Source organism: Ursus arctos, unplaced genomic scaffold (assembly GCF_023065955.2).
Source record: "Ursus arctos isolate Adak ecotype North America unplaced genomic scaffold, UrsArc2.0 scaffold_27, whole genome shotgun sequence".
NCBI lineage: Eukaryota > Metazoa > Chordata > Mammalia > Carnivora > Ursidae > Ursus > Ursus arctos.
Genome location: NW_026622952.1, coordinates 2531862 through 2653453, shown reverse-complemented (window position 1 = coordinate 2653453; position 121592 = coordinate 2531862). Strand labels below are relative to the sequence as shown.

General features: G+C 38.0%; 1 protein-coding gene and 1 pseudogene across 2 annotated transcripts; one reads left to right on the top strand and one right to left on the bottom strand.

The window, feature by feature from the left end:
• Positions 1–9066: 9066 nt before the first annotated feature.
• Positions 9067–121271, bottom strand: KAT6A (lysine acetyltransferase 6A). 2 transcript variants are annotated; one of them, XM_048226232.2, is made up of 18 exons: positions 120992–121250; positions 118733–118820; positions 117444–118360; positions 64877–64985; positions 61081–61196; positions 60187–60268; positions 57770–57905; positions 56123–56439; positions 50263–50381; positions 34069–34184; positions 27073–27214; positions 25418–25579; positions 24252–24345; positions 22292–22523; positions 21366–21573; positions 19573–20175; positions 16632–16944; positions 9067–14494 (listed from the first exon to the last, which is right to left on the bottom strand). In XM_048226232.2, exons 3-18 carry the CDS (start codon positions 118041–118043, stop codon positions 11799–11801), a joined length of 6045 nt encoding a protein of 2014 aa, XP_048082189.2. In that variant the 5' UTR covers positions 118044–118360; positions 118733–118820; positions 120992–121250; the 3' UTR covers positions 9067–11798. The 2 variants fall into 2 exon arrangements, with proteins under 2 accessions (XP_048082189.2, XP_048082188.2); XM_048226231.2 differs by lacking the exon at positions 118733–118820 and having other exon boundaries at positions 120992–121271.
• Positions 113476–113544, top strand: LOC113245587 (U4 spliceosomal RNA; annotated as a pseudogene).
• Positions 121272–121592: the final 321 nt, after the last annotated feature.

Below are 121592 nucleotides of genomic sequence, written 5' to 3'. Positions count from 1 at the left end.
ATCCAAGGATACAGTATTGAAAGCGGCCAGGGCAAAGAAATTTCTCATGTACCAAGGCAAAAGTATCAGAATTACGTCAGACCTGTCTACACAGACCTGTCTACACAGACCTGGAAATTTCTCACGTACCAAGGCAAAGGTATCAGAATTATGTCAGACCTGTCTACACAGACCTGTCTACACAGAACTGTCTACACAGAACTGGAAATTTCTCACGTACCAAGGCAAAGGTATCAGAATTACGTCAGACCTGTCTACACAGACCTGGAATGAGAAAAAGGGTTGGGGGGGCATTTTTAAAGCTCTTTCAGAAAAAAAACATGCAGCCAAGGATCCTCCATCCAGCAAGGCCGTCATTCAGAATTGATGGAGGAATAAAGGCCTTCCAGAATCGCCAGTCATTGACCAATTTCATAACCACGAAACCAGCCCTACAGGAGATATTAAGGGGGGTTCTATAAAAGTAAAAAGGCCCCAAGAGTGATACAGAACAGAAAGTCACAATCTATAGAAACAAAGACTTTACTGGCAACATGGCATCATTAAAATCATATCTCTCAATAATCAGTCTCAATGTAAATGGCCTAAATGCTCCCATAAAACGCCACAGGGTTGCAGATTGGATAAAAAGACATGACCCATCCATTTGCTGTCTACAAGAGACTCATTTTGAACCCAAAGATGCATTCAGACTGAAAGTAAAGGGATGAAATATCATCTTTCACGCAAATGGACCTCAAAAGAAAGCTGGGGTAGCAATTCTCATATCAGACAGATTGGATTTTAAACTAAAGACTACAGTTAGAGACACAGAAGGGCACTATATTATTCTTAAAGTATGTATCCAACAAGTGGATATGACAATTATAAATATATATGCACCCACCAGGGGAGCAGCAAGATACATAAGCCAACTCTTAACCAGGATAAAGAGACATATAGATAAAAATACATTAATAGTAGGGGACCTCAACACTCCACTATCAGCAATAGACAGATCACCTAAGCAAGAAATCAGCGAAGAAACAAGAGCTTTGAATGCCAAACTCGACGAGTTGGACCTCATAGATATATATAGAACACTACACCCCAGAACCAAAGAATACTCCTTCTATTCTAATGCCCATGGAACATTCTCAAGAATAGACCATGTTCTGGGACACAAAACAGGTCTCAACTGATACCAAAAGACTGAAAGTATTCCCTGCATATTCTCAGACCACAACGCTTTGAAACTGGAACTCAACCACAAGGAAAAATTTGGAAGAAACTCAAACACTTGGAGACTAAGAACCATCCTGCTCAGGAATGACTTGATAAACCAGGAAATCAAAAATCAATTTAAACAATTTATGGAGACCAACGAGAATGAAAACACAATGGTCCAAAACCTATGGGATCCTGCAAAGGGAGTCCTAAGGGGGAAATACATAGCCATCCAAGCCTCACTCAAAAGAATAGAAAAATCTAAAATGCAGTTTTTATATTCTCACCTCAAGAAGCTGGAACAGCAACAGAGGGACAGGCCTAATCCACGCACGAGGAAGCAGCTGACCAAGATTAGAGCAGAAATCAATGAATTAGAAACCAGGAGTACAGTAGAGCAGATCAACAGAACTAGAAGCTGGTTCTTTGAGAGAATCAATAAAATTGACAGACCGCTGGCAAGACTTATCCAAAAGAATAGAGAAAGGACCCAAATTAATAAAATTATGAATGAAAAGGGAGAGGTCACAACCAACACCAATGAAATTGGAAGGATTATTAGAAACTTTTATCAACAGCTATATGCCAATAAATTAAGCAATCTGGGGGCGCCTGGGTAGCGCAGTCGTTAAAGCGTCTGCCTTCGGCTCAGGGCGTGATCCTGGCGTACCGGGATCGAGTCCCACATCGGGCTCCTCCGCTGGGAGCCTGCTTCTTCCTCTCCCACTCCCCCTGCTGTGTTCCCTCTCTCGCTGACTGTCTCTGTCAAATAAATAAATAAATAAATCTTTAAAAAAAAAAAAAAAATTAAGCAATCTGGACAAGATGGAGGCCTTCCTGGAAACCTATAAACTACCAAGACTGAAACAGGAAGAAATTGATTTTTTAAACAGGCCATTTAATTATGAAGAGATTGAGTCAGTGATAAACAACCTTCCAAATAACAAAACTCCAGGCCCGGACGGTTTTCCTGGGGAATTCTACCAAACATTCAAAGAAGAAATAATTCCTATTCTCCTAAAACTATTTCAAAAATAGAAACAGAAGGAAAGCTACCAAACTCATTCTATGAGGCCAATATTACCTTGATCCCCAAACCAGGCAAAGACCCCATCAAAAAAGGGGAATTACAGACTGATTTCCCTAATGAATATGGATGCCAAAATCCTCAACAAGATACTTGCTAATAGAATCCAACAGTACATTAAAAGGATTATCCATCATGACCAAGTGGGATTCATCCCTGGGATGCAAGGGTGGTTCAACATTCGCAAATCGATCAGCGTGATACATCATATCAACAGGAAAAGACTCAGGAACCATATGATCCTCTCAATTGATGCAGAAAAAGCATTTGACAAAATACAGCATCCTTTCCTGATTAAAACCCTTCAGACTGTAGGGATAGAGGGTACATTCCTCAATCTCATAAAAACCATCTATGAAAAGCCTACAGCAAATATCATTCTAAATGGGGAAAAGCTGGAAGCCTTTCCCTTAAGATCAGGAACACGACAAGGATGCCCACTCTCGCCACTATTATTCAACATAGTACTAGAAGGCCTTGCAACAGCAATCAGACAACAAAAAGGGATAAAAGTATCTAAATCGGCAAAGAAGAAGTCAAACTGTCTCTCTTCGCAGATGACATGATACTCTATATGGAAAACCCAAAAGAATCCACTCCCAAACTATTAGAAGTTATAGAGCAATTCAGTAATGTGGCGGGATACAAAATCAATGCTCAGAAATCAGTTGCATTTCTATACACGAACAATGAGACTGAAGAAAGAGAAATTAGGGAATCCATCCCATTTACAATAGCACCAAAAACCATACGTTACCTTGGAATTAACTTAACCAGAGATGTAAAGGATCTATACTCTAGAAACTACAAATCACTCTTGAAAGACATTGAAGAAGACACAAAAAGATGGAAAAATATTCCATGCTCATGGATCGGAAGAATTAACATAGTTAAAATGTCCATGCTACCCAGAGCACTCTACACTTTCAATGCTATCCCGATCAAAATACCGAGGACATTTTTTCAAAGAACTGGAACAAATAGTCCTTAAATTTGTATGGAACCAGAAAAGGCCCCGAATCGCTAAGGAACTGTTGAAAAAGAAAAACAACGCTGGGGGCATCACAATGCCGGATTTCGAGCTGTACTACAAAGCTGTGATCACAAAGGCAGCATGGTACTGGCACAAAAACAGACACATAGACCAATGGAACAGAATAGAGAACCCAGAAATGGACCCTCGGCTCTTTGGGCAACTAATCTTTGACAAAGCAGGAAAAAACATCCAGTGGGAAAAAGACAGTCTCTTCAATAAATGGTTCTGGGAAAATTGGTCAGCTACATGCAAAAGAATGAAACTTGACCACTCTCTCACACCATACACAAAGGAAAACTCCAAATGGTTGAAAGACCTCCATGTGAGACAGGAATCCATCAAAATCCTAGAGAAGAACATAGGCAGCAACCTCTACGACATCGGCCAAAGCAACCTTTTTCATGATACATCTCCAAAGGCAAGAGAAACAAAAGATAAAATGAACTTGTGGGACTTCATCAAGATAAAAAGCTTCTGCACAGCCAAGGAAACAGTCAAAAAAACTAAGAGGCAGCCCACGGAATGGGAGAATATATTTGCAAATGATGCTACAGATAAAAGACTGGTATCCAAGATCTACAAAGAACTTCTCAAACTCAATACGTGAGAAACAAATAAACAAATCATAAAACAGGCAGAAGATATGAACAGACACTTTTCCAATGATGACATACAAATGGCTAACAGACACCTGAAAAATGTTCAAAATCATTAGCCATCAGGGAAATTCAAATCAAAACCACACTAAGATACCACCTTACGCCAGTTAGAATGGCAAAAATTGACAAGGCAAGAAACAACAACTGCTGGAGAGGATGTGGAGAAAGGGGATCCCTCCTACATTGTTGGTGGGAATGCAAGTTGGTACAGCCACTCTGGAAAACAGTGTGGAGGTCCCTTAAAAAGTTAAAAATTGAGCTACCCTATGACCCAGCCATTGCACTACTGGGTATTTACCCCAAAGATACAGACATAGTGAAGAGAAGGGCCATATGCACCCCAATGTTCATAGCAGCATTGTCCACGATAGCCAAATCGTGGAAAGAGCCGAGATGCCCTTCAACAGATGCCTGGATTAAGAAGTTGTGGTCCATATATACAATGGAATATTACTCAGCTATCAGAAAGAAAGAGTTCTCAACATTTGCTGCAACATGGACGGCACTGGAGGAGATAATGCTAAGTGAAATAAGTCAAGCAGAGAAAGACAATTATCATATGGTTTCTCTCATCTATGGAACATAAGAAGTAGGAAGATTGGTAGGGGAAGAAAGGGATAAAGAAAGGGCGGGTAATCAGAAGGGGGAATGAAGTATGAGAGACTATGGACTCTGAGAAACAAACTGAGGGCTACAGAGGGGAGGGGGGTGGGGAAATGGGATAGGCTGGTGATGGGTAGTGAGGAGGGCACGTATTGCATGGTGCACTGTCTGTTATACGCAACTAATGAAGCATCGAGCTTTACATCGGAAACCAGGGATGTACTGTATGGTGACTAACATAATAAAAAAAATTTAAAAAATGATCAATGATTTAAAATGATTTAAATGATTTTACGTGATTTTTAAAATGTCAATAGGATCTTTTTAAGATCTGGTAAGCTGATTCTAACAAAATATGGACATACAAAAGGCCTGGAAGGGTTAATCACTCCTAAAGAAGAAAAGCAACTTAGGAGGACTTGCTTCATTTAATAGCAAGACTTCTCATAAAGCTACAGTAATTAAGACAGGATAGATACACAGGCCAGTGCGTAAATAGTCCAGGAGAGATATACAGACCAGAATAGCCCACAGATTGATCTATGCATCTAAACGCCTGATGTCGAGCAGGGGTGGAGGAATAAACGGTGCCGAAATTGTATATTTATATGGGAAGAAAATGAAACTGTTCCCCTGACTCATGCTAGAAATGAAAATCATTCCAGGTATAATAAAGAATTAGCTATGTAAGCAAAACAATAAAGCTGTTAAAAATTACTCTACAGAGAATACTATCGTAATCTCAGGGTAGGAAAAGACTTCTTAAGCCAGGCAGAAAAAGCACTCCCCATAGAAGGAATATTACTGAACTGGATCACATTCAGAGCTCTGTTCATCAAAAGACACTATTAAGAAAGTGAAAGGGCAAGTTACGGAATGGGAGAAGATGGGTGTACTGCATGTAACTGACAGAAGACGCATCCAGAATGCATAAAGTACTCCTCCAAGTCAGTAAGAAAAAAGACAACTCAGTAGTTATACAGGGAAAAGGCTTGAACAGACACTTCGCAAAAGCAGAATTTCAGATAGCCAATAAACACATGAAAAGGTGTTTAACATAATTAAGAATTCAGCACAATGCAAAATATAACCACAAAGAGATTCCACTACACATTCACTGGGCTGACAAAAATTAAAATTGAAAATACCGGAGAAGAGAATGTGTATAACAGGAGCTCCCATATACTGCTGATGGGAGAAAAAAAAATAGTGTGGTTATTTTTGAAAACTCTTTGGCAGTATCTAGTACGGTCGAAGTTGCATCCTATCATGTAGCAATTCCCCTTCTAGGGGTATACTACGAGGAACGTCTGTGGAGACCTACACGGGATTAAATACAGCCACATTGTCTAATAAGCCCAGCTAGAAACAACCTCCATCTATGTCAACATTGGAAGGTATAAACACAGTCGGTGCGGTCCCATAATCGAATATTACACAGCCATGAAAACAAGTGAATCACAGTGACACGCGACATCAGGAACAAACCTCACCAACACGTTGAGGGAAACCAGATGCAAAATGCGTAATTCCCTTTATTGGAAGATTTAGTACATGTATTTTTAGGTTTATAAAATTATCAAGTATTTTTAGACCATCTCAACTTCTAGAAAATTATTCCATTTGTGTTACGGGCTTTTTTAAAATTCATGATCCAATTTTATTCCTGAAAGAGATTTTTAAACTTCAGGAGATAGCTATGAGGTCTTAATTAAGATTTTACGTACCGTAAACTTGGTGAAAATGTGTTCTTTTAAAAATTTTTATTATTGAAATAGAGTTGACTATTTATGATCCCAGAACGCCGGGATCACGCCCTGAGCCGAAGGCAGACGCCCAACCGCTGTGCCACCCAGGCGCCCCTCTAACTTTCTTTTAAAGAGAAAATTACACCAATCAACTCTATTAAACGTAATACATCAATTAAACAGCTAGAACTTGTACGCGGGGCCAAGCCTTAGTCCCAGCAAAGTTTTTCCTATGAATGTCTTTCTTTACTTCGTTCATAAGAAACTTTAAACTTAGGATACCAATTAAAGGGTTTTATACAAAGTTTCCAAAAATATGAGATTCTGGGGCTCAAAAAGCTAAGGCCAACTTAAATAACTTGAGAAGTGATCCGAATGGGGTGTGTCTCCCAACAATCTTTGTTTGCTCACCTTTGTACATGGATGAACTAAAAATGGTTGGTTGGTTAAAAAGAAACATGTCATCTCAGAGAATGTTTAATTTTTTTTTTGAATGTCGCTTAAATGTGGCTTTCAGAGATGTCTGTGTTTGTAGAGTTAAATGCTAGAACATTTTTTTCTTGATGACAAGAATATACTCTCACACTTGAAGTTTATTCACAGAAATCACCAAAACAATTCGCCGAGACGATCTCTGCCTAGTGTTTTAAAGAATCTCAAAAGCCAAAGCGCATCATACCCCAGGGGTTTTCCTCATTTCAGGCAGAAATCACACCTGCCACCTTTTTGAGGCTTTCTGTAATCGGCATGCTGATACTTAGGCTCCTCACTAATATAGCAAGAATCTCATTAAGCCCAATTTGTAGCTGTCATTTTGGAAAGAAAATCCATGGGCCTGTGCTGCGTTAGGTGACCACACCAGGTTCCGTAACAAACGCATCCTGCCCCTTAACAGAAATGTATTAACAAATGAGTTGAGTTTTGTTGCGGGGATTATCAGCTTTCAATTGGATGACCACACTCAAGAATTCCAGATATTTGCCGACGTTAGCTATGATACTCTGTGTGATCCTCTGAGTTCACTGACAGATATGCGTCACTTGAATTTTCAGTTTTCTTGAAAGTCACATCAAGAATATGGAGTTTGCTTCCCCACGACCTGTCATAACCTTGCTTCCTCTGTTCTGCCAAGCAGTTTTTTCTTTTCACCATGCCTTTCCATTTTCATCATCGTTGACCTGTATCTTGCACATTAAGACAAGAGGAAGGACAAAAACCGCTATGCCCTGCCCCAGCCACTACAGGGAGAACCTGAACAGCAACGGTCATCCGAAGAGCTACAATTGTCTACCTGACGGACCTCGGCGCGCAGGGGATACACGTTGTCACCATGCTACAGAGGAAGCTGGGCACCACCTGAGATGCTGAGAGAGGCACAATGGGTGCAGATGTCCTGGAACCCTAATTACTGAGTGCAGGGCAACAGATTCTGACACTAAAGCTGAGGCCAAGGCTCTTAGCAACATACATGAATTAAGTGTATTATCATTTTCCACCCACATCTACCTTCTGATATAGAGTGAAAAGGTCAGAAGGTGGACAATAGGAAATGAGAGCACCTCCCCTACTGAGATCATTCATGAGTTGGCTATACATGGTATTTCATTATTCAAATTATATTTTAAATGTAATTTAAATATAGTGGGGGTGTTAACACTTTAAAAAGTCTATCATATATTCTTTGGGTCACATGTCCTTTGTAGAAAAATCGGAATTGGGGGCGCCTGGGTAGCTCGGTCAGTTAAGCGTCTGCCTTCAGCTCAGGTCATAATCTCGAAGTCTTGGGATCGAGCCCCACATCGGGCTCCCTGCTCAGCGGGCAGCCTGCTTCTCCCTCGGCCTCTGCCTCTCCCCCTGGCTTGTGCTCTAATTAATGTAAAAAATCTTTTAAAAAAATCAGAATTGCTTTATGTTGAACTCACTTAAAGCAGGTAGTGTGCAGTAACAAAGACAAGAAGCTTGTTTTGGAGACAGTCCACTAATGATTGCATAGTACAAGTGACAGTCTTGGGTCCAAATCATGGTTACTTAAGCAAGCCAAAGACATCAAGGGAAACAAATCATTTTTTTTTTCTGGAGGTGACCCGACTGTATGGCCTAAAACCTGAATGGCATGAGACGAGAACAAATGTCTGCTGTCAGTATATTCACGGACACTTCGTAAATTCTTAACTCGGGAGAGAGTGGCAGCTAAAACTTGTACCTGCCTTACCTCCCCACCCCCAGCTGTCAGTTTCCCAAAGCTAAATCTAATTTTCTGGAGCCTGCGTCATATCCAAAATTCTAAATGAAGAGAGGCCAAGTACAACAACTCAGAAAACATCAAAAAAGATCATTAATGTTCAGGACCTTGATTTCTGGCAAATCTTCCTCGAGGACATAATCAGGTAAGCTGAGATGAGCAAACTGCTTTGTTCCAGTTCTAGGAGCTATTTGTTAACGCAACTGCATTTCCATTCTTTGGTTGAGTGAGTTACAGTCCCTTTAGGTTTTTCAAATGGACTTCCCTCAAAAATCCAAAATGAGGTTATGATACCATTTTCACTGGAAGAGGAAAAACTATACTGTCAGCATTTAAACACACATATGAGCAAAGACTGGCATTTCAAAGTAAAGGCCATGAACTGATACTTGCTGTATAAAGAGGAATGTGAAAAAGGCTAATATTTATCAAGAACTGGAGAGTTTGAAATATTTGGGAGAAAAATTTCACATGCAAGACAGACATCCAAAATGGCTCAACATAATTTATTTTTTTATGTTAAAATGTACAGAGTTCTTTTGAAAGTACTTGCTAGAAAGGGGAAAAAAAAGTGATATTACATACAAGGAGAGGAAGGGAGACCAACTGGCCCAGGAGCGCATGACATGGAGAAATACAAAGGCATCTAGGCACCCCTTCCCCGTAGCTTACAAGTCACCATGAACAAAGTACAAAGAGGTTACAAAACAGGAAAAGCAAATATAAACAGACAGGAATAGACTTAGCTTCATTTGTACATGCGGCTTTTAGAGGCATCTGGAGCTCTATTCACACACTCTAGAGATCTCTTTAAAGAGAATTTTTATCTTTCTTAAAATAGTTTTTAATATTCTACAACAAAGATAAAAAATTTTAAAGATGGAATGAAATGAAAAAGCTCTTATTTTAAAAGGCATCAAAGTCACTAACAGTGAGTTTTTAAATTTCTTTTTTAGAAGATTACCCAAGTTATCTTGCTAAAAATACATTTTTTTTTAAACAGAAGTGAAAAAATGACAGGTACCAATATTACTGTGTTGGATAATTTCTTTTATAATATAGAAAAGAACGTTTTCTCTACAATAGTTCTACAGTCACAAAAAGGCTTGTGGAAAAGGGAGCTGCCCGATTGAAATTTTTTTTTTTTTAAAGAAACAAATGAAACCAAACACAACCGCAAACCAACAGAAACTGAATTCACGGCCCTCATTTCAACAGCTTCTCCTTCTGCCTTGACCCACCCTCCACCCAAGATACCTCCCTCCCGACCCACCCCATCCCCACCCCAACCAGGAAGCAATGACATCGCTGAAGATGTAGGGAGAGGGCAGCACAGTGCACTTTCTACATAGATGATTGGGAACTGGAAGAGTATATACAGAGAAACTGGGTCCTACACAGCCTTGCACATGCTCAGAATTGATAGCGGTAAGATGTGGAATTCTGCCGTTTTCTACCTAACACATTTAATTGAGAAAGTCAATTAAAGTGTATAAAAAAAACAACAAACCTGTGCATTTGAAAAAATTTAATGCCTAATTAGTACTTCAAAAATTTATCTATATAAAATGTACAAATAAAGGAGAGAATTTAATGCTTACAGGTATTTCTTTAAGCAGTACTTCCCCCTTTTGGATATTTGACTGCACATACCAAGTGGTATAATAGTTTCCATCTTCTAATGATGGAACATATATATAGATATATATATATTTTTTACCTATCCCTGGAGCAAGTAATAGGAAGAGAATGGGCGAACTGGCTGCACGAGAGAAAAGATAATGGGAGTTGGGAGCAACATAGGAACCTGCTAAAACCCTGCTGTCCAGATTTGCCCTACTATGCTGGTGGTTGGTTTATCCCTCTTCTCTTTTAACCACTCACAGGAGAGGGGCTGGTGCACTCTGATTCACAGGGAATGAACTCAGGATCTCAAGACAAATGAAAACTAGAGGTATGTATCATTTAAGTAGCTATAAAACTCACACCATGATCTCCCTTATGTCATCTCTTCCAACATAAAATAAACAGTGTCAAATGTTTGTCAGGTATTTTTCAAATCACTGAAATGTACAGTCATCCATCAACACTTTATGTAAGAATGTAAGAGGCTAATCACTGGGGACTGCTGTTTGAGTTTAGTCAGAGTCAAAGGCTCAAGAATCAAGACCCTTAGCATCTCAAAGTACATACTAAAAACAAGAGGCTGCGTGGAGTATGTGCGTTATGGCTGATTCACCAGGTGGTAAAAAACAAGAGGTAAAATTCCTCTTTTTGATTGTTAATTGACCATCTTTATTCCTCCAAGGCTGGATTAGGATTGCAAACAGCTTTCCTCTGAGATTCTGCTGTTAATTGAGACTTACAGTATTTTTGTGTCTCTGAGTGCTGAGTGGGAATAGTAAACAAAAAAACAGAAAAAACAGATAAAAACAAAAAAAGAAAAAAATTATATTATACTTGATTTAAGAAAAACAAACATTTTAATGAAGTCCATCTATAAAGAAACATTCTTGGGGAAAGGTTTCAAGAGGTGTGTGTGTGTGTGTGTGTGTGCGCGCGTGTGTGTGTCTGTGTGTGTATAGGGAGTGGAGGGGATTTTAAAAGGAGAAGCATTTTCCTGCCTCGCTTTATTAATAATAATAATAATAATAATATTAACAATAATAATAAGTTTAAGGAGCTTGGGTTGTTCTCCATGTCCCCGTCCGAGTCTCCCGGAAGTGCCTCCTGCTGGAATGAAGTAGGAAATGAAAGGCTGGGTTTGGAGGAAAGGGTCTGGCTAACCCCCGAGATGTATATATAACATTTAAAAGTGACAACATTGGGAGCTGCAAACAGTGAGGGGAAACGTACATCTTAAAATAAAATAAATTCACTTTTACACAAATTCTGTCCATGTGGTGTGTAAAGAAAGTAAGGCTCTTTTTAATTATGAAAAGATTTTTGTGCATGTTTCCCCTATCCCCAAATCCATTTTTAGATGAGTTCTATTGTAAAATGTTCAAGATTGTGAAGAAAACCAAAACCCAGAACAAAATGAACCCAAAAAAAGAGAAGACCAGGTTTTCTAAAAAATAAAATAAACCAAAGAAAAATTCCTCTAAATCTACAGCAATATTTTAACTGGAAAAAGGTCCATTTTTCTCTGGTTTGTCAGTATAAAAGGTTCCTTTATTTATATATATTTAAGTTTTTAATTGCAAGTTCATCTTGCTCATCTTCTCATGTAAGGTCCATTGAGTGACTGCTTGGGCACGCCAGCAGCATTCATGTAGCTGTGATGGGAGGGGCCAGTGTACATCATGTTTCCATGAGGGTTTGGCTGCATAGGCTGCTGGGTATAGGCCTGGCTCCCCATCATCCCCATCTGCATCTGCATAGGATACTGTGCTGTCTGGTTCATGTAGGCAGGGTTACTATGGTAACTGCTGTTCATCATGGGCTGTGTCATTCGATAGCTGTTCATGGCATTCAAGGTGTTCATATTCATGGAATTGACATTATAGGCGGGGGTCGGCATCAAATTAACCCCCATGTTCATGCCACGCTGCACAGCCAGGGCACGAGGGCCGGCCTGCATGGCCACCGCCGGGGGGCTGCGGCCGTACAGCTGCTGCTGATGGGCAGCCGCAGAGGGCAGCGGCGCGGACTTGGAGCGGATGGAAATGTGCCCCTTGACCGGCATTTGCCCTTGCAACCTCTGAGTGTGAGGAATGCCAATGTTGGTGGCAGACATGTTGCACTGGAGCAGAGGGGACGTGAGGTTCATGGTGGTGGAGGCCAAGTTCGGGGGCGGCGTCATGGTGGCTTGTGCTTGAGGGGTCCCAGCTAATGGGTGAGATGGAGCCAGCTGGGCCAGCCCTGTGTTAGACAGAGAAACACTGGTTGCATAGGAAGTCACGGCAGGAGAATGGCTATAAGGCATGGCATGAGGGTCCATAATGGTGTTCGTCAGCTGCTGCAACTTGGCTAGACTGAAGGTGGCTGACGGCTGCGAGTAGCCGCCGGCACCGAAGTCCCCCGGAATCCTCTCATAAATACTTATGTTCCCAGTGCTTCCCGACTCCGGGATCTCCATGATCATGGGCGCTGGGGTGAAGCTGTTGTTCATGCTGCACTGCGACAGCGGCGGCTGCTGCTGCGGCGGCGGCGGCGGGGGCTGCGGCTGCTGCGGCGGCGGCGGCGGGGGCGGCGCGGGCGGCGGCGGCTGCTGCGGCGGCTGCGGCGGCGGCGGCTGCGGGGCGGCTTGCGGCGGCGGCTGCGGGGCTGCTTGCGGCGGCGGCGGCGGCGGCTGCTGCGGCGGCTGCGGCGGCGGCGGCTGCTGGTTGCTGGGAGGCCTCTCCACCACGCAGCTCTGAGGTGACTTGATGCCGCAGTTGGCCGCGGCGGGCGGCACGCTGCTCTGCTGCATCATGCTGCAGCTGCTGCCCATGCTGGCCATTTGCTGAGTGACGACACAGCTGTTCTGGGTGAGGCTGCTGGAGGACGACAAGCCGCCGTAGGAGCAGCTGCTCTGCGAGGAGTTATTCCCGCAGATGCTGCCGCCCATCGTAGAATCGTAACTGCTGGGGTTCTCATAGTTCTCGGTGGTGCTCTCGATGCTGCCCAGGTCACTGAAGCCGCTGTCCACCACCTGCTGAGAGTGGTCCGATACGGAAGGCACATCCATCATGGGGCTGGTCTCCATGTTCTGCATAGAGGGTGCGGACAGGGATCCTTGCTCCGGGCTGATCTGGGTGTAACCACTTTCGAGGGCAGGCACGTTGGGACTACTGACGGAACGGACGGACTGGCTGGGATGAGACTGAACAGAAGATATTGGACTATTATGTTCCGAGGCATGGCAGTCTTCGACCATCGACATCTGAGGGTCTTCGTCCGCCTGGGTGTAACTCTGCAGGGTCTGACACGCTGCCAGAGTTTCTTCACAGTCCTGGTAGGCTCCCTCGTGCTCGTTGCTTTCTTCTTGAGTCAGAGACTGCACTGCCTGCACGGTTTCCAGATCCAGTTCACTATGAGGAATCTCTTCTTCCTCTTTCAGCTCAATCAATTCTTCCTTAGAGTTCGAATCTTCCTCATGGTCGTCCTCAGACCCTGGCATATGCTCTGATACCATGGATGTCTCATGGGAAGTCTGTTCCTCTTCCGAATCTGGTTCTGTTTCATCTTTATCCTTTATATTCTCCCTACTGCTCTGCATGTTAGTATCTAAAAAAGACTCCTGACCACCGGGCTCCTCCTTGACATCTTCTCTAACAGGCTGCTCCTCCAGCTCTTTTTTCTTGCTAGATGCCAGGTGGCCATCATCTTCATCATCTGCATCATGGTCTTCATTCTGGTTTGTCTCTATAGCCACTTCATCCTCTTCCTCCTGCTCCTGTTCTTCCAGTTCTGGTTGCTCCTCTTCTGACTGCCTCTGCTCTTCTAAGACACGGGGCTTCTCTTCCTCCTCTTCTATCTCGGGTTCTTTTGTTTCTGTCTCAGGACTGTTGCTATCCACTGGAGAAGCTGCTCTAACTTCACTGCTGGTTGTATCTTCTTCTTCTCCCTCTTCAACCTCTTCTGCTTCTACGTGCATTTCCTCTTCTTCCTTCCTGTCTTCAGTTAAAGGCAAGTCTTCTTTTGGTTCGACAGCTTCCTCATTCTCTTGAAGTCTGGGTTTACGTCCCGGTTTAGGAATGGGGACAATGGGCTCAACAATGCATTCTTGAGTAGAAACAGGTATAATTTCCCGATTCATCTTGAATCCTGGTTTGCGACCAGGTCTTTTCTTCCAGTGGATTGGTTTGCGGCTTTTGCCTTTGGGCCATCCCTTTTTCTTTTTCATAGGTGTGGATGTATCTGGCTCAAGCTGAGAATCCTTCACATCACATTTTCTCAAGAGAGATACTGGCTTTAGGATAGGAGTGTCTATACAGGAGGGATAAAAAACAAAACAAAACATTAAAAAAAAGTTACAAGATTTTTTATTTGTACCAGTGCCTTTTTCTGAGACCACATGTGCAAAAGAAATGATTTTATTAATCATCACAAACTCCTGATTACCTTCACTTTCAAGTTACGAATCTATAGGAGAAACCTAATAATGACCTCTTCTAAAGTCACACAGTGAGCTGACAGAATAAGGAAAGAACCCTGGTCAACACTCTGTTGCCCCCACTACTTAAAACCAGTCCGGGTTTATCATCACCAACCGCACGGCTTTAGGAAGTTGGTCTACAGGTCAGTTTTCTCCTCTAGAAAATGGAGATAAGCTGTGTAAAGATGCATATGCTCAGCAGTGATTACAACTACTTCAGACAGGCGGTCTTTACTGTGTAATCACAAAGCAGCTCATTTCTTCTTCTTTTTTCCTGTTTGCAATTTATATTCTCTCTCTGGTTTTCCTGGTTTCCATAAAATCATTACTTCAGGTAATATCATGAGTTAATTACCCCAGGCCAGGACTGAGCAATCCTACATGAGTAACTGCTCAATCGATGTGTTTGTACAGGAACAGCCACAAGGCATTTAGTCCTAGACAAATACCGACCTGAAGAAAAAGTGAAAGCACCAATGACAATGATTTGTTAGAAATATATTTGACATTAGCACTATTTTGTCCCCATTACTTTTTTCTATTTTTAAAGATTGTAGTAAACTACGCATAGCAGAAAATGTACCATTTCAACCACATTTAGGTGTCCAGTGTGGTGCACCATTAAGTACATTCACATTTCCCATTAATTTTTAAAGGGAAGAACACCAAGGCAGAACAGGATTTCGAGGGGTAAGCTAAAAAGGCACAGCTGGCAACAGTAATGTGAAAATAAAGGAAGGAAATGGCCGCATCAGAGAAAATTTGTCCAAGTCGACAAGAATAAAACCAGGGGATATTATTTTAGTCTACAATGATCCAAGAGAGAATTTTACTGAAGGGTCAAATTTACACACTACATCTTTGGTTTCCTAGTTATATACCTCAAAGCGTAACACAATAAAACTGCGGAAAGTCATTCACAGCAAAGCAAAGCACTCAGTCATCTTATCACTATATTAAAAGTATTTCTTATATAAAAATATGACAATGGAGAGAATGCAAGTTTCTACTGGATATGACATTGAGCAAATTTATGTTTTAAAGAATAAAAAGCTCAATTAATAGATGCTATAATTCCACCAAGAGTAGACAGCTAGATTCCTTCAAATTCACCCAGCAAAGTGAAAAAAAGCTTAGTCTTACCCCCCCCCCCCCCATTAAGGCAAACACTGCAGGTGCAGGCGGCATGAGATACTGGCAGAAACTTTGTGGGCAGGGTGTAAATGACTAGTCTGTGACCCAGCACATATGTAGCCCCAGTTTCTTTATTTCTAAACAACAAGGCTATTTTAAAAGTACATCACTGGATTTTGCACTATGCCATAAAATTTAACCTACCCTGAGGCACTGTTACCACTTTTATTAGAAATTTACTACTCACAGAGAAAGGCACATTAGAGATATGATTGGGAAGGATTCCTGAACAGATGTGAAGCAAGTCCAATTTACATGAATCTGGTCTTATTTAAGAGCCATCTTTCTAGTATGTATCCATTTAGCAATATTTACCAAGTGCCTGTTTTAAGCACTCAGCATACAACAATTAGCAACACGGGTTAAGTCCACAGAGTGTACTTTCTAGTAAAGGGTTATTATTTCAATGTCTTCTTGATGCTAAGTCCAATCCACCCATTAACTAAAGATTCAGATGATGGCTGAGAAAGGGTTAGGCAAAAAAGAACAATTTCCTAACAGCAAGATATTTTCTGCAGAGGCAAAAATAGGTCCCGTGTTAAAAGGGAAACTAGAAAAAAACTTTTTAAAAGAACAGAGAAGGCTCGATGAGAAAATGGGGATGCATATACTTGACACAAATTTTGAGAGGTTATCAAGTCAGCCGTCCTTTACTTGCTTAGTGGGGAGTGTCACTTTTTCAGCCTTTTGATGGAAGGGTTTGCAGCTATCAGTTGCAGCCTGTTTCTTTAAAAACAATAAAACTATCATAAGCAACAGTTCTCTAAAACATACCATCGCCATCATCTGACTCTTCATCGTCATCTTCATCTTTAGATTTCCTCTTAGAAGAGGATCGACACCTGAGCACATCCTGTGAGGAGAGACGATGGAAGTACCCTCTAGAGAAGAGTTCACTTTCATCCTCTTCCTCTTCCTCTTCCTCAATCTCAAACGTGGGTTCTAATCTTGGCATCGGCCTCTCGGAGTCCGAGTCTTCAAAAGGTTCATCTAACACCTCTGTAGTCTCAGAAATGGTTTCTGTGACCACACTGCTATTGTGGTGTTTGCGCTTTCGGACCCTCCTCCTTCGGTGAAGAATTGGTTTCTATTTAAAAGAGGAAGAAAGTATTTTATTTACAGGGATGAATACTATCATTTCTATTAATAACATAATAGTTTTTGAACCTAATAGGATTAGCACATATAAAATGGGTATACTGTTTGCTAAGAGACATTTTAAGTATTATTTCAAAATACTACAGTAAGAAACTACATAATCACAGAAAGATGTTGGATAATTGAATACAACTGTATAAAAGGCATGCCCAAAGAGCAGATTTTGTAATTCCCTTATTAATAGCTCAGTTACACTTAACACTCTAGGAAAATGCCTATTTCAATACTGCAATGACACAGAAGTTAGTCCTTTAACATCTCTTTACCTCAAAAAATAAATACATAAAACACTTTCTGTTTGTCTCATAGCGCATAGTAGATACAACGAAATGATAAAGGCAATGCACCAGAAATGATCTAACCCAATCCCCTCATTCTGTAGAGGCGAGAAAGATAACAGGGCTTGCTTAAGGTCACATATTCAGTCAGTATAGAAACGGTTGTAAAATATAGTCTCTGACTCCCAGTCAAGAGAATTTCTTTTAAGAACTTCAAGTATCTTGTGCATGATCTCACTGCCTGTTACAACATTCTCTTGTTTACACAGGGAATTAGCATAATTTTACCTTATAAATAGGCAATAAAAGCCTGGAATGGCAAAGATATATTCTTCATGCTCATGTAATGAATGGCAGAGTTAGCCAGTATTGAGTTTTTCTCCACTTCAAATTTAAATTTACTAGTCCTTTAAGTTGAGAGTATAATTTTCAAACCAGGTTAAACATGTTTGGCTCCGCTCTTTGGAAAAATGGCTGATGCTAGGACTGGGACATGAAATATACAAGATGAACCTAGAATATCCTGTAGTACTAGAAGTAAGGAAGTGCTCCAAACAAAACAAGACCTTACAATGATGAGCGTATGTATTAAGTTAAAGAGACTTGGGAGCAAAACTTAAAGACTCCTAATCACCAAAGCTGGAACAATTTGAGTAACAAATTAAATCAAGTGGTACTGCTGGGTTATAACTCAAAGTATAAAGTAAATATCCGAGTCTATGCTGGTATAAATAAACGCTTGAATAAATAAACAGATGGGTGGGAATGAAGAGATCTCCAAGCAGAATTCCAACTAATTAACACAGATATCCTGCTCCTAAAGAACAGAGTATTAACTCTCCATATCTTAAGTATGGGCTCCTGAGAGTGACTACCTTCCAAAGCGTATAGTATGAGAAAGGGGAAAAAAAGAGTAACTAATTTACAGTGGAGAAACCTGACAAACACAACCTCACACCTGGTGATCCAGACTGATATCAATAGTGAATAGTCATACTGACAGTAATACTCTCGTGTTTGGTATATACATACATATATATCAGACACCCTTTATATGATGTGGTAAGAATCTGACACTTTACCTCTGTGGTCTTCTTCCCAAAAACATATGACCCTGTTCTAGTACCATGAGGGACATTCTAAAATACCTAGCCAGTACTCATCAAACTGTCAAGGTCATCAAAAACAAGGAGTCTTAGAAACTGTCACAACCAAGAGGGGCCAAAGAGGCATGACTACTAAGTGTAATGTGTGCTGGATGAGGTCCTGGAAAAGAAAAAGAACATACGGGAAAATTGAGGAGATCTAAATAAAGTATGGACTCTAGTTAATAAAATACTAGTTTACTATTTGTGACAAATGTACTATACCAATGCAACGGTTAACAATAGGAGAAACTGCCTGTAAGGAATACAGGAACTCTCCGTACTTTCTCTGCAATTATTGCAAATATCTAAAACTGTTCTAAAATTAAAAAATTGTTTTTTTATATATAGCCCTGCTTTGTTTTCCCCCCCTGTAAGGTTCTGCTAAGGAAAGGAACAATCTCACTGCTTTGGATGAAAGCTGTCACCCCTCTACTACAGGATGGCTCATCCAGGGGGCTGAGCTCAGTCTGGCTGGCTTGTGGCAATGCTTAAAATTCACTCCACAGTCTGGGACAGTTCTGGTATACAGTTTGCCAGAACTCATTATCATCACAATGCGTTTATAAACTGGTTATCATTCAGACTTTGCAAGAAAACAAGATAAAGTTGAGAAAATATTTTTAAAACCAGGTTAAGTCAAACCACTGAAAGCAAGAAGGGAGAGATGGAGACAGGAGAAGAGAGCACAGGGAAAAAGTCCCACCCCCACCTAAGAGGAAGGGCCTCTCCGAGCACCCCGACAAAGGGCACCACTGTCCATCAAGCTGTCAGATACTTTTAGTCAGTAACATAAACATCTCTCATCTATACATATTTTTTAAATACTTGACAAATCCCTAAAGTCATGATTACAACATCAAACCAGCAAGCTGAAAAACAGTTTGTCAGCCCTTAAAATAAGCTTATGACGTCTATTCCCATGAACCACAGAAGCCATATCCACATTTCAAACATTCACTGGGAAGATCATAAGCTACAATATACTGAGGCATAAAGTCTAAAAAAAATAACACACTAACAATTTCTATATTTAGTTTTTCAGAACTCTAGGATAGACACATGTATATAATAGGCTGCAGTTGGGGAAAGAACAGACAAGTCAAAAGAAACAAGTCATAAGAAAAGCCTTACTTTTCTCTTCAATGTGGGCTTTGTAAGAATTGGTGGGGAGCTGGACCGAGGACTTTCTGGCTCTTCTTCCTCCTCACTACTCTCACTGAAGCCTCTGAGGAGAGCCCTGTCACCATCACTATAGCGACGGGGCAGCCTATCATTGCCTTCTGGTAATCTACACTTCAGTGTCTCGGGGGTCTTCTTCAGCTGTCCTCGCCAGAGCTCAACCCCCTCACTTAGTCTTCTTTTGGGAATGTCTGGCTTTCCATCCTGGCTTGGCTGCTCCTGAGAGGCTGCCAACTGCTCCTCACTTTCAGTGTATTGTTCTTGGGAGGTTTCTGATTTTTCCTCACATTCTCCATACTGTTCCTGAGGAGTTGATGTCTCTTCCAAGAGCAGTTTAGAATCTTTATCATCAAAACGTTCCTGGGTTTTCCTGTTCTTCCTCCCCCAGCGGCCTCTCCGGGATGGCTGATTATTTGCAGGAAGACTATCACGGGGAAGGACTTGTTTGTTCAGACGTGTAGAACTGGCTGGTGCCGTAACTTCTGGTTTCTTTTCACTTTCTACTGAAGAATAAGAATCTTGTTCTTTGTTCTCCCGAGATGCAGACTTTCCCACCTGATTTTAGAAATAAAACCACGCTGATTAATTTTTCAGTCTTATTTGATTATACCTCCTCTTTGACCTTTTAAATACAGAAATAAGAAAACAGAGCTTTAAGAAAGAAAAGTATTATTTAATAGCTATCATGAGTATTTCTCATGTGTTAGGCACTGCTTTAAATGCTTTGAAAGAGTCATTTAATCCTTACAACAATTGTATGAAGTGTTATTATTATATCCTCATTTTACGAACGAGGTAACTGAGACACAAAAAATACAAGTAACTCGCCCTAGGATATGCAATAGCAAATGTGGAAGCTGGGATCGAAACCCAGGCAGTCTGACCCAAGAGCTAGTGCTCTTAGCCACTATGCAATCCCACCTTCAATAAACATAGTGAACAGCAATTGTTCTTACAAATGTTAAGTGATATAATTTACCAAATTTCTTAGCAACAAAATTTATAAACAGAGAGGAGATGGGCTCTGGGGCATGGGCAAGAGAAAGGGGGTGTTTGAAAAAAAATGAAAGAAAATGTCTGTAATTATTTTGATTTATTTTTATTCTGAATATTTAACTTCATTCTGAAAATTAAATTACATTAAACGGGCGTGAAACTGTGTTTGTCAAAGGAGGACATAGATTTTTAAAGGATGAAAGCACAGCTTTAAAAAAAGAACAGAGAAAGATACGCATCACATGAAGAAAAATACTGAACACTATACAATGTTGTACAGTCCCTCATTAACCCTTTAATGGCTTAAAGACATCTGTGTACCCACTGAATTATTTAGTGCTCTATTAGAAAACATACACATGTTTACATTATTTCCTTAATGTTTTATTTTAAGGAAAAGGGATCTTCATTTCATGTTTAACAGTGGTCAGAATTAAATTCAGATTCCTCAATTACTACTACACAGCTTAAAATTTAGCTGTTTATCAGCACTTTGCTAAGGAATTCTTAGTTCTAAGTAACACACTGCAACAAATTTGAAGGTCTCCTAATGATCCAAGGCTTAAAAGTATACAAATAAGTAAACAAAACCCAGTCTTTCTGAAATCTCTATCACTGAAATCAACTCTGAAATTCTAATGTGAATTGACTGCGCTGGTTTAAGATATTGTAACACATATCACAAATACTCATGAAAACCAAAAACAGAGCCTTCTGTCATCAAAAATAGAGACTACTCATGCCCTTACACTTGTCTCTAATTCTCTTTCCTGGCACGGCGGCTCTTCATTTTCTCCTTCCTCAGCCTCCTCTTCCTCCTCCTCTGAGACAACAGAATTGGAGACTATGACAGGAGTCCAGCGCAAACATTCCGGATCTACATCCACAGGTCGCAAATTCAGCTGAAGCTTTGCCATGTGATCCTGGATAAGTTTTTCCCGGCGGATTATCACAAATCTGGAACCAGAGCAAAGTTTATAGCAATCAACGGTGTACAAGGAGTACCTAACAATGAATACGGAGCTATAACCCCCAGAAAACGCTGGAGATGATGACAAATGCTTTAAAAAATAGCCATCTTGGGAGCATGAAATCCAGAAATATGCCACCATATGAGATAGTTAAGAACTACGAAGTCGGGACAGCCACTTCACACTCAACAAGAACAACGGATGAAGTGATTTTAACCATTCACTGTCTCACACTTCCACCTCTGGGACTGCTGCTACTCTCCTGTACCCTATCTCCTATCCTCCATCTTTCTAGCCCAATGCCTACTTCCTTTCTCTGTGATCTTTTCCCAACCCCTCTAGATAAGGGTAAGCTGACCTTCCTTTGACCTGTATTTTATTTTGTACTACATTATATGGAAATAAATCATGGGTACGTTTTATTAGACATTATTTCTAGAGCTGTTACTTCTCGTATTGTGAAGGAGCTCCCAACATTAGAAAAGATTCAACAGCTTAGGTCCAAAAGTTAGAAGGAAGACCAGAAAAAACAGTTAAAAAAAAAAATACGGTATCAAATATCACAGAAATGAAAATGGTGTCTCAGGATCACCAAATGTACCACTTATATTAGTTTATGTCCTTTCACTGATAATCTGGCTGCCTGACCCAAACACTTACACCTAATTATCTTTTGAAAGCATAACAAGGGGTGTGATACTCACTGGTCACTACGAAAGTCCAGCATTCGTAGGTGGTGGAGCGTGGAAGTAATGTCTTGAGGGCAGATTCCAGTCAACTTGCTTAACTTCTTAATGCTGATTTGCTTGTCATTTTGGTGATAAAGGCACTCCAATATTACACTTTTCCAGTAAGCCATGTAGGAAAGACGACCTAGATCGGATAATGGTTTCTCTGGAGACCCTGCTTGGCCTTCGCGCTTTGATAACAAATAACCTAAAGAAACCCCCGAATCACAAATATGTCAGTGAGCCTAAAATAGGTTAATTCACCAAAATAACAATTCCCTCTTCCACCACCAATCTAAGTAGAACAGGCAATAATAATTTCAAAGGTAAATTCCTTCAAGAAAAGGAACAAAATTGAAAAATTACTTCAACACAAATTCGCACAAGATTATGTAATTTGTATATATTGAACATTAGGTTAGTGTTACTTTGTCTATACTTAATATAAATTACATTGTTAAAATATTCAAATTGTTAAAAAAAATCAAAGGACTTCATATTAAGAGGCTGCATTAAAAAGAGAAGGCAATAATGCTTTTATTTTATGGGGGAAACCTCCCTTGCATGTTTTATTTGGACCACCAGATGGCAACAGCCATACCTGAATTGCTGAACAATACAAAAGAATGCCTTCCTTTTTACGTACGTAATCCTATCTGTTGAGATTGTGGTTCTTCTGCAAGTGAATCAGATGACAATTTCTTACTTCAGCCAAAGCTCTCCTCACAATGACCTCTCACCCTAACTCTTAGAGAGCAAGGATGTCAGCGTGAGGGTGTCCCTGTGAGTGTATCTGTCCTCCTGTCTAGAGCACGACTCTCAAGAACAGGAAGAGAAAGGGATAAATTCTAAGAGAGAGCTTCAACAATGGAGATGGCAGAAGAAATGCAGATTTTGTCATCAAAGGAAACTACTAAAAGCAGTCTGTGAATGGTAATGTGGGAAAAATAGATGACATTAGGAAAAGCAAATGAAAACAAATACTGTAATCATAGACTGCTGTTTGTGTATCTCAAAAGTATAACTAATTAGTATAGTAAAATATTTTCCCCTAACTTGCTACTTAATGGCATAACACAGCCAAACATGAGTCCTATTTCAAAACAATATATTAAGAGAAATAATCTGAGTTGTACTCTCTACTACCAATCTAAGGCCGCCAAGAAAATGTACAAAATAATCAACGGCATGTATTTCCAATAAAATTTGGTCAGGAGTACAGTTTAAGGCCAACCAGAACAGGCTGAACTGGTTCATCTGAGAATTAACTTCTTAACACTGGTGATAAAATCATCTGATATTCAGAAGAACTGCCAGTATCAAAACATTCGCTCAAAAATCACTGTTATAATCAATATAAAATTTACTGTAAACATATATTTACTTTCTAAGCAAGACTATCAACACGTAAAACAAAATTCAAATTCTACAATGACTTTTTAGAGCTGTTTAGCTTTCAATTTTTAAGTCAGATTAAATTATTTCCTATGCCATTTAAGATTTTTTTAAGGTGCACTGCATATTTTAACCACTAGGTAGAGCCCGTAACTAAAAAATGATATACACATTTTCTCAGATAATTAGGTAACAAAAATAAAGCAAGTGCTGTACTTCTTTACTGTACTAACTTTTATGTAGTTATACAATGTACTGAGTATTGCTGTGAGTTAGAATTATAAAACTAAGTTCCACCTGTAAATTAAGAGTTGAAAATTCAAAGTATTTGCAAGAGATCAAAGTTGGTATTCAATATAAGCTATTTTAAAATATTTCATATCCAATCAAAGAAAAAAAATTCATGACTTAAGGTTTTAAAGTCCCATACTGCAGTATGACGAAACATACTAGCAGCCGATAAATCTTCTAATCTCTAAAAATATATATATACAGAAGGTCCACAAGAAGAGATAACGAAAAATTATATTATAATCCTTACTGAAATCGATGAGAAACCTGCCATAGCCCTTACGCTGGTATTGGGGAAGAATCATTATGCAGGAAACGTTGTACTTCTGTTGGCAGTGCTTTTCCTGGTAAAGAAAGTTTTAAAATAACATGTGAGTAAGACTGAATAGTAATGCTAATTATTAAGAAACAAAGACTAACAGTCAAAACCACAGCCCTGGTCCTTTGAGAATAGCATGTGCATCAAGAAAAAAATACCCCACTGGGAGGAGACAGGACTACGTTAAGTCATTGCCATTACCCTCAAAGCAACCATCCCAGGAGAACAAAAATGTAAAATAAAATTATGCCATCTAACACCATCTGCAACACAAAAACAGTATGCCATTGCCTAAGATAAGCAGGGGAATTTGAGTCCCAATCAATCCGCAAAGCTATAAATGATGAGTCAGTATGGCACTCCAGAAATGGGAAAATTCCTCCACCATTTCAAAGATTCTCTTGTTTCCTGCTCTGGTGCTACACAGGACAGCCCCATCTCCCCATCGGCTATACCTAACTTCACAGAAAACAATCTCAAAATATTGGGTATAGACGCTTCTAGAAATCAGGCAATATATATAAAATTATACTTCTGAAACAGCCGACTAACAGAAAGCTGGTACTTCCACTTAACTATTTCACACAGTTAGATTGTATCATAGGCTAGCTTAAATAAAAGTACATCTTTAATGTTGTCTGACTATCAAAAAAACACCTTTTGTTCTCCCCAAGAGAATGGAAGATTATAGGAAGGAGAGAAAATATCCATGAATAAAAATGGCTTCTTATTCTTAGTTCTAGTCTTCAAATTTAAACTAGGAAGAGAAGATTTAAACTGAGAAAGAGCTCAGAGAGGTAATGACTGTGTTTATTTCACAAGTTCTATCTATTATTACCATGGGAATAGAGGTCATTTAAAAACTTCTCTAGAGTATAAACGGCAGCTCATGTTCCTAGGAGAGTATAGTCTGTTGAATGTTACTAAGCACCTTCGAGCACTTGGTATGTTTCTGAATGTTCCTTCTATTTTTCTTTCCAAAAAGCTAGATGGTACCCGGAAAGTGCTGCATTGTGCACTGTCTCCTTGTGAGAACTGACAAAGGTTGTTTCAGATTTCCATATGAATTCAAACAAATTTTAAGGTGATATACTTACTTTAGAAAAGTAGCCAACAAGGTGGCAGCCCTTGACATCGTTCTGTGTTAGTACATAAAAAAGAAATGGCTCCACGTCATAATAGAGTGTTTTGTGGTCAAGAAACAACTTTGCCAAGAGACACAGGTTCTGACAATAAATGGTACTCACATTCCCATCAACCTAGAGGAAGATAATAGAATAAAATGATCAGGAAAGTGGCTCTTTAGTTCTAGAATAATAATACACATCACTTACAAATACCTGTGAGTATCCACAGTCCACCCTAAGAGAAGCGGTCAGTGATCAGAACCTGGAAGCTACCCTTTCAACAGCAGAATTAGGGTACCTGCTGTTGTAAGACAACTAAACATATAAAAATACTGTACTTCAACAAAGTACGATTAGCTAGACAAGGAAATGATGACCCTTTTAAAAATAGCACTTTTTGCTTTTATAACAAGATTGGCTGCAGTAAACCCTCAGATGGCAAACTGATCTGATTCATTTTTTAAAGTAATTCAACAAAAGATCTAAAAGTAACCTCTTCTAAAATACATTTGTTAAGTAAAACAAGGTGTAACAATAGTCCAGTCCATGCCAGCAGCCAGAAGCAATGCAGTCTGACCACCACGATCAGATTTACCTCAGACAAAGCTATTTTCAGGAGGAGTAACTAGTGCCAGAGGCAGCAAGCAGGTTCCCTAGGTAGGAACCTGGCAAATGAGGTATTTCTTGGAATTGGGTTGGTCAAGATCAGGAGCACTAAAGTGCATTTCTCCTGACACACACCCGTGCTGTTGGAGTTGCCAGGGCTTGCTCTTCTATGTAAATGCCAATGGATGCCCACATTAAACCCTGAGACACTGATATTTCAGGACAGAAACCTCCTCAACAATTTCAGTAACTTAGTATTACTTCTTTTAAAATACATACCAATATATGCTTAAGGTGAGAAGCAGTTTGCTCTTGGGTGTTCTGAAACAGTATTGTAAACCACACCCTCCCTCCTCCCCCCAAGGTGAAGAGCTCCACTATTGCTCACCTAAAATGAAGGTGTAGGGAAAATCAAGGAAGTTAAAGACTGAGCAGATCTCGACAATCTGAAATTCTATCAACACAGTCATCAACAGAACTGAATACATGGCAGGTAACCAATTAACACCTGGCAATGACACCACAGAACTGAGGATCAAGAAGCTAAAAACCCATGACTAACAACACAGAATCATAGACATAGCCTACATCATATCATCATGATGAAGTGAAAAAAATATATTTTTATATCTTTACAAAATAAGGTTTACTACAGCTATTAAATATACCTCTACAAAATATTCCTTTACATAGAGCAAGAGAAATTTTTTCATTAAATACCATTTCATAGATTCTAAGACACAATTTTATCACATCTAAACATAAACAATCAGTTGGCATTTTATAATCAAATGGAATCCTGAAATACAGAATAACTTATTCTGAGATCAAGCTTGTGTGACCTTGGTATCATTCAGACTGGCCTAATTCTGCTTCTCATAACAGCTGAATTACTGGACTCAATCGTGAGTACAACAGTAAAATAACATTTCAAAAAAAAAAACGAGTACAATTAGACACAGTATAGGTGGCACTACATTCGAAATGATAGGAAGACAACTATAAAACATCTACTTTACCTCAAAGACAGAAATATTATTTTTTCTGTAAATCTCATTGGCAGGAGGATGGAACCAACCACATTTCTTCATGTGCTGCTGGAGAATAGTTCTACTTTTCATATATTTTAAACAGAATTCACAAAGATACAATTTAGGCAACCTGTAAATAATAATTAAACAAAAAAAGACAGGGCTTTTTAGAAGACTGTAAACTTCCATAACTATCCTTTTTGACTCTCATTACTACTCAAGTAAAAAAGGTGGAGAATGTATTGTCATCCCCATTAATCAAATGAAAGAGAGAAAACAAACTACAGATAAAACTAATTTGGTTAATGGCATCCAACTAATTAACAAGGAAGGCAAGGGTGAGAAGTAAAAATAACCAATGCAGTGATCTTCCTATTAGACTAATACTTCCCAGGCTTTTTAAAAGTTACCCACTTGGCAGACAATGAAAATCTCATATCCTTCCCTCCTTGATAATCTTTACTAAGTAGAAAATAAAGCCTACCTTCAGAACACCCCAATAAGTGAAGAAGATTTTGTCAAGATATACTTTCTTCCTTTATTTGATCATTCATCCATTTTTTTTGGAACAACATGGGTTTGGACTGTGTGGATCCACTCATACATGGATTTTTCTTGGTAAATACAGTACACAGTAGTATAAATGTATTTTCTCTTCTTTATGATTTTCTTAACATTTTTTCTCTCTAGCTTACTTTATTCTAAGAATATAATATATAGTAACACAAAGTATTCTTAGAATACTTTATTCTAAGAATATATAGTAACACAAAATATCTAAGAATATAATATATATGTAACCCAAAATATCTATCACTTGACTGTTTATGCTATTGGTAAGGCTTCTGGTCAACAGTAGACTATTAGTTAAGTTTTGGGGGAGTCAACAGTTATACATGGATTTCTGACTGCGTGGGGAGTTGGTGCCCCCAGCCGCAGTGTAACTCAAGGGTCAACTGTACTACTGTGTGTCAGACCTTGTGCTAGGTGCACTAGGTATAGAGTGCTGAGTAAAATGGATATAAAGTGGGTATTATAAAAGCAGACTTTACACATCTTTTTAAGTATAAAACTATAATAATATGTCTTTTCAAGTTAGGACACACTATACTACCTCCTTCCTCCTACCCCTGAAATTCTAGCTTTCCCTCTAGTTAAATATCCCATTAAATCCTGCAACTTAAAAGTCTATTATTCAACAAGTGAAATGAAAGTTCAAATTATTCTTTCAGATGTTGTTATTAATTTATATATAATAGTCATGCTATTTTAGCAGTAATTTAATAGGACTTCTTTACAATGTCCCTTTTATGAGGAGCTAGGCAATAAAGTGATTGGATCAGTTCATAAAGTAATGGAAAAATATAACCTAAGTTAAAAGTCAGTGACTTTTATACCTATTTTAGTCTAATCCAGAAGACCATGTGGCTCTCTACTATAAAATACACACCTCATTTATCCTCAGCACAGAGACTTCCCTGCACCCGAACTGGGCCCAGAATCGGTCATGCCTTGGTAATCTGAGATCTGAAACTATCATTAAAAACTACATATACAAAAATACTAAATATAACAAAAATTATAATCCAAACAAATTACTGCATTTTCTCTCAAATAATACGTACTGAAACTGAAGGAAATTTTAGTAAACCTCATTAACTTAGTTATCGGTTTGGTTAGCTATGCTTTAAAAAAATTACACTGGAATTAAAGAAAAAGTTGATTAACACGCAAAAACGTCTAATTTGTTAAAGTGTGAAGACCACACTATTTTTTCAAGTACTACTTTGGAAGCCACTTTTAAAACATAATTATACTTTATCTGAAAACATTTAACGTTCAACTAAGGCCTTTGCCAAGGTGTATTCATGGAGCGCTAGTCCTGTATGCAGTTAAGTGTTTCGTGCTCAAATAAGGATGGAAAAAGGCATGTATGTGACTTTTTTCCCTTCTCCCTTGGAGATTTACAATTCATTCTTCCTATACAATCTCACAGCTTACTTTTAAAACTGTCATTCACAGCACACTAAAAGTTTCCAGGGAACTGCTGAGGTATAATATTTCTAAGCATCTACAATATCTAATACTGGTTTTCAAAATTTCTCATATTAGACAAACCAATACAACCTGAAATTACGTCATTAGTACAAAAGTCATTCCAAAATAAAGTACTGAGTAAAACAAATAACAACTGACATTACAAAACTGAAGTCAAGAAACAGGAGCCAAGAGCACTGAAAAGAAAGGTTTCCTAGGTGACTCTGCTTATTTCCTTTGCATGCTGCCTCAAGTTCCACTACTCAGAGAAGGAACGGCAGTAAGATAGATAGCTTTTTTCTTCTTTACCACCAGAATTAAAAAATCTCGAAACAAAATGGCCCCAATTATAAACTTCATCATCTAATGTAGGCACTAGAAATAATAACCGAGTCTCAGAGCCGACCCACAACTGCCAGACTATTTTCCTGAATATGTGGATTTGGCATAATTTCTTCTTCTGCGAGAAAAGGTAGAAAGAGGTTCTCCCTGGGTGATAAATGCCATCCCCTTCTTCCTTACCTTTATTACCTTACCTTTATTTACCTGTGCTAAGTTCTCAATGAGCAATTCTAACTTGTTGCAACATAAAGATATAAAAGAATCTATGAATACAGTTTCGCTTTGAGGGCTAAATATTACAACTAAATATTCCCTACAATGTGAATCTGAGAAACGTTAAACAAAATCCTGGGAAAAAAGGAAGGGAGGGAAGAGTGACAGACCACTAAACTTTCCAGATTATGCTAAAGATAAATGCCAAAATTAAAAGCATCCAATTCAACTTTTAGGTCTTGGGACAGAGACATGAAAATAAAGTACAACTTATTTTGTAAGGTCTATGAAAGAAGGTCTAATTTTTAAAGCTCCTGCAGTAAGCAAGTTGTTCAAGAAAACCTAAAAAGAAATGAGATCTATAAAAAAATTACTGCCAAGTCTTATCAGGTAAATTTTAAGTTCATGCTATTTCCTTGGAATAGCAAGCTGTATGATATTTTCTTGATTAAAAAAAAGAAACCCAGCAAATCTTAGTATCTGAAAAATAACAAAGTAAAAGCAAGCATCATAATCTACTTGATTCCAATTCAGTTCTCACTGAAAACATTTTAAAATAAAGCCTCTTACTTTATTATAACCAAGCCCACTGGGATGACACTGTTAGTCTAAAGGGAATCATCTGATAAAACTCCTAGAAAAAACAAAATGTTTTAGTAACAGTACCTAATGGCTGAAGTTCTTTCATTGAAAAAACACATTATATAGAAAGAACACCAGATCACACGCAAAGAAGTGCAGTTATAGAGAGTATGAACACTCTCAGCCCTAAAGAATACTGCTGGGTGCTGCTTTTTGTCACTGCCTTCCTGACAGAGCATCTAGGCCTTGACTATCAAATAGGCGTATGGTCGCTTTGATCAGCTGCATCATGGGCTGTAGCTTCCATACCTGAAATTGATTCTAGAGTCAGCCACTTTGCTGATACCCTAGGATGTGAAGTCAGGACTGGGCCACAACTAAATGCGCTTTAGAAGTACTGCTTCCCTTACTTCTAGGATGATGCAAATATACTCTTCCCAGGAACTCCTACAGTATCTTCTTGGCTTCTGAACATTGCCCAAGACAAAACCAATTTGTGTAGTCTTTAAAACACGTCTACTTGTGGTAAAAATTTAATACAACAACAAAAATTCTATCAAATATTACTTAAATCAAAGATTATGGTCAAAGCCATGCGAGATCAATGTAGATACAGATGCTACATGGAGTAGTGCAAGCTTGGTGGTTAAAGGTTATGGCTATGTGGTAAGAGAAAAGTGAGATTAAATCTTGGTCCTTCCACTTATAAACTGCATGGTCTTGAATATGTTTGCTGGACCTGGTCTGGAAAATGAAGACAGTAGTATTTACCTCTCACAGAATTATTCCAGAGATGTTTAGTCCAGTACCAACCTCAATGATGGTAACCAAAGCTACTATTAATTTATGATTAATACTATGAAGAGTTTTATTCTTTCATTCATTTTATTTCACCATTTAATGGTCACCCAAAGACGTTAAGGATGCTGGTCTTTAGTAACTGGGGCTGTACATAATCTATGCATCAAATCAAGTCAGGAGCAGGATCAAAAGGGAGAGGAAACTCCCCAAGCTACTCAATTACATGGAACCCGTCCTTTAGAATTTCAGTATGCTCTCCTTGCAAAAAGGTTATTATGAAATAAGTTCTAAACAGCTCAGGAGTAGGATATCCCACGATCACAGGTACTCTTGCCTTCAGCCCCTCTATGTCATGTTTTAGGAGGTCCTCTCTGAACCTGTCTGCCATATATGAGCATCACACGGCCCTGCTGGAGAATCTTAGGCTTCAAACTCTGGCTTATACTATTCAGTGCCCACGACTTAATCGTACTGCTCCAAATGAAGCAGCATTATTGGCTTCGTTGTTGTTGTTTCATTTTGTTTTGTTTTTTTACGTCAGAGATGCAAGATTACTTACTATACAATGCACACACAAGTATCTGGATATTATGGGAAATAATGCACAATCCCACTTCCCAAAAGATTTTCTGTTTGGGATCTTTTCTTTTTTATTTGCTGTAATTGTTCTGTTCTTGCATGCTTTGGGATTTTTAATTTTTTAAAAAGTGTTCAAAACCTTTAATATTAAGAACATAACTTAGAAGTAATTTAGCGCAGAACAATAAATAGTCATTAACAAAGTAAGGCCATAGGTTTTTTATTTGGTAAACGTAAGGTCTCTAAGCATTTTAGCCAATTCAAGTTTAATAGAACAAGCCTAAACTCATTTAAAAGTAGACATATGTATTTTTTAAATGTAACTAAGAGAATTATGAATAGACAAAAAGTCAAAACAAAAAGAATCTATTAAACTATAGAATATTTTTTGATGGAAAATTCAGGGAACACACAATGGATAAAGAAATGTACAGAAAATGTTTAAAATTTTATTTAAGAAAGTTAATAAATTGTACAGTTCCTATCCCATTGCTGCTTTCTACTATGACTCCTATTTATTGATTATTTTTCCGCAGGCAATGTTTAAGAATAAACTGATAACCAATTCCCTCAAACCTGATTAAGAGATCAGGTTCTAGTGACAATCTTATCAGAATAAAAAACATTTTTAATGAAGCCTTTTCAGATGTTAAAAGGCAACAGCCTCATGGTTCCATTCTCATCATTCTCTTGAAAAGCAGGTGCTAAGGCTGGCTCTCTAATATCACCTCTGAGTCAATTTCCTCTCCTCCCCTTCAGTGCAAGAGTCAAGGTGCCTATGGTTTCAATCTCTCTGTACCACAATCCCTGCACCAGCTGATATACATGCACACTGAACAAGCTCTGTTGTCTAAGTTGAGCACCCTTTTTTGATTTGGACAGCTTGGAAAGAGCTCACTAAATAAATGATAATAATAATTTATTTTAAACCTAATGAAGAAATTAATTCCTCAGCATATTTCTTCTTGATCCCGTAATTCTCCGAATATCCAGAACTCTTGAGGAATTGCCTTGAGTACCTGAGTTCTGTAAGTAGTTGAGGAATTCCCTGCCCTCCTTCAACATAAATATATCATCACATATAATGTAATCTTCTTTTAACAAACTCACATTAATTGTTGTTCTCCCATGATATAAACAGAATGCTGCCTTACAGATTTAACAGTGTTTAGGGCTAACTAACCCTACAATAATTGGTTCTCAATTGCTGTTTCATGAGCTTGTGTGTTAGCTTCCTGAAGTTTTGCTTTCTCTTCTTTTTTTTTGGTCACTGAGGTCTGTGTCCATAATAACATTCTCACTCCTTTTTTTTCTACTTCTACTTACATTTGGAAACCAGACAGTTACCAAATTATGTGGAAAGAAAAAGTAAAAACAACACTGAGTTTTAGTTTTTTTTTAACAAATATACTAGCTTATTCCCAGCTCCTCAAAATAAATCATGTTAAAGCACTCTGTATACTGTAAAGCACTAAATAAATTAATGTTATAATTGCCAGTGCTAATATTTTGGACTAGCAATGTCACTAGATAGGTAAAAAGCCACATAACGAGCACTCTGAACATGTTTAACTCACAGAGCACTTATTACTCCTTACAACACTCTGCTAAATGGGAAACCCGAGGCATAAATAATTTACAAATTAAAGAGAACATTAATGTGACTGCTATACTTCAAAGTTTAATTTTTTGACCAAAACTTATTTTTCAACTCTTTTAATTTCAACCCTAAAGGAAAAAAATAATATCTGACATTACTGAGCACTTATCATCTTCTAACTGATTTACATGTTTTAACTCAATTTAATGTTCACAATAAACCCTATGAGGTGAATACTATATTTACCTCCATTTTGTATATAAGGAAACTGAGGTACAGGGTAGCTGGGTAACTTCTAAGGTTATACAGCTTATAAATGTCAGAATTGAGTCATGAAACCAATTTGGCTTTACTAAAAATGTTGCCTCATCCCAAAAAGCTGGTGACTGATTACTTTTTATGTCTGGAAAACCCAAGCTATTTACATGTACTGTTATCGCATACCTTTTGTTCAATTATTCCTGGGAAAACAAACTATTCACCAAGTTCATTAAATTATAAAAATTTAGATAAAAGGCTACTCAGTGAAGCTCTATTTATACTTAAGCAGTGTGAAATATGAAGGCAAATTTCTCCTATCCCTTTGTTTCTCTGACCATGTGTCAGGTCTCCGATTTTAAATAACAGCTTTTGGACAGGTTACAGAAGAGAAAATCTAGAAATTTTCAGGGATTAAGTGGCTGCCAAAATAAGCTGCTACACTATAGACATTTAAAAGCCAGCAGTTTCCTCAAATGTGTAAAAATGAGCAGAGTAAAACGTCCCCAAGATCTAGTGTTGGGAGTTCTATGAATCTAAAAACAGAAGGTAAAGGGTCTCTCAAAACATACCTTGAGTATTCTTGAGGATATGGGGAGGAGTACCAGGTGTGAATTTCATACTTCCCAAACTCAATGACAGAGGGACAGCGGACTTGTGGATCAGGCGGACCAGTTACTCCAACTTTCTGTGCAGTCAAAAAATATATCACAAAAGTTAGCTAAATTAAATCTACTGAGATAGGTATTTTAAAAAGCTGAAATTAAATGTCTTCTCAGGATTCTACAGAAGAACAAAAAAAGTCAGGAACAAACTAACAAGTTTTTTTTTTTTTTTTAAAGATTTTTTTATTTATTTATTCAACAGAGATAGAGACAGCCAGCGCGAGAGAGAACACAAGCAGGGGGAGTGGGAGAGGAAGAAGCAGGCTCACAGCGGAGGAGCCTGATGTGGGGCTCGATCCCACAACGCCGGGATCACGCCCTGAGCCGAAGGCAGACGCCCAACCGCTGTGCCATCCAGGCGCCCCCAAACTAACAAGTTTTGAAATAAGCTGTATTATTTTTTATAAACAGGGTACTTCAATGGAGAATAAAAATGCTAATAAATCTTTTAGAACCAAATGCACTGGTTCATTGCATTTTCCGTATTTAATAAGACTGCGAATATTTTCCGCAATTAAACTCACTCCCTTAATGACTTAGTTGTTAAAGAGAAGCTGCTGGCATTTGGGGATATAAGACAAAGAATAATTTTTAACAAGGAGGGAGAAGGAGCTCTGAACGCTTGCCAATGTCATACACACAGTGCCTCACCAGACAACAGAAACAACCCATTGAACATGTGAGCACATAGAGAAAAGAGTGACTTTTTGTTTGGGAAGGTAGGTAATATTAAAAGAATATGACAAAACAAGTATCAAAAGAGTCTTCATTTTACACTGCCTTTAAAATTCCCTTCATTAGTAGCTCTTCAGAGATTTAACCAACAACAAAAAAATACTGTTACACACATACTGTTACCCCTTTTATCTACTTTCTGTTTATAATGAAAACAATCTCTGTGCCCCCATTTCTACAATAACCTGAACTACATTATCTAAAAGAAGAGTAATTTGTAAAGCCTTTATGACTTCCACATCCACAATTTAAATATAAGCCACCGCTGATGACTATAAAGATCAGGTTTTAAAACCTTAAATTCTAGAGCAATTTGATTTGCTCTGTAACAATAGAGGAATAGATTCATACATATATACGTGTATATGGGTGAGTATATTATGTACACAATATACTGTATATTTATCATGGATACTCTATAAAAATTCATTTAAGACTTAGCATTGGGGTGCCTGGGTGGCTCAGTTGGTCAAGCATCTACTCTTGGTTTCGGCTCAGGTCAGGATCTCTGAGTTGTGGGACTGAGCCCCACCCTAGGGTTCTGTGCTTAGCTCAGAGTCTGCTTGTCCCACTCCCTCCCCCCGCCTCCTCCCCCACTCACTTCTGTCTCTTTCTAAAATAAATACATACATACATACTTTAAAAAAAGACTTAACATTAACACCGACTTAAGAAAAAGAGTTAGAATTTAGCCTAATCAAACACAGTATTAATAACCCTTCATCAAAAGAAAAACCAACATTATCCTTCAACTTTATGCTTTAAAAACCAGAGAAATTTATTAAAAGTCTCTTGTTGGAGCCCACAAACAGACACCCCCCCCACACACACCCCTACACACTTTCTAACAAAACAGGAAAGATCAGATATTTTTATTCACTGTTCTATGTAAATTCATTTAAGGAAGAAGCCTCTTCACTACAACTAATAGGAGAACTCTCCCTGGCCTTTCTAACCATTCTCTTTTATAAAAAGGCCAAGGGACTTCTCTCAGGTTTCATACAGCCAGGTGAAACCTCAACCTCTTCTTTAGACATCTCAAAACAAAAGAGAAACACCTATTAGTTGAATCAATTGTGTTATGATACCAAGGAGTACTGGGGCTCTTCCAAATGCAAAAATCATTAAAAACAACCACACAAGATTAGGGTTAAAATAAGATTTTTTCATTTCTCAAAACCAAAATAAAACTTTGTAAAAAGGCTTTAAAAACGCTGTTCTTTAAACTTCATTCCAGAATCAACTACTCTAATTCATAAAGTAGCATCTTTTAACCTACCTTCACAGCTCAAAATAACAATAGTATAGACAGTAACAGAATAACCAAATATCAGAAAACTTCCTGAGCCAAGGATCAAATACAAAGCACAGAAGACGAAAAGATGCACCTGCCGAGGTACCACCTCTTGTCTGAGAGCTTTCCCATCAGCTGCCCGTCGCTCTTCCAGGCGGATGCCCGATGTAAAAGTGGATATCCAGTTCCAGTATAACTGTTTGCACATCACCGCAACTAAGACAGTCTGTGTAAAGCCAGGTTCACGGCAGACTTCCCCACTGCCTTTACCTATCCTCACCTTTTTGCACTGTGAAATGGCTGGCACATACGCTCATCCACCTCTGTCCTCCACCACCATCTCCAACTCCCTTATGAAAGCCTCAAGAGCCTGTGTATTTCCGTTTACTAAGGTTTACAAGTTAACAAAGGCCCTCTGCAATGAGGAAGCAACAGCTGCCTCCAAACCACTCATTAACTCAGTCCTTGCCAAAATCAAACTGTCAAATATGAATGACGGGGGCACCAGGGTGGCTCAGTTAAGCATCTGCCTTTGGCTCAGGTGGTAATCTCAAGGTCCTAGGATCAATCCCCACAGCAGGCTCCTTGCTCGGTGGGAAGTCTGCTTCTCCCTCTGCCTCTGTCGCCTCCCCACCTCCCACTTGTGTGTGCACGTGTGCGTGCTCTCTCTCTCTCTAAGTAAATAAAAATTTTTAAAAAAATCTGAATGACAAGGTTAGTTTGGGCTAGGTTTTATTTTTAAATTTTAACCAATATACTCTCTCATTAAACATGCAGCTTTCTAAAGCAGCAGCTACCTAATATAATCAAAAACACAGGAGCACCTGGGTAGCTCAGTGGGTTAAGCACCTGCCTTCAGCTTAGGTCATGGTCCCAGGGTCCTGGGATCAAGCCCCACAGTGGGCTACCTGCTCAGTGGGGAGTCTGCTTCTCCCTCTCCCTCTGCCCCTCTCCCTCCCCCTGCTTGTTCTCTCTCCCTCAAATAAATAAAATCTTCAAAAAAAAAACCACCATAATTTTTTTTTAACTAGAATTCTGCCACTTTCTACCTCCTTTTCATTTGAATATGCCAACATCCTGAAAAGATGACATATATTCCAAGTCAGAACAGACCTTTCAATCTAAGAAAGTAAGGGTGGGGGGCAAAATGCACTAGTAATTGGGCTAAACCAAAAGGTAACTTTAAATATGCCTATTCTAGATAATAAAACTTTTTTTACTAGCAGTTTATGAGAAAAGATTATTACTCTTCTGCAAAAACTCCACCTCCACCAAATGATTCTAATTCTAATTTCCAACATACAGAACCAACTCCTGAAGTACCCTCCAAGTTCAGATCCGGTACAAACATGAAAATTACAACTGCTCTACAACTGATATAGATACAGTTCTGCTCCCTTCCTCTTGCCTTCCATCAAACAGCTCCCCCCCAAACCTTCCCTTTCCATTCCTCCTGGGGGAATGGCATTCTGAAGTGGGAGTGGAGGGCAGGAGTATACCCTTATTATTAGTATGAGAATGTGAAGTGCAGGGAAAAAGAGAGGTTTTTCTGGTATTTGAACATTTTCCTACAGAAACACTAATAAAAAATAATTCTGTTCATTAGGGATTAGAAGTTGCATGATGAAAGAGAGATGTAAGCATGAGTTCACATGCCCCAAAATGAAGGGAGCATGAACTTAAAGAATAAAAAGAATCAGCATTTGTGGAGCCTTATACTGGTATCTCATTTAATCTCCACAGTCCCTTCCTCAAAGTAGAAAACAATATGCCCACTTCATAGATGGGGAAAAGGCTCAGAGAAGTTAAGAGGCAAAAAACTTCAGGAAAGGAACATCAACAGTGAAGAATAAAGAGAGAAAAGAACAAAATGGGAGAAATGAGATACAAAGTACACACTGCCCTCGATTAATTAATATTCTGAATTCCAAAGTTTTGAGTTTTTTTGAACTGGAACTTAGTTTCCCAAGAAGTGAAGCTACAAGTTCACAGACTCTTATCCAAAACCCTTCAAATAGAATGTGCCTTGGAATCTTGAATTTTTCTGTTGTTAGCGAAGTATTATATATGTATCTGAAATCGACAGTCCCGGTAGGATTTGGGGCAACACTCCATAATCAGACACACTAATATTTCTTTAGCAGAGCATATGAATATTCATATTAAATGGGATAAGTAAAGAATATGTAGTCTCATGTCAGTTCCCACCATGTTTTGTCAACAATTCTGTTTAGGTAAGTGAGATCTTGCTGTAAAATGAATTATATATATTGTTTCATTCTCCAAAGAAGATAAACAGAAGGCCAATAAGCAAATGAAAAAAAATCACTAATCATTAGGGAAATGCAATTGCAAACCACAATGAGATATCCCACTTCACACCTATTAGGATGATACTATGAAAAAACAGAGGATAACAAGCATTGGAGGGGAAGTACAAAAACTGGAATCCCTGAGCAGTGCTGGTGAAAATGTAAAATGGTGCAGGGACTGTGGAAAACAGTTTGGCAGTTCCTCAAAAAATTAAACAGAATTTCCATATGAAACAGCAATAGAAGAATAAAAGAAATGAAAGCAGGGACTCAAAACAGGTATTTGCCCATCCATTTTCATAACAGCATTATTCACAACAGCCAAAAGGTAAAATCAACTCAACCGTCCATCGGATGAATGGATAAACATTCATGGTATATTTACCAAGTGATAAATATACATATAAACTCCGGTAAGGGAATTCTGAATGAACCTGGCTGAACCTTGAAGAAGTTATGCTAAGTAAAGTAAGCCAGACCAAAAGGGCAAATATTTTATGATTCCACTGAGGCTTACCTATAGGAATTAAATTCAAAGACAAAAAGTAGAATAGTGATTGCCAGGCGCTAGGGGAAGGAGAAAAGGGAAATTATGGTATAATGGGTACAGTTTCAGTCGAGGAAGACAAAAAAAATTGTGGAGATGGATGGTGGTGATAGCTGCACAACAATGTGTACCCATATAGCCGCTGGACTGTATTCTTAAAAATACATAAGATAGTAAATTTTATGTTATTTTTATTTTACCACAGTAATTTTTTGTTAAGTTTTCAGGAGTCTGGATTTCAGAATTGTAGATGTCTCTTTCTTCCCCAATGCTTTTTTTGTTCATCTACACTCAAGATATTTCCCTTGCTTTACCATTACATACTGATAAAGTCTAGGAGTTTATCTTCAGCCCTATTATCCCTTCTCTCCATAGGACCTCTAATCCAGTGACCCTACCAGTTTTTCACACTCCGTATGCCCTCTTTTCTCCTTATCCAGCTTAGATTCCAAGGTCTTTTACTCTACCTCATCTTTGCATATATACTTAGCTTCCCTGCTTTTCTCCCGATGCAATGACAAAATCCCAACTCTGGTTAAATTCACGTCTCCATATAATCCAACATCTGAATATGGTTAGAGAAAAACACAGCATCACGCTGTTCTCAATTTATAATTCTTAACTACTAACCTCAAATGGGCCCTTTGATGCTTCTCTAACTCCATTCACTCTCCCATTTTCCTTAAAAATTACTTCATACTTTCTCCTATCTCCTCAAGTCCCAACACCTCTTAGCTCATCTTCACTTCCAATCAATGCCTTTGCTTCCTACTACACTGGAAAACTAAGAAGCAGTCAAAAGAGAACTTCCACAGCTTTCCAAGCCACATCTACACGTCTACCCTCCATGCCCACAGAACCTGTCGTTCCTTAATACTATAGCTCAACTGTCTGTGCTCCCATCTAAAGTCAGTGCCTTCTCTTGCCCACTGGACAATCTTCCCTTCCCTCTTTGGCATCATCAGGTTTCTCTCCACCAGATCATTCCTATCAGCATATAAACCACTATTATTTCTTCCACGTTTAAAAAAATGGGTATGTTCTTTTGCCCTCACATCTTCATCCAACTATTCTCTTTCTCTGTTCCTCTTAATTGCAAACTACCTCAAAAGAGTAGCCCCGTATTACCTCTATAACCCATTTCTCTTTTTCTATTTCTTTCTGAATGAGCTCCAATTATATTTTCATCTTCGCCTTCCCTCATGGAAACTGCTTCACAAGTTCACCTCCATGTTACTAAATCTGATGGTCAATTTTCAGTCCTCAATTTATCTGACATATCCACAAAATTTTCCATTCCTTCCTTCTTGAAATATTTTCACTTCGTTCGTAAGGAACCAATAGCTCCAATATTTTCCTCCTCCACTGGCCATTCCTTCTCCTTTCTCCAATCTTTTTTTTTTTAAAGATTTTATTTATTTATTCGACAGAGATAGAGACAGCCAGCGAGAGAGGGAACACAAGCAGGGGGAGTGGGAGAGGAAGAAGCAGGCTCACAGCAGAGGAGCCTGATGTGGGGCTCGATCCCAGAACGCCGGGATCACGCCCTGAGCCGAAGGCAGACGCTTAACCGCTGTGCCACCCAGGCGCCCCTCCTTTCTCCAATCTCTAAAAGTTGGGAGTACCTCAGGACTCCTCAGAGCTCTGCCCTTTCCTTTGGTGACCTCATCTAGTCTCCTTCCTCTTAGTACCACCAACTCACTGACACGTTCTACATTTACGTTTTCACCCCAGACCTACGCTTTGAATTCCAGACACATATATCCCACTGTCTACTTGGTATCTCCTCTCCTGAATGCCTTACAGGAATCTTAAGTTTAACGTGTTCAAAATCAAACTCCTGATCTTTTTTCCTCAAACCTGCTCCTCCTTAATTCCTTGTTTCACTATCTAATCCATCAGCATATCCTAATGGTCTACCACCTTCAAAACATAATGAGAATTCCAATTCTACCCCTAGCACTATGATCCAAACCACTGTTATCTCCTACTTGGATAATTCTAATAGCCTCTTAAGTTTCCTTCTTGTTTTTGTATTTCTGCCTCAATCTACAAGGAAGCCAGAGTAATTCTGTTCAAACTTAAGTCACTCTTCTACTCAAAATCCTCCAAGGGATCCTCACTCAGAATAAAAGCCATACTCCTTATAATGACCTAGAAAACCCTATCATATCTGACCTCCCAATACCTTTCTGTCCTCTCATCACCTAATTTCTATTCTACCTCATACTTACTCGGCTCCAACTACACTGGCCTTCTTTGTGTTTCCTTGACCATGCAAAGTACAAATCCCAATTCAGGGCCTTTGCATTTCTGCTCCCCTGTCTGGAATGTTACTCCCCCTGATACTCACATGGTTCATTCTCTTACCTCCTTCAGGTTTCTGTTAAATGTCAGACAGTCCCTAACCCAACAATTTAAAACTGCACAAAACGATCCTTTGCCTCTGAATTTTGTCTCCCTCCCTTGCTTTTTCTCCATAACACTACCACATGGTATACCATTTACTTTAACCTAGCCCCGTCCCAACGAAACTGTAAGCTCCTAATGAGGATTTTTTTTAAAAATCTTTTTTGTTCACTGTTGTATCTTCAGCACCTGGCAGATGGTAACCTGTACTCAGTAATATTTATTGTTAGATGTTATCTATGATAACAACCTCAGCTATTACCTACTTAGTTTCATCTATCACCCGTCTGCTGATATCTCCTACGGGAAACCCTCCTGACCTGCATATACATATATATACTAGGCTATAGAAATCCTCCATTTTAGATTTCATACAAGCCCCTAATTTACGTAAGGAAGGTCTCTTCTTCTATCAAAAAAGCTCCTCTTTCCACATTTAGTATCACCTACTCAAAACAGAAGAACACTGGGAGATTTATCTGGTTCTGCCCTCTCCTTCAACCCCAACTCCAAAAACCCTATCTTTCCCATTCAATCCTCAATCTTTCTCAAAATCTCTGCCTACTGTATCTCTTCCACCTTCGTTTGGGTCCCAGTCACTTTTTATTCTAATTATTGTAATCATTGGACTGGTAGATGTCCTTGTTCAGGTCTTATTCAATCCACGACTCACTGTATCACCAAAGCTGAGTTTCTAAGCACAAATACAACTATGTCACTCTTTTTAAAGTCTTCAATAGCTCCTCAAGAGCTATTTAACTACTTGAAAGAACTCCTGTAACTAAAAAATGAAGTACAAACTTCTTAACATGAACCATGGGACCTGTGTGATCTGGTCCATACTTAATTTCAATCTCATCTCTTACCTGAACTCCAGCCAAACAAGCTGCATGCAGCTCCAAGGGTTCAATAAGCTTTCTCAAACCCAAACCGGTCTTCTTGAAATGCCCTCCTCCTCTTGCCCAATAGTAAGTTTTTACTCATTCCCTCAACGGCCTGCTCAAGTATCACCTCTTCCATGAAGACTCCCCTAACATCCCTAGACAGATGCCTTCCTGTTCATTCTCATTTCATCTTATATATATCTCTATGGTAGCATGATACCATGAACTAGAAATTAAGAGTTAAGGAAGGATCTGGAGTCGGACTGGATGGGTTCAAATACTGATTCTGATAATAACAACTATATGACTCTAGGTAAGACAATCTTTCTAAGGCTTCATTTCTTCATCTGTAGAACAGGAATAAGTAATAAGGTTGTACTAAATGAAAAAAATTGATATATAATGCTATATGTAGTACCCGGCACACAGTAAAAGGGTATCTATTACTAACCACATGGCTTTGTTTATAAATATCTCTTCAACTGGAGAACAGGGACACATTTTCTATTTACCTAAGTATTTCTAGCACCTAGCACCAAGATAACTAGCAGAAACTCACATTTATCTAGTGCTCATTATATGAATGACACACTAAGCACTTTGCAAATATCAACTCATTGAATCCTTTCAACAAATCTATTAAGTAAGGTCACTCAGCAGAGGTAGGATTTGGACCTGTGCAGGCTGTTTCTAATACCTAGGCTCTTAACCACTATCTTAATAAATACTCAATAAAATCGTGCTAACCTGTCAAACAAATGAACTCAAAATACATTTAACTAGCCTTTAATATGTGACTTGTAATTAATGGGTAAATGCCTAAGACACTAAAACAACCTCCCATTCCCCATCTCTAATTTTACCAGTACCAAAGAGAAATCATTCCAACAACAAAAAAGCAGTCATGGGGATACTTCTAAATCCTGGCATGCCAAGACTCATGTCCTCTTACTAGCCTTTTTTTTTTTTTTTTTTTTTTTTAAAGAGAGAGAGAGAGAGAGAGAGAGAGAAGAGGGGTAGTATGGAAAGGAAGAAAGTATTTTAAACAGGCTCTACACCCAGCGAAGAGCCTGATGTGGGGCTCAGTCTCACAACCCTGAGACCATGACATGAGCTGAAATCAAGAGGCAGATGCCTAACCAACTGAGCCACCCAGGTGCCTGCCCCCCACTACTAGCTTTTAAAGCCCTCCAAGATTCAGCCCTATACTGGTTATTCAATGTACTTCTTACCATTGCCCAACAAAAATTCATTGTTTTATCTATCAAACTAAATACAAGCAGTTCTTGCTTTATATGATGCCATGTTAACACAAACATGACTATCTAAACGGAGATCAAATCTCAGTCACCACAGAAATGTATAAAGAATGGACACGATTCCACTAGGCAGGTTTCCATTAACACAGTACCATGCAAAGCAAGGACTATCTGTACTATGACATCTTTATGAGCAACTACGGTGTCCTCCACATCATCTCCACAATGTGACTTGCATATATTAGGCCCTCAAGTATTTGTTGCTCTCATGGACCAATAATCACAATGTCTCTCATATTTATAGTTGTCATTCATTCCTCAAAGCTCAACTTAATGTTGTTTATCCTACCCTGGTAAGCCCTCATTCTCTCCATTTACCTAAATCTGAATCATCCTCTTAAGCCTGCTTCTTCTGTAATCATCTCAGATCGTAACAACTCCTACTAATCTTAGTATACTCTGAACATATGGAACAATCTGTATCATTTAATATAGCAATGAGTTACATTAATTCGTATTCTTATGTCACTGTTTGCTGTTTATCTTCTATATACTTTTCCCTACTTGGATTTAGTGCATGCCTTACGATTTTGATGCCTCTATAACTTTTTTTTTTTTAACAGCGTAATGCAGGACATTATTGTGATTAAGGGCATAAGATGTGAAGCCACACAGGCCTGAGTTCAAACTCTACTTCTGCCATTACTAGTTATATAACTTCAGGAAAGTCACTTAACTAAAAGTCTTGGTTTCCTCCTATGTAAAATGGTAATAACAATCCTTACCTCACAGGATTAGGAGAGTTGCTGAATATAGTTTATTCCATTTCTAATAACTGTTCAATTCTTTATGCAAAGAAAAAGATTAACAGCCCAGATTTCAAAAATGCTCTGTTAACTTTCCACAACCATACAAAAAGCCCCCACAAAAACCAATCAAATTCTTCAAAATTAGAAAGCATTAAAATTAGTATGGAAATATAACATGCTATTTGGTGATATTTTATGTAAAAATCACTGTATATATTTCAAAAAGGCTATTATGTTCCAATGGGATGAGCTGAATATAAATGCTTCTTTCTGGTGATGGAACTTTTAAGAAAAACCATTTCTTCCAGGCCCATAAGTTAACTGTTGAAAAAAAAATCCAGAACAAAAGCCTATAACTACTAATTTCTCATACTTCTGTTTTTCTTTTCAGAGGTGGCTCTTTTATGAACATATTCACTGCATAGCTAATGAAGAAACATAGTACCAGATAAATGATATTCTTACTTCTTCTGAAGTAAAAAAAGAAAAAAAAAAAGAAAAATCAAAATGAATAAATAGATGGCCCTTTCTTATAAACAATTCACTAATTCTTGACTCAATCTGATAATGCATCATACAAAACTTAATTACTCAATAAAATCACTATGAGCAAATATTGGATTTGCTTTTCTGGGCACATTTCTTACTACATGGTAAGTCGTATTCTCGGTGAGAATAAAAACTGTATCTTACTCATAGCCTCTACACCTAGCACAGTTCCTAGAACCAAGACGGCATGCAATAAATGATAAGTTGTTGGCTGGATGAATTCCAAAATTAATTCCTGTATCACTTATCTTTTACTAGTGCAGCTGTAAGATCACCTAAGGCCCTGTAATCTTCCTGCAATGTTTTTGAAACAAACTTTGAACAAGCTTCTGCTATGCCATGTCCAGTCTTTCAAAAATTACTTCATGCATTATCTTTGTAAATGTTTTCAAAACATCATATAATTTAACTAATGGTAACTTTCCCAATTGGTTTCAACCCACTTTCTCTATTCCATGAAGTCAGAGAACCAGGGAGTCAACCCTGATGTCCTCTTGCTCCCTTAAACAACACATCAAATCTATCACCAAGTTCTGCTGATTCCATCTCTAGAATATATTCTAAATCCATCCACTTCTCTCCCATTTCCACTGCCACCTCTCTCGTCTAAGCCACTTCTTTCATTTGAATCACTGCAAAAGCCTCTAAATAGGGTTTCCGTATTCCACTCTTGCCTAATTCTAACCCATTCTTCATATAGTGGCGAGGAAAAAAAATTAATGCAAATCTGATCCTATTTCCTTACTAAAATTATTCAATGGTTTCCTACTACAATTACAGTAAAAACCCAAATCCTAACTTTTTCCTCAGCCTCTCTCTCCAGCTTCATCTTGTGTGACTCTTTTATTCATTGTACTCAAGTTATACTGGTGTTCTTACAGTTCCTCAAATTTACAGAGTTCTTATATATGCCTCAAAACATTTACACAGGCAGTTCTCCTATGTCTGGAACATTCTTCTCTCTAGCTCTTTGACTTGCTGACCTTCTACTCATCTTTTACATCTCTGAGTAAATTATTACTTCCTTAAAAGAGGAATCCCAACCTCCAGCAATCTAGATCAGGAAGCCCCTGTTATAATCTCTTGCTGCATTCTTATTTTCTTCCTATTACTTACTGGTTTGTAATTCATGATTTATTTATATGACTGTTTATATATATGACCATTTACTGCTTTATTGCCTCGCTAATGAAACTGAAAGCTTCATGAAAATAGAGTCTATGTCTTTTTGTTCACCCTTCAGCTCTCATACCATGCCAAGCACATGAATACTAAATGAAAAAAACTCATGGAGAAATACCACCTTCATAACAATTTTAGTTCACTGCCAATGAAAATAAACACAAATCAAGAATTCAAAAATCTAGTTGTTTATCTCCTTGGTGCCAGATACACACATGGACAATCACAAGTTTAATAAAATGCTGGGAGAAACACACAGTTAGCTAGATTACTGTTGATACAAATTTATATTGTCTCCACTGGGCCTCAGCAAGGTTCAGCATCCCTTTTAACTCCTTCTAGTCGACCTTTCTCTTCACACCACTATTATTCCAACTCCTGCCAACCAGACATCTAGACTAAAGGAGAAGCAATCCAGACAGAGGGAGTAGTAAGTACAAAAGCTCCGAGGCAGGAGGGTGCTTGGTGTGTCTGAGAAAGAGGAGTCCTGTGGCTGGAGTCAAGCGAACAAGGGCCAGAACAAGGGGGAGTAGCCAAAGAAAAAGGCAGCCAGGAGATGCTAGTGGGTCTAAAGATAAAGACAAAGACTTTGGTTGTTAAAAATTCTAAGCAAGTGCTTGCTTCAGCAGCACGTATACTAAAAATTCTAAACAAGACTGAAAGACATTAAAGGTTTTCTGTGCAGAAGAGTGGATGATCCAACTTAAGTTTGAAAATATTTACTCTGGCCCGTGTATAAAGAATACAGACTAGAGACTGGGGTGAAGGAGAAAAGCAGAAGCAAGGAGATTAGTCCAGGGGTATTACAACAGCCCAATCAAGAGACAGTGGTGGCTCAGACTAAGATAGTAAAGGTATAAATAGTAAGAAGTAGTCCTATTCTGGATATATTTTGAAGTTGGAACCATTAGGATTTGCTGATGGATTAAATACGGAGTATGAAATAGAGAAAGAGAGACCCGATCCAGTAAAAGGACCAAACTGCCATTTACTCCCACTCTCCACTAAAAGAAAGCAAGGATTCTTAGAGAAATGGCTGAATCTATAGCTAGAACGGTAAGAGCCGAGAACATATTGCTGTGGTCAAAAGTAAGGATGATATATACAAACAATGAATCATTATGTTGTACACCTGAACTAACAGAATGTTATACGTCAATTACACCTCAATTTTAAAAAAGAGTTGAATACATTGGACAAAGTAAAAAAAAAAAAAAAAAAAAAGACGGGGAGACATGTCAAAAGGACACAGTAGCTGGCTTGAAGAGGTTCCCCTGCCCAAATCTGTAACAATGTAAGCATCAAAATAAATACTGATAGCAATAAAATTATAATTCATAAAATAAGAATTTTCAAGTCTCAATAAAATGAGTAAATAAATGAGAAGAAAAAAAGGCTTTCCTTACAGTAGGATGCCAATTAGTAAACACCATAAAAGAAATGATGGAATTAGAAAATCATCTGTTTAGCAACCAACAAGTAATAGTTTCAGGCAAGAATCACCACTGGATGCTAAATCCAGTGGGTAAAAGTTTGATGAGAAACAGGATATTTACATGGCTTCAAAGTGTACTGCCAGAAGATACTTACAGAAAGAAAATAATTTTACAGAGAAGAAATTCCCCCTTAACGACGTGTTCAGAGTTAACATCACTTGTAACAGGACACATAGATACTACATACCTCCCGATACCATGCGCAGATGACATATCATCTCTATAGTGTTTCTGCCAAAAGTGGATCACCTGAATCTAATCATGATGAAACATAAAACAAGCTCAAAGGGATGGACAGTCTATGAAATAAATGACCTATGCACTTCAAAAATGTCAAAATCATGGAAGATAAAGACTGAAGAATTGTTCCAGATTAAAGGAAACTAAGGAGACATGACAATTATATGAAACACGTGATCCTACACTGAGTAACAACCCAGGGCAAGTTGTTTTTTCCTTTTGCTATAAAAGAGCATTAGTGGTACAACTGGCAAAATTTGAATAAAATCTTCCGATTGGATAATATACTTTATCTCTGTTAAATTCTCGATTTGATGATCAAACTATGATCATGTGCAAGAACATCCTTATTTTTAGGAAATATACACAAATGAGCAGGAGTAAAAGGACATTACCATTATGTCTATAACTTAGGAAAAAAAAGTTCCTCAAAAAAGGAACTACCTCCTCCTCTGAATTTCCACTGAACACTATGTAAATTTCTATTACAGCATCTATAGTACTTTTTCTTATTGGTAGGAAACGAAATGTGCCTTGAGATGTTAAACAACCCTCCCAAAGTAGAAGTCAGTAAATGACAAACCACAAATTGAACCAAGATCTAGCTGACTCAAACCCAATATTTTGGTAGATGGTAGAATGCTCATCAAATGTTTGACTAGTTATACTGTTGTTTTTATTTTTCAAAAATACTCGCATAATGACCTACACAAACAATCTATTCACAAATGGGTTTCTTAACCCAAAGAGTGTCACCTATACAACAGGAATCCCCAGCACCAGCCTTATAAACTCTTACTTTCAAGACAAAAGATAGAACTCAACTTGGCTAACATAGTGAGAGTTGGTGGCAAAGAAAGAAAAGACACAAGAAAAATGAACATAATCTAGAAGAGCCTTTATGATCTAGCCCTTGCACTTTTCCAATCTCATCTCTTATCATTATCTACACCTAATATTCTTTATCCTATGTGAAAATTTATTTATTCCCACAATTAAGCATGTTTTCCCCCATTTTCAAGTCTTGCATTTCTTTTCCTTCTGATTATATGGGACCCCATTCCTTGTTATCCTGATAAACTCATACATATTCTTTAAGATGAGCTCATATAGCATTTTCCCTCAATGAATCCTCCTTTGACCTCCCCAGGCATAGGTAGATGCTTGTTCCCTATTCTCCCAAAACACCATGTACCCTACAATTAAACCTTCCACATGAATGAAATTATTTATTTACAAGTCTCTCCTAGACTATACTTGCGAGAAGGAATCCTGTCATTCACTATGGCATCTTCGGCATCTGAAGCATAAGTAGGTTCTCTGTCTATATGTTTGTATCTTGCTACATGTCCCAAAGGATTAAGGCAAAAGCATTTAATAAATATTTCTAGCAGTAATGAATATGGGTGTTTTATCACTTGAAAAAAGCTTGGTTTTTGTTTTTTGGCTGGTCAAATCCCAAACTCTTCTTCATACATGAGACAGAAAATAAATAAAGCAAACTCATTTAATACTGGTAGTAAAGGGGCGCCTGGGTGGCTCAGTCGTTAAGCGTGTGCCTTCGGCTCAGGGCGTGATCCTGGCGTTATAGGATCGAGCCCCGCATCAGGCTCCTCCGCTGGGAGCCTGCTTCTTCCTCTCCCACTCCCCTGCTTGCGTTCCCTCTCTCTCTGGCTGTCTCTATCTCTGTCGAATAAATAAATAAAATCTTAAAAAAAAAAAAAATACTGGTAGTAAAGGGGCACCTGGGTGACTCAGTGGGTTAACCATCTGCCTTCAGCTCAGTTCATGACCCTGGGGTCCTGGGACCAAGCCCCACATCGGGCTCCCTGCTCAGGGGGGTCTGCTTCTCCCTCTCCCTCTTGCCCCACTCGTGCTCATGCGCACGTGTGCTCTCTCTCTCTCTCAAATAAAGAAATAAAATCTTTATTCAAAAAAGCACTGGTAGCCAAAAGAAACCTGTTTATCTGCAAAACCAAAGCAGTCATAATGGGTTTAAAAGGGACATGTTGGGGCGCCTGAGTGATGCAGTCGTTAAGCATCTGCCTTCGGCTCAGGGCGTGATCCCGGCGTTCTGGGATCGAGCCCCACATCAGGCTCCTCCGCTAGGAGCCTGCTTCTTCCTCTCCCACTCCCCCTGCTTGTGTTCCCTCTCTCACTGGCTGTCTCTGTCAAATAAGTAAATAAAATCTTAATAAATAAATAAATGAATAAATAAATAAATGGAATATGTTAACCAGCAGAACTATGTACATACACAAACCACATCTATTTGCAGATCAGATAGATAAATGAATAGCTGTTACTTCTTTACCCCAGGACAATTAATTCCCTGTTTCTCGTCCATGACCAAATTATTTGTCCAATCTGACTATCCAACTTTACCTGCAGTGCTTGTTCTTGGATATCACGAAATAATTCCATATCTTTCTCAGTCATGATTTCCTGGCTCCCAAAAAGCCGTTCCTCACTTTCTTGTTTGCCATCCCAGCCATCCTGATTGTCTGCACAGAAAAAAAAAAGGGCTCACATGTTATTAATATTATCCTTAGTTTAATATATGAACTAGGAAAAATTTCAAAAGCCTTTATTTCAGTTTGAACACCTTAATATTATTTTCGTAAGAGAAGAGGATAGCAATAAACTGACACCTAGAAAGATGGGATAATAAATAGCATGTACATATTATATCTGCTTATAATGAAAACCTGACCTGTCCTAAAACTTCTTAAAATTATTACATAACTAAATTTCAACTTCATTGATACATATTTTAGTATATTATGATATATACATGAATATATACATACATATATATGAATATATAATATACACAATTACATATTATAATATATACAGAAGTATGATAAGCACCAGGTGACATATAGAAGTGTTGAAACACTGTACTGTACACCTGAAACTAATATTACACAATATTATACTGTGTATGTTAACTAATTTAAATAAAAACTTAAATAATAATAATATATACAAAAGCAGAACAGAAAAAAGGTCTAAGGAATATGAAACTTTGAAATAATATGAATACCAAATTTTTAGTATGAATTTAATATATCAACATTCAAATATCGCTTTTTCATTTTTTGGTAGTATGGAAGTTTATGTTACAGCAGGACATGATTTTCATCACATGGAACCAAAACACGTGAAATTTGTTCCTTTTATAAATCTTAATAATCCTGTGATCTTCGTAAGGCCAGTACATTTTCAGCTCAGCAAGAAGATAACCTTTGAAATAACTACCACACTCCCCTCCCCTATTAAATAAGCAAAACTCCACAAATCTGAGACTCACAGATGATAATCCTCTGGGTAAGTATGAGAAATTATAATAATCATTCAGTAAATGATGTATCTTCCTCACATGGACAAGGAAATTCATGAAAGGAGTATTGGGGGAATATGTAGATCATTATCTTCTGCACTTGAAGATGACACTGCTGATGGACTAATTTCCTGTTTGTATAAGTATGGCAGAAAAGACCAATTTGTGACAGTTCTTTTCAAATTAAATAGACATATAGGCTGTCTGTTATTCCCTAGTATAAGAATAATAAGGACAAGGACTCACTGTTGAAAATATTCCCAAATTGAAAAACATGTATCTGAAGATACTACGTGACTTTAATGCCCCCTAGTGCATGTCAAAGATGGATGCAGGCACAGATTTAGTACAGCATTCAACAGCATTCTATCAGATGGTGCAGACTGTTCCTTAAACTCTACAATTCATAAACTTACAAAGCCAATTACAGCAAAAACTCACACCAATGCAAAAAGTCAATATTGATTCTCCATATACTTTACACATTTTCTCTAATAATTTCTATTTCTAAAACCTTCCAGGAAGCTCTTGTAATAATCCATCTCCAGTGAAATAGTTAATTCAAAAATGCCTTTCACTAGGATCTGTTTTAGATTCTTTCCTCCTAAGTCCAACCTAAATGGCTTGCATATTTTCTCAGATAAACATACTCAGAGTGGAATTACAGTGTACATTGCTGATAAAGACATGAAAAGTATTCAAACGCTTACAGAGTAATTAGTTGATTGCCAGTCTGGTGATAGCCAATCAATATAGCATAAAAAGGGGGACCTGTCAATGATGAGGATTCCCTCTCCTGTGCTGGACCAATCAACCATTTATATAAGCACGAATGAAGAAGCAGTGAATACAATCACCAATGAGATACCCGGGGGAAGGAAATCAACATTAAGAAATTCTCTTACAGTATATGAGATACTACATTTTTGGCCCTTGTGATCCAAAAGAGTCCATTCTCATTCTTCTACTTTCCTCAGACACTTTTATACTTCCTTCACAGGGTTAAGTCTGTAAACTCAAGCCACTAAATAGCAATGAGACTAGTTTAAGCTTTAGCAAGACAGTTAATCAAAATTTCTCATCTCTTACTTGAATTAACTGCTACACTATTAAGTCTTCACTACAGATCTCTTCTACTTTGAAAACTAGGGAACTTAGCCTGATACACAAGTATGAAATGAATAAAAAGAGGGGATGTTACAACTGATAACACAGAAATACAAAAATCACAGAGACTACTACAAACAATTATACCAAAAAAAACTGGACTATCTAGAAGAAATGGATAAATTTCTAGAAACATACAACCTACCAAGACTGAATCATGATAAAATAGAAAATCTGAAAACACCCATTACTATTAAGGAGACTGAATCAATAATCTAAAACTTCCCAACAAACAAAAGCTTCACTGGTGAATTCCACCAAATATTCAAAAAACACTTAATGCCAATCCTTCTCAAACTCTTCCAAAAAATAGAAGAGGAAATGCTTTCAAGCTCATTTTATGAGGCCAGCATTACCTCAGCCAGTCAAAGATACCACAAGAAAAGAAAATTACAGGTCAATATCCCCAATGAACATAGATGCAAAAATCCTCAACAAAATATTAGCCAATTGATTTCAACAATACAGTAAAAGGGTCATACACCATGATCAAACAGGATTTATTCCAGAGATTCAAGGATGGTTCAATATCTACAAATCAGTCGGTACACCACAATAACAAAATGAAAGATAAAAATCAGATGATCATTTCAAGATATGCAGAAAAAGCATTTGAAAAATTCAACATCCATTTATGATAAAAACTCTCAACAAATCAAGTACAGAGAGAATGTACCTCAACATAATAAAGGTCATATATGACAAGCCCACAGCTAACATTATACTCAATGGTAAAAAGCTGAAAGCTTTTCCTCTAAGATCAGAAACAAGACAAGGCTACCTATTCTCACTACTTTTATTCAACATAGGATTGGAAGTCCTAACTAGAGCTACTAGGCAAGGAAAAAAAAAAAAAGGGTATCCAAGTTGGAAAAGAAGAAGTAAAACCATCACTATTTGCAGATGACATAATATATAGAAAAAACCCTAAAGACTCCACCAAAAAACTGTTAGAATAAATGAATTTAGTAAACTTGAAGGATAAAAAACCAATACACAAAAATCTGAATTGTTTCTATACACACTATTAATGAACTACCAGAAAAAGAAATTAAGAAAACAACCCCATTTACAATTGCACCAAAAAGAGTAAAATACCTAGGAATAAATTAAACCAAGCAAGTGAAAGACCTGTACATTGAAGACAAAACACTGTGTGTGTGTGTGTGTGTGTATGTGTGTGTACACACATATAAATGACATTAATGAAAGAAATTAAAGACACAAATAAATGGACAGATATTCCACACTCATGGATTGGAAGAATATTGTTAAGATGTCCACAGTACCTAAAGCCATCTACAGATTCAATGCAATTCCCCCAAAAATTCTAACGGCATTATTCCCAAAAATGGGGGGGGGGGTCTAAATTTGTATGCAACCACAAAAAAACCCAAATAACAAAAGCAATCTTGAGAAAAAAGGACAAAGCACTAAAGCTCCCTGATTTCAAACTACATTACAAATCTACAGTTATTAAAACAGTATGGTATTGGTATAAAAACAGATAAAGAGATCAATGCAACAGAACAGAGCACCTATAAATAAACCCATGCATATATGGTCAATTAATTACAACAACGGAGCCAAGAATATACAATGGGGGGAAAAATGTTTTTTCAATAAATAGTGTTGGGAAAACTGGACAGTCACATGTGAAAGAATGAAACTACACAACTCTCTTATACCACACACAAAAACTAACTCAAAATAGATTAAAGACTTGAATTTAAGACCTGAAACTGTAAAACTCCTAGAAGAAAACACAGGCAGTAATCCCCTACTTTTTGATGATCATTTTTAAATCTCATACCGAAACCAAAAGCAACAAAAGCAAAACCAAACAAGCAGGACTACATCAAACTAAAAAGCTTCTGCAGAGATGAAACCATCAACAAAATAAAAAGGCAACCTACCAAATGTAAGAAGATATTCGCAAATCATATATCCAATAGGGGGTCAACATCCAAAATATACAAAGAACTCATTCAACTCAATAGCAAAAAACAAACAACCCACGGGGCACGTGGGTGGCTCAGTTGGTTAAGCGTCTGACTCTTGATTTTGGCTCAGGTCAAGATCTCACGGTCTTGAGATCGAATCCTGTGTTAGGCTCTGTGTTGAGCTCTGTGTTGGGCATGCAGCCTGCTTAAGATTCTCTCCCCCCTCGGCCTCCCCCACCTCCACGACTCTCTCTCCCCGCCCACCCCAAAAAAACCCCAAAAAAACCAGAAACAAAAACACCCCACAAAAAACAATCCATTTTAAAATGGGCAGAAGATCTGAAAGGACATTTTCCCAACAAAGACATAAAAATGGGCCAAAGGTACACGAAAAGATGCTCTACATCATTAATCAACAGTGAAATGCAAATCAAAAATACAAGGAGGGGGGCGCCTGTGTGGCCCAGCGGTTAAGCGTCTGCCTTCGGCTCAGGGCGTGATCCCGGCGTTCTGGGATCCAGCCCCACATCAGGCTCCTCCGCTATGAGCCTGCTTCTTCCTCTCCCACTCCCCCTGCTTGTGTTCCCTCTCTTTGCTGGATGTCTCTATCTCTGTTGAATAAATAAATAAAAATCTTAAAAAAAAAAAAAACACACACACAAGGAGGTATCACCTCACACCTGTCAGGATGGCTATTATCAAAAAGACTAGAAATTACAAATGTTGGTGAGAAAGCAGAGACGAGGGAACCTCTGCGCACTGTTGATGGGAATTTATACTGGTGTAGCCACTATGGAAAACAGTATAGTGGTTCCTCAAAAAATTAAAAACAGAACTGCCATACAATCCAGCAATTCCACTTCTGGGTATGTATCCAAAGAAAGCGAAAACATTCATTTGAAAAGATATATTCACCCCATGTTCACCGTAGCATTATCTACAATAGTCAAGATATGTAAATAACCTAATCCATCAATGGATTAAAGAAACTGTGGTGTATGTGTATAATATTATTCAGCATAAATAAATAACATACATACATACATACATACCTACATACATACCAAACTCATAGATACAGAGAACAGATTGGTGGTTTGCCAGAAGAAAGGTGGGAGGTAGAGGGTAAGAGAAATGGGTGAATTATTTTTCTTTTTGTTTTTTAGTTTCAATAAACAGAATTTTAAATAAATAAATGAAAACTAGGAGAGTTATCCTGATATATAAGTAAATGGTCTGAAGTTGTAGTTCTCTCTCTTTCTCTCTTTTAAAGTATAATTCATGAAATATTACAACTATATTTGCCAAGATTTAAAGTAGAAAAATCAGTGACCTTATCATACGTATATTTTGGTCTTTTCTCTATGTTTAGATCAATAGCATTTTATCTACCCACACTCTTTTCTAATTTCCTTATGGAAATAAAGTAAGCATCATGTCGCTCATCACATGATTTGTTTTGTAATTTATGAAATGTAAAGATATCCCTGATTTAAGGTCAGACCTTAAATTTCTAAGATTCTTTGTGGTTCTACCAAACAACAAACAAAAAAAAAAAAACACCAGCTTTTGCCTAAGAGCTCCTATTTTACCCATTCTTGCAATTTCATCTCCAGCCTCTCAATCCCTGCCATAGTCACCACCTTACTTTAATCTAGATATGTATCTTTAATATGTTCTTCTAGTCCATAACCACAGATAATAATCAAATATAAATCTATTCTAGATAACTAGGTTATTCCAAATAATACACTTTGGGAATACATTTTGCTTCTAAGTGAATTTTTACCTGTGGGCCAATCTGAAGTGCTTGATTTTCTGTTGCCCTTTTTCCTGATTCTATATTGCTCAGAGTAGTCTACCACTTCCCCTCGAGGTTTCCGCCCATCGGGGGAAGGGGTGAAGAATTTGGTAAGGCCATCAATGAGCCCTTTGGTTTTCTTGTTGAACTTCAAGGGGACACTGCTATCTCTGCAGAAGTCCAAACCATCTATTCGCTCTAAATATCCTTCTTCTGATGACGATGCTGACTGACCGGAAAGAGTGATTTTACGTTTCCGGCCCCTTCCTGGACCAGTTCGAACTTTGCTGAAGGGGCCTTTTGATCTAAAAAAAAATCAAACAGGGAAAAGGGTAACTATTAAAAAAGAAATATTTATTTAATATATAACATGTAATTAGTAAATAACCTATAGCTTTATTTAAAAACTATATTGTTAAGAATATTCCATAAACCATAAATATTATAGGAATGAGAAGTAATACTGTTATTAGAAATAATATTTCTGGAAAGTCTAGTATTTTATAGCAAAAAGAATCCTAAGGTTGGGAGTCAGAAGGCATGTTTAAGTCATAATTCTGCTACTTTCTAGCTATACATCTTAGAGAAATCAAATTGTCTAAAAACCAGTGTCTTCATCTATAAAATGAGAGTTGGACCAGAGAACAATTAAGACCCTTCAGGTATTAGGTCCTATGATCTCTGTACCAACTCAGAGTTACACTTTTACCTCTAAACACAAGGATGGAATACTCTCTGAAAGTCAGGAATCAAAAGATCATCTTACAGGAAAATTAAAGCCTGATTTAAGATTTAAAATATGCACTACAATACTGGTGCTGTGTATTTCAAGCTGCTAATGCCCATTCCTTTCAGTTATTATCTTCAAAACAGTCTAAAGTGTAGAAAAAATAGGTAAAATTTTTAAGAATACAGGTTTAAAGATATCTTACATATCATCAAAAGGAAATTACTATAGACACTCAAAAAAAAAAAAAAAAGAATTAGCTACTGAATCTTGTCCCGCATCCTCCAGACATAGCCCAGTTTCCTAGTCCACAAAAGATAATTATACCCCTGATTTCTGCTAACAGATGAAAACACATTATTTTATTTTACATCAGGACATAGAAATGGGACTTGGCTATGACCTCAACAGTAAAAGTTATCCAGTGATTTTTACATGAAATATAGATAAACTACTGAGACCACATCAGGAGAGGAATCTGCGAAATGCTGTGACATCATTTTTTCTTTCTTGTTTACATAAGAGCAGCAATATAAGGCAGTGTTTAAGAGTTAGACTTTGGTGCCAAACTAGTTGTGGGTTTTAATCCCAGTTCAACACTTACTATGAACTGTGCAAGTTAATCTTTCTGTGTTGTAGTTTCCTCCTTTGAAAAATAAGAGTAATAACAACAATACTACTTCATTTGATTGTTGGGAAAATTAAATGATTAACACATCGTAAGGCACTTAGGACTTATTCTAACTTGGCACTTTTTATTAAGAGTTCAGTAAGTATAGCCATTATTATTACATAAAAGTGCCAGTTGTAACAACTGGAATTTTTTTCATAAAGCAAACAAGTGACTCCTACACTAGAGAGAAGACCCTATCCTTTTCTCCCCTCACCTTGCCACAAGTACAACTTACACCGTGTTTTGTTTCTTTAACCTGTTTTTCGGACGTCCTATTGGGTTAGCATAGCGCCGTTTTATCTGTGCTGCCTTCTTCTGTAGAAGTTTCCGTCCTTTTTTCCTAGGTCGACATATTTGACATATCCACATGCCTATAAAAAAATAAAATTCCACATAAAGTACAATAGACATAGATACACGGAAAGAGTTCAGATACTCTAGGAGTTCTTAACCTCTCTCAGGTCAAGGACTCCCATTTAAAAATCTGATGAAAGCCCCTTAGAAAAACAAACATGAAAACATATACACACAAAATTCTACAACAACTAAAAAAGACTCACAAGTATCCTGAAGCCCACATACGGTTGAATTCCACTGATCCTCAGTTAAAAAGCCCTGCTCTACCCCTGACAGATATTAGTTTCCAATTACCATTCTATAAGAAAAGAAGCCAGGTTTCCATAGAGTAAGAACTAATTCCAGGACTGAAGCAAGGAAAATACTTGATAACCTGGAACATCTTATGGTGCCAGAAAATGGAGAAGTGCTCAAAAGTGAGGAAGGCATGTCAAAAGGACTTAGAAGCCAACTTGAAAGAGCTCCCAATAGCCAAATCTGGGTCATTCTGAGCAAAAAAAGAAATAATCACATCAATGGATTATAACCCACTGAGTAAAATAAATATCCATGAGTCCATTAATAACTGAACAAATAAATGGGAAAAGGGGTACCTCTTCCTTCTAGAATTCCAATTAATAAATGTAGAAGGGATGACGGAAGCAAAAAAACCATCATCACGTAAACACCAAACTAAATTAGTGCAAACAACAATCACACTGATGGATGCTAAAATTAGCACAAGGAGGAAAAAGAGTAACTTTGAAGTCAGGTTTCTACTGTAATCAAGTGATCACAGTTAACATTACCAGTAATAAGACGTATTTGTATTATACACCCACACTACAACGCACTAAGAAGGATACAATATCACTTCTGTGGTGTTCTTATCAAATTTCATAATCTTAATTTAATCAATGATAAAGAAAGAGACAAACCCAAATTTAAGGACTTGCTACAAAATAGCTGACCAGTTTCTTCAAAAGTGTCAAGGTCAAGAAAGGCAGTCTGAAGAATTAACACAGACAGGAAGAAACTAAGGAAATATGACAATTAAATGCAATCTGAAATCCAGGACTGGATTCTGGACCACAAATTCAAATAAGGTCTACAGATTAGTTAACTGTATCATATCAATGTTAGTTTCCTGGTTTCAGTAATTGTACTATGGTTTTATACGATGTTAATATTAGAAGAAGCTGGTGATGGGGGCAATAAGAAGTCTCTGTACTATTTTTGCCACTTTTCTGGAAGTCTGCAATTACTTGAAAATAAAATGATTCCTGCTTTAAACTGCAATGAAACTTCTTTGTAGGCACTACACACAGGAATGAAGTCCTAAGAAAACCTTTCTTATCTTGAAGGATTCTCAGAAGGCCTTTTGCCCAGACTTCAAGTAAATGGAAGAGGTAGGAAAGGGGGTATTTATTCTTCCAATACATATAAATCTAAGACTTTTCAAAAGGTAACAACCAACAGAATGACATAAGAGGGACTCAAGTAGGATCCTAAGTAGAATAACTTGCCTATACCTAAGGTTCAGTCCCTTTCCATCCACAGGAAAATTTTTTCCAAGAAGAAATTATCAGATATCCTATAAGCATTTTACTTAAGATACCTATTAAGTCACAAAATCAGAGCTAAAAATGGAATTTGTGATAAGGCAAAAGCAGGAGAGACTAACTGGCTTTTTTTTTTTTTTTTTTTAAGGAACTGTAAGCATATAAGATGGAAGCTCAACCAACAGGCAATTATATTCCAACCAAATACCTTTCAAGGAACAGGAGTCAAAAGAACAGAGTAACATTAAGCTGTACTCTTATGAGTTAGGGCACAAAAATTATTTGTTTGCAAATTATTTTATTAAAACATTTTTTAAAGTTTTGAATAAACCAGAGACTAATAGCTCTAGGCCTTTCAAAAGTGATGAACAGTGATCAATACTGATATAATCAACATGATCTAATACAATTTCATTTCTTCCTTTACAGAAAGAGATATTACAAAATATTACGTAAGGCAAGTATTTTGTCCTCTAGCTATAGGACTGGCAAATATTCATTCATAAATGAACTACTTCACTCTCCATGGATACTCAAACATTGAAAATAGAGGAAAATAATAAATCCATACACATAAGAATGTTAGGATGCCTCAACAGACTGTCCCCACCTTTAAGGTGACAGCTCTCTTCCTACTTATACAATCCTAAATAGAAAGATGCAAATTATTCTTTCATTTAGCAAAGTACATAAAAGGTACTTTCATTAACATGCCCTTTATATTGCCAGTCTGATTTCAGAAAGTATTTCTCACCTTTTGGCATCCGGGTGAGTGGCGGATCACAACACTCCATGTGAAAGCCTCGGTCACAGGAATCACAAAAGAGCATGTTATCCTAAAAAAGAGAAAGGACAGTTTTGCTTAACCTTATGAAACAAAAACATATGAGGATCACAACTTCATAAAACCTAGGAATCTTCAATGATCTCATAAAGGAGATGAGCTACCATAACAGTAAAAGTTTCTTCAATTTGTATTAACTGAGTAAATGGACAGTCTGAGTTAGCACAAGTTTTGCTTCAACCAAAATTGAATAAAGAACTACAGTTTCATAACTTTCAAGTTTATCCAGTAATCAGATATAAGGTAACTTTAGTTTTCTAATGGAAAAGAAAAAAGGATGATTTGTGTTAATAAACTAACTGATCATTCCTAAGTGAATGCCTCCACGCTACCCAAAAAAAATTCAGGAGTATTTCTTTAGGGGCACCTAGGTGGCTCAGTCGTTAAGCATCCACTTTTGGCTCAGGTCATGATCCCAGGGTCCTGAGATAGAGCCCGGCATCCCACTGGGCTCCCTGCTCAGCGGGAGGCCTGCTTTTCCCTCTCCCACTCCCCTGCTTGTGTTCCCCCTCTCACTGTCTCTGTCAAATAAATAAACAAAATCTTAAAAAAGAAAAAGGACTATTTCTTTAAAGTAGCTTAGTCTGTCTGCAAACATTAATTAAGGTGCTTTAGAAACCATCTAGAAAGAAGCCAAATCTCAAAGAGTATTCTAAACTAATGGTGTGTAATTTAAAGAGACTCCTGTTTCAAATTCTGCTGGACCAAGTGACTGAAAAATAGCCAATACTACTTAGAGGAAAATACCAGTTGCACATTCTACTTCTAAGTGAAATATTCACATGAGAAGGCAAAGATACTCACTGCATTTTTGCCTTGATCTCGACAGGAGCTGCACGTTTTACACTCAATGCACTGCCACCGTAAGGCCTTCACTCTAACCGTTAGTTCAGGGGAAAACTTTAAACAGGATGGATGACCTAGTAAGAGGAGAAAATTCTCAAATGAAACAATCAAGGATCATTTTGTAATTGTATTAAAGGAATGATGCAGAAAAAGGCAATTACCTTAAATCAAGATATATATCAAGAAGAGATGCCCTTGGAAGCTTGCCAATCATCAGGACTTGGCATTCCTATTCAGTTTTATTGATGCTAAACTGTACTTAGTACGCCACCACCCCCCAATGTGATTATGAAAAACCTGACAAACTCCTAACTTTTATCAAGCCTGCATTAAATTATTATGTGAGTATACATGCTTATATGTATACCAATACATAGCATTCCTAGGCCATTTCTGGAAGGATACACAAAAACTGTTTGCAACTGTAATATCCTAGGATATGAAGCTATAAACACTTTCAAGGAGAAGGATTTTACCTTCCATTTCACACCCTTCTGTGCTCTCAATTTTTAAACAATAACATATTACTTTTATAACCAAAAATATATTCTTATTAAATCCCATCATTTAAAGTAAGTTACTTTAGCTAAAAACTAAAACCTAAGCAATATTTCTATTGTGATTAGAATTAACAGGGAAAAAAGTTTCCTTTTCCAAGAGTTAGTATCCGTTTGATTGCCAAAATTTTAAGAAAGCAAATCTTCCCTCACTCTGAAAAGATTTGTCCCTTTCCTCTAAAAGTTGGTTACGTTTATTTTTCTTTGGTGAGAGAAAGGGCTGGTTGAATTATTTTCTCTCCTCTCCTTTCTATTCCTAAATAAATTTCTCTCTTATGAGATCTATGAAGCTTATTATCAAAACATCACTGACATTAAAGGAAAATGAGAAAATGTAAAAATCTCATTCATAATCTCTTCTTCCTAGATAGCCATTCCCTGTTCTATTTTTCCTATTTAGACTTGCTAAAAGCTCTTGCACAGTTTTAATTGTAGAGTACGTACAGTTTTATTTTGCTTTTCTTCATCCTTTTACTCAAGTAAACATTATATTTATATTCCTTAAATGGAATAATTCCACTGAGTTGATACCCTATAACCTACCTGGCCATTTCCCTACTGTTAACTATTTAAACTATTACCCATAATAGAATACTACAATGAATTATTTTATGTCTACAGATTCTTTCCTTCTTTTAGATTAATTCCTTAAAATAAATTCCTGAAAGTGGGGTTGGTAAGTGAAATGAAAGAAACATTTCTGTAGCTTGAAAAGTAGATATGCATTGCCAAACCATGTTTCCAAATCCTCTGATATAATATCTAGTGCTACCAGCAAAGTACAAATGTTTTACCACAATTTCATCAGCTCTAGGTTTGGGTTCTCTTATGGTTCAAATTTTATTATTATAAAAGCTATAAAATCACACCTCGCTGCTGCGCTGGAGTGCATGCTTATTATTACCTGGGTAAAATGTTTTCTTAGTATGTCCAACAGTTAACTTTCTCTCATATAAACTACCTGTTCACAGGCTCTGACCTTTGCACTTTATGCTAGAAATATAAACATGCTCTTTACACTTTATAGCTTTTGGCCCTTTACCATATTTAATGCAATTATTTTCCCCAAACAATCCTTTAAAAAAAATTTTTTTTTAATTTTGGGTATTTTAGTTCTCAGTTTGGAAAGTATCAACTGTCATATATTTGACTATGTCCGTAATTTCCTTCCTTGGCTACTGTAATAGCCAGCCTCCGAGCTGCCCTCCAAACATTCTTGCCTTTTGGCAAGAATACCAACTGACACTTTGTGTAGTTCCCTGATGAAATGACAGGCTACGGCTAGGTAATAAAAGATACTGCAGATGCCACTTGCTCTCTGTCTCTCTCAGATACCTGCTCAGGGGAATCCAGCTGCCATGGTGTGGCACACATGCAGCCCTATGAAGAAGTCCACATGGCAAAGAACTGAGGCTCTCTGTCAACAGGCAGCATTAACTTGCCAGCCAGGTCAGTCAGTCATCATGGAATGGAAGCCTTCAGATGACTGAGTATCAGTTAAAATCCTGATTGCAACCTCATGAAAGATCCCAAGTCAAAACCACTCAGGTAAGCCACTCCCAAATTCCTGACCAACAGGCATATGAAATTAAAAAATGTTGTTGCTTTTAGCTGCTACATTTTGGAATAGTTTATTTCTACAGCAATAGGTAACCAATAGTTATTTATTCTAATAGTTATTTAAAAGTTCCCTCTATTGTTTTCAAATTGTAAAGAACTTAAGAGACCACCTCAAATATAATGCGTCTTACAAGGCAGGGTTATCACACAACTCTCCCCCCCACCCCAACACCACCATTTTATTCCCACCTCACCTGAGCAGATCTCTTTTCATCTGTTTTATATATTTGGGTTCCACATGATTTTTTAAGGGTTCTACTACGAAAATAGTTTGGAAATCACTGCAATGTACGATATGTCACTATGGTTTTGTCTAATATTTTATGATTTTATGGTTTATATTTAACTGTAAAATCCATCCAGAGCTCATTTTGGTTTGTGATATTATGCTGGATATGGTTACCTACCACCCAAGATCTCTTGCGGCCGCCTTCAAAAACCTTCTGTAAATAAAAACAAAAAAGCTGAAAGCTATCCTTCCTAGACTCCTTTGCAGCTAGGCTCTAGATGTGAATTAAATTCTACCAACTGGACATGTTTGAGTGATTTTTTGAAAGGGAGAAATGAAACAAAGACTACTTTTCTCCTGGTACTGACAGTCATGAAAATGCCAGTACCTATCCACTCTTCACCTTCACGGCTATCCAGAGGTAACTGTGGTGATGGCCAAATTCAGCCTTTCAAGATCCAAATTCAGCTACCGTCCTGTAGCAGCCTCCTGCTTCCACCTCTTCCAAATGGAACAGATATAAGTGACTCCCTTGGTGGGTCAGTTCTGTGATATTCCAGCATCAGTCCTTAAAGCCCAGCTTAGAGCTTTCCTCTGCAGCCCTTCTAACAATTTCACAAACATCTGGTCCTGGTATTAAATTTCTTCCCTCTTGAACTACCTAGGGTGGTTTCTGGTTTCTCAACTAAATCATGATTGTTACAGATATAAAACACTAAAAATTAAGCCAATGATCAAAGGTAATGTATAATGTTGGTTTACTAATATGGCCTTCCTACAAAAACTTGTAAGTTCTGAAAATATAGACCAAGAATATCTCTGGAATTGACAAACGAGGAGAGTCTTTGCAAATCATTTTTAGAGCCCAGGATTTCACACAGCTCACTAAACTGCAGTGTCAACATTCCATTTCCCAATGTGAATATGTAAGTTTCTATCAAGAAAAACAAATCTGTTATCATCCTGGTTCTATTCATACAGCCTGATGCTTAAATCAAGAAAGATAAGTAGTGATTATTAAAGAAATGAGCAATAATTTCCAACTGATTGCTGTTCATTTGAACAGATGTTTGATCATCAAATATAAAGATAACAGGAAAAAATAAATCTATGGAAAGATTTTTATAAAAAACAAAAAACAAAACTAAGACCTGATTTAAATTAACTGAATAAAACATTTCAACTATACATTTAAATCCCTCCCTTGTCTAGAAGCGCGTCTCAGTTACCTTAAACCAGAATCAAATAAAAATATTAGTTTTATAAGGATCAAGGATACCATCTCAGTTAAATACACCTCCCTATTGCCTGACAACATATGTCAGAAGGAATCCAGGGGATTACATACCACTGTTGCCACAGTCGGCACAGGAGATGAGTTCCTCTGGCTTCTTTTCTCGGTTTTGTTCTTTTGTACCAAGACAGAAACTACAGATGGGGATTGGTTCAGCAACAGGCTATAAAGGAAAAAACAATTCACTCAGGTATGAGTACTTTTTTTTAGTATTAATACAAAGACATTAAAATTACAGTTTTAAATTCCTATGAGAGTTACATGCAACTGTAAGATAACTGTATCACTCTCCTAAATCTTCAACTAAGTAAGGGAATTTTTACAAAGCCTGCTTTGGCTGGACCTTTACCACCAGTCCTTGAAGTGACAACTTTGGTCCAAAAAATCGTATCTCAACCATAGTGGTCACTCAGAAACTAAATGACACAGTATGGATTAAATGAAGCAAATTCTTCACCTAAGATTGAAGAAATTCAACTGAATTAAGCATAAGAAATCACAGTCTCAATCCTTAAAAAGTTGTATGTCATGTAGGAGAAGTGACAAATGTGCAGAAATAAGCACCACATAAGGCAGAAGAAATTAAGTGCTAGGAGAGACAAACAGTAAGTGCTCTGTACAAATGAGAAAGATAAATTCCAGTTGTAGTTTGGAGGAGAAGGGTTGAAAGAAGATAACATGTATTAAGTACTAGTACTATGCTAAGGGATCCTAAGACATTTGTCCAAGGACAATTGATAATAATTGTTGAAACTGGGTTTAAACCTAGGTTTCTATGTTCCTCTACAGCAACGCCCCTGCTCCTCCAGCCCACAGGATGCCGAGAAAGGCAGTACAAGTAGTATGAACAAGTTAGGTGTGCAGTCTGCTAAAGCCGGTACTTAAAGGACATGGTTTCTGTGATAGGTGTGGGGGCACCGGTACATCAGTTTGTGAAGATTACCACTGAATGTCTTATAAAGAAGTTGGACTTTATCCCGCAGGAAGAGAAGAACAATAGAAGGCTACTGAATCAAGAGATAATCACCTGTATTTGAGGGGGAAAAATCCAGTAGCAATATCAAAGACAAATGGGGGAGAACCTAAAGATAAGTAGAACATTTAAACAATGACTACAATAGTCTGGTGAAGACAAGAACCTGAACCAAAGATTTAAAAAAGAAAAAAAAAAAGGAACAGAAAAAAATAGCTATGGACTTAGAAATCAACTAGTTACGGAATTTGACAGAAAAGGAAATGAGTTAAAGATGACTGACTTAATGAAAAGATGGCATCAAGGGTTAAGCCATTTCAAGCACAAAATCAGGAGAAAAAGAGATGCTGAGTCTGACGTTAGATGTGTTTAGTTGGAGGCACTCTCAGTCAACTCTCAATCATTTATATGGGACAGAGATACAAACCCTCAAGATTCTTTTACTCTACTGGAGAGAACAGATACAATGTCTTGTCAGTATTGTGACAGAAGTGTTACAATGAGAAAAAACGGAGGAAGGGAATCAAGTAGGAGGAAGGGTTGTCAGGGGAAGGCTTCCCAGACTTAAGTTCTTCTGGAGGTATTTGACAGGGAGGCCCCCTGATGGGGGTATTCAAACAAAATACAGAACCAGGCTTGGGAGGAGGGGGACGCACTTAGTTTGGGACTTACTGAGCTTCAAATGCCTATGAAGTATCCATGTAGCAATGCCCATGGACTTTATGATACAGGGACCTGAAGTTCAAGAGAAAGGCTAGTCTGGAGATAAAAATCTAGAAATCATATACCTACAAAATGGCATTAAGACCTTCAAAGTTGATGCGTTCTCCCACAGAGAACAGGTAGAGAGAAGAGACCTAAGGTCAGAATACCAACATTAAAGTGGCTCTTAGAGGAAACAGCCTGGGAAGGAAATTGGATTACTGACAGAGTTGGATGGTACGTCAATAATGTCCAACACAAGCAAATCAACAGTATTCCTCAGACAAGAGATTAAATGAGAGATGAACAACGGAAGTTGTCTTAATTGTGACTCCGGTAAAGACAGCCACATCCTTTCCTAACCGGAATTTAAATAAAAACTTCGGGGAAAAAAATGGAATATGAAAAAGAACAGGGGAGTAAAGTCAGGTAAGACTTCACTGAGGAGTAGAAACTGCAAGTAAGTAAGCTCTCAGTGAACAGGCAAGCCACTGAATGGAAGCTATTAACAGCATATTTAACTAACAAATGGCTTATATCCAGAATATACACAGAACTCTTACATGTCAGTATGGAGAAGACAGACAATTCAATAGAAAGCTAGGCCAAAAACTTCAACAGGTACTTCAAAACAGCAAATACATGAATAATATATAAATGGCCAATGAAAATAAGAAAAGACACTCAACCTCATTAACCATCAAAGAAGCAGATCTCCAAGAACGGCTAAAATTCTAAAGACTGGCAATAGTTGATAAGAAAGCAGAACAACAGAACTCATACACTGCTGACAAGAATATAAATTGACAAAACTACTCTGAAAACTATTAGACAGTATCTACTAAAATTAAACACAAGCATATCATGAACCAGCACTTCCCACTCCTCGCTATATACCCACCAAATGAAGTACACACACATATGTACAATAAAACATACACAAACATAATCAGAACAGCATTATTCATAAAATTTACTCAAACAAAACTTACCCCAATAACCAGCAATGGGTGCACAGATAAACTATGCTATATCCATACAGTAGAGTATTACACAAATTATAGTCAACAACTTGTATTACTATCACAAACAATCCTGAATGAGAGAATAGACATGGAAGAACACATACTGTATCATTTTGTTTATATAAAGTTCAAAAACAGTTCTACATTGTTTTAAGTCGAGACAGCAGTTACCTTTAGAGAGAAAAGAAGAGGAAGCGAATTGGAAAGGGACTTCTGAGGTGCTGGTAATATTCTTTTTCTTGACCTGGACGGTGGTTTCATGGATGTTAATAATATTTAAGGCACATACTTACAACCTGTACACTTTTAATCAGTTTATTTTAATCAGAGAGTTATCAAACTTAAACTAATGAATATCTATAGAGTAGGACAATGTTACCTTTGGAATATTCTGAAAGAAATACCAACGGTGATTTGGACATTGGAGTTTGGAACTTAGAAGAAGAATAAGCTAGAGAGATTTAAAAGACAGCAACATGCTAACTGACAGCACCCAGTGAGAAGGAGGAGTAAAGTTGTAGCAAAGGACAGAGAACAAGGGGAGAAGAGTGGAGAAGTGAGATAAAATCGAAGACAGAAGATTATCAACGTTTAGAAGCATGGGGGGGGGGAGGTACAAGAAAGGACCAGTCTGAGGGAAAACAGAACCAAGAGGAAGTGATGACACAAGAATTACAAGAACCAGAGAGCAACCAACAATCAATACTGGGAAAATAAAATATCCACTGTATTGTATGACTAAGAAATAGTCAGAACTGTCACTAATAGTGAGGCTTTTTCAGTGACAGGATAAGAACTAAACTCACAGGAACCAACAAACTGCCATGAAGGGACAGAGAGCAGACAGGAGATAGCTTAAAAAAATGGTAATGGGTTTTGATGTGTTCTAGGTATTTAAGATGAGAAAGACTAAACCTATTTAAAATGTGGAAGAGAAGATACATGTGGTAAGAGAGATTCAAGAAATAAGAAATAACAGGAACATATTATATAGTAAGATTTAAAGCTGCACTGTTGAATATGGTGAACACTAAAACATGTGGCTATGTAAATTTGAAATAAAACAAATGTAATTCCTTGGTCGTACTAGCTACATTTCAAGTACTCAACATTCACATGTGGCTAGTGATTATGGTACTGGACAGCACAAATATAGAACAATTCCATCATTACAGAAAGTTCTACTGGATAACATCAGTTTTGGAAAAAAGGATGAATTTTAAAGCAAGGATAAAGTGACCTTATATAGTACAGGATGGTGTAGATGCGTACTGTTTGTAGGTGAGATGGTGGGAAAAGGGAAATGTTGAGGGTGCTCATTTTTGACAGCCTCATTATTTCTGGAAAATAGCAAATAAAAACTGCCTGCCAGAAGTGGGGCAGAAATTGGATAGATACAGCATGAGAAAGTGAAAGCTGACTGAGAAAACTGACAGGGTCCAAGAACAAAAATGAAAACACCCTCCTATCAAAATGGAAGGTGGACACACATTTTTCAGACAAGAAAGAATCAGAAAAATATGTATTAACAGAGAATAAATTCAAAATAGAAGAGAGAAAAATCAGTGCAGTCCCAGCAAAAAGGCCTCCACCTCTTCACTGAAATAGAAGACAATATCACTCGCTTAAACAGAAGTAGGTAGGTGGTATGGGTTTGGGCATTTACAGAGGGCAAAAAAGGTCTAGAAGTCTCTGTGCGGAAGATGAAAGAGAACCAATTAGCAATGGAAAATAAAACTGTCACTCAGCCCTAACCACAGAGCTAAGATCAGAAAGTTCAATTTGTAGTATTTCCAACCAAAATGGTTATACAATTTTCCTTAACAGCCCTGAAGCCTTGGACTGGCAAAATCAGAAAGCTGTAGATTGAGGAGACAAACCAAAGGGCAAAGTCAACTAGAATGCAAATGCAAACACAGTTGACCTTTGAACAACACAGATTTGAACAACCCGGGTCCACTTATAAGCAGATTTTTTACACTATACTACTGCAAGTGTATTTTATCTTCTCTATGATTTTCTTAATAAGATTTCTGTTTCTCTAGCTTACTTTATTTTAAGAATACAGTAGTATATAAGACATATAACATACAAACTATGTATTAATTGACTGTTTATGTTATTGGTAAGGCTTCAGGTCAGAGTGCCGCGTTGTTCAAGAAGGGTCAACTAAAATGGTGGGCCACAAAGTTGAGGCTGGACATCATAAGCAGAAGGGGGCTTACAAAAAGTATCAAGTTAAGGTACCAAGGGAATCCTGATGAACTGAAAATAAAGGTCCAGTAGGAAGTAAAAAGACTGAAGACTGGGGTCCACAGGGAAACTTTAGAATTTGTGATTTACTAAGTATAAAGTCCTAGCTAATAGAGAAAACCTCAAATCGCAAATGTGCATGAATTCTTTAATATTTAGTAAGCACTATTATAGACATTTGAGGGAAGAGTGGTGAAAAAAGCAGCTAAAGCCCCAACTTTCATAGAGTTTACACCAGAAAAAAGTAAAATTAAAGACAATAAAATTAGGAAGTCAAGAAGCTGGGAAAGCATGAGTTTAGAAGAATCATATAAATGTGTTCAAGTCAGTAAAAATGATGATTGAGCCCCAAAATAGGAAAGTTTTACAAAAACTTTTCTGAAGTTTTAGAGAAAACACTGGTAAATGACAGATATGGCCCTCTCCCCAGCACGTACTTTTAAAAAAAAGCAGAGGTCATGGTATTAGTAGATGGGAAGAACTTCATGTCAGAAAAATTTGTTCAGTAAAGGAACAAAAATCATCTCAGAGGCAGGGAAGACCAAGGAATGTGTTAACTCTTCTTCTCAGGTCTCTCCCTACCCCACCCTCTCTTTAAAATAGGGTATGAAAATGGAAAAGTAGCTCTACTAGTAGAATATGGACAGAATTCAGAGTAACGACCTACTAGTGCTAAACTAGTGGTACCACTTTCACACATAAAGTACATTACATTACTTCAGTCTGGTTAAAAAAGGAACAAGCTGGGGGGCGCCTTGATGGCGCAGTCAGTTAAGCATCTGGTCATGGTCTCAGATTCATGAGATACAGCCCAACACTGGGCTCTGCACTCAGCCGGGAGTCTGCTTAAGATTCTCTCTCTCCTTCTCCCTCTGCCCCTCTCCCCAGCTCTCTCAAATAAATAAATCTTAGAAAAAAAAAAAAAGGAGTAAGTTGTATTCAGTTAAAGAATCCTGTGTAACCTGCAGTTATGGTGGAGATGGAGAAGCCTACATTATAATAAGAAGCTAAAGGGCAGGGGCGCCTGGGTGGCTCAGTTGGTTAAGCGTCTACCTTCGGCTTAGGCTCAGGTCATGATCCCAGAATTCCAGGATCCAGCCAGGAGCCTGCTTTTCCCTCAGCCCCTGCCTGCCACTCCCCTTACTTGTGCTCTCTCTCTGTCAAGTAAATAAAATCCTAAAAAACAAAAACAAAAAGAAACAAAAAAACCCTAGCATCTTAAAAAAAAAAAAAAAAAAAAAAAGATGCCGCTAAATGGCAGAGCAGGAACAGCATTATAATTCAAACTCAGTTACCACAAATAACATGCATTAGTAATAGCAAAGTACTTGCTTAATCGGCTGCTACTTTCAGGGTTAGATTAGACCACACTAAAGGGAGCAAACATATAAGATGAAGAAAACAGAAAGTCTGAAAAACAAATTATTCTCCAGCATAGGAAATGCAGTCTTCAAAAATTAAAACTATGTAGCAATCTGTCTTCAAACATGTGTCTTTATCACCTAGAACTAAAATAAAGTTCCCAATGGCAGAAAATGTTACTTAAAATCATTACCTAAGAAATCCTTGGCAAACATGTCCCTATATGTTCCTGTATATTCCCTGTAACATTACTGCTGTTAATATTTTTACATACGATCAATGCTTCATACTACTAGATTTTTTCTACCCCAAAACAAAATAACTAAGACCATTTAAATCTGTTCATTAAAGTTGGTGAGGGGAGGAGGGTAGCAATTAAGACAAACTGGCTGCCTCATTACCTTAGAGCTGCGTAGATAGTCTAACTCAATTATTCTGATACTTATCAAATGACCACAGTCCTAGCCTACTCACTACAAAACAATTTGCTGACTGTCCTCAGTAATGACAACCTTACCCTAAGTTTCAACAGTACTGATATTTTTTAAAGTTTTTATTTAAGTTTCAGATACTTAACATACAATGTAATATTAGTTTCAGGTGTACAATTTAGTGATTCAGGATTGACAGTTACAGTGTGAAAATCAGACAGGCTGAAAAGATATTTGTTAAGTCAAATACAGACTTTGGTCCAAACAGACTCAAATTACATAGAAAGTTTTCAGTAACACAGAGCAGTGCAGCTTTAATTTCCTTAACCTAAACATTTCACATTGAAGATGTTCACTCTCTGGCATCATAGAACCAACCACAAAAATGAATCCACAGAGAAATACTACTACTGGCAATGATTATATCTTGACAATTTCAGAGTATTTTTTAAAGTACAATTTGGGAAAGAAAAATAATACTTTGAGGATTAGTCATTTTAGCTGATAAGATTACAAGCCAAAAAAAAGTGACTTAAATAAATCATCTAGCTTACAATATAAATCTGAGTTTTTCTTTCATCGAACAGCACCACTTATCAGTAATCGTGTGATTTGTTTTAGAATATGCCTAAGTATTGTTAAGTGCATAAAAAATTACAAGTCCAGATCATTCTCATTCCCAAAATACTAATGAGCAGGAAAGTAAGTCAGAAAGGGCTAAAACTACATTGGGTTCACTATAAGATTTGAACCTGAAATGTACTGGGGTGCTTTTAGGACAGTGAAGAGACATTCATAACATTTTCCAAGTGAAACTCTACAAGCTGGTTTCAGTTTTTCTGTATCACAAAGATACAACAACAACTGATAACTTATGAATACAGTTTTTAAAAACCTGTGTAGAGATATGCAACATGCCATATAACCACTGTTCCCGGACCTGTTCAAGCATAGTCCTTTAGCTTACTACTTTCCTATCTATCTAAAACAAACCTGTTCCTACAGCTAATAAAACAAGAAAAAAAGTTTGTAGCAAATGACTTTACACAGCATTAAACACAGGAGCCAGAGTGAAACTGTTAAAAGGTACATCAGAGCACAGCCAAATCCTCCATCCAGTCCAGTGGCTTTCACTCTAGATTAAATGCCAAATGAATTACAAGGCCCCCTGTGATCTGCACCCCTACAGATAAATACACAAGTACCTCTCTGACCCATCTTCTATTGCTCTCTCCCTCTTACATTCTATTCTAGCTTTCTTGCTTGCTTTTTCTTTAAAAGTAAGACGTTCCAATCACAGGGCCTTTGCATTTGCTTTCCTTCTCTCTGCAATGCTCTTCCCTAGATCCTTCCAATCTTTAATCAAAAGTCCCCTTCTCAGTAAGGTTGTCCTTAACCACTGCATCAAACATTTCAAAACAACTCACCAACGACAATAATTTCTATCCCCCTTCCTTGCTTTATTTCTTTCCCTTAACCCTTTTCACTAATTAACATATTGTGTGTGTGTATGTGTGTATATCTATATATATATATCTATATATATCTATATATCTACATCTATATCTATATATATATCTTATATATCTATATATATAGATAGATAGATAGATATATCTTACTTATCCCCCACTAAATATAAACTCTATGAAGGTTCTGATTTCCATCTGTTTATTCAGGATTGTATTCCTAGTACTGTGAACAGTACTAGGACCTAGTAAGAATAGTGCCTAACATATAGTATGGATCCAATAAGTGTTCAATACCTTAATTAAATTACCTTGTAGAACTAGAAATAATAAAAATACTACCTTAGAACAATTAGTCACAGGAGCCTGATAAAGATATGCGCATCTTAATAATATATAAATGCTCTACTGTTTACAAAGCAATCTCACAAAATAATTTCATAGACTCAATAACTAAATTAAGATTTCTGCCACCGCAACCCACTTCCATTCAATTTCTCCAAAGTAGCGGGGCGACAGTTGCAGGCACTTAGACTGCACCTTGCGTCATCTGTTGCATTAGGGTGCCTCAAGCACCATGCTGAGATCTCCATAATAATCACCAGATGGCAGCATTGAGGCAAATACGAAGCAGATGCTCTGATAAGTAAATAGCCAGTTGAGTAGCATTTGACTTGAGCTTTTGGAAATAACTTTTAAAAACAAAAACAGCAAAAATTTTACCCAATGAGCTCTGCTGTGATATTTATACTATGAAAGGAAAGAATTTTTAGACACAATTGTTTAGAATGTCAAATATTTCTGTATCATCTTAGACATTACAATCTGAAAGTTCAATTTTTATTTCCCCCCAAAGACTTGTGTTTAATTTTTTTGAAACCATTATCCACTTGTCATTGTCTCCATTTTCTAATATCTTCTGAGGAACTCAAATCCATCTTTTTGTCTCTGTTCTTAAACACTGACATAAAGAATAATCAAGAATCCGGTTAAAAAAAAAATGTTTTGTTCTATGTAATTATTTCTAGTTCTCTCAAGACTGAACTAAATGTTAAGTTCTAGAATTTATGATCACCAGAATTTTCAAGGGAAAAAACTGCACATGTAAACTTAGACTTATGACTTCAGGATAACCTCTAAGAAATCATTTCATAAGCTATTAGGCAATAAAGATGTGTGATTTCTTAAAAGCTACAAATTTTCTCGTTTTATGGCCACTGGAAATTACTGGGACAAATTAACATAGCTAATATTAAGAGTATGAAAGCACATAACTCATATAAGACTCCCTATAATACCCAAAGATTCACTAAGCAGTAATGGTCACATCATTCTTCCTCAGACTTAAATACAAAGCATCTATAAAGAATTATAAAAACATTATTAAAAACTTATGTTCATCTATAATTACTGCAACTCATTTTTTTAAAAATCAAGTAGTATTAACACAAAGGACAAACACTATATAATTTCACTCATATGAGGAACCTAGAGGAGTTAAAATGCATACAGGCTGAATGTAGAATAGAGGTTACCAGAAGCTGGAAGAAAGGCAAGAACGGAGAAAAAGTTATTGCTTAATGAGTACAGACTTGGTTTGAGATGATGAAAAAGTTCTGGAAATGGGTAGTGGTAATGGTTTCAAAGCACTGTGAATATACGCAATGCAACTGAATTACACACTAAAAAATGTTGAGAATGGTAAATTGTTGTTATAATAAAAAATTGAACTAAAAAATTACGTTGTATAAAAAATTAAGTTTCAGTCTCACAGATCACATGATTTAAGTAATAGGTCAAAACTTACACAGTGAGAAGCAACTACTTCTAATCTGTCTTTACCTTAAAAACCTTTATCTTTTAACTGTTCCTGTGGAACCCTTTATTATGTTAACCTTGACTGTAGTAATCAATTAGACTTAGAAATACAGTTTCAGGGACGCCTGGGTGGCGCAGTCGTTAGGCGTCTGCCTTTGGCTCAGGGTGTGATCCCAGCGTTCCGGGATCGAGCCCCACATCGGGCTCCTCCGCTGGGAGCCTGCTTCTTCCTCTCCCACTCCCCCTGCTTGTGTTCCCTCTCTCGCTGGCTGTCTCTCTGTCACATAAATAAATAAATAAATAAATAAATAAATAAATAAATAAAATCTTTAAAAAAAAAAAAAAGAAATACAGTTTCATTCCCCTTAAATGAAAAAAGTTTTAATTATTAATCACAAATTCTGGCTACTGAATTTAAATGTTAGCAGTCTTATCCTCACTGTACCCACAAAGTTGCGTTCATCTTTATCTCATTACATAAAAATAGCTCACCCTTATACCTTAGTATTTTTCTTGTAAGACAAGTCTAACAATTAAAACCTGTATCTACCAAGCACTGCTCAGTCGCAAACGAAAACCTCTTTGTGACTGCTATCTATCTGATCCAGCCAGGTTACCCCTCATGAAACACCAGAAGTTCCTCTCGAATCTACCCACCTACCTTATTTCCTTACTTTTCTTCAAGCTACTGCCTTGCCTACCTTTGAATTCTTCTAGTGGTTCCAAAGTATTGATTTATCCTCTGCCTTTCTTCTCACACCATTACAATCAAGTAAAGTAAATTTAACGGCAAATTCATTTTCTTCAATGGATATTTATTTCATAGAACTTGTAACTTAAATAATTTTCAGCTGAGATATCACTTATTAGTTGATAATACCTACTGCTGAAATACTCTATTATGTATAATAAAGCTAAAATAATGGCTCTATTGTACATAATAAATACCCAAAGGATAAAGAGGAGGTAAGTCTCAGCTCAGAAAGGAGAAAATTATTCTTAGGCATGATATAGTGAAAGAAATCAACCTGATGCTCAATGGCTGAGCACAAGGAAAACAAATATTAGGAGGCTATCAAAATACCATCCAAAGCATAAGGAGCCTGGTGGATATTACTAGTTTGGTAAGCGCTGTAACAGAACATAAAAATGTGGTAAGATAAAAAAGCAGCAGTACTGACATTTTCAAAGCACTTATAAATGTCAGTAAATACAAAACAAAATCCACACAAAATAATTAGAAAACAATTAAACACTATTGACCTTATCCACTTACACACCAAAAAATTCAAAAGTAAGTCTTTTGAGAGAATATCTGCACAATTAGTTATTTCTGATATAATAAGGGAAACAAACAGGAGCATAGAATTCATTTAAGGAAACTAATGGTTTGCTGGAAGGTCCTTGTACTTTGATGAGAAAGCTGAACATTCAAATAGTGTTCTCTTCTCCTCAGGCAAGCCCTCCTCTCGGTTTTTACCCAGTTCTTCATGCCTTCACTATTAACGGCCTTGGGTGAACTCCTGCTCCTCCCAAATCCTGACAGTTTAGAATTTAGTTTTTCTTGATCTTTTCCAAAAGACAGCGCTAGGTAAGCAGAAATCACCCTAGGCCTCTTATTTCACCTCTTAAGTGTGCCTTGCACACTGTATATGCTAAAGAAGCATTTATTGAAACTAAAATACAACAAAATCATGCTTAGCTCTAAAAAGGTTTATCAATTGTTACTCAAAACTTCTCCAAGATTCAATAATCTTCAGAGGCACTGTCCTTGGGTAGGATTTAATCTCTTTAAATTTGTAAGCACCCCATACACAATCAAGCACACCATGGCTGCTTATTAAACATTTTTTAGATCATCTTTTCCTCAAAAGTATATAGTTGCAAATATATATAATAATAAAACAATACGAATGGCCTGGAAAAGTGTCTATTTTCTGTTATTAATAGTCTACAATAAGGTAAACTTGTATAATTTTAATCAGTTCCAACATAACCCATTAGCCATTACAAAGTTTTAACAGATGTACTAAATTGAATCTTTATTTTGATGAGTTCATTCATTGACTTGTACAATTAGACACAACAACAAGATTACTGGTGAAGTAAGCTGATTCAATTAGATCAGTAATGATCAATTTCAGCTTACACTTTTACCATGTATATATAGACTACTGTAAATTTAAATGAGAAAGCAATCACCTGTCAAGATACTATAACAATTTTCTCTTTCCTAATCAGAGGTGACATCAAAAATAACAATGCGCACACTGGCTGAGCGTAAATTCTATGCTAAGAAACTGTAGCGTTATCTTTCTTTCACATATTTATCAGTTCCTGAAAGCTCCACTTTCTGTTTGTCAGTGATGCATCATTCTCTTCATTCATCCAAATAAGATACTGCCAAGTTATTACTGCCTCTCCTTTCCTTTGTGGTCCTTTACTTTCTATTTTAGTTTGTTTTATATCCTATGGCTCTTCCCTAATTCAGAGTCACATCACCATATGCAATCTTCTACAAGGACTGACTCTCTCTAGTCTTTGATTTTTTTTTTCCTGCACATTGCTTCCAGACTAATCCCCATAAAATACTGTTTTTAAAATCTAGTTACTATCCTGGCTCAAAACTTAAAGAACACCCCAAACGCCAACTCCCATAGCTGGGTATTCAATTTCTTCCACCATATATATCAAACTACTATTCTCACACTTTCTTCCTCTACTCCTAATCTGTTCACTTGTCTTCAGAGATCACACTTTATGCTTTTTCTCCAGGTTATTTTACCCTGTCCCTCAAAGTCCTTTGTGTCCCTGCCACTAGGAATCAGTCAGCAGAGCTCAGAGACAGAGTTCTACCACTTAATGGCATCACTTTGCCCAAATCAGATAGCCTCTTTGGTGTAGAATGGTACAACATACCTACCTTTCACGTTACCATAAAGATTAAAAAGGATAGAGTTATGGGAGTGTACCTCAAACGTAAGAGGCATCTAATAAATGCAGATTTCTTATATCCCCTTTCAAAATTGTATCTATCCTGCAAAGCTTATCTTTGTTAAGGAACCACTGCCACTTTTCAAGGCAGGACAAGATTTTGTTTTTAACATCCCAAAAAAGGCAACGTGATGAAAATTTTGTGTGGACTAACATATTTTCTATATATGGTATTTATCTATGTGATTGTTGACACATTTACCACACTGCACATTACCCACTTATATAAAAGTCTTTAGTAGTACCTGAATTGAGGAGTATTAGCCTGGGAATATTTTTAATGCTAAAAATACATAAAAGTGATGGTTCAGGGGCACCTGGGTGGCTCAGTCGTTAAGCGTCTGCCTTCGGCTCAGGGCGTGATCCCGGTGTTATGGGATCGAGCCCCACATCAGGCTCCTCCGCTGGGAGCCTGCTTCTTCCTCTCCCACTCCCCCTGCTTGTGTTCCCTCTCTCGCTGGCTGTCTCTATCTCTGTCAAATAAATAAATAAAATCTTTAAAAAAAATTTAAAAATTAAAAAATTAAAAAAATTAAAAAAGTGATGGTTCAGAAGGAGCAAGATGCTCCACAAGACTTTCCTGTTCACTGCATTTTTAAGAAACTGCAACTGCAGACATTTATTTTGGCCAAACTATGGTCTAAAATAAGTACTCTTTGAACAAATTGGCAAATAGCATTATTTTCTTCAAGACCTACCAAAAATAATAACTGATACATATCTGATAGTATGTGCAGTGTTCTGCTACTATCAGAATCATGGTGTTTGGAACTAGAAGGGATCTTCAAAAAACATTATACATTTGACCCTTGAATGCAGGGGTTGGGGCACCGACCCCCCTCATAGTCAAAAATCTGTGTGTAACTTTTGATTGCCCAAAACCTTAATTACAAATAGCCCACTGCTGACTGGAAGCCTCACAAATAAGATGAACAATTAACACATATTTAGTGTATATATATATATATATATATATATATATATATATATATACACACACACTATATACACACACACATATATATATATATATATATTATATACTGTATCCTTACAATAAAATAAGCCAAAGAAAAGAAAATCTTATTAAGGGGGGACGCCTGGCTGGTGCAGTCAGTGGAGTACGCGACTCTTGATCTCAGGGTTGTGAGTTCGAGCCCCATGCTAGGTGTAAAGATGACTTAAAAATAAAGTATTTAAAAAAAAAAGGAAATCAAAATCATAAGGAAGAGAAAATATGCTTATACTACCATACTGGATTTATCAAAAAAATTCACATATAAGTAGACCTGCACAGTTCAAACCTGTGTTGTTCAATGGTCAACTGTATACTCATTTTACCAAAGATAAAAATCATTGTCAAAAGCTATAATGAGGGGCACCTAGGTGGCTCAGTCGGTTAAGTGTCTGCCTTCAGCTCAGGTCATAATCCTAGAGTCCTAGGATGAAGCCCCACACTGGGGCTTCTTGCTCAGCAGGGAGCCTGCTTCTTCCTCTCCCTCTGCCAGCCGCTCCCCCTGCCTGGGCTCTCTCTCTGTCAAATAAATAAATAAAACCTTAAAAAAAAAAAAAGCTATAATGACTAGTAAAAGTGACTGAAGTTATTCAAAGTCAGGTACTCTAAGTCCAACACACTAGTTTCAACTCAGTCACTCAAGTAAACAGCCTACAGATAAATTCATTTTTTGAAAGAAAGAAAAACTTTATAGATGGAAAGTGTTGAGTTTCCATTACTGGTAAATAGGGATACTATTTATTAACAATACAGTGTGGCAGGATTTAAACTTACATATACAAAACTGACCAGAGTTTCTCCTGCCTTCTTCAAAGAGCAGCATTTTTCACAGCAAAAGTCTGGTTCTAAGCAGAGCAGAGGGAACCTACCAAAGGAACCAAGGCAAAAGATGGAGCCCTCCGGAACCTAGTCAGAAGCACCGTAATAATGCAAGTCCCTGAGCATTTGTAGGGACCTGAGAAAGAATGAAGTTACCCACAAGAAATAAGGAGCCTGTCAAAAGACAAGCCTCAGTTGTCAGCTGCATCTAGGCTGCAGGGGGAAGTGCTATTCTACCTATAAAGCATCCTGAAATTAGTTCTAGGACTTCCAGAAGTAAGAGAAGAATACTTAATACATCTTTGCCAGCTTCATCATTTTCAATTACGACAGAAAAGCTCTACTGGTTACCCTAATTATAAAATCATGACAGTCTCTCTTTAAAAATTAGATAATTACGGGTGCCTGAGTGGCTCAGTCGGTTGAGTTCCAACTCCTGATCTCAGCTCTTGATCTCAGGATCATGAGTTGAAGCCCCACATTGGGCTCCATGATGGGTGTGGAGCCCACTTAAAAAAAAAAAAAAGATAATAAAGGGGAAAAAAGACAGTAAACTTCGGGGCGCCTGGGTGGCACAGCAGTTGAGCGTCTGCCTTCGGCTCAGGGCGTGATCCCGGCATTATGGGATCGAGCCCCACATCAGGCTCCTCCGCTATGAGCCTGCTTCTTCCTCTCCCACTCCCCCTGCTTGTGTTCCCTCTCTCGCTGGCTGTCTCTATCTCTGTCAAATAAATAAATAAAATCTTTAAAAAAAAAAAAAAGACAGTAAACTTCTCTCCTAAGCTTTCTCTTCCTCCCCTATAATACACCTAACATTAATGAGCACTTGAAGCAGTTATACATGCTTTACAAATATTAACACTTTACAACCTAACAACTGCCCTATGGGGTTTGTACTATTATCACCATTTTCCAGATGAAGAAACAGATGCCCAGAAAGACTAAGTTACCCAAGATCATAAAAAGTGTTAGAGCCACATAGGTCCTTCCACATACAGACCCCAGGCTGTCTGACTCCAGAGCCTGCACTCTTCAACCTGGCACTGGGCTCTCTTTTTATGTATATTGTTCTCAGCTTTTCTTACATACAGTTTTTAAAAGAACAAAACACATAAATAGGTCCATACTACATATAGTGTATAATCTGGTTTGTTAAATTTATTTCCACATCAATAAATCCAAATCAGCAACATCTTTCTAATGGCCATATAACATCTCACTACATGTTGTAAGATATTTAGCCAGTCCCGTATTGATAAACATTCAATACTTCTAATTTTTTTATCACATTCAATATTGTAATCAAACATCCCTGTACATAACATCTTTGCTCACTTTTTGGATTATTTCCTTAGGATATATTTTTTGAACTGGAATTGCTGAGTCAAAAGATTTGCACATTTCTAAGATTTTTGACACATATTGCCAAACGGGATTTTAGAGAGGCTGTACTTCCACCAATAATATCTGTTCCAGCTATGAAATTGTTGTCTCTCAATTTCAAGCCCGCCCTTACTCTGCTTTGTGGTGCTAGGCTCAGAATGCATACGTCATTTCTTCTGTCAGCCACCTTCCCATTAGGCTCCACCAATAGGGAACACTAGAAGGATACGAGAAAGTAAAGATGACAGAAGAGTGGGCTTGCTCCTTCCAGACCCTTCCGCTCTTCCTGCCAGAGCCACCCTAGCATGGGTCCTTTTTCCCAGCAACAGCAGTTGTTGGCAGTGTTCAGCTTCCTACAGAAGACTGATTTCTCTCAGAACCAGCCTCATCAGGCTCCCTCAGAAGTACCAGCAGCAGTGGAACAACATATCCTCTTGGAGGCCTACATCCCAACTTGTGGGGCCCCTCTCTAAGGATTTAAAAGCAACCAAGCAATGAGACCTCCTCAAAGATGTCAATCCAAGTTCCATGGGGCCTGTCCTCTAAGCCCCTAGGTTCTAATGACCCCAATCTCCTCCTTTTTTCCTCCAGCTCTAGGGATGGCAGCTGCTTAAGGAAATTATTACCTCTGTGTCACTTCAATGTTCCCATTTTGCTTGTCACTTCTCCCAACATCTGCTTTATCAATTCCCTGGACTACCCTCTCACAGTTTCTGTTTTCCTTACTATAACACAACTGATATGTTATCTGATAGCTCAGTAACTTGGCATCTCTGTCTATCTTCAGGCCAGTGTTATGGACTGAACTGTATCCCCCCCAGAATTCATATGTTGAAACCCTAAACCTAAATGTGACTGTATTTGGAGATAGAGCTTTTAAGGAATAATTAAGTGAGGTCACAAGGATGGGGGCCCTAATCCTACAGGCCTGGTGTATTACAAGAGGAGGAAGAGACACAGGGCGGGGGGGGGGGGGGGGGGGCATGCACTTGTGTGCCCAGAGAAAAGCTCATATGAAACACAGCAAGAAGGTAGCCATTTCCAAAACAAGGAGAGATGGCTCAGGAGAAATCAATCATGCCAGCACCCTAATCTTGGACTTCTAGACTCTAGAACTGAGAGAAGAAAAAAATTCTTATTTTTAAGCCGTCCAATCTATGGTATTCTGTTCTGAGAACCCTAGATGACTAAATCAGCTAGTGAAATCACCTCACCCTATTCTCATCCTCATTATTATCTCTACATACCATTATCCATACTATCTCTTACATATAAGGACATGAGTTAGATGCTAGAGAAACAAGATGCAACAAAACTGGTTCCCTGCTGCTGGGTGTTGTAAAAATAAAACATATGCATTAAAAATACACTGCAATACAGATAGCACATAAGGAACAAATGCAATGAGAATACTATAGTTAAAGGTGCCCAAATGAACCTATTCAAATTTATGCTTTCCTAAACTTTAATAAGTCTAAAGGATTCAGAAAAAAAGAAGTAGGACCCCATCTTATTTTTTTAAGGGCTATATAAAGCTTTAATTAATGGCAAAAACCTTTTCTTTAGACATGGACTCAAGCAGACTCACCAAATCTAAGAATAAAAAGTAATTTTTTTCTCTGAAATCACTGACACTGTTTAGATACTCAACTTTATCAGCAGTCTTGAAAATAAAAACCCCAAATTTAAAGATCTCATATTATTTTCTTTAATTCAACATACATTAAATAAATGAAATCACATTTGTTCTGGAAATGTCTATTTGCAATGCTGATCAACAGTTAAAAATCAATACCTCTCTAAGCTGTCTTCAAAGTCCTTTGAGAAAATGTCTCTTCCTGAAGAACAGAAAGATTTTTTAAAAGCAATGTAATAATTTCAGGGAGTTAACCAGTACCTTACCTTTTCCACACTATCCTAATAATCCCCAGAAACACATGTGCGCACATGTATACACACATACCCTTAGTCAATATTACATCAAATTAAAATTTCTCTTTCAGACTTAAATATATTTCATCTTTAATACTATCACCATCACAGTATATATAAAGCTTTAAGTGTTTAACAAGTTTGAAGCCTGAGGACAGTAGCTTTTCAAAAGAAAAGACAGTATAATGAGGGTGGAGAACACAGTGACGTAACGCTCAACAAGGAAAGCCCTGACAAGTGTAGACTGCACACACACAATAAGAGATCAGGAAAGCGAAGATGAAGCAGCCAGTTTGGTTTCATGCTGCAAATTTTTGGCAGACATTCAATTCCTTCTGCTGTTTTCCTAGCCAGCACATTTATCTATGTAATGTCACCAGATCTAGGGAGGGAGTGAGGTTGAGGAGGGGGAAGAGGAGAAAAAACTGTTTTACAGGCTGCCAGCCCCTCCGCACATGCTGTTACTATACAAAGGATGTCTAGAAAGCCAACGTGCTGCACAGATCCAAATGCTACAAGCAGACACACGCACACACATACACACACGCGCGAGCGTGCGCAGATGCACTCCACCCAAAGAACAACTGCAGAAAAAGGAAACTGCCTTTCGAAAGAAGAAAGCCTATAATTAAAGTCTTGATTCACAAGCAAAGACTCCCTTCTGAAATTGTTTTCAGTTCTTGGGGGAAGGAAGGAGGCAGGAAAGTATTCTAACCCAGTGGGGAAACCAGTATTCTGCAAAAAAGCCTGAGTTGGTCTGGTTCACATATGCTACCACAGAAACAAACCAATAATATTCCTGAGAAGAAAAAGTGTCCTGTCAAATAACAATTACCTTATGAATACGTGATGACACTTTGCCAATGGCTATAAGGAACGAAAATGAATTTTAAGAAACAGTTCAGGTACCTCAGAAATGTAAATCTTGTCTGTAGTAGGATAGTTTGCTATTCTTAGCACTCCTGTGAGTGTGTACGTACACAATAGTAATACTGAAACTGAAACTGGAACTGGAATATAAAAATAGAGATAAAAATTCATAGCTCATAGAAAGTTAAAACGAGTAGTTTCTATAAATGGACACTCCACCCCATGACATATTATGTAAGTTACTCTTACCAAATGCAATACATGAAAATACAGACCCTGAGCATTTATTTAACCTGAGAAACCACTCAATCTATTCCTCAACTTATTCTAGTCTAAAAACCAAAAATGCTGTTTCAAGATCAAAATGCTGCATATCCAAAAATAGCATACAATGTGCCCCTAAGAATGTGTCATAAGAAACAAACAGGAAATATCGTGTGTTGAAATCAGGAGTTATAAATAACTTTGTTCTATAATGACATAGTTTATACACACAAAATATAGTCTTCAACCAACAGTAGTGCTTAGGACTTCCTTGAAATTAAATTTAACAATCAACAAATTAAGGAGGTGGCCTGACAGAAGGTTATCCAGATCCTCTAGTCCTAGTTCCCCAACAATGGGCAAGTAACTTAACCTGTCATGGTTCTTCATTGGTAAAATGAAAATTTTTGACATGATTATCTCTAAAGTCTCTTTTTTTCTTAATTTCTACAACTACAGGTATTTTAAATTTAAAATAAAAAGGGTTTCCTACTTTCAAGGAGTTCATAATCTATTTAAGGGTAGTCATAAATGAATTGGCAAACAACGTTAACATGTGACCGGGCCCAGAGTAGCTACTTAGCAAGTGTGTAGACTGCTCCATGAGGCACTAAACTCAGAGTCCTGACTTTAAGGACTTAGAGTCTACAGAAGAGTTGAAGTTGAGATAACTTCAAACAGAGTGAAGAGTTCTGCTGGGACTAGAAGGTTCATAAGGATTCAACTTTTTAACTTCATAAACCCCAATCAATTAATCCAAATTCCAAGTAGTCATTATCTCATTATCCTCATTCTATTGATAAGGAAAATGATATTAAGCATTAAGGCTTAAAAGATATTAAGCACTAACAACCTAAAACACATATTTGCAAATTTTGTATTACTTAGTCCAAATTAACCCTCAGCCCAGTATGACTGATTTATGCAGAGCCAGAAAGACTAATAAAAGATTAGGCTGAGTTTGAACATGACAAGCTTGATCCGCAGAGAATAAATCACAAACTCCTCTCATTAGGATACATAATGAAAAGCTAACATTTTTAACTACAAAAATCCTAAAGCCTAATAAAAATAAAACCTGTCCTCAAGCGGTATTTTCTTTAATATTGTCCTGAAGAACAGTGCTATTTTAACAGAACTTTCTGTGGGGATAAAAATGTTCTGTATCTGTGCTGTCCAATATGGTAACCACTGGTCACATGTGAGCTACTGGGTACTTGAAAGGTAGCTATCATTAATTTTTCTTAAATTGTAATTGATTTAAACAGCTACATGTTGCTAATGGCAACAGTATTGATACAGTTAGTTGTAGAACATAAACTCTATAGTGTATGACTCTGCATGCATACTACCCTGTGCATGACTAGTGTTTATACGAAGTGTCTCAAATCATTTATCACCCCTCACCTTTAATATAATGCTCTCAGGGTTGACTTTAATTGGTTGCTGAACATATAACAATTACCTATACTGGTTCTCTTTCCTCCTCCATAAAACAGAGATAACAGTAACTAGATCTGTCTGTTTTGATTAAATGAAAGAAAATGGAAACCATAATTAAAACATAAAAAAGCACTATTACTTTATATAGGAATAAAATTTTTAAATATTATATTTAATGCTATTACCTCAGTAAACTTCACAGTAACTGTGATTCTTACTGAACAGCCATATATAGCACTATTCTAGGTGTATATAACCTAGCAAGGGAGTTTAAAAAATAAAATAAAATACAGAAAAGGCATAATGAAAGTGTGTTCATAGAAAACGTAACATGAGGCTAAGATGACTAACATGCATGTATGTGTTTTATATTCTTTGTAAAATCGTTAAGGTTTTTTTCTGGTTTTTCTCAAAACATTTGGAATTAGCATCCTTGCAAAAAGCGCAGAAGTCTCATTAAAGAAAAAGAACGCATTTACCTAACAAAAAAAATAATAAAATCAATTCTGCAGTGATAAGTTTATCTTTATGGAATTAGTCTTGCTACATACTGTCACAGCTATTAATCTCAATCACAACGCTATTAACAATCCCAGACTGGAATTTAAAAAACGAGAACAAAATTCTGTGATGTGTACCTAACTATAAAATTCTGCTGTCTCCCTAATGTAAGAGTTCAAGTGTGTGTGCTTTACATAAATAAGACTTAAAAACTAATCTTAAAGCCCATCTTTCCAACCTATTTTCAAATGTGTACTACAACTATCTATGGGGCAAATGGCAAGACAGTACAAATTAATCCAGGAAACTTTTTCCACACTAGCACAAAACAACACTCAAATAAACCTTCTATTGACAGTAGGCCAGAAGCTTGCAGACCAGACAACCCACATATTCTTTGAGTGAACATGACAGCTAAACACAATACTAGTTTCCTGTGGGAAAGCAAAAGAGAATTAGGTTCTGATTCTAGGATTTTAACCTTATCCATAAGGCAATTACATTTACTAATTAGGATAGATCTACAGAACCCTTGGCTCTGTTTGCATTCAGTTCCCAAAAGGATTTACAAGTGTAGAGCTGTACCTGGCTTCCTCCTACACACTTTTAGGCAAGTCTCTTCCAATTCAAAAGCCCTCAGACTCAGAGCACCCTATCCTGCAACAACTTATTATCACCTCCCCCTCAAAGGGATTCGTGGGGGAAGTCCAGGTTTACGCCTGTTCCTGGCACACTCTTTCGAAAATGACCTGGTTTGGATGACAAATTTTATAATCACCCTAACCTTCACTAACTCAGCAGTCATTCCCACCCAGGTTTATAAGCTTTTTGTACTCTACTATGTATCCAAACATTCTTGACTCCAGATCACCCTCTGTCTTGAATTTCCCACAGCTGGCTAAGAGAATAACACAAAAACAATCAATAGGAAAGTGTCAGAAAGGGACAATACAAGAAGCTGAACAGAAGCCCCCAAGGGTAAGCATAATAGAGCAACATGAAAACTGAATGTCATTACTGATGCTTTAAAACATCTGGCTGGCCCATAACACGTCACTCAGTCCCCTGCATTAAGAAGCTAGAAGAAAGAATGCTCATCAGACTCTACTGGCTATCGTTTTCAATAAAAATCTTAAACTGAATTTAGACCTATGCCTACAGATAGCTCTTAGAAATTATTTCTATTAAAATAAAAATATTAACAAGCATAATGATTAATACCAGAATTAATCACTACTATTTCCAAAGAGTAAAAAAAGCATAGGTGTGGCATCTTTAATGTAGGTTCACTCGGAGCCTATAACAGTGGTTATTGTTGTTTCTGTCTATCTACCAACCCACACGCCACAAGGCTACTAAATCTAAACTGGGCCAACTGTAGAAATGCATTCTGATTCATTCATTCAAACACCTTTGCAGGCCTACCATTTGCCCCATACCGTACTAGCACTGTAGGTACAAAGGTAAACAAGATACAAGTCCCTACATTAAAGCCGTTTATATAGTCTAGTGGTAAAAAGACAAAATTCAAGTAAGGAGATAGATAAAATGACTCTCAGTTGTTTTAAGCAGTTCTGTGAAGCAAATAAGTAAGAAGCTTGTGAAGACATGGAAATGAAGAAGCTACCTGTTTTAGAAAAAGAACCTCTGTGAAAGGACACTGAAGCCGAGACCTAATATGAGAGAAGCTTTCCCTCTAGAGGGGTAAATCACTGCATGCAGAAGGAACAGCAAGTGCGAAGGTCTCAAGAAAAGAAAGAGCATGGTATATTAAGAAATTAAGAGAAGAGCAATGTGGTTACAATACAGTAAGCAGGGCTGATGGTCTAGATACAGAAAAGGGCTGGCTATTCCTTAAAGGTATCAAGGAAAATCAAAAAGGGCTCCTTGTTTTCTGGCTTTGATAAGGGGTGGATTTACTGGTATGGGGGGGGGAGAGGAATCAAGAGTTTGTTTTGTTCACATCAAATTTGAGTTACGATGTTCAACTAGGTCAGAGTGACTGCTTAGTGATATGCATGTGACTTCAACTGAAAACCCCAGGAGGTTTCTGGACAAAATTTGAAAAGATCCCTTTTGGGGTGCCTGGATGGCTCGGTCGGTTGGGCTCAGGTCATGGTCTCAGGGTCCTGGGATCAAGCCCCATGTCTGGCGCCCTGCTCGGTGCTTCTCCCTCTCCCTCTGCCCCTCCCCACAACTCATGCTCACGCTCTCTTTCTCTCGTCCAAATAAATAAAATATTTTTTAAAAAAGAAAAGAAAAGATCCCTTTTTTCCTCTAAGGTCAGGAAGTTGGAAGGATCTGAGTCTTAAGGTACCTGGAACCATAATCCCAACCATCTGGAGAAAATCTATCTCAATAAGAGACACTGTAACCAACTGAAAGAGAGAAGCAGAAATGAGAAGACAGAAACCAAACAATAATCTAACCCCCCATCCAGCTCCCCCTTAAGCCAACTCCATCTCTGACCTTCCTTACAGTTTGGTAACACACACTATTAATAAATCACTTCTTACTCAAGGGTTTCAGTCATTTGCAACCCCAGATCTGACTACAAACACACTACATGATAATTTAAATTCTATTTCCTTTACTGAGTAAATCTATTAGGAGCCAAAAAGAATTCAAGTTTAATTTATTCAGTTTTAGAGATTAAAACAGAAATGAGTTTGCAGCAAGAAAATACAAGAAGCAACAAGATTACAAAAGAACCAACATCTTCTTAATTCCCTAAGGCCCTGGACTAACTTTGGGGAGAACAGAGGAGTTAAAAAAAACAAGCAAACTCAACAGAGAAAACAACCCAATTTTCAAAATGAAAAAATATATGAACAGACAACTCACCAAAGAAGATATAAATAAGCACATCTGAAAAGATGCTCAACATGACTAATCATTAGGGAAATGCAAATTAAATCATAATTAAATACCACTATATACCTGTTAGAATAACTTTTAGAAATGACAATACCAAGTGCTAGTAAGGATGCAGAGCAAATGAAACTCTCATATGTTGCTGGTAAGAATGCAAAACAATATAGCCACTATGAAAACAGTCTGGCACTTTCTTATAAAATTAAATACACCCTTACCATATATAACTCAGCAATCCCCCTCCTGGTCATCATTTGCTGAGTGTTTACCCAAGCAAAATGAAAACCTACTGTAGTAGGCTGAATAATGGCCCTCAAAGATAGCAGCTCCTAATCCTTAGAACATGTAAATGTCAATTTATTTGGAAAAAGGTGCCTGCAGATGTAATTAAATTAAGGATCTTGAGATTAGAGATCAGGCTGTATTATCAGGTGGGCCCTAAATGCCATCACAGTATCCTTCTAGGAGACAGACAAAGGGAGGTCTGACACACAGACACAGCAGAGAAGGCATTACGGGAAAATGGAGGCAGAGACTGACATGATGCAGCAACAAGTCAAGGGATACCAGGAGCCACCAGGAGCTGGAAGAGCCTCTGAAGGCACATGCCCCTGCCAACACCTTGATTCCAGCCAGGAGTACTGATTTCGGACTTCTGGCCTCCAACAGTGTGAGAGGTTTATAAATGTCTGTTATTTTAAGGCACCTAGGTTGACACTTTATTATAGCAGTCACAAGAAACTAACACATTACCTTCACACAAAAACCTGTATATGAATGTTTATGGCAGCCTTATTCATAATTGCCAAAAACTGAAATCAACCCAAATATCCCTCAACAGAGGAACAGATAAACTCTGGTTTGTTCATACAATGGAATAGTACTCAGCTACAAAAAGAACAAAATATTGATACATACGACAAGGATGAATCTCAAATGCGTTACACTAAATGAAAGAAACCAGACTCCAAAGGCTATTTATATAATTTCATTTATATGATAGTCTGGAAAATGCTATAGGAACTACAGGAACAACAGTGGCTTAACAGTTTACCAGCTTGGCGGGGGCAGGAGGTGGATTTGACTACAAAAGGTTAGCATGAAGGAAGGTTTTGGGAAGAGATAATGGAATTTTTCTGTATCTTACCTGTGGTGGTTATACAACCCTACGCACTTGTCAAAACTCATTATATTATACATCAAAAAGAATACATCACTGGGGTGCCTGGCTGGCTCAGTCAGTAGAGTATGCAGCTCTTGATCTTGGGCTTGTGAGTCTGAGCCCCGAGTTGGGTGTAGAGATTACTTAAATAAACAAACTCAAATAAGAAGAAGAAGAAGAAGAAGAAGAAGAAGAAGAAGAAGAAGAAGAAGAAGAAGGGGAAAAGAAGAAGAATACATCACTGTACGTAAACTTATAAATAAATAAATGTAGCATTATAAAGCGAAGTAAATTGCCATTTACTGGGTTTTTTAAATTTTTTTATAGACTTTATCCATTCATGAGAGAGAGAGAGAGAGAGCACAGAGGGAGAGTGAAAGGGAGAAGCACACTCCCTGCAGAGCAGAGAGCTGGACACAGGGCTCCATCCCAGAACCCTGAGATCATGAGCTGAGCCGGAGGCAGATGCTTAACTACCTGACCCACCCAGGCACCCCATTAACTGTTTTTTTAAATGCTCATATACACATGCATAATCACTCTTTCATTCAATAAACATTTAAACAACAGATATGTGATCCTTTATTCCTATTTTAACCAAGGGTGCTAGTCCTTTTGTGACTTTCTTTCAAAACTGTCCTTGATATTGATTTATGAACCCTATTTCATCTAGACAGGTGGGAGGGGAGATAGCTGGATATTAATGATGGCCTTCCCAATCTCCTCACACACTTACCCCTCCCAGACCAGGTAAACTTTGAAACAACACTAATCCACGCATAAGTGACATTCTGAACAATTTAATAACTGCTCAGCATTTCTGTCGACATGCCCTAGAAACAAGACTGCCTTGGAACACTAGACTGAATTCCCAGAAGGGCTCCATTTTCTTCCCTCAGTCTTTCCCTTTCTGCTTCCCCACAATTTCAGTCACTAAAAACGCACAGAACAAAATGACCAAAAATCTCTTCTTCCCATTCTACGATCCAATTTTAGCCAAAAGTCTGTTTGTAAATCAATTGTTTACAACTTGGAACAAAGTGTCCCATTTTAATGATGTTCTACAAACTGGTTAAGCCCCCAAAAATCAATGAAGTACAATGTTACTGAAATAGATCTCTAACTACTTTTCAAGACACAAAGGACATCCAAATTAAAATTCTAGATGACAGAAACATGCTCCTTCTCTGACCCTATCCCCTAAAATATATGTGGGGGGCGGGAGGGAGGAGCAGTTATTCCTAGGTATCAGGAATCTGTTCATTACACCATGACAAAATAGACCTATGATCTGTGAAGCATTTTTAACTATATACTCGTACCTTATATGTATTAGTTCATTTAATCATTACAAAAATCCTATACTATCAATTTGTTTTACAGATAATAAAAAATTAGGGCTTAGAGAAGATAGTTTGCCCACTAAGATATCACAGAAGAGGGAATATCACTCATCACTGATGTGAAAAAAAAGCACATAAAAAATAATGGGCTAGAGATTCAGGACCTACACCTAGAGAGCTGTACGACCCCAAAAGGTTGATGTCATTTTCTAGTCTCAACGAAACCTGTAAAATAAGTGAGCTGGATTACATGTTTCAATTATAAAGTTCTATCACTTATAAAGACCACCACAGAGAAGTAGCTTTTTCCCCTGGAAACAACCAAGAAGGTGCCTGTAAGTCAGAGGCTGGCAAACTGTTTCTGTAGCAGGTCAAAAGGAAATGTTTTACGTTTTGCAGACCATGTCAGGTCCCTATCAGCTAGAGCATATTACCTACTTTTTTAAATAATCCTTTAAAAATATAAAACTGGCTGAAGGTCCATATAAAAATAGGTCTCAGGCAAGATCTGGCCCCCAGGCTGGGTCAAGCTTGCTGACCCCTGCTCTAAATCAATTGTTTTGAGATTTTAAATTGGGAAACAGAGAAGAGTGACAGATGAGGGGAGGAACATTTGGGTAGACTCCTTTATGGGTAACAGAAGTTGGACATCGATGTCACTGACTAGATGTGTATTTGAGTACAGCCTATGTTTTTCTTCTCTCCCGTGCAATCACTTCCCAACATCACTTTTCTTCCTGGCTATCTTAAGTATCCATTTGGCCTGAGTAGAAACAATATCATCCTGAAGAGTACTTAGAGACACTGAACTTCCTCCTTTGCTTCCAAATTTATTGCCCAATAACCTATTTCTTGTTAAGAAGCAGTAAATAAATGTGGTGATAAGCATGCTATAAATACATTAGTAGAGAGTAAGTACAGGGATTATCAGTTCACCTAGATTGATGCATTTCATAAATACTCACTGAATACTATGTGCCAGCCACTAAGATAAACAAGCCATGCAAATATTTACTTTGGAGATACCTGTCCTCCCCCCCAGCTCTTTGCATACATATCATTTTATCCAAGAGACCTCTCTGCTCAGCACACACTATTTTTTCCAATGCACATACCTCATAAAATACTGTATCTTCTATTTATGTTTGTTTTTTTTTTTTTTTTACTGTCTACATACACAAAGGAATGTAAACTACATATAATGTGGGATTTTAGGTTTTGTTCACAGGTATATTCTAAGAGTTGAGGACAGCACCTGCTACATAAGAGGTACTCAATAGATATCAACTGCCTGGGGGGAAAGTGTTCCAAGTAGAAGGAACAGCAAATGCAAAATGCCCTGAGGCAGGGATGTTCCTACGAATCAGTCTTGCTGGTGGATAGCAGAGGAGAGACACAATAGTAGGAGGTAAAACCAGGAAGTACACATACATGGGAAGGAAAGGGTTTGGGGAGGATTTGGTACTATCTAGAGGGGAAGTCAGAAAACTACAACCTATAGGACAAGTCCAACCTATCACCTGTTTTTTTTTTTTATCTGAAAGAGACAGAGAGAGATCACAAGCAGGGGGAGGGGTAGAGGGAGAAGCAGACTCCCCGCTGAGCAGGGAGCCCGATGCAGGACTCAAGAGCGGGACCCTGAGATCATGACCTGAGCCTAAGGCAGGTGTTTAACCAACTGAGCCACCCAGGCACCCTACCGCCTGTTTTTGTAAATAAAGTTTTATTGGAATACAGCCATGTCAATTTGTTTTCATATTGCTGTATCTGCTTTCACACAACAACAGAGTCGTGTTGTTGCAACAGAGAAACTGTAGAAAAAGTTTTCCAATCCATGACCTAGAGCTTTGCAGGCCATTATAAATAGTCTTTTTACTTTTCACACCCACCCTCAACAAGACAGCAAACCGTTAAATGGTTTTGAGCAGCAGTGACAAGATCTGGCTCCTCTGGCTATACAGATGTAGGGGGACGCAGACAAGAGCAAGGAGATAATTAGAAGGCAATAGCAATAGTTTAGTCAAGAAGTTTAAACCAGACAGTAGCAGTACAGGCTATGAGAAGTGAATGGATTCTGCATTTCTTCTATAGCAGGGTTTGGCCAACTTTTTCTGCAAAGGGTCAGGCAGTAAATATTTTAGGCTTTACAGGTCATAAAGCCTCTGTTGCAACTACTCAACTATGCTGTAAAGCATGAAAGAAGCCATGAACAAGTGTGGCTGTGCTCCAATAAAACTTTACATGGATACTGAAATTTGAATTACACATAATTTTCACATATATGAAATATTCTTCTTTTGATTTATTTTTAATCATTTAAAAATGTAAAAAAAATACTGAGCTCACAGGTGGTACCGAAAAAGGTGGGGACCAGATTTGGCTGGGGGCCATAAATTACCAGGGGAAGAGCCATAAGGATTTGCTACTGGACTGCACGTAATGTGCAAAAAAAAAAAAAAAAAAAAAAAAAAAACGAGAGAGAGAGAGAGAGATGTCGGATATGCTAATATAGTCTCTTTGCTATAGTTAGTTTTCCTACGAAACTGTTCCATATAAAATATTGGACCATTACTGGGTAATCAGCTAATACAGACTATTCACAATCACCTATACCCAGGCTATAGGTATCCAGGGCGAAACCCCATAGAAAAATCAATTGAAGGCAATATACCAGTAAAAAGAACCACATTTTTGGTTTGAGATTTAGAGGCTATGCTCATTCTTAAAACACACACAGAAAAAGTCTCACGCTACCAGTTTTCTAAGAAATACAAAGTTAAATCAACAAATATACCTCAAATCCATAGCATAATCAGTTTTTGTCTTTCTTTGGGTGGGGGCAGAAATCACAGCAATAAGACAAGGACAGATGAGAGGACAAGAGAAGCAAAGAAAGTAAGAAAGAAGAAAAGGATAAAATGAGACAGAGGACAAAAGATGAGCAAAAGCAATCTATCAATCTATCTACATACATTTAAAAAAAAGAAATCCACAGATGTTATTCAATTAGGATAAGCAATCTCACACACAAGGGAGATGGAAACTGAAGGAGAAGCTGGAACAGTGTGTGATCCAATAATATACTTTGGTACGTTCAGTGATTCACTTTTAGTTACCATTTCAGGATTAGGATAGACTACAGGTTTAGGTCTCTTTAATTAGCTGAGGAATCACTGTTCATAATTCTTCCACTACTTCTCATCCTTAAGCCTTGAGATTGTATTTCAAATGGTTTAACCACTGCATGAGCAAACACATTAATATATACACATAATATAACAGAGTAAGGCTAGAAAACGTAGAGTCAAAGTTAGAGGTGCTCCACCAATGTCATCCACAGAGATACCACCAAAACCTTTTGATGCATCACTTACATATATATCAAAACCTACAAATAATCTATCCAATGACGTCAGGGTCATGGCCTTGTGTCTCTGCTGTACTAAGGAGAATCCTGACTCTCAAGCTGGCAGCCTGTGTACTGCCTAAGCAGGACTGTAATCCACAGCCCCTGTGTGCTGGGAGAAAGCAGACCTGGAAAGCAAGGAGGACAGATGAATCAAGAAGCAACTACACAAACAACTTTCCAGATACCACAATAGCATTTAATGGCCAATTACAGATGATTAACAATGAAAGACATATAGGAGTCACTCTGTAAGTGAACATAAAGCCCTTCTTGACTTAAATTCAGACACAGAATACTGTCACTCATAAAACAGTATCTGCCTGTGAGCAATATAAAGACAAACACTTTATCTTCAAGGTGCTTATAAATTAGTACATCTAGAAAGCTTTCAATGCCAATTCACAACTTCCTATACAGTTTTATAGACACTTTCGATCCCTAGAATATGTATGATCCTACTTTCTCAGCAGGAAAAAAAAGGTAATAAAAAGGCTGACCAAAACAGTGCTCACAGGCATTTTACTTGGTTTGTAAGTTTTTCTTAAAAGAAAAAAAAAGAGGGCATTTTAATTTAATCATACTTTGTTTTAAACATCCTGTCCCTTCCAATGCCATGAACAATTGAGATATCTGTTCCTATTCCAAAAATCAGCCAACAAGCCTGATGTTCAAACAGGAATTAAAAAATAGCAAAGGGGTGCCTGGGTGGCTCAGTCGGTTGAGCATCTCACTCTTGATTTCAGCTCAGGTCATGATCTCAGTCATGAGATCAAGTCCGGACTCCAAGCTCAGTCTGCTTGTCCCTCTCCCTCTGTTCCTCCCCCACTGGCTCACTCTCTTTCTCTCTTAAATAAATAAATAAATAAATAAATAAATAAATAAATAAATAAATAAAATCTTTAATTTTTAAAAAATAGCAAATAAGTTTGCTCATGGATATACAAAGTCAGACCCTAAAGACAGGCTTTTCCAATTGAAACACACTGGCTCTTTTTTTCCTCTTAAAGTTAACCCCCACAGATATTTTACTGCAAATGCAGAAAAGCACAAAGACCATAACTGCCATTGACAACCAAAAGGTTAAGTTCTGTAAGAATATTAGAGCCCCAGAAAAAGCATAATACCAGTGCTTCCAAAACAGGTCCAAAGATATAAGAGATGAAAGGAAGGGATGAGGGTCTTCCCTTCTACAAATAAATTCAGTTAGCAAAATTAAAAAGGCACAGGGCTGGGGATTCCACAGTTCTTTTAATATGCTTATGCGAACTATGAATATGCACTGTTTCCTTAATTTACTGTGACAGGGATTCCTCTGTTCTTTGAACGCATATTCAGGAACTGGTGCATCAAGGAAGCAATTTATGAAACAACTCCCTCCTACTTACTGTTTTAAAATTAGTATTAGAAGTGAGTGATAAAAATTAATATCAAGGATCATTAGTCAAAGATTAAACCTTTTCCTTTAAACAAATATACACACATGGTATATTTTAACAATCCTTTTTACATATGCATACCCTTCAACTGAAAACAACAGCATGAATACACAAAACGCTTTTAACATTTCTATAAACATAACACAAGAGATTGCGAGATTAATGGTTACAAATACAATTTTAAAGTATAACATCCATAAAATAAGAGTCAAAGAAAACTGCAATATGATAATATACTATTTGTAAAAAGAGGAGTATGGTGAAATAGGAGATATACAAGTAGATAGCTCTACTAAGAAGTTGAGGGTAGGGAGACAAAAAAATTTTCTCCAAGAGTAGCATTAAAAGGTCAAAAATTTTGGCCTTCAAAAATTTTTTTGTTAGTGTGAACATTTTTTTTTATAAGTTTTTACTTAAATTTCAGTTAGTTAACATTCAGTATAGCATTAGTTTGAGGTGTACGGTACAGTAATTTAATACTTCCACACACAAGCCTTCACATTTTTAAAGACAGTAAATACAATGATTTAATGAGCAAACACAGTTGTTTAAAATATATTTTGTATGTAACTAAGCCATCCAAATGACTTTGGATCTCTGGGATATGCAAAAAAATATTAGCATTGCTTATGCTTTCATTTTCTTTTTTTTCTTTTTTTTTAAGATTTTATTTTTTTGAGGGGCGCCTGGGTGGCACAGCCATTAAGCGTCTGCCTTCGGCTCAGGGCGTGATCCCGGCGTTATGTGATTGAGCCCCACATCAGGCTCCTCTGCTATGAGCCTGCTTCTTCCTCTCCCACTCCCCCTGCTTGTGTTCCCTCTCTCTCACTGGCTATCTCTATCTCTGTCAAATAAATAAATAAAATCTTAAAAAAAAAAAAAAAGATTTTATTTTTTTGAGAGAGCAAGAGCGACCACGTGAGCAGGAGGAAAGAGCAGAGGGAGAGGGAGAAGCAGGCTCCCAGCTAAGCAGGGAGCCCAACCTGGGGCTTGATCCCAAGACCCTGAGATCATGACCTGAGCCAAAGGCAGACGGACACTTAACCAACTGAGCCACCCAGGAGCCCCTATGCTTTCATTTTCCCCCAGTTTTTTTCCCCCAAACTTTTATTACTTAAATTTTTAAAGTAAACTTATTGAAATTGCTCTTAGACATTTTTATCATACATCAATCTTGTGCATACAAAGAAGAAAAATGTAAGCAAAATTAAGTAAGTATCCTCAAACCTTCTCTTAATTCAGAGTTCATCTCTTCTGAATCACTTTCTATTCAAAATTGTCAGTGCTCACGGGGTGCCTGGGTGGCTCAGTCGTTAAGCATCTGCCTTCGGCTCAGGGTGTGTGGGATCGAGCCCCACATCAGGCTCCTCTGCTGGAAGCCTGCTTCTTCCTCTCCTACCCCCCCTGCTTGTGTTCCCCCTCTCGCTGGCTGTCTCTCTGTCAAGTAAATAAATAAAATCTTAAAAAAAAAAATTGTCAGTGCTCATTTTTTGTTGTTGTTTTTTCACTTGTTTTTAGTGTGTCATTCTTTGAACCACCTAGGGGTATCAGTGATGCAGTAATTCTTAAAGACTATTTCCTCCTGGTCTCCAGAATTTTCTTCCAAGTTACTGACCCTATTCTGCAAGTCTGGATGCTCACAACTTCCTGATGTACCAGAAGGTGACCACAGAAGGTTTTCTGATAAACCGGGACTCATATTCCTTACTCATATGACCCTAAAATGGTTTGCAGATCCCCACATTTTTATGTCTGTCTTCAACAGACAGCAGTTTAAAATACTCTTCATTAAAAAGATAACAGCACTGTTTGGATACTTGATAGAGACTACTTATTAGTGATATGTGTGCATACGCTCGTGTGTATACGTGTGTAATAAAAAAGGGGTCTGTTGTGAAAATAAGCTGTCAGCCTTACTGTTGACTCATCTGAGAACAGGTTATCTCTTTATCTCCATTGTCTGTCACAAAGTAAACACTCCACAAATTCAAAGGTTTATTGAATAAACCCCCACATTCTTCAGTCAGCTTGATAGTGCTGAGATAGAAGTTCCGGCATTTCATTCATTTGTTCAATGAATATTTCAAACTAAGAACCAGGCCCCTTGACAGACACTGAGAAATAAGTAAAAAGCAGCCCTTGCCTTTAATGCCAGTAGGAGACGCAGATAAATAGACTATTATAGTACAGAGGGAAAAAAATGTCATAGCATCAGCATGTCTAACATGCCATGAGAATATGTTTGTTACATTCATAAAGAAAGTCATCTCACCAAGCCAGTAATGGTAGTGGAGGCTTAAAAGATGAGCATCAGCTATTTTTTTGTTTGGAGGACAGTCTAAAAGAATGACAGTCCAAGCAGAGATACATACATATAAAAACCGAAAAGCAAGAGTGTGGTGCCTATAAGGAACTGCAATATGTTGGAAGGCAGAGGGTTAAGAAGTGTGGCAACAGATGACAATGCATAACGGCATGGAGCCTGAACTTCATCCAGAAGGCAACAGAAATCCATGAGACCTGATGATTCTAAACAAAGGAACGACATGATAGTTTAGAGAGAGTAATGAGATAAAAGTATAGAGGTAAGCTCCAGAAGTCAAGACTGGAATCTGCTAGATAATCTAAGCTCCATAAGGACAGACATTTTTATCCATTTGGTTCACTGCTAAATCCCCAGCACTTACAACAGTACCTACCACATGTCAGGTATCATTAAATATTTACTGGATGAATGAAGGGAAACCAGCTTAAAGACAACTGCAGTAGCCGAAAAAAGAACTGAACTAAATAAGGCAATGGGAGACAGACATAGGTGTCATGACTAAACCTGCTAAACCATTACTTTATATATATATATATATATTTTATTTTTTAAGTAATCTCTACACTCACCATGGTCCTCGAACCTACAACCCTGACATCGAGAGCTGCATGCTCTACCAAACGAGCCAGCCAGGCGCCCCTACTTTATATATGTATATAGTTTGTGAGTAGTGAATGTCACCTTTTCCTTGTACTAATGCAGCTCAAAGAGACTAACAATATTTTAAATTCTAAGCTCTGTAAAAAAACCAAGTTAGTTTACTAAAGAGCTACAATAATGTCACAGAAAACTGTTCTTGGTAGCAATCTTTTTTTTTTTTTTTAAAGATTTTATTTATTTATTTAACAGAGATAGCCAGCGAGAGAGGGAACACAAGCAGGGGGAGTGGGAGAGGAAGAAGCAGGCTCACAGCAGAGGAGCCTGATGTGGGGCTCAATCCCATAATGCCGGGATCACGCCCTGAGCCGAAGGCAGGCGCTTAACCGCTGTGCCACCCAGGCGCCCCTCTTGGTAGCAATCTTAAATCAAAATTACTTACTTTACAGTCAGGACTATAGTTACTCTCCATTTCTGTTGAGGTCAGAAAATTACTTGAGTCTACATTTACCAAGGGGTTACTATATACCAGTGCTGTACTAGGTCCAATCAGATACAGTGTTTCTTATCATGTCCTAAAGTGTGTGCAGTATCATGATCCCATGAAGATATGGAGGGGCAAAGAATTAAATACGTTGCCTAGGACCACACAACTAATTAAGTAGTGAAACCAGAAAACAAACTCCAGATCCCAAATTCTATTTACTACCCTAAATGATGGTAACTGATTTGAGTGTGGAAGGATGTCAGTCCTTCTTCTAGTTCTGTATTATACATTTTTCAATACTGACCAGAAAAAGCAATTTACAGAAATGCTTCACTGCATAGTTATATTGAGATCCCCTAATCCCCTCTACCTGTCACAGCTCCTTTCCCCATACAGTAAAAAGAGAAAATAGACATTTGTGCTGCTCTTTAGGAGTATGAACTAAAATTCTCGAGAAAGGGCTGCCTGGGTGGCAAGTCAGCTAAGTGTCTGCCTTCAGCTCAGGTCATGATCCTAGGGTCCTGGGACTGAGTCCCACATCGGGCTCCTTGCTCAGCGGGGAGCCTGCTTTTCCCTCTGCAGGCAGCTCCCCCTGCTTGTGCTCTCTGACAAATAAATAAATAAAACCTTTAAAAATATATTAAATTAAATTCTCAAGCAATAGCTCTTTTTTTTTTTTTAAGATTTTATTTATTTATTTGACAGAGAGAGACAGCCAGTGAGAGAGGGAACACAAGCAGGGGGAGTGGGAGAGGAAGAAGCAGGCTCCCAGCGGAGGAGCCCCCTGATGTGGGGCTCCATCCCAGAACGCCAGGATCACGCCCTGAGCCGAAGGCAGATGATTAACGACTGAGCCACCCAGGAGCCCCTCACGCAATAGCTCTTTACCTTTTTTCCCAGTGATACACGTGACAAATGACAATCACATGTACGATATTAGTCCCCCGGTACACAGGCATACCTCGTTTTATTGGGCTTTTGCTTTGTGTGCTTTGCAGATACCGCGTTTTCTACAAATTGAAAATTTGTGGCAACCCTGCATTAAGCAAGTCTATTGGTGCCATTTTTCCAACAGTATCTGCTCACTTCATTTGTGTGTGTCACATTTTGGTAATTCTCATAATTTTTCAAGCTTTTTCATTATTATTCTATTTATTATGATGATCTGTGATCAGTGATTATGGCTCAAGCTCAGATGACAGCATTTTTTACCAATAAACTATTTTTAAATTAAGATAGGTACTTTTTTTTTTAGACAGAATACAATCGCATACTTAACACACCATCGTATAAACATAACTTTTATATGCACTGGGAAACCAAAAAATTCATCTGATCCATTTTATTGCAATATCTGCTTTATTGCAATGGTCTGCTACTGAACCCACAATATCTCCAAGGTACGCCTGTATAAACAACTCATGCTCCCAGACAGCAAATCTGAACGCAAATAAATCAGTGATGTTATTATAGAGATAACCATCTTAATTTTTCAATTAAATAATTTCTTACTTTAAATTATTTTCAACATGTCTCACAACTGAATGCAAAACACTGCTATTCTAGAGCAGGGGTAGGCAAACCATGGCCTACAGACCAAATCCAGCCCACCACTTGTTAGGTAAGTAAAGTCTATTGAAACACACACTCGTTTGTTTACAAATTGCCTATAGTTGATCCTCACAGAGTTGAGAAGCGAGATCAGAGGCTATACGGCCCTCAGAGCCTAAAATATTTACCCTCTGGCACTTTACAGAAAACATTTGCCAACATCTATCTTAGTGTGACAAGCAATTCAATCAAAGCTCCACTACATTGGGAACTTGCATGTCAATACATCAGACAAATCAGTTTCTTTATTTCTTAAAAAAACAGTTTTTGTACTTAGATTCTCAGAGCTCCCTGGATTTAGGCATCACCACTTCATATAATTTACTGCTATTTCCTTGGCTCCCTTAACTGAGAGCAGAGTATGTATCTAGCATCCCTCTTATATATAATCCCAGTACCTAGCATAGCACCTGGGAAGTAGTTATTCTGTGGAAATCTGCTGAGTGCATGCCTGAAAATAAGCATATGATTTAAGACAATCAGTCAACAGTAAAAGAGATTCAATCCTACAGAAACTTGTTACTCAAAGTGTATTCTGTTCAGCAGAGAATACTCAGGAGCTTGGTAGAAATGCAAAATCTCAGGCCTCACCAAAGACCTAAAACTGTATTTCAACAAGATTCCCAGATGAAAATTTGAGGAACAGTACTATACAAGGGGATACTTAATTATATTAAAGTTGTGCGTCTGATTCCCAATATGAGCCAGGCCACTTTGCATGGGGAAAAACAACAACTCCAAGGATAAAGCCTTACTCCTGAGCCTCAAGATACAAAAGAAAGACCTATTTGACAACTTCGACAAAGGGAGTACTTTCTTGTTTTTTTATCAGGGGGAGGGGGGAGAAACACTGTTATTAAAAAATAGGACCAAATGTGGGGACTGTTCAAATATTTTGCCTATTCCAAAGGAATATGACCAGAGAATGTCCATCTTAATTTAAGTGGATTATAAAGTATATAAAAAACACTTTTTAAACTACCTACATGTCTGTTTTTATGTCCTGTTAAAATTTATACACATTCATAAAAACTTCAAATACTTTTCAAAATGTGATGACAATATTTTGTGGGTTAATAAATTGATCTGTTTTGTTGTTTCATTGGAGAAAAGAGAGGGAAGTCAGCACTACTTCCTGCTGTTTATTTTTGAAAGCAAAGGCTAAAAAACCATTGCAGCTATGACCTGCTTGGGCTAAAAATAATCTTCAAAAAGGTTGATACTTGATGAATTTGGCAATTTCGGTACTATTACTATCCCTCTTACAGAAAAGGAAACTGACACTCATGGAAGATGAAGTAATTTAAAGATCAGACAACAAGTGATGAGGCTGAGATATGTGGCTCTTAAATATTACATAAGCCCCAAACTAATCAGAATTAGTTTTGTAATTATTCACAAAGAACTTTAATTTTAGATTTTTTTTATTATTTATTTGAGAGAGAGAGAGAGAGAAAGAGAGTGAGAATGATTGGTGGGGAGAGGGAGAAGCAGACTCCCCGCTGAGCAGGGGGCCCCACACGGGGCTTAATCCAAGGACCATGAGATCATGACCTGAGCCAATCGATGACAGACGCTTAACCAACTGAGCCACCCAGGCACCCCTCACAAAGAACTTTAAACTACTGCACCGACTTACCAGAATTCCAGTTTATCTCAACTTTGAATTTACAGGGTTTTTTTCTTTTGACTGGCACTAGCCTGTACATTCTAGCACATATATTTTAGCTCTACAACCCTGGGCAAATCACTTGACCTCTATGAGCCTTTAGTTCATCTATAAAATAGACAACCTTCCTTAAGGGGTTATTGTGACCTAAATACCTAGCACATAATATTTATTCAAAATTATGTAAGTTTTCAAATACAAGTGCTACATAACATCCATTTTAAAAGACTGACAAGCAAGAACATACTAAATCATCTACTGAATAGGGTTTCCCCACCATCGTACAAAAGCACAAACTTAAGATTGAGGGGTGGGTGAAGGGTCATTCTGCAGGATAGAAATAGGCCACTACAAGAAAGAGGTCATTATAGGCTTACAAGGGAGACCTAGCTATTTCTCAAGTGACATCATAACAGTTAAAAAGAAACTCAACAAATTTCTGACTACCTCTAAGAATTGTATGCTTTAAGTAATCAGGCTTAACAGAGACTAGTAGTAGAATACAGATCAGAGGCTGTCTCTGGACACGAGGACAGAAGAACAAACTCCAATGAGAATTAAAAAATTGAGTCAAAAATGGATAATGATTTTTCATTTATCAGACTGCCAAAGATCAAAGTTTGATAACACTGTGCTGCAAAGGGTGTAGGCAACAAATACACTGCTGGTGACCTCTATGGAGAGAGATTTAGAAATACCAAAATTACAAAGGCATACACATTCTTTGACCCAAGTATTCTACTTCTAGGAACTTACAAATCTAAAATAATGCACAAAGGAGGTTATTGAGTGGAGAAAAAAAACAAGTGGGGAAAAAAGCAAGGCAAGGTGCTGAACAGTATGTGAAGGTTTGCTATCAACTGTGGGGGGAAATGCATATATAAAAGTGATTGCTTATATACACAGAGAATCTGTCTGGTAGGCAGAAACCAAACGCACTGGATGCCTCCTAGGAGGGGAAATGATTAGCTTGGAAACAGGAGTTAGAAGAATACTTTTAATGGCACTCTTCTGTACTTTTTGAATTTTATGTACTAATGAATACATTATTATTTATTGGGCAAACACAATTTCTTAAGGTTTTAAAAGTATTTTATGGATAACAGAGAACAAATATTACCTTGAAGGAAGTAGCAAACGGTACTTTTTAGCTGAGGTATCAAACATTTGCTGAAAACATCTGAAACTCTATCTCTCCTTTTAATCTACAGAGACTATAAATTTTGAGAAGATAAATGGTTTAGCCTCTAAGTTTAAAGAGAGTTAATAATAGCTTTAAAAAAATCAACCTGATTTCTATCATTTCCCCTTCCAGTTTAAACCTGACACTTTCAATTCAACAAACACTTTCTGAGCATCTTACAAAGTGTCAGGACCTGGATACAAAGATATGACCCAATAAATGGTTGAACGGATGTACATAATAAATAGTAAAGGACACCACTTTTTTTTAATGCCTGTCATTTTCATGAACAAGAGGCAGCTAATGTGGCAGAAGGAGTACTGGACTTGAAAGAGACCATGACTGTAATTCCATTTAATGCCTTAACCAATCACGTAATTCTGCATACATAAAACCTGGCAATCATAACAGCTGGACTGCCTACCTTACTACAAAAGTGTTAGAGCAAAAGAAGATATATGTGAAAGCAAAATTCTTTATAATCTGTGAAACACTTCAGAAACATAATTATTACCACCCAAATGAAGTTTTAGAGAAAAATATTTTATTTCTTTTTCTTTCTCTAGCTTTCTTTGCTGAAGTTAAGAGTTCTCTGTTTAACAGAAGTTATCAGAAACAAAACTCTGTAATTTTATTATTCTTTCACACTTAATAGATAACAAAGTCAACCGACTTGTAAAGCATTCAAAGAAAGTAAAGGTAAGTTTTTACTGAAGTACCATATGTAGGGACACCTGGGTGGCTCAGTCGGTTAAGCAGCTACCTTCAGCTCCGGTGATGATCCCAGGTTCCTGGGATCAAGCACCACATTAAGTTCCCTGCTTCTCCCTCTGCCTGCCACTCCCCTCTGCTTGTGTGCACTTTCTGACAAATAAATAAAATCTTTAAAAAAGAAAAGAGAAAGAAAGTTACACATGTAAAATCCAAACAGAAAAGCAGATATTCAAGTGCCAACTCAAAGCTGGTGCTTATGTTAACCAAGGCCTTGGGGATACTCTTAAAATGGAGGGTTAATGAGAGCAACAGGAAGCCTAGGATGGCAGCAATAAGGGCAAAAAGGGCCAATACAGAGAGGGGCTACAAAAGTACCAACAATTGTGGTTGTAAAAGCTGGCAGATTGTCAGCTTTCTTAATGATATGCTTTGTCAACGCTCTAAGTTTGAAGTTGCTTTTTTAAAAATCTTGGCCTATTCTTATGCAATAAGAGGAAAGCATTTACCTCTGTACCACGGATGTATACTCACCCTGCATGAATACTTCAGATAAAACCAATCCTATCTTCTACCATTGAAAGGCAAGCAAACAAATACACACACTCAAATGTATCCTGCTGCCTTGGAGGTTACCCTATCACACCTTACCTTCAGTTCAAAGAAAGCATATCAAGAATAAAAGCTGGGGGCGCCTGGGTGGCTCAGTCGTTAAGCGTCTGCCTTCGGCTCAGGGCATGATCCCAGCGTTCTGGGATCAAGCCCCACGTCAGGCTCATCCTCTGGGAGCCTGCTTCTTCCTCTCCCACTCCCCCTGCTTGTGTTCCCCCTCTCACTGGCTGTTTCTCTGTCAAATAAATAAATAAAATCTTTAAAAAAAAAAAAAAAAAGAATAAAAGCTGATGGGGCACTAGGGTACCTCAGCCAGTTAAGTGTTTGCCTTCAGGTCAGGTCATGATCCCAGGGTCCTAGGACAGAGCCTCAAATTGGGCTCCCTGCTCAGCGGGGAGCCTGCTTCTCCCTCTCCTCTGCCCCTCCCCCCTGCTCATGTGCTCGCTCTCTCTCTCTCACTCGCCCTCTCTCTCCCCCCCTCAAATAAACAAAATCTTATTTTGGGTGGCTCAGTCGGTTAAGCGTCTGCCTTCGGCTCACGTCATAATCCCAGAGTCCTGGGATGGAGGCTCCCTGCTCAGCGGGGTGTCTGCTTCTCCCTCTCCTTCTGCCCCTCCCCCTGCTTGTGCACTCTAATAAACAAAATCTTTCAAAAAAAAAAAAGCTGCTAACAAAATGCAGAAACATATAAAATGCTAACTAATGTTTGCTGGGGAGGATAGTGACTCCAAAACCAAGATCTACAAGTCAGACGTGTGATTTGGTTCTTTATTCTTTGGTTACTCAATTAAACATTTATTATGGGCCTACAATGTTTTGCTTCTAGGCCTTTGTACGTGCTGTTCCCTCTGCAGGAACCACTCTCTTTCCCACCCCACCCATTTGCTTCCCCACCTCACTAACCTCTCACATGTGACTTCCTCTAAGAAGACTTCCCTAACTTTCCCCACCCCCTCCTCTGTGTTTCTATAGCACTAGGTTTTACCCCATCAGAGCCCTTACCGCTGTGTGTGTTAATTACAAAGACTGTATCTCCTTTACTCAGGACTTAATCACTGTGCTGGCACCTGAAAATGTTCCATAAATACTTGCAAAGCATACCAGACACTGTGCCAGATAGACAGGGATACAAAGATGAAAAACAAGATCCTAAATTCACTGTCTAGTAGGAGGCAGGCTAAAGCAACAATACAATGTAAAATGGGCTATGAAGGAGGCATGTACAGGATATCAGGGGCATGAAGAGAGCTCTCTAAGTCAACCTGGAAGCAGGATGAGTAATAATGAAGAAGAAAGAGAGGATATGCCTAAACTAAGCCTGCAAGGTTAAATAAGAGCTAATCGGTGAAGAAAAGAAAAGATAATCATTCCAGATAGGAGAAAAACAGGAGCTAGAGAAACAAGGTGGATCTGAGGAACCACAAATTGTTTGGATTGTGCAGTGAGTCTCAAACCTCAGCATGCATCAGAATCACCTGGAGGGCTTATTAACATACAAGTTGCTGGACCCCACCCCCAGTTTGTGATTCAGTAGGCCTGGAATATGGCCCAAGAATTTGCATTTCAAACAATTTCAGGTGACCCTACTGCTACTTCTTGTCCCTAAGGCAACACTTGAAAAACCACTAGTATAATGGTACACAGAGGGCATATGAAGTAGCAGTAGACAACTTTGGAGCAATATGATGGGGTAAAGGGGATTAAAAGTTATATACATTATGCCAAAGAACTGGCACTGAAGGATTTTAAGCAGAGGAGTAAGTTTAACTTTAGAAAGATGGTAATAATAGCTGACATTTATAGAGCACTGGATTTTATGTATTCTACAGAATACACCGTCCAGTAATTATTAGCCATATATGGCTATTTCAATTAAATTACAATTAAATTAAATTCTTCATCAACCAGCCACATTTCAAGAGCTCAATAGCCACATAAGGCCACTGGCTACTGTATAGAGCACAGATATAGAACATTCATTCCATCATCACACAAAGCACAATTAGACAACACTGATGTATTAACTCATTAAATCTTTGAAACTTCATTTTGAGATAGACCCTGTATTATCTCCATTTTATAGAAAGAAACGTGGCTAAGAAAGATTAAGCAAATTACCCAAGGTCATAAAGCAAGTGGTGCCTACATGGGATGCAAACCCAGATGGTCTGGTTCTTGAGCCTATGTTCCTAATCACTTCTTAATAGGATCATTCTTGGCAATAATATGAACTGGACGGAGATGATATTAAGGAAGGCACACCAGTGAGGACACTACTAAGTTAAATCAGGAGAGAAATGACAAGGACCTGCACTAAGAGTAGCAGCTGGAATGGAGAATTTAATTAAAAGAGATGTTAAATAAGTAGAAAAGATTGGGAATGGACTAGAACTGAATCCAAAAGAAGTGCAAGTGAAGTGTAGAATATAACACCAAAGTTTCTTTTAGGAATCAGAGTCAATGGCAATGTCTCGTACCACAACAAGAAATCAAAAAAGCAAGTTAGAAGGTGATGAATTCCATCTGGGTGATCATGAATTTGAAGTGACTAAGACAAGACACTACACTGTGGGATATACAAGCCCAGAGCTCAAAAGAGAGATCTGGATTATGAATTTAGTCATTAGTACAGTGGAGGTTAAGTCTAGAGATAACTCAGAAGGTTGAAACAAAAAGAAGCAAGCAAAGAACAGGATCTTAGGGGGGCACCTGGGTGGCTTAGTCAGTTGAGCATCCGACTCTTGGTTTCAGCTCAGGTCATGAACTGGGGGTGATGGGCTCAAGCCCCACATGGGGCTCCGCACTCAGTTCCTAGTCTACTTGAGAATTTCTCTTTCTCCCTCTCCCTCCCTCCCCCTGCAAGTGCACGCGCTCTCTCTCTCTCCCTCAAATAACCTAAAAAAAAAAAAAAAAAAAAATTTCCCTCTGCCCCTCCCCCTTCTCTCTCTCTCCCTCTCGAAAAAGCAAAACAAAACAAAACAAAGCAAAACAAAAAAAAACAGGATCCTAGGAAATCCGACATACAAGATTCAGGCAAAAGATAAAAAGCCAGTAAACTGAAAATGAATTACCAGAAAGATGGAGAACAGGGAAGACACCTAGCAAAGAATTATCCCAAAGGTCAAGGGAGGAGAGAATGGTCAACAAGCATAAATGCTACTGAAAAGTCAGGTAACATAAAGACTGAAAACTGTACACAAGAACTGTTTCAAATGTTGCTCTAGGACCAAAGGGCAGATTGCAACAGATGTGGACTGAATACAGACTTTTTTCAAGAAGTTTCAAAATGAAGGAAAGGACATAGGGTGTAGATGTACAGAAGGATCTCGAACAGTGTTTTTGTTTTTATTCTAACTTGATGGGAGAGACTTCCCCACGTTAAGAGGCAAAGAGTGGAAAGACTGGGAACATTACTGATGGGACAAGGCCCCTGAGACAGGAGAGAACATAGAGAGATGAGCTCTAGACAAGACACTTCTTTCATACTCTCTGAAAAAGTAGCAAAGGGGGTAAAAATAAGTACAGACATATTTAGGTTAGTGTAGGAGGGGTATAAACTGAATGAGCTCATATGGCTAGAGAGATTCTATTCTGTGAAGCAGAATATGGGAGTGTCTGCTGACAATGAGAAAAGCGAAAGGGCTGGAGAAAATACTGAACTGCTGCAGAGAGAACAGATGAAAGACACAGACATACGTCCCAAAGCAGAACTGATTAGAGGCCACAAATTTGTAAGTGGCATCCCACCACAAGGTTTGTGCAATTTTCTTCAAAATGACAAACAGTCCCATATATAGGAGCAGGGAGAGAAAAACTGTTGGCTTAATGTCAAGGTTGGGGTTTGCCAATTAGAGGAGTAAAGCGAGTAACTGAGGTGATAAACCATAAGGCCAAGCAATTAGAAGAAAAACATTATAGTGGTGGGAGGGGGGCACCCATCAACTCACACATGGAACCTTCTCCAAAATACATACCATATGAAACCCTGATGAGAGAGCAGGTGTAGGAGGAGAGAAAGGTGGAAGATTAGGGCAGTTAAGGTCAGAAGTAAGAGAAAACAAAATTTAGGTTTCCATGAGTACATTGTCCTGGGTTCAATCAAAGTATGTTCCTGGGAGAGGATGTGAAGTATGTTGTCTCATGTTATTTGTCTGACCTGCAATGATTAGATAAAAAGTAGCTGCTTCTGTCCCCTGACACACTCAGCCAGTTCTGTTAGAGTAGTGGTTCTCAATCCTGGCTATACATTCGATACACATGGAGACTTCAAAACAAAAAAACAAACAAATTAAAATATGGGACCCCTAGATCTGCTAGAGTCTAATTTAAGTGGTTTGGTATTTATTTTGAGGCTCCTTGGGTTGTTCTAAAGTGGATATAGTGTCAAGAACCACTGCTTTAGAAAGAACAGGGCTTTAGATTTATGTTATGAATTTAAAGAAAAATTGGCATGACAAGAAATGAAATAACTGAAACAGGAAAATGGTGAAAGAGCATCTAAATCCTAAATCAGATATTTAAAGATGTCCTCAATAGAAAAGTTGGAAAACCATCTTAAAACACAGCATCACACTTAACACACATGCACAAAAAATGTAATAATGTTTCTAAGGGTTCTGTTACAGGTTCTAGAAAACTCAGGAGTTAAATGCTTCACTGTAGCCAATGAAGAAAAAAGAAAAACCTGCAGTCTACAAAGCAGAAAGAATTGAAAACCAACACTTAACAGCAGCTCTCCAGGTCAACTACAGTTCACAATTCCCTGGAGGAAAAAGCAGCCTATAATATAAGCATGATAACCCCCTCCGTTCCCCCCACACACAAGGAATCTACCTCTTCTGCACAAAAGGTAAAAAAAGGCAAAGGAATCAGCTGTCTTCTCTCACACAAAGATTTTAAGTTTTTCAGCTGCCAGATTTTCTTTCTACATCATTTACCAATAATCTTAAAACCACCCAATTATTTTATAAATAGCTGTCCCCAATCTTAACCTTTATTTGCCATTATTCTAATGTATTTGCTAAATTTTACCACAAAGTAAAAGTAATGCAGAGATGAACTGTCACAATGACCAAAAAAGACAAACATAATCTGTTCTCTGCTGCCTTCTCTTAAGGTTTACTATTACAAATCACCCAGAACCAAGACTATATATACACGTAACAATCAGCGGTAGACCCTACATTCCTATCTCCCCATACCTGATGCCTTTGATAAGAATTACTTCATTATTTATAGAAAGTCTGGTACCTTTCTATCTCAGTCCTAAATTTTTTACGTTCTAACCAATTATCCAAGTCCCTCAGAGGTCTATGTTGTAGATTTTCTGAAAATCAGTCTTAACTGTAAGCAGACCTTTTTTTTTCCTTCAAAATTCAAGGAGTACTTTCCCCTCCAGCATTAAGGTAGCTCAGTATGTTCATACTTCTAATATTTAGCTAAAAAAATAAGACAACTAACTCCTCTAACTTGAGCCATAAGAAAACAGTCTTTTCCAAACAAAAAGTTGTTTCAACTTTCAAGAATGTATAGCTATCTTCAAACACAGAAACAAGCTGATTTACATATTTGTGGTTATAAAAACCACCAAAATTCTCTAGACCAGGGTTTATTCTATGGTTTTCATTAAGCAATACATTATTTTATACTCGTTGCTCTCTAATATTTTAAAGCAGTACTACAGCTTAATGAAAAAAAACAAAGAACTGAGAAGGGTCTGACCACTTTCTCCCAAATTAACTTGCTGTGTGGCACTGCACAAGACACTTAAATCTCTTGCGCCCTCAATTTCTCTATCTGTGAAATAAGATTAGAAACACTGTTATACAAGACTGCTACTTGCTCAAAATTCTGTAAAATGCAGAGAAGTCTATTCTCTTTTTCAAAGAATTTCTCCATACTTTGTAAGCATAATATAATCCAACTATAAATATACCTTACTCAACACTACAGCCAAAGTTATTTTTCCTTAGCAGGTCTTTTTTTTTTTTTTAATTGCTGGCAGTTAAAAACTATTCTGACCCAGAATGGTATTCTGCAAATCTAAATGCTACACCACTATAATCCCCATGCTTAATTTCAACCCTTAACCAAATAGTGCCATACTACAAACTGTTTCTTCACCTGTTCCCTAATGAAGTTGAAAGTAATTCTTTGGACTTGAATTTACAGAGTTATGTACAGTGCTGATGAAAGCCATCTGTTGGAACTTTGACTTTCCTGTCAAAGGAAAACACCAGAAGAAACAGCCTAGATTTTCCTGGGAACCAGCTGCAGCTGAATGAGTCCTAATCCTACTCCAGCTGGGAAAAGCAGAAGGGTGAAGTCGCTACAGGTCTAATTCATCTGCTGCAGATCCTTTGCGAACTGACTCCACCCATGAGTAGCCAACTGGTAAAACAACTTCACCAGAGGAGGCTCTTAATAATTCCTATACGTAACATTCGTTTCTTTAAAAATGTTTAAAACAGAACACCAAAACATTCATTATTGTAATTTTAACACTTCCCAGTTCACTAAAAACAAACAAAAAACTTCTTAATTCTATTTTAACCAAACAACATGGCAACCAGATTCAGTCCTCTTACATAGCTAAGATCCAAGTCAGTGTAGAAAATATACTTTCTCCAATATTCTACATAGGAAGAGAAAAAGTCCTATTATCTATCTGCTTTCATAGAATTAAAGGTAAGTGTAATGTAAAAAGTACTGGCCCATGTGTCAGGATGAACTAAATAAAAAACAGGCAGCATGGGGCGCCTGGGTGGCACAGCGGTTAAGCGTCTGCCTCCGGCTCAGGGCGTGATCCTGGTGTTATGGGATCGAGCCCCACATCAGGCTCCTCCGCTATGAGCCTGCTTCTTCCTCTCCCACTCCCCCTGCTTGTGTTCCCTCTCTCGCTGGCTGTCTCTCTGTCAAATAAATAAATAAAATTAAAAAAAAAAAAAAAACAGGCAGCATGGATAAGATAATGCATTTTGCATACATTCATTTTCTATTGGCATTTTATGAGAAGCCATAATGAAAACCTGTATTATTAAATGTTATTAAATAGCTATTATATAAATATACACCTATAAAATTTAACCATGTAAAATTCTCTGAGACTTCAATAAGAAAACATGTTAAAGCACTCAGAACACTACTCAACGCATTGTTAGCCCTTAACAAATGTTAGCTATTAATAGGTTTCTATAAGCAACTGCTTACATTCCCTTGGCCTACTGATACAGGGCAAAGAAAGGTCAAGATGGTTAGATCCTCTAGATCCCTACTCCCGAAGCAATTTATAGTACCTGACATCTTCATTAATTTCTTCCCTTTTATTTCATCAATTTATTAAAAGTTAGTCCTAGAAAGAGTAAAGTGCTACTGTCAAAAGTATAAGGAAAATGTCTAGGTTGTGTGCATTGGCTGGGTATAGAAGTTTTGATTAGCAATGGCTAAACCAAAGGTTGCTTTCATAGCTCAAATTTTCTTTCAGGGTGTGTCATGGGCTGAAAATTAACCAAAACACATACAGTTCATAGACTAACTAGAAGACCAAATATTGCCTGTACAGTTGATTGTCTTGCATTACAAATATATCTCTGCCTTAGTTATTTTTAAAATTCTGGGTTTTTTTTTATAAGAATAAGTCCACTGAGACAAAGACAATTCCTAACCACATTTATATTTAATCTACCTCAATAACTTGTTAGTAACAAATTTTTATTTCTAGCCAGCTTCTCCTTAGGGCCCACAACATTTAGAGTCACCAAAAAATTGATGTAGCATCAATTTTACTATAAAGGCCACTTCCAAATACCTAAATCAAAGCTTTATTATTAACTCTGTAACTTGAAAACATATTTCCATTCAAATTCACATCTCTACACCAAAGCCCCACTTATGCTGTGAATTTAAAATGTCAAATTCCAGTAACAAAAATAATTTGGATTCTACTACAAGTTTACTGTATCGAGACAGAACTTATTTTAAACTTTGCACAGTGGCAGTATCGTAGCCAATGAGGTTTATCCGAGGCGCAATTATTGCTAATTGAGATAGAACTTATTTTAAAAGGCTATAAATTTATCACTTCATCTTTCTCCTCCAGGTTACCCAGCTGGGTAATAACCTAAACAATAACATTAGTCTCTACCCTTTCCATCTGTAATGCTTCAGCAAATTATAATTCTGTTCCACAACAATACTCGACAGAGTAACACTTTAATGATGTGGCTGATTATAGCAAGAGTACAGTTTTCTGGACTAGCAATATGTAACATAAACTAGATATACGCAAGTACATTTTTCTGTGTTAAAACGAACCCAGAAGTTTGAAATCAAGGTGAAAATTATTCCTGAAAAGGGTCCTTCCAAGACTCAGTGTCTCAAGACACAGACCATCACAATTTCAAATAATACAGCCTCACCCAAGAAACATCTCATTATTTCTCAGGGATTCACAACATTCAATTGTTATGAACAACAATGACTGTAAAAAACTAAAAGTTATATTTTATAAACTAAAAAAGAATCCCAAAAATATTTATTTCACATCTCTCCACCTTAATCCTCAACAAGACCTAAATCCTAAATTCATTATTGTGGTAGGCATCTAAATGTTTGCTGAATGAATATGAATAAATGAAACAAATGAACAAATTACCTTACAGTAAAATCTGTATTTCAAAAGGAAAGAAATTTGCAAGGGACCAATTGTTATTTAAGCCAGTTTCACATTATCACCATCACCTATATGCCACAATTCGTCAAGGAAAAGCAACATTTTGAATTCCCAAATGAAAGAACTCTAGTACAGCATGCAACAAATCCCAGACTGCAAATCAGAAAACTTCAGTAACGGATAAAATGAAAATCAATAAGCACGGTCATTATCTTCATGAAAAAAAAATAAAACAAAATGTCATGTAGACAAAACTATTTTTTTATGGACCTCAGGTACACATAACTAAATTTTTCATAATCTCTGGTTTCTGATTCATTCTTATCACTGGTTCAATGCGAGTTTTAAAATCCAGTCTATGGTAGAGAAAAAGAGACACGAACAGTGAAGGCGTGGAGGTTGAAGGAAATGTGTCCTTTCATAATTAGAGATGTGCTATGAAGTTAACACCGAGAACATTCACAATTGTGAACCTGATTGCAGGTGACAGGCATTATATGTAACAACTCCCAAGAGGCAGTAGGTATAGCTGTTAACAAAGACTGGAGCCAGACTGCCCAAGTTCAAATCCTAGCTTTGCTAACCTAACCCTAACTCTGTGACTTGGAGAAATTACTAAATCTCTTTTATGCCTCAGTTTCTTCACCTGTAAGGTAACACTACCTACTTCATTGAGTTGTGTGAGAATTAAATAAGTTAATGTATGTATAGCTTTAAAGTAGTGCTTCACACATAGTAAACACATCAAGTCAAACAAATTCACCCTAAACTACCACAACCCTAAAGCTAGCTCAGAAATTTCCCTTACAACTTGGATAAAACTTTTAAATCATAGTATCCCACGGATTTCCCTCCCTATCAATGTGAAAACACACTTAAGTTCAAGTGTGTTCACAAAACTCTTAAAAATACAGTATTTCTACACAGCTGATTCCACCAAAAGTAGCAAAAACCACTCAGTTGCTGAAAATCTAACAGAGTTCTACAGTTCCTTCCAAAGGTTGATATCCCAAAGAAATAAGAGTTGAAATTGATATAGAAAGAAAATAAAGAGGAACTCGAAATAATGCCTGGCCCACAATAGGTGCTCAATAACCATTTGCTGAATTAAGGCCTAAAAGCAAAACTACTCTGGCCTACACATTCCTTTCTCCATCACTGTCGAATACACTCTAATTTTTTTGAGAATACCTAGGTTCATAACAGTAAACCAATCAATATTAAAAAGAGTAAAGAAAGTAGATAAAATACAATATAATGAGCAAACATATAATCTGTTCAGAGAAGGAACAATTCCTCACTGTATTATGATTTCGAATGTGAGCTTTTCCTATCTTTGGGGGAAGCACTGAGGAAAATCACTACTGAAAATAAGACTAAAAATACATAACAGCTCAATAACCCTAAATTCATAGATATCATAAAATTAGTTTTCAATTCAGACCAGTACACAGATATAGAAGTCCCAATTCAATGAAACTCAATCTTCCTAAATGTATACTCCAAATTTAGTTACTTCGGTTAATAACACTATATATTACAGTTATGTAGCCAAAAAGATATTTCTAACAAAAGTAAACCAGCAAATATCTACTGGATTAAACTTTTTTTTAATGTAGAGGTCTCAGCTCAGCTGCAAAGTAAGAACTGTTGAATTAGGGGCGCCTGGGTGGCTCAGTCGTTAAGCGTCTGCCTTCGGCTCAGGGCGTGATCCCGGCGTTATGGGATCGAGCCCCACATCAGGCTCTTCCGCTGGGAGCCTGCTTACTCCCCCTGCTTGTGTTCCCTCTCTCGCTGGCTGTCTCTATCTCTGTCAAATAAATAAATAAAATCTTTAAAAAAAAAAAAAAAGCACCCAGGTGTTCTAACAAGAATTTATAATACTCAATTCACAGATATAACACTGAATTCATTGTAAACTATAAATTATCTCCTGTTTCCATGTAGTTAATCTGTAGATCATTTGGTAACAATTTCAGGAATCAATCATTATACTTCTCTTAACTTCAGCCATATGTGATCAAGAAACAGTTCTTACAATAAGAGTTCTACAGCACTGAACTACAGAATAAAGCATTTTAGTTCCTTGTCCACCTTGAATTTTTAATACCACACTTTTAATAAATGCTCAAATGACAAAGAACCATTCTATCAGAATCATTTCAAGGGTAATAACAGTAAGATAATGTTTCTATTTCAAAGTTCACAGGGAAAATTGAACCCTAAAATAGATCTCTAAAAACTTCATCTAAGAAAAATATTGTTAATTTTCAATTGCTATTTAAACAAAAATCTATAGGTTGGGTTATTCACTGCAATAAGTTTAGACTGAATCTTAAATATTTTTAAATACATTCAATGTTAACTTTACAATCTTCTCATCCTAGAAGTAGCTTCCATGATCTCAGGCAAAATAAAGATTATCTTACTATTGTACACTCAAGTGTGCATCAGTACTACCACTCTCCCCAGAACTACAATTCAGAACACTTGAAATAAATTTACAGCTAAGACACACGTCAATGTAAAAAACTGCTACTAACAAAATTCTCCTCATCCCCCAATACCTATTTAAGGGCCAAATTTTGCTGTTTCTTACTGTACTTTCAACTGTGCAAAACAAAAGCATGAAACACAGAGCACAGTAAGGTATACCACTGTGTATCAAAACTCGCAACTCCACAGAACTTTAGAAATATAGGATACTTTATTCCTGACCCATGTAGTTACACCTGTCATAAACAACACTTAGGACTTTATCCTATGCAAAGAATACATGACAGAAAGTCAGAATACAACAGAAATAAGAACTGATAAATTTGCTAAGCTACTACTATGGGTCAGGAGAATCAGTCTCACTCCTGTCTAATGATAATGTTGAACAAAAAGAAAAAAAGGAAAAAAAGAGAGGTTCTCAGAGTCACCTGCTTATTTCAAATCCAAGCCTCCAACATTTAGCAGTGCTCATCAACTTCCATCAGTAAGATACAAGAACTTACAAAACAGCCTTAAAGTTGAATGCTACTTTTAAATTCTTATCTAAATATATTCTTTCAGGTACATCAACACACTTGAAACTCAGGCGTCAAATATTTCAAAGTATAAGGACAACTGGTATCTACTGAATTCTAAAAACTCACCAATAAAAAACCAGTGATCATTCAAGTCCCCAAACACAAAACCTGAATATAATTTCTACGTAACTTCTTAGAAACGTGACTTTGCAGCATGCTATACCATCACCTCTACGAACACTGATGCATATGCCGCTCTTACCTTATCCTTTTCATGTGGAAGGAGTGACACTGGAGGTAAAGACGAAAGAGACTCACAACTCTCTTTCCCATCCACACTGGTTGCTTTAGTGTTGAGCCGATAAAGAGGTCCATCTTTAAGGAGTCTGCCGTGGCCAACGGCTCGTTTAATAGCCAATCGTAACTGCTGGTGAAAGCCAGAGGCAGCACTGCCTCCAAATAATGCAGACACATCCTTCTGACCTTTCAAAAAACGTTCAATGCTTTTCAAAGTTGAGCCACTGGATTCTGCCAAGCCCTCAACCGCCCGCTTGATCAGTTTATTCCAATCTACATTTTGTTTATTATCCAATTTTCCATGGTTTCGAGGTTTAGGAAGTGCTATTCGCCCAGGATTATCAGGATCTTTATAGGAATTGAGTCCTTTATTGGAGACTTTTAAAATTGTTCCATCTTTAACACTCAACTCCAATTGTTCTAAAACAGTTTTGCGATCCAAGCCATGGGATGAAGACACTGCATTGCATATCCTTTCTTCTGAAGGACGCTGTTTTTGCTTCTTCACTTTTTTGATGGCCTCCAAAATCCACTCCGTATACAGCGGGTTAGCGAGTTTTACCATGGTGAAGGATTCTGTATATCCATAGAGTCGTTATCCCTTATCCTGATGCTGAGTAAGTTTTACACCATGGAAAACAACATTCTCGGAGGCTGGGAACCAGTTAACCATAGCATACAAGTTTTCTGGCCTGAGTCCTTTCTCCTTTCACAAAACAGAGTGCCTCCTCACTTTTACTTTAAAAACCAAAACAACCTGTTATTTGAAATGTCTTTAAATTTCCCAGTAAACTTCTCAATAGCACCACACATGGGTCTCTTCATAAAGTTGTAAGAACTCAAGAACATCTCCTTCCCAGCAGGAAAATGTGCATCTTATGCCTGAAAAACAAACAAGGTCAGTTTTCTATCAAGTCCCATTTTGTAAATAAGCTATAACTGAGACATCCTAGTCTTTAAAGATAATGTTTTGGCTACCTTTTAAAAATATGCACAAGTTGACATTTTATGTATGGCTAATATTTTTAAAAATTAAACACTAGCAAGTGTTTACTGAGCATCTGCAGAGTTTTAACAAGTTTCTATCAACAGTCCAAAAACAATTATGTATGTAAACCATTGGGGTAAAGAAAAAAGGAAAGCTGAATAATTAGGATACAATGAGGAAATAAGATGAGATATACTATGAATGACCTTAGGCTACTACTAAGCAGAGGGGTGCTGACTATTCTGTACTCCACAATCTCTGCTCACCAGTCTATGAACTGAAACTCTTCCTTGACATCTTTCCCCAAGAACCTATTCAGCACTTCAACAAGTATCTGGATTAGCAGAAAGAATCCTGCAATGAAAGTAAGAGTGAATCTTTCATCTTTCAAAATTACAGACATTTAAACTGCATAAAAACAGTCAATAAGCAAAAAACCATAGAGAAAATTTTAAGTATTTTATATATTAAAAGAAACAAAAATACAATTTACACAGATCAAGTTCGTATTTTAAGTACATTACTGTAAACATTCCAAATGGAAAAATAATACTGAAAATCAAGTGAGAAACGTCCTTAAAGAATTTTAAAATCCAAATTCCTTCAAATTTTAAGAATTACATGCTGATAGTGTCCCCTAAACCAAACTAAAATACTAATATTCAATATACTGGAGAGAGAAACAACTGTCAAAATGTTCATAACCAAGCTACAGATAGAGAAACTAGAAGTGAGAAAGGCCCAGAATCGCTGGGTTCAAAAATGCACACACTACACATCAAATGTACTATATTGCCTGTTGGCAGGTTTAGAGAGATCTCATAGATTCAAGATTGCTGACCTGAAATGTACATTAATGAGTAAAACAAGCACATAAATACATTCCCTCTCCAGGATCAAAGTCAATATGCTTCTTTCAAACAAAAGAATCTGGCAGATACAGATCTTTTTGAAAATCACCAAAACAATGAATTCTGAATCAAATTAACTTCTTCGCTTCCAAAAAATAAATATAACATGTTTTTTTTAGAACGTGTGCTCTTATTCTGAGGAGCATTTACATTACAACATACACAATGACAGAAAAATGGCTCCCGCAGCAATTACTAAGACATTAAAATCAAAAGGAAAACTAACAGATATCAAGAAAGCTACAGTCCTATTAACTCTAATAGGAAAGAAAAGGCTGAAGTAAACACTCAAACCTGAGCCAAGATCTATTTTTAAATTAGCTAACTAAAAAGAAGCCCCCCTGAGAGAGCTATGCTTCATTTTGGTGACAGTCTCGAGAGGATAGAAATCATAGTATTCTTACTCCAAGAACGTTCATTATATAGATATTAACGCTAAACTAAATGAGAGGCTACAATCTTGAGTTTAAGAATCTGGGAACGTCCTAATTGATTATGCTCGCAGGTAAACGAATGAATGACAGCTACTCATTGTCTCTCTCGCCAAGGTTTTCACCAGTCTCCAGGTCTTCCAAAAGAAAAGCGCCTGCAGACTTGAACTTAAACTCTCTGGAAAGTACACCAGCGGCTAGAGAGAAAGTACAACTTGCTTCCGACAGTCCTTCCCCGGTCTCCATTCCCCACCCCCAAACACATCTTCGCGCTCTCTTTTTAAAGAGCGAGAAACTTTAAAAACTTGAAACTGCACAACCCTGCAGCTTGCCAACGGGCAGCTTCGCCGCTCCCATTAGATGGAAACCGAACCCGAGGACTAAGTTAACAATGAAATCACGTGAAAGAGTTAAGAGCAATGTATCTCCCGTTCCCGGCTCCTCCAAATCCTAAACTCCACAGAGGTCGGTTCAAAGGAGGCGTTTGGGGCATGCAGGCTGCCCAAGGAACCTGACAGGTCCCGCAGCTCCCGTCCAAACCGGCCGAAGGTTGACAGGCAGCCCGCCGCCTCCCCTCCCAGCACAGGGGCTGACAGCCCGACAGACACAACACCACACGTGCTGCCTCCTCCGCACCACAACACCCGCCAGCCTGTCACCCCCACTTGCCGCCTCAACCCCGCTCGGATCTCCGCGCACCCGGCCGGAGCCGCAGAGCTAGCGCCCGGGAGCGCGGGCAGAAGGGGCCGCGCCCGGCCTGGGACGGCAAGCGGCCGGGCGCAGGTGGGGCCGGGGCGGTGGGCGCGCCCCCGAGGGAGAGCGGGCTCGCCGGCACAGCCCAGCCCGAGGCTCCGCGGCCTGGGCCGCTCGCCGCCCGCCCACCCGCCGGTTTCCCGGGGCTGGGCCCGGCGGGCGGGCGGCGGAGGCGTTGGGCCCGCGAGAGCCTGGCCGGCGGGCGGCTCACGGGCCGCGGGGCGGGGGGAGCCGGGCGCCGGCCGGGCGCGAGGGGGCGGCCTCGGCGCCCCAGCCCGAGGCCTGGCGCAGAGCAGCGGGAGGCGGCGCAGGCCGCGACGGGGCCTGCAGCGGCCCGCCGACCCCGCGAGGCGGCGGAGCGGGCCCCGGAGCGGCTCAGCCTCGGGCTTGACGGCCAGGGGCGATCGCCGGTGGCTCCTCGGCTACTTACCGGGGGGGAAGAGAGCCGGGATCCCGGGGCCCCGGGCCGGACCGCGGAGATGCCCCAAACTGACACGGCCGCCATCTTGGAGACAGTGAGCTCCGGCCGGGGGGAGGGGAGGCGAGGCGGCGGAACAGCCGCGGGGGGAGGGGAAGCGTCGCGAGGGAACGGCTGCCTGGGGGAGGGAGCGGGAACAGCCTGGGAGGGAGGCGAGGGGGAGGGAGAAGGGGAGGCAAGAAGGGGGGCGGGCGAGAAGCGGGAAGAGCTTAGCCGAGAGCCGGGAAAGGCCGGAGGGCGGGGCGGGACAGGGGGGAAGAGCCGGCCGGGCAGGTCACGTGGGGCCGGTACAAAAGGCCAAAGCCAAAGTGGGAGGAGGACCTGATGGACCTGGAGGCCAACAACTGGGGGTTCCTTCTCGTCTTTCTCACGCTGTTAGGTCAGGCGGATAGCGGGAAAAGGAGATGGTGTATCCCCATTACACAGCTGGGGAAACTGAGGACAGGCGCATGGGTGGGGTGGCTTCAGTATGGCACGGAAATCCGGTGGCCAGAGGATCTGAACTCCTGATGTCTGTTTACAGTTAGCAGATCCTCCCTCCCCACTTCTGTGC

Coding starts and splice junctions, on each gene's coding strand:
- KAT6A (XM_048226231.2), bottom strand. CDS start 118,043: ATGGTAAAACTCGCTAACCCGCTGTATACGGAGTGGATTTTGGAGGCC. Junction 21,574..22,291: donor CTGGACTTTCGTAGTGACCA/GTGAGTATCACA, acceptor CTCTGGTTCCAG/ATTTGTGATAATCCGCCGGG. Junction 14,495..16,631: donor AGAGTCAGATGATGGCGATG/GTATGTTTTAGA, acceptor CCTCCTGTATAG/ACACTCCTATCCTAAAGCCA.